This window comes from Carassius carassius, chromosome 21, assembly GCF_963082965.1.
Source record: "Carassius carassius chromosome 21, fCarCar2.1, whole genome shotgun sequence".
In the NCBI taxonomy this organism is placed as follows: domain Eukaryota; kingdom Metazoa; phylum Chordata; class Actinopteri; order Cypriniformes; family Cyprinidae; genus Carassius; species Carassius carassius.
In genome coordinates this window covers 17525954-17670132 of record NC_081775.1, presented here as the reverse complement: position 1 = coordinate 17670132, position 144179 = coordinate 17525954, and the positions used below count along the sequence as shown (strand labels likewise).

The 144179-nt window shown below is 37.5% G+C and overlaps 10 protein-coding genes across 11 annotated transcripts; 4 read left to right on the top strand and 6 right to left on the bottom strand.

Moving 5' to 3' along the window:
• Positions 1–4202: 4202 nt before the first annotated feature.
• LOC132097164 (leiomodin-1-like) lies at positions 4203–10656 on the bottom strand. Its single transcript, XM_059502787.1, has 3 exons — positions 10257–10656; positions 6551–8254; positions 4203–4548 (listed from the first exon to the last, which is right to left on the bottom strand). Exons 1-3 carry the CDS (start codon positions 10515–10517, stop codon positions 4522–4524), a joined length of 1992 nt encoding a protein of 663 aa, XP_059358770.1. The 5' UTR covers positions 10518–10656; the 3' UTR covers positions 4203–4521.
• A 1658-nt stretch (positions 10657–12314) lies between these two features.
• Positions 12315–32270, bottom strand: LOC132097677 (lysine-specific demethylase 5B-B). 2 transcript variants are annotated; one of them, XM_059503545.1, is made up of 28 exons: positions 31936–32270; positions 28810–28887; positions 28230–28352; positions 27827–27997; positions 26980–27036; positions 25207–25347; positions 24761–24854; positions 24491–24609; positions 24086–24244; positions 23804–23923; positions 23504–23662; positions 23203–23384; positions 22470–22632; positions 22276–22395; positions 21912–22106; positions 21325–21506; positions 20963–21087; positions 20354–20504; positions 19278–19392; positions 18789–19159; positions 17621–17759; positions 17292–17471; positions 15936–16094; positions 15375–15848; positions 15019–15115; positions 14721–14893; positions 13319–13555; positions 12315–13242 (listed from the first exon to the last, which is right to left on the bottom strand). In XM_059503545.1, the coding sequence occupies exons 1-28, from the start codon at positions 32086–32088 to the stop codon at positions 13108–13110; spliced, it is 4572 nt and encodes a 1523-aa protein (XP_059359528.1). In that variant the 5' UTR covers positions 32089–32270; the 3' UTR covers positions 12315–13107. The 2 variants fall into 2 exon arrangements, with proteins under 2 accessions (XP_059359528.1, XP_059359529.1); XM_059503546.1 differs by lacking the exon at positions 26980–27036.
• A 7339-nt stretch (positions 32271–39609) lies between these two features.
• Positions 39610–45395, bottom strand: LOC132097675 (tubulin alpha-8 chain-like). The gene is made up of 5 exons (XM_059503544.1): positions 45236–45395; positions 42648–42870; positions 42247–42395; positions 40297–40977; positions 39610–40214 (listed from the first exon to the last, which is right to left on the bottom strand). Exons 1-5 carry the CDS (start codon positions 45236–45238, stop codon positions 39921–39923), a joined length of 1350 nt encoding a protein of 449 aa, XP_059359527.1. The 5' UTR covers positions 45239–45395; the 3' UTR covers positions 39610–39920.
• A 697-nt stretch (positions 45396–46092) lies between these two features.
• LOC132097674 (kelch-like protein 12) lies at positions 46093–63984 on the bottom strand. Its single transcript, XM_059503543.1, has 12 exons — positions 63788–63984; positions 62748–62986; positions 57170–57323; positions 53082–53299; positions 50332–50481; positions 49307–49421; positions 49026–49132; positions 48655–48850; positions 48115–48273; positions 47835–47933; positions 47180–47366; positions 46093–47058 (listed from the first exon to the last, which is right to left on the bottom strand). The coding sequence occupies exons 2-12, from the start codon at positions 62928–62930 to the stop codon at positions 46932–46934; spliced, it is 1695 nt and encodes a 564-aa protein (XP_059359526.1). The 5' UTR covers positions 62931–62986; positions 63788–63984; the 3' UTR covers positions 46093–46931.
• Positions 63985–66748: 2764 nt separating this feature from the next.
• On the bottom strand, positions 66749–78336 carry LOC132097672 (adiponectin receptor protein 1-like). Its single transcript, XM_059503538.1, has 8 exons — positions 78051–78336; positions 77156–77348; positions 72188–72310; positions 69049–69220; positions 68137–68323; positions 67470–67657; positions 67201–67394; positions 66749–66888 (listed from the first exon to the last, which is right to left on the bottom strand). Exons 2-8 carry the CDS (start codon positions 77285–77287, stop codon positions 66760–66762), a joined length of 1125 nt encoding a protein of 374 aa, XP_059359521.1. The 5' UTR covers positions 77288–77348; positions 78051–78336; the 3' UTR covers positions 66749–66759.
• A 1165-nt stretch (positions 78337–79501) lies between these two features.
• LOC132097671 (tyrosine-protein phosphatase non-receptor type 1-like) lies at positions 79502–90433 on the top strand. The gene is made up of 10 exons (XM_059503537.1): positions 79502–79622; positions 79741–79834; positions 80276–80366; positions 80776–80876; positions 85329–85427; positions 85597–85734; positions 85998–86207; positions 87265–87426; positions 87898–88073; positions 88156–90433. Exons 1-10 carry the CDS (start codon positions 79519–79521, stop codon positions 88421–88423), a joined length of 1443 nt encoding a protein of 480 aa, XP_059359520.1. The 5' UTR covers positions 79502–79518; the 3' UTR covers positions 88424–90433.
• A 14944-nt stretch (positions 90434–105377) lies between these two features.
• On the bottom strand, positions 105378–106911 carry cebpb (CCAAT enhancer binding protein beta). Its single transcript, XM_059503535.1, has one exon. The coding sequence runs from the start codon at positions 106691–106693 to the stop codon at positions 105857–105859; it is 837 nt and encodes a 278-aa protein (XP_059359518.1). The 5' UTR covers positions 106694–106911; the 3' UTR covers positions 105378–105856.
• A 2003-nt stretch (positions 106912–108914) lies between these two features.
• peds1 (plasmanylethanolamine desaturase 1) lies at positions 108915–111978 on the top strand. The gene is made up of 6 exons (XM_059503534.1): positions 108915–109029; positions 110173–110292; positions 110540–110631; positions 110892–111036; positions 111133–111345; positions 111795–111978. Exons 1-6 carry the CDS (start codon positions 108930–108932, stop codon positions 111914–111916), a joined length of 792 nt encoding a protein of 263 aa, XP_059359517.1. The 5' UTR covers positions 108915–108929; the 3' UTR covers positions 111917–111978.
• Positions 111979–116822: 4844 nt separating this feature from the next.
• Positions 116823–121760, top strand: slc52a3 (solute carrier family 52 member 3). Its single transcript, XM_059503533.1, has 4 exons — positions 116823–116958; positions 118181–119340; positions 119924–120047; positions 121241–121760. The coding sequence occupies exons 2-4, from the start codon at positions 118331–118333 to the stop codon at positions 121451–121453; spliced, it is 1347 nt and encodes a 448-aa protein (XP_059359516.1). The 5' UTR covers positions 116823–116958; positions 118181–118330; the 3' UTR covers positions 121454–121760.
• A 14641-nt stretch (positions 121761–136401) lies between these two features.
• scrt2 (scratch family zinc finger 2) lies at positions 136402–143747 on the top strand. Its single transcript, XM_059503532.1, has 2 exons — positions 136402–136947; positions 140024–143747. The coding sequence occupies exons 1-2, from the start codon at positions 136809–136811 to the stop codon at positions 140806–140808; spliced, it is 924 nt and encodes a 307-aa protein (XP_059359515.1). The 5' UTR covers positions 136402–136808; the 3' UTR covers positions 140809–143747.
• The last annotated feature ends 432 nt before the right edge of the window (positions 143748–144179 follow it).

Below are 144179 nucleotides of genomic sequence, written 5' to 3'. Positions count from 1 at the left end.
AAAAACCAGAGTCTGTGAGTCTGAGATGATTGATGGTTACAATAAAGGTCCGTTCACTTACATTATCGATCAAAGAGTATCTACCATCTGAGACGATCTGATCAGTCTTTGCCGTTTTAATCAAAACATGCTCGTCAGAATAGTACTTGGGTGTATATATATGGAAATCCAGATATGGACAGCTGATGTCCACCGTTTCACCCACTGTACTCACATAATCATTTCCAGACATCAACACACTGGGCAAAACTAGAGAAAACAATTAAAAATGTCATTATTTTATACAGATAGACCGTATACAGACAGGTGTCAGACAACTACAACTGAAACAGTTTAAAACCTCTAATTACCAAAGTGACTGTCTTAAATTCTTTCTGAAGTGCTCACATCAGTCAGGCAAGATAAGTTTACACACACACACACACAAACACACAAAACATTGTGGATTTATTACAGAAGTTTGTTTTTAAAACACTTTAGTGATATTATCATTAGGATAGTTCACTTCAGAGGTGACCAAGTTCATGTATTTCCTGTTTTAACATACACTTGATTGCAATACCATATTATTGATTATATATCAAGCAGGGAAAAAGTACTTACCTATAAAAACAGAGAGAATCTTTAGATGGACTTTCATTCTCCCTAATTTATCACATCCTCTTCAAGCAAGATATCCTCTTTATGAAAAATACAGCATAAAAGACACAGCGATAAAATCAGCTTACTGACTCTCACTTGTTTGTTCCAACAGTTACCAGAATAACAGTGTTTTTTTAAGAAAGAAAGAGAGACAGAAAGAAAGAGAGAGACTAACATACAAAAAAGGAACCAATGGCTGTCTAGCGGTGGGCCTGACATGGTCTTTGGCTCAGGAAGGAAATGAAGCCCATCAGCAGTGGTTGCAACTTTTTATCATTGATGCATTTGCAAGTACAATTGATTTAGCAAATTTAGTGTTGTTAAAACACTGTGAGAGTAAAAGAGGGAGACAGTCTTTTAGCTTTTCATAGTACTTCTGTATTCTTCTTCCAATAAAAACAGGGGCTGTTCATTTCTGTGAACATTTGTCTGCTCTAAAATACATTTACCAAATCATTTATTTTCTCTTCCGTAAATTATGCTCCTTTATGTGTTGATTTTATTTTGTCATTTTTTATTTTGCTATTTTTGCTTTACCGCAATATCTACATATAGACCAATTTTATCCTACAGAGAACTGACCATGAATTACTTTGAAAATTCTACATATTCCATCTACTCTCTGCTTTGCATTTGGACACAATTGTCCCCTCTGCCACCTGTAGGTGGGACACATGAATTGCTCCTGTTAAATATGAAATGATACTGTAGTACAGAGACAGCATTAGGTATGTTTTCTTTATCCACAAAATAAACTTCATAAAAGGGAAAACAACAAAACAGTTCAGAGTTGATAGTTTGACCCTTTGAGCCCTTGTTCCATTTTTTTTTAATAAAACTTAATCCATACCAGAACCATTTGTGGTGGTTAATTCAGCAATTTGTTATCAAGCTAATATTCATGAAATTAAGTCTAACACAATACAGTCAAAACATCTAATCAACATCAGGTAAGATTACATATACAGAGGCCTCGGGTAAGACATATTTGCTAACTTCTCAAGTGACATCTAAATTATTTATCACAGTTAAAAGCAGGTGTGCTTGTTCCCATCTTAATTTTAAAGCTAAGAGGGATAAATATGAAATACTGTGCATGGATTCCTGTCATGTGTGCAGATGTGAGATGCATAACCGGGATACTTTATAGATCTCATGTTGAATGCCCTACTATTTAACAAAAACATAACATCACTATTTATTTTATTTTTTTTGAGATTCTTTATATGAACCCATGAACTGAACTGGTCATGAACTGCCTTTGTTTTTTATTTTGTGCTGTTCTCTGAGGTCCACTTATTATGTTATCAAGACTTTTACATAATTTATCATTATTAAGAAGCAATATAGGCTATTTCCTGTCCTGTTTTGACCGCCCACATCAGCACTCACTGTATGAATAGGCATGACGGATTGTAGACTTGGAAGTAAAGGCCCACTGCTATGATCGGCTAACGTTGTGAAAATGCATAAATAACAATAAATATCAAGTTATCTGTAAGAACAGACTAAGCAATAGTTATCACATAAATCAGAGTAAATAACTTTGTCCCATTCTTCTGTAGTCCGATCCTTGTACTTCCTGCAGAATTTCATCTTTCCTTGACATGTTTCTTGGAGTGAAGTTGCTTCTTTGCTGCCCTTCTTGACACCAGGCCATTGTCCAAAAGTCTTGGCCTCACTGTGTGTGCAGATGCTCTCAACCTGCTGCCATTCCCGAGCAAGCTCTGGACTGCTGCTGACACGATTCTGTAGCTGCCTCCTCAGGAGGAGACGTCCTGGCGCTTGATGGACACTGTGGGATGTCCTGAAGACTCCTTCACTGCAGTCGAACCTCTCTCCTTGAAGTTCTTGATGATCCAGTAAATGGTTCTTTCACGTGCAATATACTTTGTAGCAATTTCCTTGCATGTAAGGCCATTTTGATGCAAAGCGATGATGGCTGCACGTGTTTATTTGGTGGTAACCATTGCTAACAAGAACACAGTGATTGGAAGCGCTTCTTCCCTCCTTTCATAGCAATCAGTCTGGTCTTACAATCTATTTAGTATGATAGTGATTTTTCCTGACTAGTACTCATACATTCACATGTGCTGCTGATATTAGTCAATTAATGTTAGCTTGTCATTAGACAACTGAATTAGTTTTTTTTGTGAAAAGTTACTTTTTTGGCCAATTAAGCTTTAAGCAATTATTTAAAATGCATCTGATCGCTCTACACAATAATCTAGAAACAATGTGAATGAAGACCACAACAGCTTAAGCTGCAAACTTTGCAAAACACAAAATTTATGTCACTGCCAAAACTTTTGGCCATGACTGTATGGGTGAATCAGTGGGCGGAGCAGAACAGGCAGTGATGTTGATCTTCTGCGGAAACGGGGTTTATCCAAACTATTACATCATAGAGTAGAGCATTCCAAAAGCTTTCATTTTGGGAGACTGCCATCAATATAAGATGTTTTTAGACTAATAACAAAGTTTTGAGTTTATATAGTGCAATGACCTCTTATTTGTTGAAATATAAAGAGAATTTTGGTTTCTCAGGTCACGACCCCTTTAAAGACTGGTCAACGCCCTCCTAAAATGCATCGATAAAACATGCCCCCACATGTCTACGTCCATTGTGGGAAGATTTGCATAATGACGCCCAAATGTTCATGCAAAGAAAGAAGACGTAGCTTTGATTCTCACTGTAGTATTGCTACTGCTACCATCATGCTACCATCATGTTGTGAAGACACCGTGTGTTTTGGTTGGCAAAAGCGAAAAATACTTTGTTTGGCCTTCCAAAAGAGGACATTATTAGAAATCAGTGGTTAAGTTGTATTTACAACATTTTTACACGACAGTATAACCCAAATATTCAAATGTGTGCAGCGCATTTTATGGAGGACTGTTTCCTGATCCTGGTAGAGTAGCCTACAATGCCAGCTGTTCTGAATAACAGAGTGTGAGTACATTTTCATATTTAAAGAATTTGCCACAGATGATTCATACGCAAGTTTTGAGCAGTATAGAGTGGTGCTTGTTGTTTGTCATTTCTCCGAACACAAATGCAAACATGTTTTTATGTTTATGTGGCGCGATGCAACACAGGGTGTAAAAAGACAGTGTAAGTAATTATAATCCATAATTATATTCCCACTAGATGCAACAAATGCCTCGTTTGTAATGGGTTTTTATTGGTTTTATCTCATTGCACCGGGACAAGGCATCACAATGTGGTAAGGGACTTAAAAATGTCCATCACACATTTGAGGTATTCAGCAAATCACAACGCACTGGATAGCTGGCCAATCAGAGCACACCTCGCTTTTCAGAAATATGAGCTTTGTAAAAATCGAGGCGTTTCAGGAAGGCGGGGCAAATAGGAGAAACAATAATATACTGTATGTGGAAAATAATGTGTTTTTTGAACCTTAAACCACACAAACACATTTCACTACACCAAATAATGTTCTTTTTAGCAATGACCCCTTTAAGAGGTTTATTTAGCATATTGCATTCTAGATAGACTGATGGTTAGTACTGCTTCAAGACAGTTGTGAGAATATTATAAGGTATGTTAAAAATTGAGAACAAATAGTCAAAATGTATCTGATTCATTTGACAAATATTTCTCTGAGGAAACTTAAACCCCAACAGATGCTCCTCACAGCTTGAATGTTGACTGGTTAGCTGTCAGTCCTCGAAAAATCACACTGTGTCCCACTCCCAACCTCAAATGTTCAGATTTCAAATAATCCAAACTGGCTGTATTTTGGAGCATCTAAACCAGTTACAGAAGAATCCCATCTTGAGGATTCAATGACTCCGATGGGGCACTGGAGGACTGCTGGGGAATCTGAAGGTAGAAGCACATACACTGGACAGATGCTATCTCAACCGCTTAGGGATCTCAACCTGAGAGGAAGATTGAAATGAAGATTAAGCATTTATAATATTAAAATATTATATGATACAAGATTACACAACTCTATTAGAATGTAAAAATGAGTGTGAAAATCCATTTTTCAAGCCATCTCCTTACTGTACCCATATAGTCTTTGATAGTTTATATTTTTAATTTCAATATTAAATATATTTTGGACTTTCTAAGAAATGTCATATATGCACCATGTCACTTCATATCTGTACACATAGAAAAGCATCTCTTGAGGTGTGTGGCATCAGGTTTGTTGCCACAATGAACAAGAAAAAATTACCATGAATTATTTAAAATGGCAAATCTCTGGAGAACAACCATTTGTAAAAACAAAAACAACAGCACAAAAAACACCTTTTTGGTCATGTTCTGTATCTGGTGCCTCAAACCACAATCATACATGCAGAGAAGCAGATCCAAAGAAAAATTAAAACAGTGGGTCTCATCAACAGTAATTGTGTGGATTATTAATGCTTATATGTGCAGGGGAACATCTGACAAAAAAATGCTTCCTAAATCACAACATGTGTCCACATAGATTTATTTGGTCACACTTTATTTTAAGGTCCAATTCTCACTATAAACAAACCATTATTTACATAAATACTTACAAACTACAACAATAGCCTCAAAAAACTAATTTGCTGCTTATTATTAGTTAGTACGGTAGTTGTTAAGTGTAGGTATTGTGTAGGATTAGGGATGTATATAGTAATATGTACTTTAATAAACAGCCAATATGTTAATAATAGGCATACTAATATATAGTTAATAGTAAGAATTGGTCCCTATACTAACTTTGAACAGTGCTTTTAACCTTGATCTAATGCAACTGAAGTTGAACTGTAATTGAGCGACTGTGTGCCTGAGGTTAGTAATTTGCATTAAAAATCTCCATATCGCTTTCAGTCTCTGTCAACATTAGACGTTCTCTACAGAGGACTCTCGAGGAATACCAAGTGCAAGTGTGTCATCTTCAAACCACTTTAAACACAACAAATAACTCAATACACTCAAATTACAGACTAAGCCAACTGTACATATCTCTGTTTTTTGCAGAGAAACCTCTGCATAACCTACAGTACATACTTTTAAAAGTATTAATTTAAGGCTATGTGATTTTTGTATACATTTAATTCCAGTTGTTTCTATTTTTTGTAAGTTTAGGATAAATTGTAGTACAAAACTTACTGATGAGTCATGATTTGTCTGTGGAAATATTTTCACTCACAAGTATGCACAGTAAGACCGAGACTGCATCCAAATTCGCAATATTCCCTAGAAAAACAGTATGTGAAAGGAGTAATATTTGTAGAATTCAGAATGTAAAAAGTACCTATGTGATCTACTTCTTACTGCGTGATACTTAAGTGTTGATCCAGTTGACACTTTAATATCCCATGAGGCCATGGGAGAGGATTTTTAATGGTCTCAAACTGCACTGTAAACCCTAATAAGTTGACTCAACTCAACTGATCGAGTAAACTTGTTCCCTCAATTTAGTAAAGAATGTCCTAAAACTTACCTCTTTACAATTTACTTCTTACCTTTTTGCAATTGCCAATCTGCACTAGTTCTCTTGTTGCCAGGCAGAACTGCTTGAACGGCCAAACACATTAAATAAAGACTAAGCTGTTTTAAGCTGTTTTACTAAATTACGATTTCGAGTTAACTACACTTGATTCCTACATATTTTGTAGGAAAACAAATTACATGAACTTATATTCTGATTTATTTGCCCAAAACTTTTAATTACTTTAATAGTTTTAAGTAATGTTTAGTCAATATTACTTAAGTAAAGACAGCATTTGGGTTCACAGAGTAGAGGGCCAAACATTATAAAAGTTTAACTTGCATTAAAATATCTTAGAATATAATGCTGTAGAAAGAGGCCTTCACATCTTCTTATTGAGATGGTGGTGTTTAAATGTTTGGTCATGTACTGGCATGTGCAGAAATGACATGTGATGTCCGTGTCACCTTTTTGAGAGCATTCATGCTGCAGTTTCTGATAGAGTCCAGTAGCTGATCTCTGGAGCTCCTGTCCGTCTGTCGGACAGCTGCACTGCCGTCTGGTTTCCTCTGAGAGATTGGGGTCAGCGACCTCCTCATGGCCTGAATATCTAACGCTGGGCCAGGAGGGGGTGGAGGAGGAGCTTGTTGACTTCCTGTTGCCCCTTCTTTCTTCCCTGGTACCTCAGATGGGAGGGGTCTAGACGGTGACTTTGTGGGAGGAGCTTTTGGAGTTTCCTGAACAGAAGTGAATTTTGAGAGGGCAGCAAATTTAGAGTCGTTCTTATGAGTGTTGATGGACGATATTGTCAGCTTATTCTTCTCAGGTGAGCTCTTAACTTCACATGACCTGGACATAGTCTCCTGTCTGGTGAGTTTTTGTGCTTCTAGCCGCTGCTGCCTCTTCCTGTCCATGTTTCGGCTCAAGATGTTCGTCATGGTCATCCTGGGCCCGGCCAGCTCAAAGTGATATCCCAGCTTCAGCAGTGAAGAGTTGTCCCGTAAGACTTTGGCCATCTCCATTTCTGTCTTCCCTCCGCAGATGTGTCTCTGGTTATGAAACCTCAGCTCCATAAGCGTGCTGTTGTGCTGGAGAGAGTTGATGATGGCCAGGATGCCTTTGCCTGTCAAATGATTCGAGTCGAGGTTGACGCTGGTCAGGGTGGAGTTATCTTGTAGGGTTCCAGCGATGGCAAACGCAACATGATCGTCCGCTCTTGTGTTGGCAAGGCAGAAGGTTTTGATGTGAGTGTTGCTGCGAAGACCCTCTGCAAACTGTATCAGGGTGTCTCTCTTAATGGCGTCTGAATTATTGACGTTGAGCTCTGTTAGTTCAGGGTCATCGCTGCGAACCTGCTCCACAAGGTCGTCAAACATGCTGGAGCCAGTGTCGCTGTCCACATCTTCACTAAAAGACTCGTCCTCCTCAGTGGTAACAGAATGGTCATCCGTGCCATAAGAGTTCAATGAGGTTTTATGGCTGGAAATGGTAAATATTTTCACCTTGTTGTTTTCTTCTTTTTCTCTCTCTTTCTGTGCTCTAGTTGTATCTCTCTGTGAGTGATGTTTCTCATCCTCCTCTACCCTCTCTCTTCTGCTTATTTCTTCTATTTTTCCAGATCTGCTTGTCTTTCCCTCTGTTTCTACATCTTTAATGTTTCCTCTTCCTTCTGCTCTGTTGTTCTTGGGATCTACTATGGTTTTATTTCTGCTTTCATATTGTTTCTTGACATCTGCCCTATTGTCTTTTACTTTTAGATCTTCTGTGTCTTGTAGTTTGGAAACCAAGCCTCGTATTCTGGAGTTTTCACAGACTTTTTTTTCCTCCTTTCTCCCTCTTTCTTTTTTCTCATCTTTTTTCTCTTGCAGTTTAGATATGAGGTCAAGAGTTTTGCTGCTTCCTCTTTCTTTTTTAGAAAGCTCCTTTCCACTTTCTGTCTTATTACCTATCCTCTCTCTTTCTCTCTTCTCCTCTGCCCTTCTCTTCTCTTTGCCTTTTTCATCTTCATTAGATACATTTTTAGAGACATCCTCCATTTCTCTTGCTCTATCCTGATCTTTTTCGCTCTCAGTATTTCTGCTCTCTGTGTCAAGAGGATCATCACTCGGTGACCTGGAAAACTCTCTGCTCCTCATTCTGCGCAGTCGATCTCTCCTTTTGCCATCCCCTCCCTTCATTAAACACAAAAAAACATTATTCACCGCAGCACATTAAATCTGAGAAGCTGTTTGTCTTTTGATAGTTTAAATATCTGATTTTGGCTAATTGTTATCTGACTCTTTACATTTTAATCACCACATTTGCATTCCATATAAGTTTCCATTTGCTTTCATTTGTGTGTAATTATTGATAAATATCAACATCACCGTTAAATCCATGGGGACATCAAACAAACTAAACTTATCTAGAATAATTACAGAGCCAGTGGCTTGACCCAGCTGGACTGAGTGAGTCATTTTTAGTGGTCATTAAAAGGGAACGTACCGTGCAGATTTGGAAGCTATTGTTTGAAACAGTCTTAAAACTCTCAGATGTGCCCTTATAAGGCAGCAAAGGGAGGAACATTCAGGACAGGAATTCTGTCCTTGACAGTTTCAAAGCCTCACTGAGACCAAAACACATTCACACATCGCTGAAATGCATCACTCTTAACCACTGAAAAATTACCAGATCATAAATTTTATTCTAACTGCTGTTTTACTGAATACATGTGGAAGTGACTATCCAGTTAGCATTATTCACTCTGACAACACAATGACACAGGAGAATATCAATAAGATCATAAAGATGATATTTACAATTCTGAATTGATCAAAAAATTAATACATACAGTACTTAGTAGCTTGTGAGATTCCTCTGGAATTATGTGTGTTCTGTTACCTTCTGAACATGTTTCAAACAAACACTTCGGTGTCTCAATAGAGTTTAAAAGTATAATGTGGGCCCTTGCGTATGTCTCACATTGCTAGTGCTTCATTAGCACCTGTTTAATTACATAAACCACAACTAGCACTCTCCAAAAACACAAGGAATACCATCCCAGAAGGACCAGACCATCTGTTCTGCTGTTACTCTACAAAATATTAATTTTTAAGGACATGCTCTAGAAATCATATTAGGGTGGATGCAGAAGTGAATGAATACAGCAACTTTGATGTTAAAGGTTATTTTTGCATAGTTTAAATGGAGTGCCAATTACAGATAACCATCACCCTGAACCAACAAAAGGAAGAGAGAATGTTTCTACCAGATAACAATAAACTTAACTATGATACTAAATGTTTTTAAAGACATAAGGCTGTAAAAAAACAACTGCATGCTTAGGATTTTCCCCTAAGATAAGTTTATACTGTTTCCAAACATAAGTGCATGAAAAAATGTAATACTTGGAGAAATTTAACTGTGTTCTGAAATAACTTTCTCTTGCCAGAAATGTTTTGGAGATTTGTTGTGGAAAAAAAGCTTTGGTTCACACTTGGAAGTACAAAGTGATTTGTAAATATGCAGCACACTCAAACTCTAAAGCAAAGAAAATTCATATCCAACAGATGATGGCAACATTATAGGCCATTAGGGTCCCTTAGTGGGCCATGTGTGTGCAGCAAAATGGGTGTTGATACATAGGATCATGACAAAATGCCAGGCATGTAAGCCAATAAGGCCATACTGATTAACAGGGATCTCAGTGCTAAATCAGCCAATCACTGTTCACAGATCCACAAATATATAAGATCTTCAACAGTTAGAGACTGAATTACAGATGACCACAGGTCAGCTTTTCATCTCCGTGGATGCTACTGAACTGAAACACTGAAAATATCCTGTAGTGAAGTTTAAAACGAGTCAAATTATTAAGAATACTGTAGCGTTTTTCTGCATAAGAAATGTATCATTACTGTAGTAGTAGTAGTAGTAGTAAGAATAATAATAATTATTATCATTATTATTACCAATAAACATAAAGAAAATAACTGTGTAAACTAAAGTAAAAAAACAACAACAACTATTATATAATAATTACATTTAACTATAAATATAATTGTAATTAAATGTTATTTAAATAGTAATAATAATACTTTTAGATAATAATAATTTTTTATTATTATTACTATTATATAAAAGTATTATAATAATTATTATTAGTAATAGTAGTAGTAGTAGTATTAGTATCACCTCTGCGCTCAGCTCTCTCCGGACCAGTTTCTTGGTCTCCCGGTCACAGTAGTCCAGCATAGCGTCTCTGTCATATCCTCTGGGCGGCAGTTTGTCGGTCTGGTTCCGCTGAAGGAGTCCCACCGGTACATTCGGGTCTGGGTCGATGTAAACGAGCTCCCGCACGAGCTCCTCCACCTCCTCCGGAGAGAGCGTCTCGAGCAGCAGCTCCGTGTCCGACACCTCGCTCCCCTGACTCTCTGAGACCTTTAGTCTGGACATTTTCTTTGGAAATATTTAATGTTGACTGGCCGAGTGTAATGTTTGATATCTGCGGGAATGCAGCCGACTCTAAAGAGTATCTATGATAAAAGGGGTGCCGATCTCGCGCTCCAGCACAAGGTCGAGCGCCAAGACTCATTCCGCGCAGCCTGCGCACACGCACAAAATGATTGCGAGAGAGCGTTTAACTGTTGGACAGATGGTGTCCCCATTTTTACACCAGTGGTCCCCTAATATTATTTTCTCAAAAGTTTTTAAGAATTGTGTCGTATTTCTTTCATTTTCCCTAAACCAGGCATTGACAGAAATTTAGCTACTTTTTACATGGAAAAATGCGTGTTGATTTATTGTGTTCATTGTGTGGCTTGGGTTTATTATATTAGGGCGGCTATGTGCTTAATGTTTTCTGAAGGAAAACGTGATTGAACCTGAACCTTATATTGTCTGTGTAGTGGTTTGTAGAAAACATGTGTAAAAATATTGTTTTCTATATATATTTTCCTTCAAAAAATGTGTCTTTGTTTTGAGAATTACTTGAACCATTTTGAAAGTTAGGCAAATTGAATAAATTCTAGAGTGTTAGCAATGGAGAAAATGTGTTTTGTTTGGTTTGTTTTTGGAGGAATGGGCTTTTGCTGCCAGATGAAATGACATGCGTATGAATCACCGCTAGATGACAGTGCTTTCACCAGTATTTTACTTGGTAAGGAAGCAATTTTACTGTATACATATTAAACTCGTTATTCGACGTTTCACAAACGGCGCGAAATCAACAAGTAGTCGAATTAAACGTATTTTTAACACACAAGACTTTCTCAACGAAGCGACGAATCAAAAGAACCAGTGTGATGCTAACGTCATAGTCATACTGGACTCAGTCAAGAGTCACATGACGTCGATCTGAGCGAGAGTTTGAGGGGTTTTTTTTTAGTTTATGTGACGGTGATGTCTCTGGAAGTGTGAACCATAGCCTGTAAAAAAGGATGTGAACACTGTATGTATAGACAGAATAGTGTTAACACATTTTTGTAAACGGAAGGATATTGGTTTTTCATAAAATTATTAAAACTAATTTACCACTGTAAAATGTTTCTGCTATTAGTGACCACAATTGACTTTTTAGATTATATTTGAGATATCTTTAATAACCAAGTTAACTAAACGTATTTTAGGTCAAGCATTAATAATTTAAGTGGAAACAATGCATTATAATTCTACTGTTGAATATCAAGACGTTATAACTAGCTTTACAACAGCAAAGTAGAATACAAAATAATAATACGACATCTGAGATAACCGGATTGCAAAGACACCAGTGTTGTCAAGTGGAAAAATCCACTCAGAGACATGAAAATAATATTGCTCCTTAAATGGGCTTCATTATAAACAATGTTTTATGATTATTGCTTGGCGATTTCAATTTGTTTTTTATTCTTTAATCTGCATGGAATATGGTGTTTTAGTGAAAAAACATGTGAAATTATGACCAGTTACCATATCAAAAATGGCAAACAACCAATAGATTGCTAAATGGAAAAAAGAAAATAAAAGAAAATAAAACAATGAACTGGTTTAAAAATGATCTTGTATTAAAGACATTTCAAAGAGACACTAACGCCTAAAAGAATGCTTGGTTAAGAGCATCTGTGACATTGTGAATGTGTGTAAAAATGGCAAAAGCACACAGAACTACTAAAATTAAAACACAACACTATAATATATAAATAATGCTAAAATAATTAAATAAATCATATGCACCAACACACCAGTGAGCAGTAAATAAAGAAGGGAAGAAACTTTTCTGATATTAGAACAAAGATTTTTATTCCACACTATAAATTGGGACATTTTTTTAACACGCTATTCAAACCCCAAACCCTAACACCCACCACCCTCACCCTCCAAAACGGCTTGAGCAGGTTTTGTGGCAGTTCATTACACTCTTCTGTCTGCTACAGTTCTGATGTGTGTGTGTGTCCGTTACATATCCTGAATATCTGACCACCATCTCTAAAAGCACCAGCACAACTGAGACCGCCGAAACCTCCTGAAACGTACAAATGACATTATTGCTCTGATAAATAAAACTAATCTTCAAAAGGAAATAAAACGTCACAACGGAGAGAATCCCAGATGCCGGTGTACTGAAACAATACGTTCCCAAAAAAATAATTTTGTATTTATTATTTATTGTATTTGGTGAAAACTGTTTGTTTGTCCTGTGTTGTGGCGTTTCTGGCCGTGCATGCAGAAAAGACTACCCTAGCTTTGATTCACGAGAGTGTCCCTCCCCCACGCCAGAAAGCAACACAAACACAAACTCATGCACCGCTATATTCATTCAGCATTTAGCATATTTATCATTGCTTTAGACAATCACAAACAGTTTGACAGAAGGAAAAAAACTGTAAAAATACAAAAAGACCAAATAGTATCATTCAGGACAACAGAGTCCAACAAAGAGTAAAATAGCACCGTTGTTACAAAGGTCAGAGGTCATAGGTTAGGGAACAGGGAGGGATCAGTTACACATCCAGGAGCAGGGATGGAGGAGGATAGGGTGGGAGACCTGTTGCCTCCCTTGTCCATCTCACTTCCGCCGGACTGTGTTGGTTGTGCTGCAGGTCACACACATGTAATCCTCCTGGGCTGCGAGTTCTGCTGATACTCCCACACACATCATATGAAACCAGCGGTTACAGCAGTCACACTGAACCCAGTACACCTGAAACAGAGAGAAACCAGTCAAAACACATTCAAACACACACAAACCCACTTAGTCGCTACGTTCACTTGCCCACCTCTTCCCCCTCCGGCTGGAGACAGTTCTCTGCTGGACACTGGGTCATATCCTCTTCAGAGTCTTCTGACTGAGACACATCTGAAGCAGAGACCGATGCCGCTTTCCTCTCTCGCCGCTTCTCTGTACCCATTCTCTGCTTCTTGCTTTTCAGCTTCATCCCTCTATCCCTGATCTCAGTCTCCTCTCTGTTCATTCGCCGCTTGGCTTTCTTTTCTGCTGAAGTGATTGCATCTCCCTTAGAGGGCAAAGAGGAAGACAGAGAAAAGTAATTTAAATTCTTAAAGAACTTGTTAAAAATTAAATTAATTCCTTTTTTCAGCAAGAATGCAATAAAATTGTTTAAAAAGTGACCATAAAGGCATTTTTTATTTTAAATAATTGCTGTTCAGTAAAATTTGCCATTCAAAAAAAAAAATTTGTATCATGATTTCCACAAAAATATTATGCATAAAAAAGGGTTGGAATAATGACACTCAATTATATAAAAAGGATTTTTAAACCCTCACTTAAAGGGATAGTTCGCCCCCCAATTTTTTTTTAATCATTTACTCACTCCCATGTCGTTCCAAACCTGTATGAGTTTCTTTCTTATGTTGAATATGAAAGAAGATATTTTAAAGTATGCTGGTAATCAAACAGTTAATGGTCCCCATTGATTTGCAATGTATTTTTTTCCCTACTATATAAAGTCAACGGGGACCAACAACTGCTTGGTTCTTCAAAATATCTTCTTTTGTGTTCAGCACAAGAAAGAAACTCCTGCAGGTTTGGAACGACATGGGGTTTAGTAAATGATGACAACTTTAATTTTTGGGTGAACTATTCCTTTTAACCAACCAACATAAATCACAACATCCAAGTTTGTTTTGAAGCAATCAGCTTCAAAGTAAAGACTGTACTTGCATGAACAATGCATCATGAAACAAATTATGTATTAAAATCAAAAAGCAAGAATACAATATAGAACTACTGACTTATTAATAATAATTATACAATACGATTGAAGTTTTTTGCTAAATATCTGATTCAGTATACATCGAGAGAGCACAGAACTGATTCAGGTTTATAATTCATGCTTTAAGAGAGTGAGAAGTTGCTGCTTTTGCCACGATTCTCGTTTCCATAGTAACAGCAACTTTCTGTTGATTGGTGGATTAAAGGAAGTTTTTTCTTCAGGAATATGACCTGAAGTGTAGCTACCAAACACGAAGCTAAAAATCACACTGACTTTTGGCTTCTACAGAAGCATATAATATTGCTGATCTTTGAGCTCTGGGTTGGTCTCAAAGTTGACACATTATCCCAATGGAGAAACAGAGCTTTTACTTATAATTCCTGACTGAACTTTAACCGCTAACAGCCTAAAAGAAATGCTGCATGCACAGCTTCACACGCCTCACCTCTCTCTGCGGTGAGGAGTGTTTTGGTGTGAGGTAGGGTGGGTGTTCTGTTTGGGACGTGTTTGTGGTCGGGGGGCCGGACAGCAGAAGTCTGTAGAGCTGCTGGGTCTCTGGGACAGACACCTGCAGGAGCAAACCCTCCACCATCAGTTCCTCCATCTCCGAACTGAGACCTGGAACATTGACACGGTTTCATTTTATAACATAAGCAGTCATCCTGCTGCTTTGACTGCACCGTGAATTTCAGAAAATATGAAAATGCTCTTTGAGTTTGCATGTGTGCGAGAATGATACAGACCCTGGAGAGGGATACAACGCTGCTCTGTGTAAAACACAGACTGTTCTTGCCCAGAAACACCCCAGTCCTGACACTGAGATGGAGATCCCCACAGTAGCTATAATACAACAATGACTATTAATTGATGGGTGATGAGAAATATATTGACAACTAAAATTTTACAACTAATACTTATAAAAAAAACGATGGAAACCACAAATTAAAAATAAAAATAAAATTCTGTAGTATTTATAGAAAAAAAACTAAATTAAAAACAAAATGAAATAAAAGTAAAACAAAAGCAAAACAATACTGGATTCTCACCCCATTGGAAACAAGACATCAAACTGCTAACAGTCTGTGATATAATGTCTAACCTTCCTTTTGTGCCCCGTTGTCCTGTGGCTCTGTGTAGGTGAAGCTCCTCTGCAATCCTGAGAGGTCAGCGAGTGATTGTACGAGTCTATGACCTCTCGTGCTCGTCGCTGCCAGCTGACAGTGCGTTCAATCATATAACGTAGAGCATCACCTTCTGGGAGACGCACACGGATCCGCTGCAGTGATGACAACAGGGTCCGAATCTTGGCCAGTGGGGGCTTTGTCGACCGTAGACAAAACGGACACAGCCAGTCTTCGGGGTAGAGGGGATCGGAGGGTCCACGTACGCATACGCTGTGGAAAGCATCTCGACACAGCTCACACTGCAGCATGGCACCCATGGGTTGTTTCTGACACACACACACTTTGAGAGAAGCACAGTCTGCTGTAGGCAGGAGCTTCGATTCATTAGCTGCACGAAGAGCGCAAAGTGACTCCAGCTCTTTTAAATGAACCTCAGCCAGAGTAAACATCTGCGAGAGAGGAAAAGAGAAAGAATGAGATGTAGAGGCATTTCGTTATCAGAAATGTTTCTGGACTGGACCATATAGGGAACTCACAGCAGACGCAGAGTCTTTGCTCTCTGAAAGTGCTCTTTCAACATCACTCATACTGTCCAACTTCACAAGCTTCTTTTTCCCTGATGACATACATTCTCCCTTCATCTTCCTCATCTTCTTCTTCAAAGAGCTGCCCACTTCCCATCGAGGACACAAGACCTGCACGAGTGACCAGACCCATGAATTACCTTGACAACAACCGTTTTATTCAAAATCAAATTATGAATAAAATGTCATGACAACATTTACAGGCCATATTTCATTATAAAAAAAAAACTAATGTACAAAGACATTTTTTATAAGGAAACCCCAATTCTCATTCACAGTGTAATAATAATAAATAAAATTAATTAAAATAAGAAATTTTGCTTTTTTTTTTTTTTTTTATAATTGAGACAGAATGTAAATTATATTAAGGCTGCCCTCAACTAAGGATTTTTCTGGCCCACTAGTAGTCGTTAATTTTAAGCATTTTTTTATTTATTATGCAAACAGACAATTACAATATTTAACCCAAAAAAATTTTTTATAAACTAGTGCTTTCTTTGTTTTCAGCTGAGATGAAGTCGGCGTCATCTCCGCAGTGGTGCACCTGTATGCATGTTTCATACGGATCACATAATATCTGTTTATCCTTTGAAAGTAGACCTTTTGCTTGCAATAGATATGTTTTTAATGTCTGCAAGGCAAAGATATACACAGAGTTTCGCACCCAAGTTCACAAAGACCAAGACGGCAGAAAGTGCATCATGTTTGCTTTCATTATTTTACAAAAGCACAATTTGTTGTTATTGTGAGTGCACACAAATAAACGTAGAGTCATCAGAGCTTCCACACTCTGCACAGACACTTGAAAAGCACACATCATTATTTGCGGTGCATGAATGTATTGTACTGTATTGCCACAAAGAACAGCCAGCCGTTAACAATCTCTCCATCACAAACGGTGTGATTTCACCCGTGGATTTTTTTTGTTTTTCTGCGTCTAAGCGACTAATAAATATTTGGTCAACCATGACCCTTCTGTTAAACTAACGATTAGTCATCTATTAGGGGGCAGCCCTATATTATATTATACACACAAACAAATTTAATAATGAGAATCACAGACAGTATTTTTATACTATAATTCTCATAGATTAACACAATATATAAAGCAAAATGCAATAATTTTAAGGTTTTCTTTTACATTGCAGTAAAATTTTAATTTGTACAAATTTCTTTATGCTTTTCTTTCAATTTGGCAAAATTAAAATGGCTAACCTCTAACTTAATTCCAAGAGGTTAAAACTTCACTTTAAAAGCCTAAATATTTCAACAGATTATTTCTCATTAATTCAGTGTGACCAGTCTAACCTCCAACAGCGTGAAAGGAGAGTTTTTGATGAGGAAGGTTTTAGCAGCCGACTCTTTCCAGGCCTGCACCTCTGACACCAGAACCTCCAGCTGGTCCAGAGGCTCCAGTCGCACAGGAATAGCATGAGCTCTCAGAACCATATCAGAGAGCGAGCTGAGAACCAGAGTCTGACCTCCAACCTGCCCGCACAAACAGAAACACAAACAATCACGTAAACTGCTATTAACATTGCAGACAGATAAAGCTTCAAAAACATGAACATGAGATGATATACTAGCTCGAAGAATGCATACAAGCTACATAGTTCGTATAATGTGGATTACTCAACCTGTAAATCTTCAGCTTCCTGGAGCCATTCTTTAGCCCTGTTCACGGTGTCTTGCAGCAGCAGGCAGTTTGGCAGGTATGATGGTACCCCATCCACCCGAGTCAGCATAGAACTGAGCGTCTCTAAACTCTCTGGAGGCCTAAAGAAAAAGTGTAAACATTAAAAAAATGTCACTCAGCTCATCATACAGTCACTTTGTGGTGCCTCCTGCCGGTTTCGAAGCACACAGCTTTTATTAAATTAAACTCTCATTCAAGGGCTGCTTTGCATTTCCAAGCCTCCAGTTTACCCTGAACTGATGAAAATGATCATCTGTTATAAAAAAAGGGTATGGTTGCCTAATTCAATGATGAATTGGCTATTTAAATTGATCTGAGGTTTGTGTTTCATACAAAGTCACTCTAATAGATCGTTATGGCTCGAGATTAGAGCTTCCACTTCAATGGCAAACAAGCCTTACAAAACCAACCAACCAGTTGATATTAATAACGTATATTTATAAAAATAGTTTGTTAATTTATGTAAGTTAAAACACAAAATAAAATAAAAGCTGAAGCAAAATATAAAACGAATATAACAAAAAAAAAAAAAGATCAAAGCACAAAATTCAAATTGAAACAAACCGAAAAAATTACAGTTAAACCAAATTCAAAATATTAATAAACGGTCCAAAAATATGATTAATACTAAAGTAACATTGTTGCATATTATGTTTGCAAAGTTATTTAAATACAGATGTCACTTGAGTAAATTTTTCAGAGTAAATGAGCTTACACATTTGTTATTTTTGTAAACAAAATAAACTGTCCCTTTTATTGGTTTTTAACCGGATGGGTTGCACTACACCTGAAGTCCCAATATATGCTTTTCGAATGTACAACAAGTTAACAACAAAGTTGTAGTGTAGCCCCAAAGGATTTCAAAATAGGGCTTACAAAAATAAATAAATATATATTTTTTCAATACTAATTTAAACAATTATAATACTTCCTCAAAATATAAATGGGTCTTATAGCTGCCTAAGCATTTCAAGAAGGGGCTTCTTCATATCTGGGGGTCTGTGACATCAAAAAGTTTGATAACCCCAAAGGGTAAACAAAGAGTAGCATGAGTAGATTGGTGGTTGTGTTTTATCTGTGCAAGAGTCTTCATTCAGGGCTGCCCCCACCTGGCCTTCAGCAGTGCCTGCGCGTTCTCTTCCAACTCCTCGGACACTGTAAGCAGTTCCTGCAGTCGAGCCATCGTGCGTTCGGTGGAGGGATGCGGTGTCAGTCCGACCCCTCGATCGATCAGCCGGCGCATGCTGTCCAGAGAGAGACCGCAGGGGTTTGATACAGGATCCTCTGCCTGCCGAACTCCAGCCTGCCACCGGGCCTGCTCCAAACGCTCCCGCAGCAGCAGCAACTCCGGAAGACACACGTCAAACTGAGAGCCCTCCTCCAGCAACGACTCGATCTCACTAACAGAATCTGCGCTCACTTCATCAGAAAGAAGCTTCTCACTATGTTGCTGGAAATCCTCAATGCTGTTCAGCAGCTCCTGAGAGAGAGTTAATGGCTTGCATTATATAAGCTTTTTAGAAATGAACTGTGCCTCATTAATCTTTAGGAAGATTGCCTGTATCTTACACGACTGTATGTATGTGTGTGTCAGTCACCTTCAGAAGCGGTGCTTGTGTTAGGCTGCAGGGCAGGTTATATAGCTGGCGGACAAATGATCTCATTTCCTCCACTGTGAGCTGATTAATAGAATTACCCCTGCCTGTGCGGTACCTGCAGACAGATGACGACAGACAGACATAAACAAATGCATGAAATAATACACAATTCACATGCCATATGTGTTTCGGCCGAACCAAACCAATGTGTCCAGAAAAATAAAGCCCACCACACTGGAAATTGCCCTGAAATGGTTATAAACACTGTGAGCTGAAGTACTTGTATAGTGAGTGTGTAAGGGGTCATTCTTGCACCTCTTTGTACTATTTGTATCCAAGTATGTGTATAGATGGTTGTCTTTGAGAGTTGAAATGCACCTCGCTGTTTTTTTTTCCAGCGATTTGCGGCATGCGCTCTGCCATTTTTAAGACCGCATGTTAAGTGAAAAGGTTTCCACAAATTGTTTCTACAAAAATATTAAGCAGCAAAACTGTTTTTAACAGGGATGTCCTTAGCCAATCTGAAGGATCGGGCCAATCAAGCATTTTTTTTACCGAACGGTATCGGCTATCCTAAGGCCGATCCTTATTTTAAGTCAGCTGTCATGCAGGTGTTGTGCAGTAGGTGGCAGTATTCATTAAAGTATCCACCTTGCCAACTGCTATTAGAAAGAAAAGATGTGCAAATGTGCATGTTCAGCTACCAATAAAATCAAAAGAAGAACCACTGTTCTGTTCACACAGGTTTGAACTTTCGTGTTTAATGTATTTGATACACACTTTTGTAACAGCCGCTCATTAATTTATCGTTTATGAGATATCGTTGCCATAATGCAATGGCTATGGGTTGCATCTTGTTTCAGATTTGACTGTGTGGCATTCTGACACTGTGAGCTTAATAATAGAAAACAGTTACTTCTTTATTAAATATTTCACAATATTACAGTTTTACAGTATACGAGCATGCAAGACTTCTTTCAAAAACATTTGAAAAATCTTACCAACCCCTAGGTTTTAAACTGTACTGAAACTCTAGCTTTCATTCTAGTCTCTCTGTGGTTTTTTTGTGCATGTACCTGGTCTGCCTCTTGCCATTTAGCAGTTGCTGAGCAACAGACGAGCATTTCTCAGCATCTTGAGTAACCAGCCTCAGTTGACGCAAGAGATCGTTCTCTGGGAACGACTTCTCGTCCGATTCCTCCAGAAGGGTGCGAAACACGGTGACATCTACAGCGATCGAGAGAGAGAAGCCATTGAGAGGCCAGAAGCAGAAGTGAAACCTGAAACATGGTACTCAAACGCAATTAACTTGAGTGTTTTTTTATGACTGAAATAGAATATATGTAGTGTGGGACTTGATTGTCCTTAAAAGATTCAATTGTGAAATGTGGGCTAAATATTATTATTAGCCTCTGCAGAAAAAAAGAAGAAATTATTAATATACTATTTTCCATGGTTTTTTTCCCTCTAAATTAGTGTCATGCCAATAACTGTGCACTGTGAGATGAGGAACATTTAAGCAAACAAAATGTCCTTTTGATTTCCTGGTTGTCTCCAATTAAATCATTTTAAGGGGAATCTATCATCGAGTTTATATATTGAGTATTAATAAATAAAATGTTAACATTAAGAATTATAAAAACTACACATGCTGAAAGTGGATTCTAATTCAAAATGAAACTCACTGCGTTTCTTGTCAAGCTTTGCTTTCATGACCTCTGTTACTCGTGACGCCCACTCATCATAGGACTCCGCCCTCTGCCGCACAGCATTCATCATGGGGTAAAGGTCTTCCAGTGTGAAACGGTAACTGTGTGGTTGAGCATTACATTGAGTGAAACTTTCACCAGAGCTCCACTTAAGACTTTTTTCCCCAAAGGCACAGCCAACAATAACAACACCATATATTTGTATCTTAAACACTGATTAGGAGTTGAACCACTTCAATGATCCAATCAAAATGTAATTGTTTATCATAATCATAATCATAATTATAATCTTGCAGCCTGATCCCAGAGGAGTACTGAAAGCAGAAGTGGGGACTCACTTGAGTGTGTAATTGGAAACGGGGCAGGAGCAGAGGTTGTGGGCATGGTGTAGACACACCTGGACTCCTGGTCTGCAGGGACAGGTGAGAGCAGACAGGTAACAGGTGGTGCGACACTTAATGCACTGTCTCTCATCATCTGCCAGCAGGTTGTATTCAAACAATTCACACTGAACCACCCCCTATACAAAGACAGAGTATTGTCAAATGATCATTTATACAGAAGTAGAAAAAAATGGCACATTCAGACATTACTAACATCTCTAACCTATTAAAATGACCAATATAACACAACACCATTAATTTTGGGTTGTCAATGTTCATGGAAAAAGCTATATGATATATTATATAATGCTACTGTAATGTAAGTAGATGGTATTATTACACACAAAGTCCATGAAGAGTGAAGATATTTGTTTTTTTTGTATTGACTAAAGCATATTTTATTACACACTTCCATATATGTTTGTTTTTCTCCGAGTGAGTAGACTAATGAGCATGGTTGAATAACTTTACACTATAGTGTCATCCACACAAATGGCGTTTCTCACACACAGATTTGACAGGTTTTGTTTGCGTTCTCTCACCATCTTACGGACTTTGTCCCGCAGTTCTCTCTCCTCTTTGATCATGACTTGCATGTCTTTCTGTACGGCTGACGCCAGAACCAAGTCCAGGCTGTCAGCTTTCATGGCCATGTTACACACCATCTCATCATGAGAGAACACGCAGTAACGGTGCAGCTGGCGGTAGTGATCCACACACTGACGCCCCAGTGGCATCTGCAAACCAAATTTACAACACAAATCAGCAAAAAAAACAACAACAATTATCATATCAATTAAAACTGCATACTCAGCTCTGAGACCTGCCTTAAAAAAATCTACATTAATAACAGTCAGTATAATATAATAGCAATGTTATTATAATAGTATAATAACAGATCCTCACCCAGTCCACTGTGCAAAAGTTCACAGCCTCTGCAAAGTTGAAGCCCTGGTTGAAGCCGCTGTGATAGGACCGTGGAAAAGTGATGACGAACTCTCCTGCGCACTGATTGGTTCTGTAAATCTAAAAAAAGAATGCATGTGTTACTCCCAGGTACTCCACGTGAGCATGTGATTATGTGTATAAATGTTACTCACTGGTACTCCGTGGGCCATGAGTGTATTGGGGTTCATGATTGTGACAAGCTGGTGTAGAAGGTCTGGCTGAGACTCAAACAGTTCTGGGGCCAGTTTCTTCATGACTGCTTCCAACTGCTCAGCGGCAAAACCAGGAGCACCGTACCACGTCTTAGGCTCTCCCCTAACACATAAAAACACAATCACAGTCTTCACACGTACAATTCCACTTCTTTAAGAAAATCAGTAATATTGTGAAATATTATTACAATTTAAGAGGACGGTTTTCCATATTAACTAATTTAATCCTGTGTAACATTTCTTCTAATATGCTGATTAGGTGTTCAAGAAACATTTATTATCAGTTTATTTATTAACAGTTGTATTGCTTTATTTTTTTGGTAAAAAACCATGATAAAAAAAATTTGCTGATATTTGATTAATATGATATTTAAAAGAAACAGCATTTATTTACAAGAGAAATCATTTGTTACATTATAAATATCTCCACTGTCATATTAAAACCAATGCAATGCATGCTTGCTAAAAAAAAAGTACTTGTGTACAAGGTAAGTTAATTATGTGAGTGTCAGATATTTTGACCTTTTCGATAAATCACACACTCTCCTAGGTAACTGCATGTTTATTTAGAGCAGAAACCATATTTTAGGGACAGAGGTACAGTGAGTTCAGTCAGTCCACTATATATAACACTGATATATATATGGCTTTTATTAAGCAAGTCAATTATTACCAGTGCAGGTAGTTGATGGAATAGCTCCAGTGGTCCTCAATGTGCCAGCAGAAAGAGGAGAAGCACATGCCCACGTACAGCCATGGCAAAGTCATGCCACATATATCAGCAGTGACGTGAGTCAGCACTGATGGTGTCATCATGGCCATGTTATTCAGGTTCCAACCACAGCGAAGATATTTCTACAGCAATCAATCACAACACAGAAAAACAACATCAGTGATGGAAACAGGATGTGCCACATATGAATACAAGTCGGAAATCGTGAGTAATATCTCAAAATCTGATATTGCAGTTGTACCTCATCATGCGACGCAACCTTAAACTTTCCACCCTTGATTGGAAAACCGCTTCCAAACTCTTTCGAGGCGATGTCAGCGCCATATTCCACTGTCACATCCTCCTCAATGGTACCGACCAACCTCCAAAACTCTTTTTCTACCAATTCGGTGGGAACCATCTAAAACAAAAAAATATATAAAAAATCAACATTAATATCAATTCTTAAGTGCTCAAGGTTAGTTCACTGTTCAGAAATAGGTTTGTAAATCTATCCTCATGAGAGTCAATGTCAGAGTCTCAGTAGGGATTTTGTACATACATGAACGGGCATGTTGAAATAGTCTGACTTGAAGGAGTCTGCCATGTCCCCAAAGGATTTCAGAGAATAGTCCCTGCAAGCTTGCTCGAAGCCAAACGCCTCCTGAGGTTTACTGCACTCCTGCAGAAACACATAAACGAGTCAACCAACTGTTGTAGTAAATCAAATTCTCTAAAAATCCAACATTGACTGGGTTCTGAATAGTGCTGTTCAGAATCAGCTGCTGCTTTTACCAACGTTTAATAATGAACAAACACTGTTATCATTTACTTTATAACTCACCTGAGCCAGACACTTAGGGCACCTCCAATCACCTCTAGGAACATCACTGAGAGGCGGGATCAAGCAGAAGGTGTGGTAGCTGTCATCACAACCATCGCATAACAACAATCGGTCCTCATCGTTCCCCTTTCCACACACTAAACACACATACATGTCCACCTAGAGAAAGACAGACAGCACTATTAGATCACATCACATGTAAACAAAGTTTTATTTAATATCAATGATTTCCCAAATATTACAACTTCACAATACTCAACTGTTGTTTTTTTACCAACTTGTTTCAGGCAACTGGTTCCCTCAACTAAAATGAGTTGAATGAACTTTGTTATGGTTGTGATTTAGATGTGTCAGAAAGGCTCAGTAGAACTTACATTTGAATAAGAAAGAGGAGAGGAAATTTACCGTGCTGACTGGAGGAGGGGGGATGTTTTTCTTGTAACGTGATTTGCTTTTCTCGGGTTCAGGATTTATTTCTTTTATCTCCACGGGTTCCTGCTTCACCTGTATGGGGACCTCTAGCTCTAATACACACATACAAATGCATTTATTCATATAAAGACACTGATTTGACTACTATAGCTGTGCTAATCACGTGTTTGCTTTGTCTGACTATAAATATTATATGTCATATAATGCGTCATGTGAGGTTAGATGCAAGGGTTAGGTGCTCACCTGGTTCAGGCTTGGCAACAAAGGAACCCATTCTCCTCCTGAGATTGGGCCTGTTCTCACATCCCTCACCTCCCTCTGACTTGACACAGCCAGACTACAAACACAAAAATAAAAGAAACAGATGTCTATTGAGCACCAAGAATGATTTCTGGAGGATCCTGTGACACTGAAGACTGGAGTAATGACATCATAGGAATAAATTACATTTTAAAATATATTTAAACAGAAAACTTATTTTATTTTGTAGTAATATTTCACAGTATTACTATTTTACTGTATTTTTTTTATCAAATAAATGCAGCCTTGGTGAGCATCTTTAAAAACAGACAAGAAATAAGTTTATATCCAAATGGATATACAGTATGGATCGTTAGAGAAACAAAACTGTGACAAATGGAGGCAGGCATTGATTATAAACCTAAAACAGTCACAAATGGAGTATTCACCTCTGTTTTCATCCTCTTGGCTCGTCTAGCAGGTGCACTCGTGTCGCTGGGCTGAATGTGAATGTTTTGTCTCTGCAGCAGCTCATGGGGTTTATACTCTTTATCTTTATTTACATCATTCACCGATGCCTTCTGCAGACACTGATGAAAACAAGAAAAACAACTCAACTGGTTAAATGTGCCCTTCATATTTAAACTTACAGAACATATAAAGTAAGAGAACTACAATGTTCTCACATTAAATTAATGCAGCACTTAAAGGTACAGTTCACCTTTTTTCTTGTTAAACATGAAGGAAGATGTTATGCAGAAGGCCCAAGCTGCTCTTTTCTATGGTGTGACTTCAACTTGAAATATACAGATTCATATTAAGATTTTGTGCATATAAAACATTTCAGCATTTTTCCTCACACTGAGGTAAAATACAGTTTCAGAAATGTTGCATGAAACCCTTTACGATCCTTTTTTGGAGCTTGACATCCCATAGGAAAGAGCAGCTTGGACTTCTGCATAACATCTTGTTTTGTGTAGAGAAAGTCAGTCATGAAGAGGGTGACAAAATGATTACAAAACTCAATTCTGCATGAACCATTCCTTTAAAAACTGGTGTAGGAATAAAATGTAATTTTTTTATATATTTGCTAGAAATGGTGAATAATACTTTGAATTAAACTTAAAATTTTTCAGCAGAAAGACAGAAATGGTGTTTTTTGTAAAACATACTCCAATAATCTTTCGATTTAACGGCAACAAACTTCGGAAGATAATTTATACAATGGTTAAAGTATAATTGAATAGGTCTGTTTTTAATCCAGAGAAATGTTTAAGATCTCAATGTTTAAAAAGGCTATGAAAAGTCAAAGGTCATTCTGAGGCCACCTCAGGGTTCTACACACTGGAAACTGTAAAACATCACACTACACAAAACGTATCTAAAACACCGTCAGCATTTCCCTCCACCCCAAAGAGAAGCTATACTAATGTGTGAAAAACTTGTTAGCCTGGCTATAAAGAGTGTTACATCAGTGAGTGCATGCGGGATGAAATCCTCAACATTCCCAGTTACACGACATCCAAACTGTATGATGCCTTCTACCACTATCAGATGACAGATTTACGTACAGACAGAGGATAGAGGGAGGAGAGAGAACAGCTGGAGGTGTAAAGAGATTAGCGTGAACAGACAGCAGGCCACAGTCTCTGTGGGTTGAGAGGAGGAGCGGGAGGGGGAGGGGGAGGCGAGGAAAAAAGGATGCAGCAGAAGTCAAAAAGACAAGAAAAAATAGAAAGAGCAGCAAGTGAAAACAAAGACGAGAGTAGTAGGTGGAGAATAAAAGCAACAGTGTCTCGGCAGGACAGCTGGGGGTTTGGTGAGGGTCAGGACAGATTGAATGCTGTCTGTCAAAGAAACACCAGTTCACTCCCATTTGTCACACAAACTCAAAAATAAAATAAAATAAACAAACAGAAACACACACACACACACACACACTGACATGAGCAGCAAAAGGAAATGTTTACATATTAAACATAAGAAAGAACTGGGAAATATTTAGTGTAAAACATTCATAAGAGTGTAATAAACTACTGCATTAACATGAATCCATACATTTAAATGATGGATTGTGTGATCTTTCAGAGAGCAGGAGCACATTTCAGTACGGCAATAAGAGCCACAGCGACTACTAAATGAAACATTCATTGCCACAGTACTCTTAATGATATCACATCCTGTCCAGGTTTAAATAGTCAGATGTGAAAGTAGAAACATACCTCCTCCAGCCCAGGAGGTGCCACAAAACTTGTCAATTTGGCTCCAAGGTCAAGAGCCTGATGTGGAAGAGAGCACCAAACATTACAGAGAAAATGCCAGTGATCTCTGGGTCAGAGGTCACGACATCTCTAACAGAGATGTCAAGCATTTGGTCAATGGAAAGAAAATTTGTTAGGCTCCAAGATTTTCATATTCAAATGCTCCTGCGTGTGATCACTGAGTGCGTTACAAAATGTTGAAAAATATCTGATAATAATTACATATTACAAACTTGGTTTATATTTATCTACAGTTTAAACAATTTTCATTGTAATATTACTGAAATTAATACACTTTTAATATTAATATCATTGTAATGATAATTACAAGACTATTAAATTACAAGACTATTAAATGTATTAATCACATAAACATTTGATGGATTCTTCCATCTATGAAAGGTAGCAGCTTACAGTGTATAAAAAGTTATGAAAACCATGGTGTGCATCTTGCTAATTGATATTTGTCTCTAAAAAACAAAGGTAATTCGCAACCACATTTAGCAGAGGCTGTGGCACAAAGAGCAGTAACACTTGCAATATTGGCACAGAATATAGAAAACAAGCAGCTAAAACACAATTAAACACACTTAATAACCACATATTGCAATCATGAGCGGAGCATACTCAATCAAACCCTACTGTAGAAACTAATGTAGAAACTAATACTGCTAACCCTAAAAGCCCAGCTTTAACACTGCAGACCATCTGTAACTGGACTCCGAACACAAAACTCTTGCGTGACAGCTGAATGCTTTATGGAGAGTGTGTGATGTATCGATCTGATGCGTTTATCTGTTAAACTCACCAGCAAGTTTGTCCCAGAATGGAAGAGGTTATAAGGATACAGGATCCTCTCGTAATGGGCTCTCAGGTGGGACCCCACAGCTTTTCCTGGGGCAAACCCCATTGTCATGGCAATCTTCGTCCATCTCCTGTCACTACAAACTAAATCGAATCCACCCTCCTCTGCAACCAACTGGCAGATTGAAAAAGAAAGTGTTGGACGTCATTGCAAAAACCATTTTAAACATTCAATGCTTTTGTTTCACTTGGTCAATAAAAAAAGAACTCAGTGGTTACATGAATTACTCTGTGACTCATACAGAGATGAGTAACAGGTTTCAACTTAAAATACTCAACAGAGTCATAAGTGATGAGGCCTAACTTGTCCAGTCCAATAAAGAAGCCTGAATGACAGACTCACTCACTTTGTTGAGCTGGTACAGATCAAGGATCTTCCGCTCCACATGTGGAATTTTAAGTGTGCATCCTTGTAGTTCCCAAAACTTGGCAATTTGGTCCAAGAAGTTGAGCTTAACTCTGGTTTGAGCCTGTAAGAAAGGGGGGAGGGTATTGGAAGAGCCAAGAAAAAGAGAAAATAAGATACAGCAACATTGTGAATGGTGCATGTTAATTATTAAGAATATCAGAGATGGTGTTATTTAAATATCAGCCATTTCAAAAGACCCAAATTCTTCTGACAATACTGTGACCATTGACCTTACAATGCACAAGCCTTCAGTTTCACTATATCATCTAATCTAGACAATTGCTTTCCAACAGAGGAGATATTTGCTAAACCCTGACCCTAGACTTAACCCTGTGACAAACCTGTTGATATCATAAGATGATTTGACAGATTTATGATTTTTTCCATACAAGTGAGCACTTCAGATGATCTTGCATGTCTCACTATATTTGTGGAGATATTTTAAAATATCGGCCCTCACAAATATAGGCAAATTTGTGCAAACTAGCTTCTTGCTAAAAGCAAAATTGTAAAATTACCTCAAGCTCGTTGAGTCTCTGGATTCGTGGAGTAAAATGAAGTCTGTCAACGTCACATGCAAATGGAGGCTGCCAATCCTAAACAAATACACACACACACACACACACACACACACACACAAAGCAAGCAAACAATTAGTGAACTTACACTTTAAACGGCTTGATTACTGAATATATTTAACTTCAATATGCAACGCCATAATTTTGCACCAAAATCAATCTGTGACATCCAATGGGGATCACTGAACAAGTTGTACAGTCCAGTGCATTCTATTTATATTTCTAGCAAAGCTACAATTTTCACAAAAACAGACTTCAGCCCCATTAACTGCAAATCTAAACAGCAATATGTGTCCTTTAGTTGAGCCTCTAACTCATTATTACTGGGGTCATGAACACAAACATGGTAAAAACAATAGAGGCTTCATTTTCATTTTTATGATTTTCTAAATTCATTAGGCTTTGCAGGTTTGTGACGTGAATTCATCAACAATGTGTTAACACGCAGACACGCACACAAAAACAGAGATTTTGAATAGGACTGTTTTTCACGTTTATAGATAAGACTTTCATACTGAGGGTACTGGACACTGATAATTTTAACGGACACACACAATTATCTACACAAACAGCAAGTAAATACACATGGTTGGAACAATACATATTGCCTGAGCCATTTTAATCAGGTTACATTACTATTCTTAAATATTTTCTTTGCATTCATAAAATGAATTGAAGGGATCTGAACCCTGCTCAAATGTGACTGGAACTGTGTGGTTCCAGTGGTCTCTTTGGTCTAGAATCTTGTGAATGTGTGTCTGCTTAACAGTGGCTAAATGCAAACTAAAAAGCCCACGTTCACTCACATGCAACCTGCTGAAGATGGCTAAACGGTGGAACTGTGGTTTTCGTTCAGCTCAGTCACCTAAAATAAACCTTTTCAGACCAAGTTTAACACATTTTCTTTGTCTCCAGCCTCCCATAACCACATGCTTACAACTGCATTCAGAAAAACAGCAACACATATGCAATCGTGTCTCCAGATACACACAATGTAGTTAACAGTTTGATTACCGAGACCAGACATTACCCTCTTGGGATCAATAAAGTGTTACCCTTTCTTAGCCAAAAAAGCCACCTCAGGATATAATTATCACAATTAAAATGAGCTGCAAAACCTTACATTTAAGCTTCAGAATTCAAACCGTAGTTATGTTTGCTTTCATACATTCATAATAATAGTGTGATTATGTAATCACATGAAAAAAGGGTTTTATTCGGAGCTTACTTTTTTTTGCCTCATAACACATAAATTGTATATCCAAAGGCACACCATTTGAGAGTCTGTACAACAAACCACTGTACATAAGATGATTTGTGCCTTACGAACGATATTAACCACAATCCGTATCTTTTACATCAGCTACACATAATCAAGAAAATGAAGGTAATTTCTGTGCATATTAAATCCATTTACCAAATTATTTCCTTGTTTGCTGTTCAGGCAGCATAGTTACAGAAAGACACAAAATGGCCAGATGGTTCATTCACTACATAGCTCGCAACATGGAGGACGCGCCCGGCCCGAGGGTATCCATAGGGTTACATTAAGGTCCGGGACCAGCTCGTCGGCCGAACCGAGGCTGTGAATCGTTCACACGGTCCAAATATTTTAAAACGTGCCAGAATACAGTGCGCGTCTATGATGGTGTTGGAAAGCAAGGGGCCATTTGGAAAACGTTCTCAGCTTTAAAACCCTTGCGAGATTAAAAACCCTACAAAAACATCACTTTTTTTGTTTATTAATATCGTCACTGATACGAAGCCGTCGTCCTTTAATGATGCTTGACATATTTTGCCAGTTAATCATCGCTTGTTTCACGTAATTACGCTTTCTCTCAGCTGCCACCTCAAGCGTGAATCACGTCACGTAGCTGCGAGTTTAATAGATTCCTATCAGAAGTCGAATTCACATCAAACCCGACGCAAGAATCAGATCAGAAGCAGCGGTGTGATCATGGACACAACAGACGGAGCGAGAATTGTCAATAATCAAGTAACGTTAAACAGCATTTAAAATAACAGCGAACCTAAATTTGGCTATAAATAAAAAAATGTGTTTTAAATGTCTATAATATATACGATTGTAAAGTACATATTCGGCCTCTCAGACGCACAAAACCATCTTCAGAGATGAATAAATTATAATATTCGTGGCACTGGGCTAGTCTAATGTTCACTCACATAAGACGCCATCAGAGCCACCGAAACCCTTCAAACTGGTTTAGACAGATTCGGGAGTCAGGGGCTCGGATTCAGATTAACGCCGAAAGGCCGGATCATTTCGCTAATATGTGAACTATATTTAGTTGCTAGGTATAAACAGTAATTAATTGATTGCATTATTCTCTAATCCGCAACAGAATGCATTCGTTCGGACCAGAATAGATGATATAATAAGTTTATATTAACATACTCTTCTCATTAAAGTAATAGCCTAATGCAATAAAAAAATAAACAAATCTCAAGTTTATATAGTATATATAGGCTATATGTATAGTCAATGTGCTATGGTGAAAATGAAAGGAAATGTTTATTTCCGCATTGGCAGGTATATCTTGGTCTCTTGATGGTTTTTGTCTGTTTGTCGACATTAAATTCTTCTTAAAAGTACACGGAACTCATTAAAAGTGTTTTTAATCCAATGATGAGGCAATGATGGGGGTTTCTGGTCGTCAGTGTCACTAAAGATGCAGAAGCAACTACACCAGTACTAATTATTCAATATACATGATAAAAATATAAAGAGATAAACAGTATTCTGTATTAACGATTAACACTGACAATCTGCAAACTAAAGTGCAAGTAAACGTGATGTTTAATCCAGCACTAGAACCGAGCCAGCCGTGAACTACACGCTCAGAGACCAGAAAGTAATAATATTCAAACACCCGCGACGCTCGCGGACCCTGGACGACGTTATTTCGCATATGATGCCTATAGCTACACACAAAGCGGTTCGGCAGCGCTGTCACTGCGCCGCCATATTGAGACCTTTCCCTTTAAACCGAACTCAGAATCACTCCGCAGATCCGGCCCGGTTCAGACCGTCCGGACAGCACTCACCGGCGGCGGTCGAACCTTGCAGATCCCGGTTTTCTCGGCAATGGGTCGGATTTTATTGATAAACGCAAACGGGTCTGCAAATTCCTCCCAACTGGGCTCGAACACCGGACACTCGGGCGGTGGGGTAAACTCGGCCGGGCCCCGCTGGGTCATCCTGCAGGTCCGGTTCCGGAGCAGAATCGAGTCCCTCAGCGAAGCGGAGACAGAACTTCCTGGGATCTTCAATACGGTCTGTCCGTCCTTACTCCCCCAGTCCGGCTAACACTTGAACAACATGAACAATCAACACACACACACACACACACGAGCGCACATACACACACACTCTCCGTGACGTGACTGCTCTTAGGTTGAGACCACATCCGCTCAAAAATCTAGAGACAAAGCTAGCGTGTCCACTCATTTGTAGCTTAGAAGAACCAATTCAAAGGGACAGTTCGGCCTTGATATTTACCGTTTATTGTTGCATAATTTAAACCTTTTGCCTTATATATGCTTAATAACCACAGCTTGGAAATACGTTGTTTTTCGTTTACATTAGTACAGGCGCTATTAATGCTCAAGAAACAAACTAAACATACTCCTCACATTTACGGTGCATTCAAACGAAAGTTCGAACTGTTCAGTTATTTACAGATGACTAATAATGAGGTGTTATATAAAATGAAAGACTCAAATCCTTTTATTTTCAAGGAAGTCCGTTTTTGTCAAGTTCGTGTTACAGGGTCCACAATAGAAGCATGCAAGGCATTACAAGTTCAAAGGCAATGTCGAGTTGTACGATTACGTTAAACTTTACATAAATACTACGTTTGTTCCACACGGTTTACTGTAAATGTAAAAACTTTATGAGTTCTCTGTATCTTTACATAAACTTCTGCTAACAGCATGCGCTCGAAGCCGTCAACTGACTCGCTCCGCCCCAGTGTTTACCTCCGCGTATGGATACCTTCAGGTGACAGCTGATAGTGGCCGGGACTTCTTCTTTAAATATACTCACTTCGGCTGCTGATTGGACGACTTGCGTATAGAGTGTGACGAATTGCGCGGGGGAGGGGGCGTTGTAGTAAAGCGCTTTAAATAGTGGTGTACTTTTGTGTTTTGAAATAAAGGCAAATCTAGTAGCAATTCACTTAAATGTTAAACTAACGTTTTAATAAATGCTATATTTCAATATATAAATAACAAGGCCACGTATGAGACTGAGATTCAGAAAATTTATTGTAGATTAACATGAATGGACATGTTGAAGTGGAATGGAAGTCTTTGTTTTATTTGAAAAAATAGTAGTCCTATTGCATTTGAAGGTCGTGACATTTGCCAAGTATGGTTACCAATACTCGGAATTGGTGCTCTCCATTTAACCCATCCAAGTAAACACACACAGCAGTGAGAAGCGAACACACTGTGAACACACACCCAGAGCAGTGGGCAGCTATATATCCAGCACCCGGGGAGCTACTGGGGGTTCTGTGCCTTGCTCTAGGGCACTTCAGTCACGGGTATTGAGGGTGGAAGAGAGCGCTGTTCATTAACTCCCTCCCACCTACAACTCCTTCCAGCACCGAGACTTGAACCGGCAACCTTCTGGTAACTAGACCGGCTCTCTTAACATTAGGCCACAGCTGCCCCCTTCAAGTTTGGATCATGATGCTTTCATCGCAAAGTCATTAAAATAATCAATGGTGTACATTAGTTTCATTTATTTTAAGTAAAAGTATTTATATTTTGATGTGGGAGGGCAAAAATGTCTACAAAAATAGTTGCGGTGAAAAAACACAATTATTGTATTGCAGGTTGACCATCATTTAGATCAGTGTATATATATATTAGGGGTGTAACGGTACGTGTATTCGTACTGGACCGTTTCGGTACAGGGCTTTCGGTATGGTGCACGTGTGTACCCAGGGCCAGATTAATTATGGGATCACCATAATATGGTCATATACAGAATATATTACTGTAATATACAGTAAATATACTCAATACTTCAAATTCTAACTGTCATCAGGTGTATTTTGATTTACAAATATTTAAATGCTCATAGAACTACAAATGCACTACTATGTCCCCTATCAAAGACATTCACTCACATATAATGCTATGAAAACAAAACACATCAGCATCTGTATAATCTGGTAAAATTGACCCACTACATTGAGAGGGAGGGAAATATCCTCCATTTTCACAAAAATGAATAAATAAGCAACCACTTTCAAACCATTGTTTATTTAACAACATTTATTCCCAATATAAATGTATTGAATTGATAGAGCTATAACAGAAGACCACAGACAACACATCAAGAAACATTTTGGTCCTCAGCTCATTTTAAGCAGAAAGACCCTGTCTCCTCAGAATTCAACAAGGCAATCAAGTTATTAGTCCAACACAAACAATTTGAAATCTGCCAGTTATCCCTCCACAACAATATACAGCATTTTAATAAAGCTGACACCTCAAGGAAAAAATAAATAAATAAAATGCAGTATCACTATTATCTGCTCATAAACATTTTTATCCTAAGCTCATTTTAACTTGTTTTAAAATAGAACAACAACATATCACAGCACAATTAACCAGTTAAACATTTTAGTGCTACATAAACATTTAGAAATCTGTCAATTTCTCTGAAGAAGACAAGACAGAAATAAATGCTACATAATCTGGCAAAACACACAATTTTAGTCCTAAATAATGAGGAAGTGCATGTTTGAATTTGAAATGCCTTCATTTGGCAAACACATCTTACAATGGGTTTTTTCTGGACTTTGACTGTGCAAACTGGTGTATAACATCTTCCAAATCAAGGCCGCTAACAAGTTCATGTCCAATAGCTAAAATAGAAAGATAAAAATAAATACTTCAAAACCTGGCAAAACACACAATTTTAATCCTAAATAATTAGGGAGTGCATGTTTGCTTTCATTTGGCATCTTGAAGAAAAGTCCTGGCTAGCTGAGTTGTCCTCGTCGTTGACGGAAGCTGACTTAACAGAACTGTCGGCAACATTAACAGGAGTGAAGAAATGACCTATTTTAGGTATATACTTAAAATTTTCTGCGTTTCTGATGTCCTTTTCCTTTTTTAATTTCCGCTTCGCGCTCCCACTTAGCTTCTCCATGTCAGATTTTTATCTGTTGTAGCAACGCCTGACGTAACCCGCTCGGCGTAACATTTGACACACCTCATGCGGACTGACCAATGAGGAGAGGGTCTTAACTTGAGGCCCTCTCTTCATTGGTCATTCCGCATGAGACTGACTCTCAACCGCTCTCAACTCACGTTCAAAGTCATAGGCAGCGCAGCGTCTCTCTGTGCAGCGCAAAAGCCCGTGTTGACAGTTTGTTTAATATAAAGCGGGAGATTACCAGATACAGTATTTTGCTCGTGCCCTTGCTTCCCTGGGCCCTTTAGAGGTCTTGGGCCCCTGGGCAATTGCCCAGTTGCCCTTATGGTTAAGCCGGCCCTGTGTGTACCGAATGACCGAATGCATTTTTTGATTGCGGAACATAGGTACATTTTCGTGTTTCCAAACGAACATTAAGTGGCGGAAGTCTCCGCGTTCAGAGCAAATCCCGCCCTGCAGCTGATTCTAAGGCTGGTGACACACTGGCTGCGTGGCATGGCGTTTCTGCTGTTTGTCAGTTGCGTGACGGCTGTTTCGCGTTTTCTGTGTCTTTACACACTTGAATCGTGCCTGACGCGGTGCTGGCGCGCTGCTGCTACTGTAGGTGACATAGAGGGAGGCCGCCGACAGACCAGCATCTTGTCTTCACGACAACAATATCTATACTTCATGTTGAGCATAAATATAAAGCCTACTGATAAAGGACACCGTCAACAGTATTGACTATGTTTGACAGGTGCAATATGCCAGTGTGTCACCGGCCTAAGGTTTTCAAAAGGCATCACGCGAGTGTGAACATCACTACAACTAGGAAAAAAACGATTGTAATTCAAACGCAGCTCCCGTCGGCATTTAAACAGACTTTACACTTTGAAAAAGTTATATATATATTTTAAATATGAGCAGGCCTACAAGCTGTGATTGGTAATGCTGCACTGTAATCATAGTTATTTATTTATATTTTATTATATGATATTGGTTTGAAACTGAGAGTATTTTATTTAGTGGAGAACTTTGCAGCAGTATTTTATTTCTTATTCTTTTTTAATTTTATATATATTTTATTAAAAAGTATTTTAAAAAATTGTAAACAAATTGTTAAAAAAAGTTTATAGTAATAAACAACCTGCAGTTTAATGTTTGCATTTCTTTCCCTTACTGTACCGAAAATGAACCAAACCGTGACTTTAAAACCGAGGTCCGTACCAAACCGTGATTTTTGCGTACAGTTACACCCCTAATATATATATATATTGAGGATTTGTTTTCAGCGGGAGGTAACGGAATGTTGTGGCCATTGTTAGTAACATGGTCTGAGCCAAAAGCTGCAAATCCTTGAGAGACCTCACTTTAATTGTTTGAAGCATGGGCCACTTAGCCCCTGCTGGTAGATGATAAAATTACAGTCTCAGTTGCCTGCCATTCAAAGCAACCTTGTCTTCAGATTTTTGCATGCTATGAATTAAAAATAAAGTGGTTTTAAAGCCTTGTTTTTGTTTTTTTGGAGTAAAAAAAAATAACACTGATTGCATAAATTAATAAACCATTTTGCTTTTATGAAATGTTTTGCACAGAATTGTAAAGAATCGTTGTAAATGGTATTTTGTAAGTAAAGAGAAATTTTACTTTTGATGTGCTTACATAATCTTTCCTGGGCCTGGAAAAAACAAGCTACTGAACCTGGACCAGAAAAAGAACACCCTCTTGCACAGAATCAGAAAAAAATACCTCTCCTCTATTCATTATTTTGACTAGTTTAATACTTTCATCTAACGATAAGAGTTTTAGGCTGATGATACATGGGGCAACTTTGGTTAACATTGCTGTCAAAATAATAAATAGCCTATATAAACACAATAAAAATGTTTGACTAATAGGGAAGAGTGGTATAGTAACCTTTTTTGCAGTATTCCACTGTAGGTATAACATTTGAGTACTGAATAAGCCAAATACAAGTCGTCCTGATCTCACATACTGTTTACTACCAACACAAAACTTTACTGTTTGGATCTCTAGTACAACCCTCTTTCTTTAGCTTAAGTATGCAAACCTCTTTACCACATGCACTGTAATAGGTTTTAAATTGAAAGTTAGATTTTCAAATAGCAACATAATTTTTTTAATTATGTGCTCATCCTGAATGTTGTTCCCAAATGTTCCAAACTACCACCATCATTCTAGTTCCGAAGAAGCCATCTCCATCCTGTTTCAATGACTACTGTCCTGTTGCACTTACCCCCATCCTCATGAAGTGGTTTGAACGGCTAGCCATGCACCACATCAAGCCTGCCCCCCCCCCCCACTACCTCATCAGTCAGTTAAATAAAATAACTGCTCTTGAGCCCTTTGAAAAAAAAAATCTTTTATCTGCACTGTGGTTCACTTCATTGATTTCACTCTATCTGCCATTTGCCTTGCGCTGCTTTATTTAACTTTATTTTTAATTTTATTATGTCTTTTTTTACATTCCCTTATTGTATAGTTGTATCTACATTTTACATTTGATCTAGATTTTTAGGCTTTAATGTTAATGTTATCTGTTTGCACCGGGGTCTGAGAGTAACGCAATTTCGATTCTCTGTATGTATGTACTGTACATGTGGAAATTGACAATAAAGCAGACTTGACTTGACTTTACTGTAGGCCTACATGTTAAGGACTTCATTTTTGCTTTAGGAAACAGCTATGGTGTGATGCAGGGGCAGTTCTAGACCACAATAACTGTGGGGTCCAGACAGGGGCCACTTGTGCTTTTAGGGGGAACAATTTTAAAATTAATCTGAACCTACTTTAAGTATTATTCATTGTCATTTTACATCATGCCATCTATCACTGCAATCTCTAGAAGTAATCTATAACAATTTAATCTAAAATGAACATTTCATCATGTTTCATGTATTTGATAAATCATTTTGTATTTTAGTGTCAGGGTCATCGTTTTTGAGGGGGCACAAGTGAGGGGGGGGCTGTCATGTTTGTCATGTGACACATAGCAGCCACAATATTACTGTATAACTGACATAGGCTTAGGTTCCTAATGAAAAACAAAACAAAACAAAGGTTTTGGAAAAAAATGGTTTTCTGTAGTGTTTTAACAAGCCACCAATAGGAGGCAACCAACCTCCAGCAGCCATATCACCCTGGAGCCCAAGACCGGTTTCCCACTGAAGCTAAGCAGGGCTGAGCCTGGTCAATACCTGGATGGGAGACCTCCTGAGAAAACTAGGCTGCTGCTGTAAGAGGTGCTAGCAAGGCCAGCAGGGGGTGCTTACCCTGTGGTCTGTGTGGGTCCTAGCGCCCCAGTGTAGTGATGGGGACACTATACTGTCAACAAGTGATGAGAACAACAACGGATGAGATGTTAAACTGAGGTCTTGACTCTGTGGTCAGTAAAAATCCCAAGATGTCTTTTGAAAAGAGTAGAGGTGTGACCTCGGCATCCTGGCTAAATTTGCCCATTGGTCTCTGACCATCATGGCCTCCTAACAATCCCCATATCCGCTGATTGGCTCCATAACTCTGTCTCCTCTCCACCAGTAAGCTGGTGTGTGGTGGGCGTTCTGGCACAATATGACTGCCGTTGCATCATCCAGGTGGATGCTGCACACTGGTGGTGGATGAGGAGATACCCCCTGGCCCTATGTAAAGCGCTTTGAGTGCCTAGAAAAGCGCTATATAAATGTAATGAATTATTATTAATTACCAGTAGAGAATAACAGGATCCATTAGTTTCCAGTAAATCCAATACAACTCCCTAAAACTATTACAAATTTTGTAATGGTGTCCAATTTTTTTCAGCAGGGGTTTTATTATTTAAAAAAAAAATTCTAATTGTTCCAATATATTATGAAATATCTCAATTCTCAAATAGGTGTACCTTTATAGATTGTCAGTTTATCTATATGTGAAGGGCAAAGTAGCCGAATAGTGTAATCTATTAACTTTGCATAAAAATCTGTCTTATTACTTAAGTACCAGATATATTTTCAAAATGACTGATTTGTAATTTTAACTTAAAGGTATACATGGACAGTATACTGTACACACAGCTTCAATGGAGGGACTGAGAGCTCTCGGACTAAATCTAAAATATCTTAAACTCTGTTCCGAAGATAAACAGAGGTCTTACGGGTTTAATACAACATGAGGGTAAGTTATTAATTACATAATTTTGCTATCTGGGTGAACTAACCCTTTAATAAAAACCATTGCAAATTAATAATAAGCCTATAAAGAGCTTGCATTATACAAAAGGAGAGCATAGAACGTTTACATTAGCTAAGAACATTTTCACTTCAGTCCAGCAGGTTCACTCTCAGAAACTCCGATAATAATCTCTAAAGCGGTTTACACTGTAAAATTAATATCTTACATCTTCAATTGGTTTCTGATAAGAGAATTCAGTCAGCCAGCGTGCGCGGTGACGAAACACATGCTGTGCTGTACTAGCTACATGCCAGTGGAAATGCAACGTCAAGCATCATGAAGACTAAAGCTTCACATCACTAATCAATTCATGCATTCTTGGGAATTAATACACAAAATCAAGACACATGACAAGTTTATTTTTAAACTGTATCAGTCACTTACAGCATGTGTGAGAGACAAAGACAGCTTACAAAAAGTGTTCACAGACAGAAATGCCTTTGGCAACTCGTTTCTTTGAAATAAGACAAAAGAGGTATAGAAAAGAACAAAACAACATTTATAAACACACATCAGGGCTTTGTTACCCATCATTGGGTATTCATAAAGCAGCTTGGCAATGGAGAGGCAAATACTGCTATAAGTGCTGAAGTATCACCAGTTTCTTCTTGACTGTAAACTGGTGTCAGATCAGCCTCTTAAAGTATCTTTAATACTCCTCTCCCTCCTCTTCATCCTCCACAGACTCAGTGCCAACCTCCTCATAATCTTTCTCCAGTGCAGCAAGATCCTCTCTGGCCTCGGAGAACTCTCCCTCTTCCATTCCTTCTCCAACATACCAGTGAACGAAGGCACGCTTGGCGTACATCAGATCAAACTTGTGGTCCAGACGGGCCCAGGCCTCGGCAATAGCCGTGGTGTTGCTCAGCATGCACACAGCTCTCTGTACCTTGGCCAAGTCTCCACCGGGGACCACTGTAGGTGGCTGGTAATTGATGCCAACCTGTTAAAAAAGGAGGAGACATTAAGTTTAATGAAGTGTGAAGAAAGAACATTTAAAATGTTGTCTTGTCAATCTCTCCCACCTTGAATCCAGTTGGGCACCAGTCCACAAACTGGATGGAGCGTTTGGTCTTAATGTTGGCAATAGCGGCATTCACATCTTTGGGAACGACATCACCACGATACAGCATACAGCAGGCCATGTACTTCCCATGCCGGGGGTCACACTTCACCATCTGATTAGATGGCTCAAAGCAGGCGCTGGTGATCTCAGACACAGACAGCTGCTCATGGTAAGCCTTTTCAGCAGAGATAATGGGGGAGTATGTGACCAGGGGGAAGTGGATTCTGGGATATGGCACCAAGTTGGTCTGGAACTCGGTCAGATCAACATTAAGGGCACCATCAAAGCGCAGGGAAGCGGTAATGGAGGACACAATCTGGCCGATGAGACGATTGAGATTGGTGTATGAGGGACGCTCGATGTCGAGATTTCTGCGGCAGATGTCGTAGATAGCCTCGTTATCTACCATGAAGGCACAGTCAGAGTGCTCTAGGGTGGTGTGGGTGGTTAGGATCGAGTTGTATGGCTCAACCACAGCGGTGGAGACCTGAGGAGCAGGATAGATGGCAAACTCGAGCTTGGACTTCTTGCCGTAGTCAACTGAGAGACGCTCCATCAGCAGAGAGGTGAAACCAGAGCCAGTGCCTCCACCAAAACTGTGGAAAATAAGGAAACCCTGGAGACCAGTGCACTGGTCTGTCTATAAAACAAAAACAAACTCATGTTATCAGATGCACGGTCTAAACGGCACAAATTTTAAATTTAGAAACTACATTGTGGAACAAGATTTTAAAAAGTTTTGACAATATTAGCACAAAAGACAATTTACTTCAGTAATCAGGTGCTGTTTGACAGGCTTTTTAGTGTGCGTGGTTTGGGTGTAGCCCAAAATACCCCACAGATCATTTATTGTAACAGCTCATTTGCAAGTGTTTGCAAACCAATTGTTATTACACTTTTGTTCATATAGCAGTACTTTTAGATGAAAAAAACTGCACAGTACACAACTTTTGAATGCATTATTAGTTCTTTGTATAACAATGCACAAAATCAATCATGCAATTAAACATTTTAATTGTTGCCCAGCACTAATACATATAAAATCCTTCCATCTCGTAGGCTATTTATTCCCTTTAGGGGTTCCATAGTACACTTAATTTACTTTCCTAACACGGAATTAGGAAGCAACAGATTGCAGAACTGGGGTGGGGAAATCACAATGCAGGCTCAACATAGTGATGTCTGTCAGCGATCGCAGGGGTCGTAAAATTGCCACGTCCCCGGGGCTATTGCGTTTTCCAGTTGGGCTACCAAAATTAATCACTGCCGTGCCCAACGGGCCATCTTAAAAAGATATCTAAAAAGTTTTAAATAAGTTAAATAGTATAAGAAATGTTTTAATTATGATATCAAGATGTCTTACAGTTGGGGAGGGTAAGAAAAGAGTCGCGATGTGGCCGGATTAAACTTCAAAAGGCAATGATGTCATTGAATAAATATGAGCGCTGCATGTTTCAAGTCAAAACAAGTCTTTATTTGAATGCATCTCAAGGGAACCGACTGTCCTCTGAACCATGTTGTTGGCATATTAATTTCTTTTTATCTATAATTCTTGATAAAGCAGAGTTTATGAGTGCTGAGCTGCTTTGTGTACAGCTTACCAGGGGAAACCGCAAAAGCGCCACCTCGTGGCAAAGAATAAATGCATTTCCATTACGTATTTAAATATAAATATTAAAATTAACTAAATTAAATGTATTAGTGAAGCTCAGAATATACATTTTTCATACTGTACATGAAGTTGTGACAGCCAAAAATCACTAGTAGCATTTTAAAAGATTAATTTCTATTTGTTTGTTACTTTTAACGAATAGGAGAAAAAAAATAATGGCCATAACATGAACACTTTTATCGTCTTATTAGTACGTCCCTACTTTGCATTTCTCTGTAGCTCAATCATAATTCATACCAGTTTCCGGACACGCTCCAGCACTATATCAATGATTTCCTTGCCAACGGTGTAATGGCCGCGGGCGTAATTGTTGGCTGCATCTTCTTTCCCAGAGATGAGCTGTTCTGGGTGAAACAGCTGTCTGTAGGTCCCAGTCCTGACCTCATCTGAAACAAAAATACAATTTACATTTATTTTTGAAATCCAGCTCTTTAAAACATAAAACCAGCCATTTACACTTTTTGAAACTACTGCACTCTGGATGTTGGACATAATGCACACATTAATTTTAACATTTCAGGTGTCATAAAACAAAGATTTGCTACAAGCTTAGTTTTATGACGATTGATCGTTTAATTGGAATCATTTATTAAACCAACAATGAAAAAAATAAAAAATAATAATAAATAATCCCCCACCAATGACTGAAGGCTCCAGATCCACAAACACAGATCGTGGCACATGCTTCCCAGAGCCAGTCTCACTGAAGAAAGTGCTGAAGGAGTCGTCTCTTTTACTAATGATCTTATCACTCGGCATATTGCCATCAGGCTGGATGCCATGCTCCAGGCAATACAACTCCCAGCATGCATTGCCAATCTGTACTCCAGCCTGGCCCACATGTATGGAGATGCACTCACGCTGCACAAAGAAAAAGAGCAGGGGTTAAAGCAAAAATCCCTGATCCTGAACTTTTTTCTGGGGGCGGTGCAACACATGCAAAGCAAGAAATGACTGCGGCAACTTTAACATTTGAAAGGCTACTGTGGCAAAGTAATTGCTGTCTTAATTCAAACTGATTTTCTTTTTTCATGAATATATGGTTGACCTAAACTAAAGAATGAAAGCTGTATCATACACTTGGAAAATTAAGAGCTATATCACTGCTTATCAACATTGGGATGTGACAATCCACGAGATGAGACAAAATGCAGATACTTTGTTTACTTAAACGTGATGATATTTTAATACTATTTTTAAGACAAGATATTTGTCCTTTAATTACAAAAAGTTAAATAATGCAGTTGTATTTCAAAATATTTGTATTAATCTAGGGCTGTAACTAATGATTCTTTTGGTAATTAAGTAATCTTCTGATTATTTTGATAATGAATAATCTGATATTTTTTGTAACAAATAGACCTGGTTGAAAACCAGGCTTTAGTGTGACTATTTATATAAACTAACGATGAGGCTATAATAGTTGGTTCAAATAAAATATCAAAACCAGGAAATTACATGATTGTATTGAACAACAGAACACACAACCAAGCACATTATGTATTAAAACAAATACCTGCAGAGGGCGCAAACAACCTGGTGATGTTTCACTTTACAGCGTGATTAAACGATGTTTAAATCCATCAACTTTTTAATATTTAGTCACAAGCAAACTTTTAATTTTTTTTAAACGTAGGATTATTTTTCCCCCACAGCCAAACGCTGCTCGCAGGAAATCCAGCACAGTGCCAGAGAACTTTAAGCCCTGAAAAGAGGCTCTAAGTGGCTCCAAGCATTATTAATAAATTAATCTTAAGTACATCACGGCTAGACTTTTTCTCAATGTAGAAGGTTTTTTTTTTTCTTTTTTAAAACCTGATCTAAAACGTTTGTGTCCCAAGCCGTTACTCTTTTTCCAGGCAGCTAATATATTTAAAAATGTTTCTAGTGTCGGTCAAGTTGGAGTTAACTGAATGTTGGATGTTGCCTTTGAACCTTGAGCTAAACTATAATTACAGTAGTAATCGTATAATTCATAAGTGAAAGGTCAGGGTTAACTGCACGAAGAAACCAAACCTGGAAAACGGAGGACATTCTTGCATTGAATTAATCATTATTTGGTCTGATCTGAACACTTATATCCGGTAAATATGTACTTCCTGAATCTCTCAGAAATTATTTGCACAATGCATGTCCCTTCGTCGTGATAAAATAATGTTTCGAGAATGCTCCAAACCTGTGTGACTTTCTTCAGTGGAACAAAAAAATAAAAAAAAATTCCGTCACCATTCAATTCCTTTATATAGAGGGGGAAATGAATTCAATTACTTGCAAGATGACTGAAACTTGTAAATTTTGCCTAATATCCCCATTTGCGTAAAAATGCAACAGGTTTTGAACAAAGGACAGAATTATAAATATTGGGTGAACTATATCCTTAAGTGTCCAGGTGAAAAGCTGGTATCTCAAGCACATCCAAATAAGAATGTTTTTGAAACAAGCACAAGATCTTTCAGGTTAAGGTTAAAAGTAGTAAAGTGACTCTGAGTGCGTGTTCTCTGATCTCTCGTGCTTTATCGCAAAATGGGCGACAGGAAGGAGCCAGTAACCTGAGCTGTGGCGTAATAGAGATACAAGAGAATTATTATTCACCCACCAACATCAAAGCGACGACCAAAACGAGTAACGGTACGGTACTTTAAATGAATGACCGCTCCAAGTGTATCTTGAGGGGGGAAATTCTGTAGAAGTTGGGGGAAAAACAGTCAGCAGACTCCCATCCCCCAGCCTCGCGCTCTTACCGGACCTTGCGCGTGAACGGCCTTCTGCGGTGGGATCCCACGAATTCCTCGCGCCAGCTTCTGAGTTAAGTTATATCATATTACGATCAAACCATATATACCGGCCGGGGGAAAATCGCTTTCAAAGTGTGTCGTACTTTCTGCATTGCGCACACGAATTATTTCACGTGAAAACGAATACACGGAAGATACGAAAGGTCGCATCTTTTTGAACGTGAATGAAGGATGTAAGTTAACGTTAAGTCTTTACAAAATGTAATTTTGCGGTCCACGGAAGAGCGAAAGTCATATTGAATGACAGTACGTTTACATTTAAGTCAACTGGCCCTTTAAGATGTTTCAACAACAGCCACACGACTACTAAATTAAACAGTTAAATAATGCGCAACTTCAAAAATAACTCGTTTTGGTGGGAAAGACCACATTTGACTTTTTATTATTAAAGCTGTAAAGAATAAAATTTTAAAGACTGGAATCGCACTTACCATTTTGCCTTAGGTTTCGTGGAATCAAGTTTTTAAGAAAACGTTGAAAAGTAATTCAGTGCAAAATAGCAAAGAAAAGTAGTTTTTGAGCTCCGTTGACTGCAGACGCGTAACGTATCTCCGCCAACACAGCAATGAGGGGTCCAAAATGCGCGCTTCCGTCTATATAAGAGCGTGAACAAACACCGCCCGCCGCAAAGCGCGATTGGCCAGGCGCACCCTCCTCGCCATACGATTGGTGTAACCAAACTCTCGTCTTTATATTTGAAAGTATTGCAACACCGTTCTTCTGGAGTCGAGGGCGAACGTCTCTGCATTTTCCTTCTTCACATTCACAAAAGGGGGAGGTTTCTTAAGAAAGTTCAAATTTAATCTGACAGACAAATAAACTATCAACGCCAAAATATTTACAATCTTTGTTCAGTGAGCAATTCACCGAAAGTAAAACAAAAAAGGCAGTGATGAAATTTATTTAAAAAATCATAGAAATTATTATTTTTAACTCACTTTTGAAATCAGTAGTTTTCTGGGTTTTATTGTTTACAAAATAATATTTTTACTGTATTTACGCTACTTCCATGTTTTCCTTTTTGAATGGTATGAGTTGCCAAGGTGCACTTGAAGACGGCATTAAATACATACCACCCCAAATTTCCCGTTCCAATAAGAAATACGTCGTAAGCACAATAAATAAATATATAAACCTATTTTGATGGGTCTTTAAATGATGTATGAAATTACCGCAAAATTACCAGACCCCTTACAAAAAGCATTGAAATGTTTTTGTAATTTTGGCTAAGGATGTGCAGCTATGGCAAAAAATCTTCTCACAGGTGAGCCGATGATGTACACCTCAATTGTGTTAAATGATAAACAGACATTTCCTTTATTGTCTTTATCATGGAGCCACACTATTAAAACTGCATACCACATCAATGAAATACTGCAGAACATCCACCATGCAAGTCATCCTTCATTCATATAAATGGGTAAATTTCCAGTATCTAACAACACGGTTTCACTGAGAGAGCACTACTAAATTCACCCGTGCATTCAGATTGACACTACTAAACACACTTAAAACACCAGCACACTGGCTTCATGATTTCTTACTGATGTTTCTATACACGAAAATGGAAAAATCCCTGGTGCTTCAGGCACATATATATAAAGGGTTGAGTCAATGTGACGAGCCCCAGCAACCAGAGATGATGGTGACTTTGTCAAAACGGATGTCAAAGACAGGATTGACACAGATTACACAAAGCACCTCTGTTGTCACATCCTAAAGAATCTGGCAATGTTCACTTCTTCAGGAAGGATTCAGTCACTAGGGCAGTAAGGCATACACATACTTGTCTCTTCTCTGAGACATTTCAACACCAGTAGATTATTATATTGCACTTTAAAGGACCCAACTGAGTGAATCTCTCAGGGAACCAAAAATCACAGAGTCTCTATGAAGACGACAAAAACATGGTGGCAAAACACAAGTTGACTGTATCATAAAGTTAGTGTTTTATCCCTCATTAAGGGAAAACAAGGACTGAGATCAGATGGCAACAAAACTTAAATCCAAAACAGGAAAGAGCCATAAAAAGGCTGGTAATGGGATCTGATGCTTCGCTGAACAGGGGAGTGCAGATTCCAGTGTCCAGATATAAAAAGGGCCTCTATGTCAGAATTAAACCTCTTCTCATTTTTCTCTGAGCACACAAACTCCTGCGTCACAGCGTTGTGTTGCCATTGAAGTCACCACCTCCCAGCTGTCAATCACGGGGTCATAACATTCAATGCTGCTGAGCAGTGAGTTCCCATCATATCTGCAGAAAGAACACAGATGCAAAATCAAAGCAAAAGATTAAGTCATTCATTTATTTTCTGGTAGTAACCAAGACAAAGACCTAATAGAGAAGAGTCTACTATGCTATACTGACATCTTACCCTGCAATGGCATAAAGGCGGCCCCTCAGGACCGTGGCTCCTACGTAGCAGCGTGGTGTGGTCATATTGGACACAGTGGTCCAATAGTCTGTGCGGATGTTGTACACCTCTACAGAAGACAGGTGGGCCGTGCCGTCAAACCCTCCAACAACATATATGTGATCATTCAACAAAGCCACACCAGCCCCTGTAGATGAAAGTAGCCACAGTATATAGCAGTGGAGATCTGCAAATTATTGTTTGATCTCAAACTAATAATAAAAAAAAGTTTATATAGGGCAAAAGTTTATTTATTGTCTCTTCTATACATCATTTTACAATATTATTTTACTGTTTTTGATCAAATAAATCCAGCCTTGGTGAGCAGAAGAGACTTCTTTCAAAAACATAAATCTTTCCGACCCCAAACGTTTGAAGGGAAGTGTATACAACATGCTATATGTAGAAATGTTTCTATTCACCTAAATATTTGTAAAAAAAATATGCATTTTAAAAGTTTATGAACCATAATTCCTAGTTTCTGCTTGATGTTGTACGCGCATTCATGAAAGAGTGGCATTCCAGCAAATTACATAGGCATAGCATAAGCTCAAATTTTTATTTTTGGGTGAACTATTCCTTTAACATGTTAAAAAAGATTCTTATGTGAGAGTACCTGAGCGTTTGTTGGCCATGGGAGTGACGCTGGTCCAGTGTCCTGTGTGAGGGTCATACCGCTCTACAGAATTCAGGATGTTCAGACCATCATAACCACCTGAATCCACAACACAACACAATGTTTACACTGTCTGAAAAGCTACATGTCTATCTGAACATGTCTGTGCCAAGCCCTTTTTGCTATTATGTATGCTAGTTATGAGCAACTGTATTTCTGGATTTTCAGCACAAGACCAAAATCATATTCTTTTACCTTCTACAACAAACAAACACATTACCTAAACAGTAAATGAGTCCACTGGCTACAACAAGTCCTGCTCCCTCCCTTGCAGTCTGCATATCTCCCAGCATGCTCCACTGGTCAATATTGGGGTCATAACGCTCCATGCTGGTGTGACGTCTACTACCATCAAATCCACCGGCAACATAGATCATATCTGTGAAAAGGGGGGAAAAAATCAGTCTAAACCTGACTAGTTCTGAAAATACCAACATTTTGATTGACACGCAGCTGGTTTGCTCAACCAACTTGCAAAAGAGAAAGATCTTCAGACGATGTAGACTAAGAACATTGTTTGAAGAAAATCACCCTGCTGTACATCCACCAAACCCACATAACTCACACTCACTGAACTCGTTTGGTTGGCAGATTCAGTTTCAGGCTTATGTGAACTGTACTGCTTTATTCAAAGCTCATGTGCCTAGAAGTATTCATAAACACAACCGACCTTGACCAAGAATCCAAAAGAAACTACTAAAACTCTATATATATAAAAAAAGCTTCTTCTAAAAACGAAGAAAACAAGCATTCTGGATACCTCCGAGAGTTGTAGCTCCTGCAAGGCCTCGGCGTACATTCATTGTGGCAACAGAGTACCAGACTCCATCTTCATCTGCTGTGTAGTCTAAACACTCAACTGAACTCAAGCGTGATCGGCCATCGTATCCACCAATAACGTAGACGCGATCATTCAGGGCGACGGTGGCAACATAACGTCGCTTCCTTGCAATGTTCTGGAACATAAATGTTTTGAGACAAATTAACTGCTGGTCAAATTACAGCATTACACTATCACATTAACATCTTAAAAATATACTACATGACAGACAGACATGCTGTTTGCTTCATCACTGTTGCTCACTGACATTGGGCAAATGTTTTCTAATCAATGGACAACATATAACTTACAGGAAGAAAGCTCCACTCTCTGGTTTTTGGATCATACTTCTCAACAACGTCAATGGGTGATTGTTGGCTGCCAAATCCTCCAATTACCAATAGAACCTCTTTGGCACCTAAAACCCATTCCAATGTTAAAAAGTAGTTATACAAGGCTTCACAAGAAGATCATGAACATGTTACGACACACAAAACTAATTCAGCGAAAGAATGAACTGACATAATGATTTATATATACACTGATGATCAATTTCAGGCCTAAATATTGAAAACACACAGAGGCATCAGACCGAGTCTTGCTTGGGTTCGTGCACTCTGCATCTCGCTGCGTAACTCTGGCCGGAGGTGAAACTTCTTTGCCTCGTCCACCAAATCTCGACAAGGCAGACTGCAGTGTATCAGTGGCTAAAAAATAGACGAAACACTCAATACAAATGTACAAATATCATGCAATAATGCACACAAAAAAAACACACTTTACAATAGTAGTGTTGGTCCTGATGGACTGAAAGTTAAATTTGTTAAATCAGCTGCCCTTGTATTAATGTGTCCGCTTGCTGATTTATTTAATTGGCCTCGGTCTACTTGTTCTGTTCCCTCTATATAAAAATGTGCAAGAGTTACTCCTTTTCTGAGAAACTTATTTTTAAATCAATAATCATTGTATATTAACTATATAAACATTGTATATTAAGTATTCTTTCTCTATTCCAGTCCGGTCCATTCTTAATCCAATTTTAACTCAATATGCTTATACTGAATAAGAAGTCTTGATGAATGATGTTTGGTACATAACGTTGATGTTTTCCTTTTGATTTGAATATTACTTTTGGCAATGGTTTACCTCTTGATAATGTGGATTCATTTAAATATCTTTAAAGTTTTCTTTTATCTTTAATTAAAATAAATGCCCCAGATTGATTAGATTGTTAATAGAACATGGTTGGGTTTACTCTATGTTCAATTAATTGTTCTACATTTCCAATTCTGAAAGAATTATTTCTCTTTCTTTGAGATCTATTACTTCCCATTATTACTTTAGTCTATCTTTATTTTCCTGTCTTAACTTGTGCATGTTTATTTATTTGTAATTTAGCTGTGGTTTGAGGGTGTGGGGACAGGTTGAGCATTTCATTTGTTCTGTATATTTGTAGTGTAACTATATGTTCTGTATGGTTGTTTTGTTCATGCGATAAATTCAATCAGAGTACACTGGTGGGGACGTTGGCCCCATGAACATTAAACATCTTTGCTTCTAACTGCAGCATCCTGTACATTCATGCAGTCAGCATGTATTTGATTAGCAGAATCTGACCTCTATATCAATGACATCAGTGATGTATCGTGGGGTGAGCAGCGGCATGCGCACATACTCCAGCAGATCAGGTAGGTATGGCTCTCTCTCTTTTCTGTTGTGCTTCACCCAGTTCAGAACTGCCTCGAATACAGGCTCCTCTGAGTCAACCTACACACATAAAACACAGATACACCATAGCAAAACTAACTTTATTTGTTGCTTTTGATTTTCATGGTTTTATATCTGTGTCTTCTCCAAGTAACCATAAATTTAAGTCCAAACATTGTAATTACACCTTTAGAAGAATTGGACGGTGGTGAGAGACAGGAATTTAACAACACAAAAGGCAGATGTTTTTGTTCGAGTCCATGTGTATAAAACAAGACAAAAAAGCAGGCTTACGAGTCTGCACTTACTGCATTTTCTTCATTACTGAAAGTGGCTAAAAGTCTCAAAAACACAAAATAAATACCATTTCAAACTTGTGGTCAAATGTGTTGCTCAAAACCCCTAAACTGGTTCCCTTTGTGCCAAATTTGCAGATTACTGTCTAACTCTGACCAGTAAGTGTGTAAACTAATGAGTACATTCTATAATAATCTTTTGTATCACTTGTGGCCTTTAAGAGTAGAAAGTATCATTTTTATATGTTCTAAGCACATGAATGACCAAGAAAATGATAGTTAGAAAGTAAAAAACTCTAAAATTCTAGATGATACAGAACAGTTAATGATTTTGCAAGTTCTTTTAATTTTACAGAATGTATTTCAATCATTTTTAAAGGGTGATGTATGGAACAGTTTATAGAAAATAAGTTTAAAGTTAATCACAATGAATTTGTTTTATGTAACAACAATATTTAGTTTTGAAAGCATGTATAAATAAACAGTGATGGGAAGGTTACTTTGGAAATGTAATAGGTTACAGATTACAAGTTAAATCTCGTGTATTGTGACGGCAGAGGATGAAAACACTGCGAGCTTCAGTAGGCCTATGTGTAGTAAATGAAACCACATATCTTTGCCATTCATTTCCACGAGGGGCGGACTAGGTAAAAATCTCAGACCGGGAAATCTCAAACTCATACAAACAAATTCATGGACAACACTATGTTTTGTATGGACCTGACATAAAAAAATGTTTAAATCTTTAGTTTGGGGACATGCAAAATAATTAAAAGTTCTCTCCTGAACTGCATCTTCACTTCCATTTTTCTTTTCAGTCTCTTTATTTTGCCCTGATATCCATCTCTCTCATGACTTTAATACTCAAGATTTAACAAAACTATACTTTCTAAATTGCCTACATGTCAAAATGAGTGCATCACTACAATATATTTATAGAAAAATCTTAATACTGAACACAAGTCATGTTTTATCCCTTACGAAAATTAACTATGCTTTAATTATATAAAAGTACAGTAACCATGTTTTATATTTATTTTTGTTTGTTTTTGCAAATGTTTTACCATTTGTATTTATTTTTAAATAAATTAATTTGTAAATAAATTTTAAATTTGTGGCATGGTTTAACAACAGTAACCTTTGTCTCTGGATTTATGGCAAAATATTAAAACGTTAATTTTCATAGGGGTTGTCTGTCGCAGCTCCCCCTAAACCTATAATAAAATCTGATTATTTTTCAGCTAAATTACTACAGTAACATTACAATAGATAATGATGTCGTTTATACAATATTTTAAATGAGTGTGAGCAATGTGCTGCTGCTGCTTGACTTAGTGAACAAATGCAAAACTACAAAAGCATCTTTACAGACGAAACTGACCTGCACTTGAAACCCTGAACAGTAGTTTTGCTTCTCTGCTCTAGCTGTGCGCTTCCACAGTCAACTCCGGTCTCTCTCTCTCTCTCGCATTGATTACTCTATGACTGATCCAGACCGTTTGGCGGAGGCACGGAGAGCGCGCGAGCACAACCATTGCCAGTCGCGACTAACCGATCCATTATTTATTAGAGATTTAATTATGGAATGGCGGATTTGGAAATGATCGCTTTAGTACATTCGGCAGGCAATTATACAATAATAATATAAAAATAGTGGACCAAATCGACTGCCAGGCCACCGGGAATTGTCCTGGTTCTCCCGATGTCCAGTCCGCGCCTGATTTCCACAGACACGCAGAAAGTGCAGGATTCATATTTTGTCTTCTGTGGCTTAATATTCACAGACACTAGTGGTCCATATCATGCTTTGATTCAAGTGTACTGACCTTCGTTTGATTTATTTGCCCAAAATGTGGCATATTCCATCTGTTTTAGACAATAGCAATCCCGTTTTTATGACTGGATTCTACGAACCAGACTATGTTTCTGCATTGCGGCCATATGTCTCAGAATAGTCGGTGCAATTTGGGAAAGAAATCAGTTAAATCTGTATGTGGATGTGTGTAAATATTCAAATGTAATCCCTTTTGTAATCTTTAAAATTTTCATAAGTAACTGTAATTTAATTACTAATTTTATCTTAGTAACTGTAACTGATTATGGTTACATTTATTTTGTAATTAAATTACATAACGCCGTTACATGTAACTAGTTGTGTAGTAGTGACAGAAAAGAACCATTTCCATCATTTTGAATTCAGATATTACTTGGGTGTAAAATTATATTATTTTGTTTTGTTTAGACTGCTTCTGTATATTTCTGACTTGAATGTTGTAATAACGAATGGCCAACAAAGTTTCCCAAGTGCACTTGGACTTGTTCAGACTGAATGTGAGCAGAGAAGGTCAATGCAGACAATCTCACCTGGATCTCATCACACTTGATGAGTTTTTCCACCTCGCTCTGACTGAGCAGCATAAACTCTTCCTGTTGCACCACCTCAGCAAAATGTTTCTGTGAGAACAGTTCAGCTGCCTGCATCAAGTCCAGACAGTTATGAGTTTCTGCAAAGTCTCTGATTCCCAGACAGTTTGATGGATCCAGCTGACTATTAAGGAAATCACAGCAAGCTCTCTTCACACCTGTGGAGAACAAACACAAACATCAGACTGGCTTGAAAATACAATCTGCATGAAATACAGCAGAATGACATCTAAATCCACAGCAGGTATTAGTAGTAAATCAAGAAAATGCATTTAGCAGAAATGAAAACCAAAGTCAATGATTTATATTGCAGATATATTATGTGTGGCAGACAAACTTGCTTCGATTCAAGAACACACTTTTTTCCATTGGTAATTTAGTGTGCTAGGAAACAATTATTCGCGTTAATGCCGGTCTCTGACTAGAATGGATTTGCCTGAGGGATTTGGCTAGTTATACAGCTCTTAATGGAAACTATCATTTCCTTCTGCTCAAAGCAACCCAGAAGCCTGATACTGCCACTGTCATTATTGACAAAAGGGAAGGCGTTACCTAGGTATCAAGTTACTTTTTGTTTGTGCCAAACATAAATGTATTACTTTCAGGATGAAGTACTTTTCAAAAAAGCTTTCAGGCTTTGTCACAGGGCTTTTGGGTTTTTGTCACAACCTTTGTCAGAAATGTTCTCTAGTTTGAGTACACAAGAGATTTTGTTGATGCCTGAAAAGATTATCCCATTTCAGACAATAGACAATTGCCCTACTTATGTTGTTCAAATTGGTATAGATGCCAGATCTTAAAAGTATCTGCGATGTGTTGTTTTCCATTTTAATTCCAAGGACACAGTGTTCCTTAGAAGGCTAAAAGCGATGCACGTCTTTTTCTTCCACTTCCAATCTCAAAGTTGGCCAGTGGTTGGCCAATGTAAACATAATAGGAGAGACAAAATTATTAAATGAAACTCTAATCCTGAGAAGTGGGTATGAGTGGTCACACACCACATTTCAAAGGCAAGTGACTGAATGTGATTCATGTTATTTTTATATTTAAAAAATATGTTTTCTGATTTGTTTAAAACCATCACTTTCTGTTTCTATAAAAAAATAAAATAACAGTATTTTTTACCCCACATATCTACAGTGAGTTTTTAGCTAAATTGGATGTATTCAGAGAAGGATGTTATACAACTTTCTTTTTTAGAAAATAAATTAATTATTCAGCAAGGGCTTGTTAAATTGTTTAAAAAGGTAAACATTTTTATATTGTTACAAAAATCTTTCATATAAATGCTCTTCTTTGAATTTTCTATTCAACAAAGAATCTTGAAAAAGAAAGTATCATGTTCCCAGAAAAAAAAGAACAACCATTGTTACTTCAAGTTTAAAATAAGATAAGATAACAAGTGTCTGTTAATGTTTGCAAAAAAAACATACTTTCTCATAACAAATAAAAATTACATAAATAAAAAAATAATATTAATAATAAAATATACCTTTACAAACACCCCATCCCTTGGATAGTGTGCAAACATAACAGCATTGAATAAAATAAATAAATAATTACAACAAGCTCTAATTTCTTTAGTTCAGTCTGGTAGGATGGAAAAAAGGAGACCAGATACATCTGAAATAATCCACAGTCCCCTTAAAGTGATGCATTCGTTCTTTTAAATTAAAATATATCATTATCACTGGTGAAATAATGGTGGTTTGTCTTTAATCCAATTAAGTAGTTACATCTTCGGGGAATACAACCCGAATTCCGGAAAAGTTGGGAAGTTTTTTAAGTTTTAATAAAATGAAAACTAAAGGAATTTCAAATCACATGAGCCAATATTTTATTCACAATAGAACATAGATAACGTAGCAAATGTTTAAACTGAGAAATTTGACACTTTTATCCACTTAATTAGCTCATTTAAAATTTAATGCCTGCTACAAGTCTCAAAAAAGTTGGCACGGGGGCAACAAATGGCTAAAAAAGCAAGCAGTTTTGAAAAGATTCAGCTGGGAGAACATCTAGTGATTAATTAAGTTAATTGATATCAGGTCTGTAACATGATTAGCTATAAAAGCTTTGTCTTAGAGAAGCAGAGTCTCTCAGAAGTAAAGATGGGCAGAGGCTCTCCAATCTGTGAAAGACTGCGTAAAAAAATTGTGGAAAACTTTAAAAACAATGTTCCTCAACGTCAAATTGCAAAGGCTTTGCAAATCTCATCATCTACAGTGCATAACATCATCAAAAGATTCAGAGAAACTGTAGAAATCTCTGTGCGTAAGGGACAAGGCCGGAGACCTTTATTGGATGCCCGTGGTCTTCGGGCTCTCAGACGACACTGCATCACTCATCGGCATGATTGTGTCAATGACATTACTAAATGGGCCCAGGAATACTTTCAGAAACCACTGTCGGTAAACACAATCCGCCGTGCCATCAGCAGATGCCAACTAAAGCTCTATCATGCAAAAAGGAAGCCATATGTGAACATGGTCCAGAAGCGCCGTCGTGTCCTGTGGGCCAAGGCTCATTTAAAATGGACTATTTCAAAGTGGAATAGTGTTTTATGGTCAGACGAGTCCAAATTTGACATTCTTGTTGGAAATCACGGACGCCGTGTCCTCCGGGCTAAAGAGGAGGGAGACCTTCCAGCATGTTATCAGCGTTCAGTTCAAAAGCCAGCATCTCTGATGGTATGGGGGTGCATAAGTGCATACGGTATGGGCAGCTTGCATGTTTTGGAAGGCTCTGTGAATGCTGAAAGGTATATAAAGGTTTTAGAGCAACATATGCTTCCCTCCAAACAACGTCTATTTCAGGGAAGGCCTTGTTTATTTCAGCAGGACAATGCAAAACCACATACTGCAGCTATAACAACAGCATGGCTTCGTCGTAGAAGAGTCCGGGTGCTAACCTGGCCTGCCTGCAGTACAGATCTTTCACCTATAGAGAACATTTGGCGCATCATTAAACGAAAAATACGTCAAAGACGACCACAAACTCTTCAGCAGCTGGAAATCTATATAAGGCAAGAATGGGACCAAATTCCAACAGCAAAACTCCAGCAACTCATAGCCTCAATGCCCAGACGTCTTCAAACTGTTTTGAAAAGAAAAGGAGATGCTACACCATGGTAAACATGCCCCGTCCCAACTATTTTGAGACCTGTAGCAGAAATCAAAATTGAAATGAGCTCATTTTGTGCATAAAATTGTAAACTTTCTCAGTTTAAACATTTGCTATGTTATCTATGTTCTATTGTGAATAAAATATTGGCTCATGTGATTTGAAAGTCTTTTAGTTTTCATTTTATTAAAATTTAAAAAACGTCCCAACTTTTCCGGAATTCGGGTTGTAAAAAGCAACTTCTGAGCAAGAGTTTAGCCCCTCGGTGCAAGTGTCAAGTTATTGTGAACCAGACCAAGTATAAAGAGCCAAGGGTCTTTACATATTTATCCGAATATGTTCTCTAATCTTCTTTAGACCTGGCTCCAGAATCGTGACATTAATGGACAAAAGCAAAACATATGGCTATGCGATGTGTACCAACACTACTCTTACACTTTGAGCAAACTGACAACCTTTGCAGATTAATTTTAACAATGTATGGGATGCAAATTATTTATTTTTTTAATGGAGACAGAAGACAGAAAAAAACCCTCAGTTCTTAGAGATCAGTCAGATTCTTCTGTAATCTTTATCTTCTGCAGCTGAGCTCTAATAGCTGGTCTGTGGCAATAATTGCCCCTAATCTCATGCAGGTTTGTACTTGTGTTTGTCTCCTTCACAATTAATCACATCATGCTGCCACATGTAAAATGAACCAAAATGAATGCATCATAATCAGCACAGGTAAACAATAAAAAAAGGCTTCATCATGTGCATTATTCAGATGTGCTGATCTTGTTATTTACTTTCAGTGTATGTAAGAAAACCATGAAGTTGTCCAAATAATCACATGGGCTTGGTAATATTAAAATCCCATAACAAAGAAACAACAACTTGAGCTGAGCTGGTTTGTACATTTGTACCTTTGAGCTGCAGGAGACAGGCAGCAGGCAGCAGCTCCTGAACGTTTTCTACTGTAACCAGCACCGTCTCGGTGTAAACAAAATCCAACAGGATCTCCATGGTTGCAGCTGTGAGGCCCTGAATGTCCACAAAGGACTTCCCTTTTTCAGCAAGCTATAGAGCAACAAGAAAATGATGAGACATAAACATTTAACATGACATATTTTTGTAGGCCAAAACATGGAAGCAAGCAAGTTCTCAACTACTCACTCGTCTGCTTTTACAGTCTCACCGTGTTTATCACACTCCCGCAAACTATTCTACATTAAACTTTCATAAAAAACGTTTCAGTCCCACTTCATATTAGGTGCCTTTAAATACTTGGTACATAATAATAAAATAATGAACTGTAAGTTACAATTAAATGGAAAACACTTTTGCTGCTATTGAGACAGGATACGAGTAAGGTTAGGGGCAGGTCTGGGGGTAGGGTTAGGTATAAAGGGTAGAGGTATGGTCAACTGTAATTATAGATGTAATTACAGATGTAATTACAAGACGTAATAAAAAGTATAAGTTGATAGTATCAAATTATCCATTTGAAAGTAAGTACATAATAGTTAAAGACATTAATATAAAGTGCATCCAATGTTTTTTTCTAAAGACCAAAAGAGTTATGCAAGTGGTGTAGTTCATTTATAGACTATGTATAGCTTTATCTTTTGCTGATTGCATTTAGGCTTAAAAATTTTAAAAGTTGTGAGAATTTTCATGATGAACAAAACATGTAAAGGAATACACTTCACAACGTTTGCCCAGATTTACAGTCTAGAGAAGTTGATGCCAGTTGCCCAAAGTCAGAGCCACTCTGCAGATTTGAGTGCAGTATGTAATGGTTTAGGGCTGCATGATTAATCGAACACGATCATCATGCACATCATGTCTGTAAAGCCGGTTCTGTGATTAGCAGAAAATCTCCATCACCTCCTTTCAGCATTTATTACACAGAGCCGTAGTTCACTGACAAGCTACGCGAATAAAAAACCTAGAAAAAAAAACGCAGACAATTTTTTGTCTGGTCTACCTTTTTTTTGTGAAAAGTCTATTTTTACCTAAAATAGGGTGTTGTGAGCAGCAAACAACTGATTAATTCATACTGGAAGCCAGAGGGCGCCCTTGAACAGAAACACATATGCATAGTAGAAGTAATGCTCCAGGAAATCACTATTATGGGCTGCAACCATAGACAGTAAAAGAAATGGACACAGCGGCCCCATTGGATTCAACAGAGACAAGTGAAGTCAATTAGAAGCACGCACTTCCTGGGAGTCGAGCGTACTGTGCAGACTCAAACTGAGCTTGATGACGTAGATTTGACGTGAGCAACCTGTCTGATTGTAATTGTAAGTCTTCTAATCACGGTGCCAAGAGAAATCTGAATCACCCATCGAATCTTGCAGACATTATTGAACAATTTTGTCCCGTGTCTTTTATGGACTCTCTATGGGTTTCTCCCTTGACTTCATGCCTCCACGTCCCCCCTATTGCCTCTTAGACAGTAAAAGATTTTCTGCAAGCTTCTCCTCCTGTCCATATGGTAATTTCTCTACTGTGCGACAGAGAGTCGCTGGTTATGATGCAATCGTTAGCCTATTTTTACAAAAACTGCTTCTACGGGGCCACAACGTAAGATACAAGGTAATGGAGCCTTTTATACATTTCTGTGTTTCTTTAGAAATAATGAATGGACAAATGGAGTCTTTAAACGCCTCAGATGTAAAGTTATTCACTATCAAAGTGATGCAAAAATGAATGGGAGTCAATGGAATGCTAACAGCAGGTGGGGGTCCGCTAGCCAATGGCGGCGCCCAGGGATGCTTCAATAAAAAATGAAACCCTGCCCCCCTGGCTGCACCCGAAAACTTAGGCAGCTGACTTGCTGTCTCGCTGCCATATGAGACAATGACTTTGCAGGCAGCGTTTTTGCACGAAGGCACTTCATGAAACAGGCTTCTGAGGCAGCGTAGCAGTTAAATGGTCAACAACAAAATAGAACGAGTTTTTGTGATAACTAAACTAATATGTAATTACTATAATACTGATTTCTCGCTAGAACTAACATTAAAAGTGCAAAAAGTTAGTCAGAAATATACATTTACACAAAAACTGACCAACAAATGCATAATTCAATTATAATGAATATTATAATAATAAGTACTCAGATAAAGCGTATATTGCTGTAGTCGTGTGTTTATTAATCACGTTTTTCACCATTTCCTGGGTTTATTCTTCGGGGTGTATTTGAAGTTTCCACACGAGAGCGCCCTCTGGTCTTCGGATGGAGATTTACTACTGATCACAGAAACATGCTTTACTGAAAGATACGGATGACTATCGCAGCTTCTGTCTAATCGCGATTTCAATTTCATTTCGATTAATCGTGCAGCCCTAGAACCGTTACATTTTCACTATATTACTATAACTGATTTTTTTTTTTAAGCTACAGACTATGCATCAATCCAACTGGAGGACATCAAACATTGTGAGCCATGTTTTTAGGAACTCAGGAAAAGGAAGAAACAGGAAAAGTTATGAAAAAATTTTAATGGACGCATAAAATGTGACATAATCCAAACGCAAATGCAAATCGCGCATTACCATTTTCATTTTCGATTAAGTGAACGCACAGTGTCTGCCAAATTTAAAATGGAAATGCAAAGTCCGTTTGCAATTGTGTTTCCCATATCTTAGGAGCTATGAGCCTGTCATATTTAAATAGCAATATTAATTACCACATTTGCCTTTTCACTCTCTCTGCACTGTGCATGTAAACTGCCAAAACTCAAATGGAATCGCAATACCTTTTGCATTTGAATTTCCAACGTCTACACGGAAACCTGTCAATCAAGTGACAGGGGTGGGGCTATTTTATTGGGCGTGTTTGCATTGGGAAGTGACGATCGTACTAAAATGACCAATGTTTTTACTAGGGTAAATATGAGTTAACGATAGTGTTTATAATTAAGCCACAGTAGCCACAAATGTACAGTTGTCTGAGACGTTATGAAATGTTCTTTAACATCATGAACCATAAAATGTAGTCAGTGTTCTGCTATTGTTTATTTTCATAATAGGTAAACACAGGCCACAAGTTAACACGGTCACATTTCCTTGATTCAGGAGCTGCACGATGTACAGTCGAGAGCCCATCTAGTGCTGATTCAGTGTAGCTTGGTAGCTCAGTGGTTAGTGACTGTCATCTCTCATGGCATACCGTCTTTTTTGCGCGTGTTCGAAACCCGGGCCAACACAGACGTTCTTTATTTTTTTGTTTATCCTACTAACTTCAGCTGCTGATTTCGGACTTGCATCCTCAGTAGTTCAGACTTTGTGCATTCGACTCGGGAGTGTGATGTCTGCGAGGACGCAGGTAGGGCTGTCGCGGTTAAGAAATTTCCCCTGCGGTTATTATGGGTGGCTCAATAGTGCGATATGCGGTATTACCGCCGTGTTTTTTTTACATACCTAATTTATCCTGATTTTGCTGCATACAAAGCTCTATCGTTGAGTTATGTAGCATATATTGTTGCTTTTTTTAACTGACAGAGACGTTTTAAAACATTTTTATTTATTGTTAAATGCCAAACAGCAACAAGAACATGCGTTTTCCAATAATTTTTTTTTTTTTTTAAGAAATCAAGTTCTAACATGTATTACATGCATGTGCGCGCGACTTTGGACAGCAGCGGAAATCTAGACTGATTATCGCGGCACTGGCCCACCAGGACAGTGGATTCGCGCTGGAGTCGATGCACTCCTCAAGCAGATAGCGTGTGAGCTCGTTATCTGCTCACGCTCTCTTGGGTATGGGCACTGACGCAGAGGTTGTCCGTGACTTCAGCAGGTATGCCTGTTACTTTCACGGCTGTATTTTACAGATTTCGCAAAGGCTTCAGCTACTCCTAACTGTCGGCCGGTCTCAACTGTTCTTTTTGATGTTGCTCCGCTTATCTGATGCTTGAGGGGGCAGCTGCGCTGGATGACAGGAGACACTCTAAAACGCTTAACATGGCTTAATGTACTAAGACAGTGATATTAACAGACCAAACTCACTAAAAATCATACTAATAAAGTATACTATCTATAAAAAAATCAGATGAGCCCTGAATATGAATGCAACTCGTTTAATAACACGTTAAGCCTTTTCCTCCCATAGAAAACCGTTATAAGAAAACGCTTAATGTGGCTTAATGTACCAAGACAGTGATTTTTAAAAAAGGTATTACAATTTTGCGGTTATCGCGACAGTCCTAGACGCAGGTCTGGTAATTCTGCAAACAGCAGCGTACTTGATAACATGTCAGCTCGCCTTGACTACTGTAATTTTCCTCACTGTATGATCGCCCGTTTGGCGGCTGAAGTTAGTAGGATAAACAAAAAAATAAAGAACGTCTGTGTTGGCCCGGGTTTCGAACACGCGCAAAAAAGACGGTATGCCGTGAGAGATGACAGTCACTAACCACTGAGATACCAAGCTACACTGAATCAGCACTAGATGGGCTCTCGACTGTACATCGTGCAGCTGCTGAATCAAGGAAATGTGACCGTGTTAACTTGTGGCCTGTGTTTACCTATTATGAAAATAAACAATAGCAGAACACTGACTACATTTTATGGTTCATGATGTTAAAGAACATTTCATAACGTCTCAGACAACTGTACATTTGTGGCTACTGTGGCTTAATTATAAACACTATCGTTAACTCATATTTACCCTGGTAAAAACATGGTACATTTTAGTACGATCGTTACTTCCCAATGCAAACACGCCCAATAAAACGGCAAAAGGTATTGCGATTCCATTTGAGTTTTGGCAGTTTACATGCACAGTGCAGAGAGAGTGAAAAGGAAAATGTGGTAATTAATATTGCTATTTACATATGACAGGCTCATAGCTCCTAAGATATGGGAAACACAATTGCAAACGGACTTTGCATTTCCATTTTAAATTTGGCAGACACTGTGCGTTCACTTAATCGAAAATGAAAACGGTAATGCGCGATTTGCATTTGCGTTTGGATTATGTCACATTTTATGCGTCCACAAATTGAAAACGCAATTGCAAATACAATTTGCAATTCCTTTTGAATAAAGTCCGCAATATCATTCCATAGTTCTCTCTTGTAACTCTAAATCAACTTCAACTTGTCTGAGAATAAAGAGACTGCCTCCTACTGTAAAAGAGCAGAACTGCAACAAAGTTAGATTTTTTAAATGTATTTTTTCCTTTGTGCTTATTTTATTGATACAGAATAGAAAATAAGACAGGAAATGATGAGGAGAAGCAAGAAAAGCACGATCATGAGCCACATATTCGAACATTAATAACTGAATAATCACAAAAGCTCAACATGTTGAAGCTTGTCTGCTGACTGCCATGTCAAGATCCAGTGACAACGACAATTTGTTGACATTAATTTAGCTCATTATAGTTTTTTAATAATTTGTAACAATTGGTGAACAGACTGCTCCAGTTAAGACCACAGTGATTTGTGTAATATGTGAGAGATGAGTGTGCATATAGAGGGTATTTGTTACCTCACTGGTGAACATGGCACAGAAATAATCACTGCAGGCCGCCAACACAATGCGGTGGGCTGGAAAATCTGTGCCCTCCACCCTCAGAGTGATATCGCACAGCGTGTTGCTTTTTCTCAGGGCGTTCATGGCATTCAAGATGGATTTGGCATGTGAATTGGTCATGATGTCCTTGGGCGCCATGACCACAGGGGGAGGGGTGGAGTGGCAAAACCTCAGGCACTGCAGGATGATGATTTCTGTAGACACAACCAATCAGTGAGTAACAGAGCTGATCCCAAATACATATAAGAAATTTTTTCTTGAGTGGAACATAAAATATAATATTTGGAGTTAGAGTTTTAAGTTTCTGTTACCTTCAACTTCCATTGTATTTTTTGCCGATATGATGAAAATTGATGGGAATCAAACTGTTTGGTTACTAATATACTTTAAACAAAAACGTAATTCGGGTTTTTAACGACATGGCAGAATTTTCATTTTTGGGTGGACTATTCCTTTAATATCAGACAATATTTGTCCATATCTGCATCTGTATTTTAGCTTAAACGTTTACAGCTGTACATCATCATTTGATGAGAATGTTATTTTTTTTAATGTATTAACCAAAAAGACCGTCCAAAGAAATCACAGAAAGGAACTGATATTTAATGACAACTGCAAAAACAGTAAAATTATAAAATGATAGATTCTTCATGAAACAGCTAAATTCCCATCCTTTTGGAAATATAAACATTTTCAGTAAAAAAAAATTTAAAAAGTGAGTGTAGATCCATAAACAATAATACGCTTTAGGACAGGTGTACCTGTAGGCTGTGATAGACAGGGCACTAGTTACGTTACACATGTGTATTACAGTAGATGGGAAACAGGAATAATTTCTTCGTATTTCATATAATTTTATTAGTATAACCTAATCGAAACGTGTTGGTGTAAATCAGGTGAGAGTTTAAGCCTCACAGAGGTGAATTGAGGCTACATGCTAAAGCTAACTGAAAACGTATGCTAACCCACACATACACATCTCAGTTTGAACTCACAACGTCCAGCGGATCCACAGCAGAACAGAAACGGACCGGGACTGGATGACAGCACACGGCTGTGTATCTGGACATTTGCTGTCACCCCTCACAGGGAGACCCTTGCAGGTGTGAACTGAATTAATTTTACTCCAGCAATGAAAAGAGCAGAGCTCACGTGAGCGCGCATCTTCGGCAAAACACTGCGACGTCATCAGCGCGCGTGCGCATTGCGATCCCTGTGCTCGCGCTTCATCTTATATGATAGATTCAGGCCTTTAATTAATAAATGAAAAAAAAAGGTTTTATGATAAAACCGTTTTAATTCGCTGTAAAATGTATTGTTTTATAAAACAACTCAAGCCTAAACAACTCAACAACATGAACTTTCAGATAAAACTATTCCTGAATAACCTACTACCACAAGGGGGTGGATTTTAAATGCTTTAAGAACTAGACATCAGTTCCAGTCTTTATATAACAATTTGTTAGCAAGTTATGTTTTTATTAAACACAGTTTATGTTTGATATATTACCGTTGCTTGAAGTAATGTAAACCACAGTCCTCAATGGAAACTTTCAAGTCATTTTCCATTTTCAGACTACAAACTGAACAGCTCCGTTTGAACAATAATTTCAAGTGAAAAGTAGTCATGCAATCTTTTAACAAACATACCTGTCATGACTAAAATCTGTCATGATTGTTGTTCAAGTTAGGCCTTAACGACAGTGTTAGATTTGTGTACTACATTGTAGGTTTTCTGATAAATATTAGAAGAACCTCAAGCTTTGGTTAGCTTTGGTACCTAACTGAAATAAGTTGAATACTAAATTTTCTAAAACTAAAATATATTTATATACATATGAACACACACTCACAGTGGAGATCACAATTAGAGAACAATTTATGAACTTTTTTCAGAAATAAATGTAATCTTCAAGGTTCAAAATTTGAAGGAATTTTAGTTGTGGGCTGCTATATCGTGCTAGTTAAAGAGTGTTTCACAATATAACCAAAGCTTTCCAACAATAACACGTTATTTTGTGTAAAACGCAGTGATCCAAATTAGCGAAACAGCTATTTTCAGTCTGGTTTAGTTCAGGACTCTGACTCAATCTTTTCATTATTTCAATGTTTTCCTGTTTTGCAGTGTGACAGGGACATTGTCCATCATTAGATTTTCTGGCTGATTGGGCGATGAATGCAGGGAAGAAACTGCATGTTGAGGTTCTGATAAACATTTGCATTCACTCTGCCATGTAGCTGTATAAGAGGCCTGACTCCTGCAGAAGAAAACATCCCCCAGACAATGACACTTTCTCCTTCACCTTTCACTGACTTTAAGCACTTTGGGTTCAGTCTTTCCCCAGTTTGATGACAAACATGTTTCCCATCAGACCCAAATAAAACTTGCTTTCATCACTGAAGTGAACTTTGAACTAGTTCTCTTCTTTCCACACAACATGCTCCTCAGCCTTTTTGGGGAACTTGAATGAGTTAGTGACATTGTAAAGATGCATTATTCTAGAAATCACATATTTGGAACAATCATCTTCTCTTGCCATTACTGCTGTTGGCCTTCTCCTGGACAACCTCCTGTCGGAGGGTTTCAATCACTTTAGTATGGCTCACTATCTTGCAAAGTCAGTGAAAACTGGAAAGTTAGGCTGCCAGTTATAGGGTTTGTCAGATAAAGGAAATTAGCACAAGGTGTCAGATTAACACCGATAACTGGAAGGTATTTTAAGTAAGTGTTCTCCCTCTCTCTCTCTCTATATATATATATATATACACACACACACACACCAAAGGGTCAGTATACTTTAAAAAAAAAATACTATTAATGATCAAAGCAAGCAATTCTTGATGTTTCATCTTTATTTTGCTCTTCTCAAATATCTTGACTTCCCAAACCAGTTCAAGTATTTTTGACTGAAACCTTGATTTGCTCAAACAAAAGATCAAATTGTGTCCCAACGTGAAACACACTGCTGAAGCTCTAGGTTAAGCATTTCAGGTCAAAAATTAAGGAATGATCATACAAACGTGTTTCAGAAAACTGAGACCTAAGCATGTTCATGTGTTTTCCCTAAAATTCTTACAAAATACAGAAGCATAAACCAACAGATCAGTCAGACAGGGTATCCACAGAACAAGTGAAATGTAAGACTTTTTAAGACCTTTTTAATACCACCTTATTTGAAATTTAAGACCTAAACCTGTAATGGAAGTACACATTATTTTACATACATATATGTAATATTTAATGTTTTAAATGTAAAAAGAAAAAAATATCATCGCTGTACGATACATTTATTTATATTTATTTATTTCTACGATATACAATAAACTTTTTTTTAATATCAGCAGACAATATTCCACACAAAATATCCCACAAAACTACCACATCACTGAGATTTTTGGTGGTGCACAATTATTCTGAAGCAATATTTTCATTAGTGTTCTAACAGCTTTACATACTTAATTCTGCATGTTTTTATTTACCTTTATAAAGGCCTATTTGTTAAACTGCGTGTAAATGGTTGTAAACAGTCATCAGGTCCCTCAGACTGAAGCTATTTAAGCAGTAATGTGACCAAAAATATTTAAGACCCATCAAATCTGAAATTAGGAATTTTTTTTTACTTTTTAAGGCCTTTTATTAGGAATACGTTATTTAAGACATTTTAAGAACCCTGGGCAGATGAAAGATGAGAGTGTTGGAGGAGGTAGTGCCTCTCCAGACCTCTGTAATGCTTTATGGTTTATTCTAGTGATTTACAATAAATTCTGTGCTGCACTGAAAAGGTGAAGAACAATATAAACACAAGACAACCTCATTTATGAAGTATCTTAACTAATAAACATCTTACTAAAATAAATGTTAAAATCCTTCAAGAGATAATAAAATGATTAAATTAGCATTGTGTCGGGTCCAGGTTCATTGTGAAGTGAGCAGGCACTGGCCAAAGTTTGAGTGATTTATTTTTCTTTACAGCAGAGTATCATCTGTGCAGCCTCCTTCAAGGCCATAGCGGAACTCCTGCAGGTTTGAGATGCCATAAAAATGGACAAACGCTGCTGCCACAACCAGCACATGGAATATCTGATGAGACTGAAACTGAGAAAGTAAAACAGACAGAGACCACAGAAACTTTTTTGCAATGCAAAATTAAGCTATTTTCAGTCAATGTGAGACTTCCATTTAGTTAGCTGCTATAGATGAATAACAAAGTGCTGTAAACATCAAAACTAGTTGCTACAAAACTTTTTGTTAATGATTATGATAAAAAAAAATTACAAATTCAATTAATATCATCAGTATAAACATCAACAAGCATATCTGTTTTTGTACTGCTAAAATAACTGGATAATTGCATGAATATTATGCTATTACACTACTTTCCAATATTAAGATTTCCTTGAGTCTTACCCAAATGTCACATTTCCCAGGGAAGTAGCGTTCAGGTATCCGTGCAGCATAAAGTGCTGCTCCACTAATGTACATGGCACCCATTAGATAGAACCAGCCCATCTGACCCACCGTCATTGCCTTCACAAAACCCTCTGTGATGGTAAAATGCATTGTGGGAATGATCCCACTCAGACCGAGGCCCAGGAAAACACCTTAATATGAGAAAAAATGTTTTATGAAACATCTGAAATTAATCAGTTACTCTGAGAGGCAGGGGAGAATGTTACCTGCACGTGTGGACCGGTGGCGAGGGGTGGCGAATCGGTCCAACTGGGCCACAATGATAGCAGCGACACCCAGCACACATACAACAAAGAGATAGATGAGCCGCGGCCGAGGAGAGCAGTAAAACGAGTAGTACAGCCAAGGAACGAATGAGCCCATGATCAAAAACGTGATACCAGAGTAATCCAACCTACAGACATGAAGAACATACATTCAAGTTACTGAAGGTCACATGTTCCTTCAGAAATCATTCTAAAGCACTGATTTGGTGCTAAAAAAAACATTTCTTATTATTATTGTGCTACTTGAGATTTTTGTGTAAACTGAGATACATTTTTTCAGGATTCTTTGATAAATTAAAAGTTCAAAAGAACATTTATTTAAAAGAGAAATCTTCCTTTTTTTATAAAAAAAAGTTTATACTGTCACATTTGACGAATTTAGTGCATCCTTGCTAAATAAAATAATTTTTTTATTCTTTAAGTAGAAAACTTTTACTGTATTTATTAATTAAATATATGTAGCATTGTTGAGCATAAAAGACTAGTTTCAAAAACATTAAAAAACATAATTATTTCAAATTCTTGGACGCCAGTGTACACAATGCCACTTAATGTGCCTCCCATAAAATGCCTACACACAAAGAGCATAAAAACGGGTGTCACTTACTTGGAGAAAGTCCTGGAGACCTTTTCCGAGTGGCAGTAGACAGTGTGAAAAAGCCAGGAGAAGCACAAACAAAGAACTGCACCCAGGAAGAACACCCCAAACACCACCTTCTCCTGCACGGGTGCCATGAATGACACGTTTGGCCGCAGCATTGTCAGAGTGCCCAAGCACAGGAACAGAATTAAGCCTGTAGGGATACATTACATTAACTCAATTGGCCTTTCAAACTACATACCAGACACATAATTATACGTTAGACTGCCATTAGAAGTCATCCTCAGGGCAGTGATTCAAACATATTGGATTATCACATTACAAATATCATTCAATTTATCTTTCTTAAAAAGCCACTGGGGTTATATGACATACTGTTTAAAAGTGACAGTAAACACTTTTACATTGCTCCAAATTATTTCTATACTCATCAAAACGGTACAGAAAAAAATCCATCACGGTTTCCATAAAAACATAAGCAGAAAAACAGTTTTCAACAGTGATTGTAATAATAAGAAATGTTTCTTGATCTACAAGTCAGCAAATTAGAACGATATCTGAATAATCGTGTGAGATTCTTCAGATATCATTCTAATTTGATGCAATTACATTAAAGTATATTGAAATACACAAAATACATTAAAATACAAAACAGGTATTTTAAATTGTAACAATAAATGCAGGCTTGTGCATAAGAGATTTTCTTTCAAAAACATAAAAAAATTGACCCCTAACTTTTGAACAATTTTAAAATGTATATAATACAACAGGAAATGCTTAATAAAAACTGTTGAGGAGAATGTTTTTCTGATAGTCATTTTATAAAGAGGCTACAGTGATATATAGTATTTCAAGAGATGCTTGTTTTGTTACATTAAACGGTTTTGCATTATCATTTCACATAACACAAGCACAGACCCAGCAGGTGCGTCCAGATGTTTCCAGTTTCCGTGTGAATCCTGAAGATGCTCCCAAAACAGGCACGGAAGGACGGCATGGGCGGGCGGTGTCCATGCAGCAGGTAATCATTGTCCTTTAGCCAGTCGGGGAGAAGATGGTACGGAATAACTCGCCAACATCCTTCCCATACCTGGTAATGGAAAGACTTTGCATTAAAGGGCCCTTAATACGCAAAAATCACTTTCACATGTTGTTTGAACATAAATGTGTGTTGACAGTGTGTGTACACAACCATCCTATAATGATAAAAATCCACCCACTCCTTTTATTTTGTGTGATTTACTGTTTTTATTTTATTGTTTGGCTCATCTACAGCATAGACAGCAGTAGGTACTCTATATCAGTGGTTCCCAAACTTTTCCATTCCACGACCCACCTAGACAAGTGTAATCTATTTCATGACCCACCACAATATTTGAGGAAAAAAAAGGTTGATATTACTTTAAGCCTAATCTTACTTAAAAGTTTGATGACAGAAATGAAGTATTTAAGAAAAAAAAACTTTTTATTTTAGAGTAGGCCTACACCTGAAAAAAATCACTATTAATATTTAAGTTTTAATTTTTGTTTACAGACTTTAGAATATGTAGTGTCCATAAAAACGTTAAACAGGCTCACTCCAGTGAACTGTAATCTGCGCTGCTGTGTTTTGTTGCAGAAAATGCATTCACGATCCTTCCGTGTGTGTCGGTGAGAACGGAGCACAATCCAACACTTTTTTTAGAAAAAGCATAAGAAGCAAAGCAGAACTATCTAAAACTGTTTGGAGATTAAAATAATTGTGAAATAGGTAAAAAATAATAATAAACATGTGTCTCGTTTTAAATAAACAAAAAAAAAAAAAACTGGATGACATTAAGTTCAGGCAGAAATTTATTTTAGCAATGGTTAAATTAATGTTCAGCAATATCTTCAAAATATTTCTGAACTTTGGCAAATTTTTCTCTAAAAAGAGATGATACGTCAAGGAGTATTGCATTATTTTTTTGTGCATTTTGTTATGTGGAAATGTTTAAATCTTGTAGTGTTACAATTAACCCTGCGTTTGTGCACTGCTCACCCTGTACATGTGAAATGCTTTTTACAAACCGTTTCCCGAACGAAAAAAGTGCACAGAGCTCAAACGGACGATAGAAATGAATGAACATGGCCTACCTGAAACCGTTTTCGTAACATTTGTTTTCTGGTGTATGCAATCTCATGCGGAATATAGTGTATTGAAGTGAGCAAGTTTTTCTCTTTTAATAATGCGGACCGATTGAACCTTTTAATGACATTGCTCTGAGACCTTCACTGTTATTACAACTCGTGCGCGCCCGCGCTTCAAAACACGCAAAGCACGCGGACTTAATTGCAATTCGAAAATCACACTAAGGATATTGCAGTCCTTATTAATGTTGGTGGGCTATATCATTGTGACGAGTGGGTTCCCGGTTCCCGCCTCCTCCTTCCCGTGATTGAGAAGTTTTTAATGTGTTAGACTGGTGCCGAAGCCTGGGAGGAAGGAGGGACGCGGTGCCGAAGATCCCTCGGCACTGAGGTGAATCCGCAGTGCCATCGAGCAGGGCGAAGGAGGATGCTCGAGGCGGTGGGCTGGAGTGAGTTGCCGGGGAGACGGACGCTCCTCTTTTGTATCCTTCCGATCTCCTCCGTGGTTCTCGAGACTGGTGAGTCGAGCAGGTGTCGCTCAATTCCAATCACTCCACCGGCCTCGCACCGTTCCCACTCGTCACTTTCGTGCAGCCCTAGACTGAACTGTGTGTGTGTGTGTCATTGAAACGCAAATTTAGCTGCAGCCAAGTGACTTTGTGCGACCCACCTTGTTCCATTCTGTGACCCACAAGTGGGTCGCGACCCACAGTTTGAAAACCCCTGCTCTATATCACACTGCTGTCACTTAAAGGGTTAATTCAACCAAAAATTTAAATTCTGTCATTAATTACTCACCCTCATGTAATTTTATTTATCTAATAAAAACATGTGACTTATTGTAAGTGGTTTAAAGAGCTGTAAAGGCACAGCCCTATTTTGGAAAAGGGAGCAGGGAGCAGCAGCTCATTTGCATTTAAAGGGACATGCACAAAAACAGCGAGTTTCTGCTTCCACTCAAAACAGTCATTTTAAAATTAAATAATAAACGATCTGTGGGGTATTTTGAGCTGAAACTTCACAGACATTTTCTGGGGACACCTACATTTTTTTAACATATTTTAAAAAGGGGTAGGGCTGCACGATATTGGAAAAAAATGACATTGCAATATTTAATTTTTCTGCGATATATATTGCGATATATATATATATATATATATATATATATATATATATTATATGAAATCTAATCTAATTTTTTCTTACAAACAAAAACAGGGTGAGCACACTTACATTCTCATTTTAAATGATTTTAACTTTAAATTATTTAAACATCGACACCATCGTGTCAATTGATTAATATGCGTGAGGGAGAGAGAGCAAGACATCGCTCGTGTTGTTTGAAGACGGTGAGCGTGCGGCCGGGGCTCGCTCGCTCTCTCTCTCTCCCTCTCTCTCTTTCTCTCTCAGTTAATGAATAACGGATCAACTACGACAGCCTACATTGCACATCCTGCGATGTGACTATCGTGGATCGTACATCGCGATATCGATGCTTAAACGACACATCGTGCAGCCCTAAAAACGGGCATAATGGGTGCCCTTTAACACAAACATATCAGACTTGAAATAGGCCACATTTAAATAACAATCCATTTAAAACATGAACATTGCGATTACCGTAATTTCCGCACTATAAGGCGCACCGGATTATAAGGCGCACCTTCAATGAATGGCCTATTTTAGAACTGTTTTCATATATAGGGCGCACCGGATTATAAGGTGCATAGAATAGAAGATACTGCAGTCAAACATTTGACTGGGTTTGCGTTATGCATCCACTAGATGGAGCTGTGCTAAAGGGAATGTCAACATTTTGACAGAGCGCCTTGATCCATATATAAGGCGCTCTGGATTATAGTGCGGAAAATACGGTAGTTAAACACATGGCATTTTTGAAAATACATCAATAGGAGTACCAGGACAGTTAAGGATAAACATCTGTTACCTTGTGTACAAACTCCTCCATCTTTTCCATGGCATGGTGTGCCTGCATGGGCAGTGTAGCCACCCGCAAACCTCCTTCATCCTCATCCTCATCCTCTTCCTCATCAGGTAATGCTGATGCACCCTGCAACAACAATCATGCTTCTAATTATCTTTTAGTTAAGTAAGTTTAATTTTTTCTTTCCTCACTCCAGCTATTATATGTACATTACCATTTAAAAGCTTGGGGTCTCAGCAGAGCTGCATTTATATGATAAAAAATACAGTAAGATTAAACTTTTTTTTTTTTAAATAACTCTTTCATTTTAATACATTTTAAAATACAGCTGATTTGTCAGATTATTTAATGTATAGAAAGTTCAAAGGAATATAATTTATTTGAAATAGAAACATTTTGGAATTTTATAATTGTTTACTTTAAAAGAAAATGCCACTGTTTTTTCCATATTCCACTATGTTCTTCCCTCAACTTAGACGAGTTGATACGCACCTCTCCCGTCTCAATCGCTGTAGCGCGGCGCCACTATGCCAATATTCATTCCTTAGGAGCCAAACAGGGATGAATTTAGAAGCTACCAAACACTCCCATGTTTTCCCTATTTAAAGACACAAAATAAACAGTGGCGAATTCCTAAGTGGATAACAATTATGACTATAATCAGGGTTTCTGCGGGATTTTAAAAGCTCAAATAAAATGGGTTGTGGGGTTGGGCAATGTCTATAGACCATATTAACTTTACATTTCAGCCTTTAAACCATTTTTTTTAATAGATTTAAAAGTATTAATTATTATATTAATTTAAACAATTATTATTGATAAAATATTATATCAATTTAATAATATAAATTAGGGGTATGCGATATTGACAAAAAATGATATCTCGATCATTTTCTGGTATTTCATCGTTAACAGTAATTAGATAATATTTTACTATAGAGTGTGTTATTGTGCTGATATCTTATCTCTAATTGTACTAACAGCTGGCTCCTGAATTTTTTTTAATTTCTTCATCTTCTGTGTGGTTAGTTTACAGCAATAATAGAAATGAATCATTGCCAACTAGTTTTATGGCCATTTTTACCTTTAAGACATTTTTTTCTAAAAATGTGCACCATCTTTTGAGTCAAATTCTTGCATTTGGGATTTTACCAAGCTAATTAAATCTGTATTAACAAAACTGATCTTTTCAATGAAGAGGAAACATAGAAGCGGCATTAGAAGTGGCTAAAAACAATTATAGTTTGCATTTTTACACTATGTAATATTATGTTTCTCAAAACAAATAAATTTCATCAAGTTACCGTTTTTACATATTTGTACATTTATTCCAAAATAATAACAAAAGGCAGTAACAATACAAACAATATATTTTATTTGTCAACTGATGTTCAGCTGTTCTTTTTATCTTTACCAGCGGGTGTCGCTGTTGGACAGTTACTTTATAAAAACGAGTGACTTGCACTTTTTGTGTCACATTTTGTTTTTGTAATATCGATAACTTTCTCATCCATTTTTTTTCTCTAAAGAGACTCTGCCTCCCTTGCCTTGAGTGATGGCATACAACAACTGATGGCAGAAGCCATACAACAAACAAACATAAATTTATCTTAAATTATGTTCCTTGCGGCTTTGAGGTTATATAAATGTTGTCAGATTATTTTACATAAATTAATAAAGTGATGAATGGAAATCAGTTCAATTAAGTATAGAATTTAAGTGAAAATGGGCAAATGTGGGATCACCGAGAAATTAAATGTTTTTTTTTTATTACAATTTATTATAAAAATTGATGATGCATACTACATACCAACAAGCAGATGAGCACTAAATAAATCCCTACACAAAGCTCAGCAGAATTGTTCGCTTTTGTATTTGAAAAAACAAAAGATTTTAAGTGTTCTACACAGAAATGGTTGATAAAGCAACAAAGTATTCACCATATTTGAGGAAGAATAAGTAATCCGTCAGGATCAGAAATAAAAAATCAATAAATGATAAAAAATACATTAAAAAAATCAATAAAAACGTAAGTATCTCAATTAAAATGGTCTCATGATTATTTTAATATATAGTTTTAAGTCTATGTTTTGCTGTAGTGTGTCTGTAGTAAATATCAGTTTACATTTCCAAACATTATTTTTTCTATTAAATGTAATAATCCAGTGAGATTTTTGTCTGACAGCAGCCAGTGCTCCACACAGAGATCTGATCTCATCATCATCATCCAGTCTGGAATAACAGAACAAACTGAGACAGACTCAATCCAGAAGAACTGTGGCAATGTCTCCAAAATGCTACAAGAAACATCCAAAGCTACAGTACTGAGCAGAGGTTTAGGCACTTGTGTAAAAATGCTGTAAAAAGCCATCAAAAATAATGCCATAAATAGATTTTATTAATTAACTTCTATTAACTAAATTAAATCAACATTTGGTGTGACCACACTATGTGTTAAAAAAGCTTTTAATAATGACAAAGCAAAAACAGAATTGTCACATCTTCATACATTTTGTTACCTTAAAAATAACATAACTGAAATATGTAGATTGCATAAGTATTCAAGTACAAGTACACAGTACTTAGCTGAAGCACCTTTACAGCCTTAAGTATTTTTGGGTATGATACAAAAAGCTTTGCTCATCAGAATTTGGCAATTATCTGCCATTCTTCTCTTCACCTCTAAAGCTCTGTCTGGTTGAATGGGGGCATACACACATTTTCAGGTTTCTCCAGAAATATTTGATTGAGTTCAATCCCAGGCTGTGGCTGGGGCACTCAAGGACATTCACAGAGTTGTTTATAAGCCACTCTTGCTGTGTTTAGGTCATTGTCCTGTTGGAAGGTGAACCTTTGACCCAGTCTGAGCTTCTGAATGCTCTAGACTAGGTTTTCATTAAGGTCATCTCAATATTTTGGTGCATTGAGCTTTTCTAGTCCCTCAGTCTGTACTACCAAAAAACAGGCCCACAGCATGAGGCTGCTACCAGCACATTTTACTTTTGGGATGCTACTGTACAAATTATAAGCAGAGCTGTTTCCTTCAAACATGCTTAGAATTGAGGTTCATCAGACCAAAGAATCTCGGTTCTCAGAGTCTGATGGTCCTTTAGGTGTTTTTTTTTTGGAAATTCCAAATGTGTTTTCATGCATCTTCACTGAGGCCATAAAGCCTAGATCAGTGGAGTGCTGGAGTGATGTTTGTCCTTCTGTAGATTTCTCCCATCTCTACATATGATCATGGAGCTCAACTAGTCAATATCAGCTTCTTGGTCAACACTCTAACCAAAGCCCTTCTCCATCAGCTGCTCAGTTTGGCCAGGAGGCCAGCTCTAGGAAGAGTCCTAGTTATTTCAAACTTCTCCTGTTAAAGGTAACAGAGACTACATGCTTCTGTGAACCTTCAATGAAGCAGAATGCTTTTCTAAACTCTTCTCCAGATGTGTGGCTTGATGCAAACCTGTTTCTGAACTTGGATTTTGCGCTGATATGCATTTCAGCTGTTAAACCTTTTAATAAGATGTGTGTGCCTTTCCAAATCATACCCATCACAAACAAATACATATGATCACACTTTAGGATACAATTCTCAATATTAACTATTGACTTTTGCCTCACTTAACTATTAATCTATTAATTAGCTTACTGTTCAGTTATAGTGTAAGATGTAGAATATAGTCATGCATAATAAGGCATTAGTATGTGCTTTATGAGTACTTATAAACTGCTAATATAGTAATATGCAAGCAACTAGATAATTACTAAAGTGTTACATTAAATAAATGAAATGTTTGTGTATGTGTGTGTGTGTGTGTGCATGCGTGCGTGTGTGTATGCAAAAATAAAGTATTGGCTAGCGGCATTCCTTTTGTGTGTTCTTTATTGGAAAATGCTTATGCAATTTATTGGGCTCATATTCTAATTGCATCTGCTTGCTGGTTTATAATATGCATCATCAAATATTTTATTTAAAAATAAAACAGTGTAGTTTACAGTAGAAACGGCAACAAACGATCATGACTCCTGGCACGAACTCTGGCAGCTGATACATAAAAGTGTTAAATAATAATAATAATGATAATAATACCGCTGTGGTAACTTTGCATCATCATTTTAAAAAAAAACACCGCACGCCACCGAGAACAGTGTAGTTTTTTTTACAGAGAAAATTGAAGAAACGGCGAGAAAGACCGTGGCAGCTGTCACAAACAGAAGTGGGGCTGAGGCCTTCTGCTGCCAGAGAGAGCGCCAGCCCCTGCAGAACATGGGTCGATTTTCGCATTGGTCTGAACTCTGAACAAAACAACAGGTTTATTGACAATGCTGATTTATTCTGCCAGCAGGTGGAGTGTTTGGTAGAATATAACGGTTTCCCTATCGAAATTCTGGTCTTTCCGTCCCCAAATTTAAGACCTCTTGAAATCATAATTAAGACTTTCCTGTACAATTTACAAATTTGACACAACTTAATTTAAGACTTTTTTTAAGACCCGTGGAAACCCTGAATACTGTGCCGAGGTCAAAGTGCTGTGAAGTGATCTTCCGCCATTCATTACAGTCATCATTTTTATCCACTTAGGAAATCACCACTGTCTATTTTGGGTCACCATACTAACTCGTGTATCTACTCATGTAACCGTCTTTAAATAGGGAAAACATGGAAGAGTTTGGTAGCTTCTAAATTCATCCCTGTTTGGGTCCTTAGGAATGAATGTTGCTAAACTTAATGCTAGCATAGCGGCACCGCGCTACAGCGATTGAGTACACGCACTGAGACGGGAGAGGTACGTATCACCTCGTCTAAGATGAGGGAAGAACATAGTGGAATATGGGAAAACGGTGGCGTTTTCCTTTAACCTCTAAACTATTTAAAGTGCCTTTGCAAAATAAAATTATAAGTTTCTTCAAATAAAAATACTGCTACTACTGACCCCAAACGGCATTGTGTTTTATTTTTCCCTCACAACTCACTCTCGATTTCTCAGCTTCAGCTGTATTTGTCAGCAACGGCCCAATATCGGAGAGCTCTGCGTCCTCATCTTCAGAGGGGCACCACTCCGCATTACTGTGGGAGCCACAGTCACTACGGTGACACGTTGTCATGGGGAGACAAACCCAAAACTCCTCAGAGTTTACACCTCCTTCCACAGTTCACAATCTGGGCCTGATGGGGATGCAGAAAAAGTACAGATTAACACATTGCTGTTAAAAACATCGGCCATGTAGTCAAGACTTATCATGGATTTTATAATATTCCATTCTTGACATATCAAATTGGTTGATATATAATAATTGATTCACTTTAAGTTTTGTCAGAAATTAAAGACATGATGTGCAAAAGCCCCTAAAATAAATTCAAATGGGCCCTTAAGCTAATTTCTTGTACTGATTTGATTAAACGTAAACTAGATTAAACATATCTGTTTTGTATTCGTGCAGTTTGTCGTAATATGATCAATTATGTTTCTGCTCAGATCTGGTCAGATCTGGTTGCTCCAATTTCCATGGTGTTAAAGGTTTACGTTACATCCCGTTATCTTAACGTGCTTACAGGCTAACCAATCAAACTAATAATTAAACCATTAAAACAAACATCTGCGGATTCTCAGGTCGAGCAACATTCTGCTAAACGTCCTGTGTTTGTATTATTATTATTGCTATTATAAGACGTGTAACATCGCTGTTATAATATGACTGAACTGCATCAGTTTAGTCAAACCGGCTGACACTAGCCTGAATGCTAATGCAATGCACTATGTTTTGATTTGATCATGCATTTCAAAAACATAGTTACTTTTATCACATTTCCCAGATTAATATTACCGACTAGAGTTAATAATATAAGAGCTCGGTGTTGATACGTCACCTGGCTGACAGGCTGTGAAATCAGTGGATGGGAGTTTACCGACAGCCGCTGCTCGCCGTATGGTCGCTAGGAGTCTCTGAACCTGTAGAACCAGGCGGTTCAGTTCATTAGCAAATTATAAGACAAATCGCTTAATTGATACAGACAGTCTGGTATGCTGTACGCTGTCAGCTCGCGGAGACAGTGTGGGCACGTCCTGCGTCTCTGTCAGAGAGGGAAGAACACGTGGTACCGGAACCGGTTTGACCCAGGGCTGTGACTGTGAGCTGCGGACGTGTGGCCAGGTGCTGGACGGTCGTTAAAACTCGGCCCTGGACTAATCCAGACTATCCGGCCCACAAGTTCACCTGTTGAATGTTTTGTGCTGTGTTATAGTGCCTTCAACTGGAGTAAATAAATAAAGAAAGAAAACAGGACAAAAAAGTACCACCTCAGAAAATAATTGGATCTCCAAGTAATGACTAACATTAAAATACAGTAGTGTAGTTGGCCTGACTATTCAGCTACAGCTCTGCACAGTTCGAGAACGAGACAGTTTTATTCCTAATAAGAATATTTATTGTTGTCAGCCATTTTAACATTGTACATACACAGTTTGAACATTAACACTGCACTGTGCTTACAAAAAGGTAAATAAAAACTTGAATAATGATTCGACTAAAATGTTTTTATCTAAAAGTTAAATAAAAACTGTGCTGTACTTATATGTAAAAGAAAAAAAACTTTACTCAAAGATCAAATTAAAATGTATACCCCGGTTTCACAGACAAGGTTTAAGCCTAGTCCCAGACTGAGCTGGGTAAGCCTGAGCTGTTTTAACTGAAAGGAACTTGTACTGATGTGAATATGTCAGTGCCGTTGTTTTGTATCAAGATGCACACCAGGAATGTTTTGTCTAAGACATGTTTTTTAAAAAAAAACTAAAAACTAAAATATCCTCATTGAACTATGGCCTAATACTGGCTTAGAATAAACCCTGTCTGTGAAACCAGGTCATTTTGTTTCAACATTAATTTATATTTAATTTAGTGATTCCTCTACATACCGCTAGATGAAGCCCAGATACCTGTTTTTTTTAGAACAAATGTGTTATAACATTTTTATATCGAAAAACAAGATGCATTATGCCCTCAAAACACAAAAATAATAAATATTTCCAAAGTACAAGTTAGCCAAAATTCACAAGTAGATGTCCAAAATATCACAATTAATTTGTTAAATGCTGCTGACGAAGATATAACAACAATGTTATTATTTGTTTCCACTCTTAAAACTGCAAAGTAAAAAAAGAGCCATTTTACTTCATACACGTTTCTAAACCTCAATACACACATGCGTATTGTGTAAACACCTCGAACTACAAAAAACTACAATGCCCAGAATAAGAACTGTTACGCTACGTGATATGAATGGCTGAAGGGTTGACACGCCCCACTACGTTGCGCTGATTGGACTCAGCCAGGAGTTCATGGCCACTCACGGAATTTCATTGGTCAATGTGAGGAAAGAGGGGCGTGATCACGACGGACAGCAGAGAGCCGTGCTACGGGAGGAGCGAGCGGCGTGTTTCCGGTAAGAACGACACAACAGTACCATTACAGACATTCTTTAAGAATTTAAAAACAGACTTTAAAAGTCAGTTTTGTTTCATGTGATTCGACATCCACATTAAAACGAATTGTATTGTCAGGGGGTCATCCATCAAGCGACGCGGAACACACGCGGCCATGGAAACCGAGTTTCGGGAAATCGATGAGCTCGGGAACTGGAACGCCGTTTACCAGGTAACGTTAAAGGACTGATTCTGCTCCATAATTTATAATAATGTTCTAATTATTCATAACGATCCAAAAGAAGTTTGTTTTGTCGTTCGTTTTTTGATGTGATGGTTATTTTTTTAACATTCCTCGCAAAATTAATGATATAACAATTTACATAGAGATGACCTTAATTCGTCATTTGTACAGTGACCAATATAAAGATGAGTGGGATGAGTTCATCTTTTATGAGAGAGAGTCTACTATTAGTTAGTTTGACACTTTTATCTACTAATCTGGCTCACTTGCAGTTTTTAATGAGTGATGGATGAAGGGCATCGTTATCTGGATGCTCATGGTCCCCACAACTGTGTGCCATATAGTTTCCCCCAGCAAACAATTTACCACACATTTGTTTCACTTACAGTAAGAAGCATTTTCATCTCATAGACTTCTGTTTTACCGTAGGAGATTAAACAGCAGTCCAGTGACCTACCATGCAAGATCGCCAAACTTCCAGAAAACAGAAGTCGTAATCGCTACAGAGACGTCAGTCCGTGTAAGTGTGCTGCTTCCCCTGTTCGACACAGTCAGTGACACCTAACGGAAGGGGCCTGTTATCAGCGAGCTGTTAAAGTCATTTCACACTGAAGATGTCATGTCTTTTTTTCTCTCCCTTTTTTAACTCTTCCGTCACAAAGACTTTAAAGAGCTGTTGTGGTTTCCTCTCTCTCTGAGTCTTTTTCTTTTTCCACAACAACCTGAAAAGGTCCTCAGCTCACAAAACACTGCATTAAATTAATGATACTGTGTTTAATTTGATTCAATTGAGCGTTTTCATCAGGGACATGTTTTTTTCTCTTGTGGGGAACTGAGAACAGGACCTGAAAAAGAGTCGTTCCACCACTGCACTTGCAAAGCATCATGGGTGATGCGCCTCACAGCTTAATCGCTCTCTCTTTTCACAGTTGACCACAGCCGTATTCGTCTACAGATCGGCAGTAATGACTACATCAATGCAAGCCTGATCTCAGTGGATGAAGCTCAAAGAAACTACATACTAACTCAGGTGACACACTGAACCTTAAACCCCAGATTGGCATCTTCTGAATCTGATGTTTTATCTGCACCTGCACACCATCTGAGGATGATGCGGACAGAATAAAGGAACTGAAGAGTTCATTGGCATAGTAGTTGGAGCATATATCCTGGGAAAAAAAATCTCTTGTCAAGTTTTCCTGGAATATTTAAGCCTCTTCACATCAACAAAATGTTTGGTGCAATTTTTGCATGTGTTCTGTCTGTCATATAAAATGGTAGACAAGCTGCATGAAAACGTTAAATCACTCTCTGACAGTAGGTGGCGCTTTTAGAAAAGGTTGGTTAGTTTTCTTTGCAGTGCAATAGATAAAAGATAAGAACTCTTCTGTTAAAAAAGAACCCTTTCAAAAATAAATGGCATGCAAATGTTTGTGCCTGTCTGAACAGATATATTAACTTCTGTTCATTCTGATTAAAATGTTTATCTTGCTGAATTTTCACAACAAATATTTGTCTTGCTATCTAGCCATTTATTTTCATCTGACGTGACTATGAACAGAGATTTCAAAAGAAGACTTCTTTATTCATTTCCTTGAGGCCATCACTGAAATTCACGGGGCTCACAACAAAAGTTTTATTATAAAACGTATAATTCTGATTGGCTGAGCTGGGTTCTAAGCTGTTGTAAATTACTCTACAAACATAAGATGCATCCCAAATCGTGTACTTATGCACCATTCTATGATGTTATGTTGTATAAATAGTGAGAGAAGTGTCCACTCAGTAAACCCCCCCCCCCCCCCCAAAAAAGTGCACTTCAAATACCAAATTTATGCACTTAACCGAAAAAATGGTGGAATGTTGGACACTTCATGCACTCAACTGTCGCAGCTTTAATTATCTAATGAAGGGGTAGAGGCTATCAGTTTTTTATAAATGACAAAATACCCTAATATAATTCATACACTACATGGTGGAGTACATGGTGTATAGTGCATCATTTGGGAAGCTATACACCTTTGTTTATAACTGTGTGTTTTGCTTGGCAACCACTTTGTTGCAACCACAACCATTTCTGAGGAGGAACTACATTGTTTGGCGGAAGAATAATGTTTTTATTAATATCGTTAAATTTTATTTGTTTTGTTTTATTTTGTGAAACTAGTGCTGCAGGATAAATCGCATGCGATAATTAATGCTCTTCTCAAAAAAACAAGTACTAGGGCTGGGCAAAATTTAAACTTTTCGATAAATTTCTGTTCGATATCGAATCTCAAAAGCAGTTATTCGATCTTTTCCGGGATTTAATTCAGCACACATTTAAAACAATATCTGATTAACGTGAATCTTATCGTTACTCTTCTCCACTAGATGTCACCCTTATTTACCTTGCGTGATGTTACTATGGAAAGCCTTTCATCCATTCAGCACTTATCATGGCGGAGATACTGTGGATGAGAACCAAGAACAAAGCCATACGCGTGATTCACAATGCATAATTTTTAAATTTTTTTTTATTAATTCACGATTTGTAAACTGATGTTTACTCAAATTTTTTAAAAGAAATATCAATTTGTTGTGAATAAATGGCGGGGGGCACTGTTTTGTTGACTTATGTACACACATACTAAATTGTGGAGGACACTCGCGGTGTTTTCAGCCTCTGTCATCTCACTATGATGATATGAATACACAAATATCATCTCCAGCTGCTCTGAGAGTCACTTCATTAGCATTTTACCGTTTTATTTGAGAAAACTACTGTCATATCACACACACAGCAGCTGCAAGTTCTTTACGGCACCCGGTCAAAATAAAAGTTAAGTTTAACATTTAAGAAACGTCAGAATATATTACTATTTAGCAGTTTTAAGACTTTAAGTTTTAAGAATAAATATTAATACATCTATAAATTAATAAACGTTTGTTTTCTGTTGTGGAGCACTTTGTTTGCCAAAAAAATAAAAGGGTTTAGTTTTCCTTTGATTCTGATAAATTAAATTAATGTTTTTACCTTCATCTGATTACCAGAAAAATTAAGAACATTTTATAGGGCCATATCATTGTTTAAAAAAGGACCATATACAAAAAAAATAATAGGTTTAAAATACAGGCCTGTGGTTCTTAATTTTTTTTGATTAATTCACGATTTGTAAACTGATGTTTACTCAATTTTTTTTAAAGAAATATCAATTTGTTTTAAAACTATATTCACTTAATATAATAAAAAAAAAAAAAAAGAATTGAATCGAGAGATGGCGAATCTGAATCGATACCCAGCCCTACCAAGTATGCAAAGTTCAGACTTGTGTCTTCTGTAGTTTCGGACTTCGCAAGTTTTACTCAGGAGTGTGAACTCCAGGGGGACGGGAGGATGCAAGTCCATTAATCCTGCAAATGAATCAGCAGTGTACTTGATAACATCAGTCAGCTCGCCTTGGCTACTCCGGTTATCTTCACTGCAGGCATTTACAATACGACCAAATATGATATCAAACACCACTGCCTCTTATCGTTTTCATTTAAACATATTAATAGCTGAAAAAATTTAGTTCCAGAAATACTCTTAAAACTAAATTTCATAGCGCAATAATTTTGAAAACAAGGTGGGTTTTCTCCTCCGCCATTAACGCTCGATTGTTGGTGCAAATTGCATTCTGGGATACCTGGTTGTCTCATTTTTGCACGTCACCTCTGGATGCATCCTCGATAAAAGGGGCAGAGCAAGAACACATCCGGGGATTTACACTTTACTTGGCTAGATGGGAACTTTGAATTGGAACAGTACTTGGACGATGACTGATGACATTTCACAAGTCCACAAGAACGCAAGTACAGACAAGAACGCATATTAAGAAATGGCCATTGTTTGTTGGAAGAATACTGTTTTTATTTATATCATTACATTTTATTTCCTCTGTTTTATTTCGTAAAACCTTACTACATATATGGAATAACCATTTTATAAAAGCAATAAGCTCTGTGAAGGGGCTTCGCTTCATGCTTAACAACGCCCCTTAGCTGTTATAAATTCACTGTAAACTACGCCTCCTCAGGGCTTATTGCTTTAATTGATTGGCCACTTATAAAATTTAAACAAAACAAAATTAAATGCTTTTCATTATTTGTCACATTAGCTCTGTCAGACAATCAAAGTTTATCAAACCAAAGACTTTGTATCAAACTAAATGCAGTTATAAAATAACAGATTTTGAAAAACTGCTTTACAGTTTAAAGGTGAACCACTGCAAAAACGGTAATCTTACTTATATTAGTGCTAAATGATCCATTATTTTATGAGTTATTAGTTAATATTTCTGGTTTGTTTCAGGTGGGACTCTGGGTATACATAAGACAAAAAGGTTAGCTACTCTAAAACAATGTTAGGTTAAGCAAGTAATGGGGAAACTTCCTGCCCCCCCATCCTGATTTTAACATTTGTGTTAACGTTTGTATTACGCATTTATTAGGTCGCCAACACCCTAGTTGACGTCACACTCATATATACTGTGGTGACGTTCCATTTGGAAACTCTTGGCATCTGCAAGAGAGATTTTCCTTTCCTTTGTCTGGAGAGGACACTGGGAAATGTTGTGAAATCTTGAGTTGTGTCAGCACGACGTTTCTTTATTGTACAGAGGAATTAGTGCACTGATGCTCTTCGACGGCAGCAGACTCGTCTCAACCTGTCAGCCTTGTTCAGTCAGAGCACTGTCAGCTATAGCCACAAACACACAAAACACACACACATTCTCACCCACACTATCATGTACATCACGCCTGCTCTAATGTGTGATTTACTACGCAGACTAATGATAAAGGTCCTAGAGTGCAGGAGTTTCCACTCTGAGTCTAAATAAAAAATACCAAATTCATTTAATAGAATGTCAAAATTTATTTGACTATTTATTTGTAAATATTGTAGATGATTTAATAGATTTTATGTTGTGTATGATTTAGTGAGATTTTAATCTAATTAAAATTAGTAATTTAATTAGCAAGGATGCATTAAATTGATCAAAACGACAGTAAAGGATTTTATAATGTTTACAAACGTTTTCTATTTCAAATAAATGCTGTTCTTTTGAACGTTCTATTCAAATAATCCTGAAAAAATTATCATGGGTTCCACAAAATTAAATGTTTCTTGACACTTAAGACTAGAGTAATGGCTGCTGAAAATTCAGCTTCGCCATAGGAGAAATAAATAAACATTTTAAATGTATTAAAATACAAGGCAGTTATTTTAAATTGTTGCAATATTTCATATGCATTTCTTCATTTTCTTTTTTCTCTAACAGTATTTGATTTAAATAATAAAACAATAAAAATCTTACCAAAGTTTTGAATGGCAGTTAATGGTGCTGTTAACTCTTATAAACCCTGTTGCAGGGCAAATTCATTTTGTGCATGTGTTTAAAATGTATTATTAATACAGTATACTGCATGTGCTTGTTTTAATGCTTGTGTGTCTGTTTAGGGTCCGTTACCAAACACCTGTGGTCATTTCTGGGAGATGGTGTGGGAGCAGCGCTGCCGAGGGGTTGTGATGCTGAATCGTGTTATAGAGAAAGGCTCGGTGAGAGAAACACACACAGTACCTGTATCTGCCACATGGATACACAGACTCACTTTGAATACCTGTCTGCAATGCTTCTAGCATGCATATGGAGTGTGTACATGAGTTGTGTGTGTGTGAGGTTTGTTTTGTGTGGATATAATGAAGAAGTGTGTGTGTGTATGTACAGATAAAGTGTGCTCAGTATTGGCCTCAGCGAGAGGAGAGGGAGGCTGTTTTTGAAGACACAAATTTCAGACTTACTCTGATCTCAGAGGATGTGAAATCCTACTATACAGTACGACAGCTGGAGCTGGAAAATCTGTCGGTGAGACACTTGATCTTCCTTTCATCTCATCCAGTCGTGCTTTGAGGTTTTATATAGTCCTCCTTTAGTCACTTTCTTCCATTTAGCTAAAAATCTTTTTTTTAAACAATATGATGCATGGTCTTTATGTGTTGTTCAGAACTTCTTTCTGGACAGGTTTGTTGACTTCACTCAACAGTTTCAGGATATTGCAGATGCTATAGGTTTATTTCTAACAAGCACGTGCTCGTGGTGATTAATGCTTGTGTCACTTCTGTTTAAAGACACAGGAAACACGGGAGATTCTTCATTTCCACTACACCACATGGCCAGATTTTGGTGTGCCAGAGTCGCCTGCATCTTTTCTCAACTTCCTGTTGAAAGTGCGTGAGTCAGGCTGTCTGAGTCTAGAGCACGGTCCTGTCGTGGTCCATTGCAGTGCTGGTATTGGCCGCTCTGGGACGTTCTGCCTTGTAGACACCTGCCTCCTTCTGGTGAGAGGACTGACCGCTTGTATGTAATGCCAGATCTGCCGGACAAGAGTGCTGGTTAATATTTAATCTTTTTAAATAATGGCGCATGTACAACGGCATATTGGTTTATATTATTACATTTCAAGAATCATGACATGGATATATTTATGCTTATGGCAGATACAATTTCACGATTATTGGTACCACAGCACTCTTTTATTTAAAAAATAAAATATACTTTATTGTTCAAAAGATTGGGGTCAGTAAGATGGTTTTCTTTAAAATAGATACTTTTATTTATCAAATATGTGTTAATTTGATCAAGTGTGACAGACATGTTACAAAAATGGCATCAAACAAATGCTGTTCTTTTGAACTCCGTATTCATCAAAGAATCTTGAAAATCACGTTTTCCACAAAAAAAAGATATTAAGAAGTGTTTCTAACATTAATGATATAATGAATATGAATTGAGCAGCACATCATCATATTAAAAATATGACAGATAAAAATTCTTTCCTTTTTATTTATTCCTTCTCTTTCTAGCTTGATCAAATTTGAACAATGCCTAAAACTTGGTATTACAAGCACTTCCTGTGTCTGTTGGCCTCTTTATGAAGAATCGCTTTATGTATCCCTCAATTGTAAGTCGCTTTGGATAAAAGCATCTGCAAATGACTAAATAAAAAAAAAAAAAGTAAATTTAGAATGATTTCTTAAAGATCATGTGATACCGAAGACTGGGATAAATGTTAATAAAAAGGAATAAACTACATTTCTAAATACAGTAATCAACATTTGAAGAGGATCAAAAAAGTTGTCCTAAGACAAGAACGCATTACGGTTTTAGAACTTTAATGAAAGGTTTTGATTCCATTCAAATGTTGACTACTGTATATTAAAATAGAAAACAGTTGAAATTTATGAGATTAATCTGAATCAAAGCATCACTGGATGTCAGGATTTCTCATGTGTACTTCACCAGCACCGGCAGATTTGGTCTTGCCCCCCCCCCCCCCCCCCCCCCCCCCCCCCCACACACACACATCCTCTAAACAAATGCTCTGTGTGTTCTCAGATGTCTCAGAGGAAGGATCCAACATCAGTGCGCATCCAGGAGGTCTTGCTGGAAATGCGGCGATACCGCATGGGTCTGATCCAGACAGCTGACCAGCTGCGTTTCTCTTACCTCGCTGTCATAGAGGGTGCCAAGTACATAATGGGAGACACGTCTGTACAGGTAATGAAAGTCATGTTAAAGAACCAATTTTTGGATGCTTTGCTGAGGTATTATAGCATGTAAAGCTGAACATAATGATGGTGCTAATACCATTAAAACATTTGGGGTTGGTGAGGTTTTCTTAATCTTAAAAGTTTCTTAATAACGCTCCCCAATGCTGCATTTATTTGATCAAATACACAGTAGAATAGTAATATTAAGAAATATAATTATTTAGTAATCTTTCTTGTCACTACAAATATTTTTAAATTAAATGCATAAATAAAAGTATCAAGTTCTTTTAGAAAATAAAATTCACCCCAAACATTTGAAGGGTAGTGCATGAGTATAAATATCAACTGATAGTCATTGCTATATCATTTGAGCAATTGTTTTTTTTAAATTTTTTATTTTGAATCATTATAATTAAGTGTTAAAAATAATCATAGATTTTGGCCAAACAGTGACATGTTTGTGTTTATGTGTGAGTAGGAGTCATGGAAGGAGTTATCAAATGAGGAGGATCTCCCCCCTCAATTAACTCCTCCTCCTCCCAGACCAAGGCCCCGAGTAGACCCACCCAATGGCAAAGGCGAACTGGTGAACTCTGACACCACCCACTTCTTCAGTGAGATAATAAAAAACAGTGCAGAAATCTGTGCGAACAGGTCAATTTCTCAATATTGCTCTCTTTCTAGTAGTACCCATCCAGCAGCCACATGTAAACATTTAGTTGTTGTGCTTCTGCAGTGCGCACCAGACATTCACAGACGGGTCAGAGCTTCGCAGACGGGCAGCCGGTGAGGTCGGAGCATCTGCGTTGTTAAGAGAACCCGATGACACAATTGTCGCAAGAGAAGCCCCTCCCAAACCTGCAAGGTCTCCGCCCAAGACTCCCATGGAGGAGGTGACTCCTGTTGCTGCCGATGGAGCGTGGAGCCCCCTGCTGACCAGTGTGTTTATGTGCACGGTACTGGCTGTAGGTGCTTATGCCTGTTACCGCACCTATTTCCACTGATGCCCTCTTTTTTTCAATCCTTCTCCTTTTCTATCCCTCCATGTGCTGGCTATTGGCGAGAAAAGAAAAAGAGAGACACACACAGACACTCATAGTTTCTCAGCTGGACCTGTGTCTCTCAGCTGGGCCCGTCTCACTCTCTCTGAATGTCTTTGGGAAAGAGTTTCAGCGACTTTTTTTTTAGCCAAAATGCTGTCGCCTCTCTCTAAACACACACTCTTACACACAATCTAATAAATGTGTGTCCGTTTAAAACCTCAGGGCCTCACAATTCAGGTGTTGCAACCCAAACGTTAAACACAGGTAAAAGAAAATCCAAAATACTTTGTTATTGTTGCAGTAAGTAAGGGAACTTTTCGTGTGTGTGTGTGTATATCAATCATTTTTTCTGTTGCATTGTTAAGTCTCAGACGGAGCTGCACAGGAGGTGAGCTCCTCTTATACATGCTGAAAACACAAATCTGCTGTACCTGATTGAAAACCTGTTTGTATTTGTGTGTCTTGGAGAAAAGGGAGATCATGAGTAGTCCGGGATGTCTGATACCATCAAGTGCTCTGTCACAGCAGAAAACATCCCAAATGCTTTTACTTTTCATTCTTTTTTCTAGCTTCAGCTTTTGTTTATACCCAAAGGTGACACTGGCACTTTGTCTGTGTGAGGGAAAAAAAGATCAAGTGACTGATGCACCGGCCTCTCATTCATTCGTTCGTTCCCCTTTGTCCAATCAGACCATTTAAAATGCTGGAGCTGGATGCCACATCCAGAACAAACTTAAGTTGGTTCTCTATGGGCCCTGCTACGGCCATTTAGTTTATCTAGAACTCACATTTCATTTTTTAATTAAACTGAAATACTAAAACCACTTCAAATCAAGCAAGCATTCTTACTAGACCTCATGGATTTTTGTTTCCAAATTTTCATGCATTTCACTTAATGCCAGCTCTGGAAATCAAGGTAAAGCAGGTTAACCTGACTGATTGATTGTTACAACAAAAATGTGGCAGCAGGTGGCAGTATTAAGTACAATGAGATTTTTCACTTGTTATTCCCCTTTTAGAGGACGGTGACTCATGAGACAGGGTTTGAATTATATATTTTTATTTTTCTGTTGCAATACAGATACATTCATGCTTCTGGCCCATGTCACATGACCTTAATGGTGTGCGTTGAGCGCAGGAGGTCAGACTTACCAAAAAATATAAAAAACAAAACACCAGCACTGAATGAATGCATAGAGAGAAACGACCAGTGACAGTGAGCTGTCTTTGTGTTTTATTGTTTTACTATATTATTGTCATAGTAATTATTATCGAGAGAGATTTAACAGCAGACGGGCATAAAAATTTCCTTTGAATCAAACCACGCTGCAGAACTGTTACTTTTGAACAATGTGTGAACAAGTCTAATGCCGTAACCTCAAAACAAATGAAGCCTCGTGTATTGAGGCCTGAAACGCTTTTAATTGTGACTCGGCTTTGTGTGGTGACTTTTTTTGTCTGCTGCTTGACCAGTCCAGAATGGCAATTTTTGGGTCGCTAGGAGTTTTTTTTTTCTTCCCAGCTTGTAGAGGTTCAATGTTTCACACACTGAAGCTGTTGAGGTTTGGTTTGGTTCTGTTTTAACAGAGTAACACCAGTCATCGTAGTGACTCAGAATCCGGTCCCTTTGCTGGACCACAGAATGTAAAGTTTCTTGCCGGCTTTATTTACACACACATATATAGAGAGAGAAATGTATTTGTGTCATTGTTTGTCTTTTTTCAGTTATCTTTGGACTGGTAGACATCAGACTTCCTCGGCCTTTGTATATGAGGCTTAAGAATTTATTTTCCCCTCCCAGCATCCTGTTGAGTCCTTTTTAATGTTGATTCATGTTTTTTTTTTTTTTTTTTTTTTTTTTTTTTGTAAGAAAAGCATATGCTTTGTTCCAGTTGGATGTATTGACATTTGAAAATGTATTTTTTTGGACCGAATACAAAGTAGTGGTAATAAACATAAATCTCTGAATCTTCTGTTTTTTTTTTTTTTTTTTTTTTGAGTTTGTTTGTTCTTATTCCATCATGTGGTGATGAGAGAAGTTTTTGAGATTTTTATAAAATCTCATATTGAAAACTTGAATATGAATGAAAGCTCTGAGTGTTATAATTGTAAAGGCAATCTAAATAATAGATTACAGACTCAAAAATCTTTGATGTATGGTGGAGTTTGAGCTTGTTTCATGTGCAGTTTTCATCATCCTATTACTATTTTGTTCAAGCTCACATTTGATCCCACATTTAAATTATAATAAAATATATGCAGGTTTGTATTATAGACTGGGGCCCAGACTGCCGGGGACCTTCAAACCTCTGGCCAGACTGTCCCAAGACCAAAAAGGTGAACCAGTTAGTGTATGGTGTGAAATTACGCTAAATCCGCCAGCAACTATTTTCACTTGTCCAATGTTAGCCTTCCTCTGCAGAGAACCTTGTGACATATAATGGCACTATATATTTATATTTTATTGAAAAGGAAGGAGAGCGTTTAAAGATATGTATAATCCATAACCATTTAATTATTTTTTAAAAATAATTAAAATATACTTTATTTATATATATTTAAATTGTAACAAAACCATTTTTGTATTTTACACAAAAAATACCTTTTGTATGTTTTCCCCACAGAATTTTACAAAAAACTCCATATAGAATTCCTTTGCTGCCGATATGTTAGAAGTGACGTTTTTGTTACGTGCCCTTTGACGTTTCACTTGACCAGTAGAGGGCGCTTCAGGATCAGTAACTCGCTTCTTGGCCTTAATTTCAGCTGGGATTTTCCCCAGTAAGCAAACAATTTTATTTATTTATTTTTTATATATATAAATTGTCTGAACTCGTGTGATTGGAATCTAAAATTCATATAACAGGGATGTTTCAATGAAACCAATCCTCCTGCAAGCATGTCCACAGTGCAAAAATGCAGCTCTAAATCCACAGGCTTTCTGAAAACACATCTGTATCTGTGTGATGCTCTAGTCATGTCAGTCCTGAGTCCTGAGCTGTAATGTTTCCTTGTGTACGTGCTTGAGTGTGTGTCAGCACAGTACAGCTGGTACCCAGGCATTTCCTGTAGCATTACCTTACCAAAATAACAAAACTTCACACCTTGAAATAAATAATAATGAGCACATTTGCAGTCTTACGATCCCACACAGACTTTTTCTGTGATAAGTGATTTCTTAAATGTTTTAACAACTCCGATACCATAAATATGTTTCCATCTGTATACAGTAAACGGGACACTGTGCTGGTTTTGAGCAGGTTTCATTTGTACTAAGTGACACTTTCTCTGACGCTACTAGTCTGAAGCGACACGTTTGTGGTTGTTTTAACCTGTTTTTACCATACTGGTTTGTGTCGGTTTTTACTGGTCTGAGAAGGTCCATAGTCACTTTGTCTCCTCATGTGCTTACACATACTCTTGAAATGTATCAATTAGAGGTGATTTGTCACATCTGCCAGGCTGTTCATCCCATTTCCTGTGACATAACCTATATGCAACATTATAATATGTCCTTCCTTCTTTCAACTGTTTACTTGTTTTTAGTGTCACTCATTTTTCCTCATCTGTCTCAGCAGTTTGGAATCATGTTTCGGGGAGCGGGGAGCAGTTTATTAACTCTTTTTTTTTATTTCCTTGTTGAAAAGAAAAACAGATTCGCTCAATTTGAAATTCTAAATGTATTTCTGAAAAACATATTTCATCACACATTGCTAAAAACAGTGCCATTCTTCCAACGCCCACACATAAAAAAGTGCTGAAATGAAATGCCATTATAAATCCTGTGATAAGACTGATTCATCTGACGCTGACACTCACATGCTTATATTACCTATGATCAAAACAGTGCTGCAAATGAAGTATACACTCGCTAGGACTCTTTTTAAATAATGAGCTTGGGTGTAAACCAACAGGAAGCTATATCATTTAGTATAAAGGATTGGACTAGATGTGTAGTGTCATCACAGGAATGATTGGTATTGTTCCAGAAAGTTCAGCAGATGCTAGAGACTGAAGTGTTTGTAAACTTGTCTGACAGTCTGTGTCCATATGTGTGTGATCACATTCTGTTGTGGGTTAAACTAACAGCAGAGGTGAGTGTGTTCTCAAGTATGTGTTTGTGTGCACGCATGTGGTTCACACTGTTCAGGAATGAGTGTGTGTGTGAGTGAGTCAGGGCACTCCCTAACACTCGTGGTACTTTGACGTAAAACAGACAAGACAGGACAGGCAGATCCAACTACTTGGGAAAAACACTGGTGGGCGTGGCTTGGTACAGGAAGTCCACTTAAAAAGACAGCGAACAAGAAAGTCCTGCTGGGGCTCGGGGTCAGTTGTGGGTTCAGGTGTCAAGCAGTTGCTGCCTATTACTTCTGGAATTTAAGAGTGCTGACAACAAACATAATATCTATGAAACTCTATTGGGTCTGTATATACACAGTGAACTGATTACTTGGATTGGACAAGTGCGAGTTTTGGCAAGTGCATAGCGTGTGTGTTACAACATAAGTGAGGAATGGTATTGGTTTGCTCTATTTCCTGTATGTACCTCCCTCTGTCCTTTCTCCTCCCATTTCCGTTGCCTTTGGAATATTTCCTGGGAGCAAGAGATTTAGGAAACTCCAGAGAAAAAAGAAAAAAAAGAGTGACTCATGTTCTGACTCAGTCCTGATCAGTGTCAAAGCACAGATGCAATTTCTTAATCATTAAATTGATTCTTAAACACAGTAATAATAATAATAATAATATATATATATATATATATATATATATATATATATATATATATATATATATATATATATATTAGTATTTCATTAAATTACAGAGGCTTTGTTCTCAGACCAAGTGAGCATTAATAAAAGTATCATTTAAACTTATGCAATTAAAAACTGACCATTTTCCCTATTATTTGTGGGTGCTATGTATGTTTCTCTTTATAAGAATAGCAATATGTCAGATTAGCATCAGTCATGTTAGAATCAAACTCTATTTTAGCAATTGCAAATTAATTATCTCATGATTCTTTTCGTGTGGCCCACAAAGTTACTGCCTATTTTAAGCATATGTTCAAATCACAAGACTGTGCAATGTATTTTTATGTTTAAAAGAGCATCATGCCTTTTGGCCTTGTAACCTACTTATACCTTCTGTTACATTATTTGTGTTACTGTCTATGTAGGGACTAATGTGACGTTTAGGATGCTGCCTTAGGGGCTATTCAAACGAACACATTTTTTTGTAAAAACCTGAAATGCAGGCCAGTGGAATGGAAACTTAAGGTCTAGAACCATATTTTTTGTCTAGTTCAATTGTTTGTGTTTATGTGCAAGCACAACAGTCAAACACATCCATCCAACTCATGCTGTTTAGAAAAAAAAAACAATTAAAAAGCAGCACAAGGGAACACAAAAACATGAGACTTGGAACAGTGGAACTGAATTTTCTTTTTAAAAAACTTGAGAGATTCATTTATTCAAAGTTTATCTAACATTTTTAGAATCCTGTGTCATGAGTGAGACACATCTAAATATGTACATGCAACAGACACAATTATAAAAATATGTATAATTACACAAAACACATCCTGTGTGAACCGCCCCTTAGGGGCCATTCACAAAATGTGCTTTGCGTTTAAAACTGTAAGACGCAAAGTCTAAAAAAGCTTTAAGACTTCTTTTGATTTGAGTGCTGAATATTTAGAATGACATGTAATGCAGCAAAATACACAAGACTTTAATGGAATAGTAAAAAATTTCCATATAAACCATATTTATAAAAAAAAAAAAAAACATTGTAGTGGAATTCAGAAATGTGTTGTAGATCAGTATGTGGTAACCCAGTACTGGTCTGGAACATAGAAAAAGAAATGCTTTCTGTAATTTTTTAAACAAAATTTTAAATAAAACTAAGTATTTTAAACTCAACTGAAATCAACTGCAAGTTTAGTTCCTGTAACAGTATTTGTGTGCTTGTCTTTAACACTAGCTGACACCTATGTAGAGCATTTTATGACATTTAGGATGCCGCAGTTGATATTGGCAGTAGACAACAGAACCCACTGGAACTCAGCATGAACTCTACCCTCAGGTTATCCTCAGCATATACAAAACAATCATAAAGTTTTTTGCCATTATGACTGGAGTAAACCAGCTAAGCCCTCTCTCAGGTTCCATGATTGCACTTGTTTATGCTCAAGTAAATGGAAAAAAAGTTGTGCTGGCCATTGTGCATCTGGTCTGAGGGCACCCCTCAACCGCATCTTGTTTTTTTGAGGTTGGTTTCCTCAGCAACGAGCGTGTGCGCTGTAATTTCCTGTTCGATGTTCACTGTGCGCATGCACTTCATTACACCTCAAGCAGATCTGCAGAGTTTACGTAAACAGCCAAGCTCGGTGCTTCCCCTTCTTTACGACTAGCGCTTCCTTCCTCCTGCAAATGCATTTACGCGCGCACACAGACACACAAAAAGCTGTCGATGTAAACGCTGTACCATGACCTGTTTAAAAATATTCCACAACAACTGTCCTATCGTTCACCACCTTTACATCACAATCGTCATAGCAACACTTTATGCGATTGACAGGGGGATGTTTTCATACACAGGACATGAAGCAAAAAACAGCATGTTCCCAAGCATAGTACTCTGTGTTGTTTTCTTGCTATTAAAAAAAGGGCCTGCTGACAATCATACAGAAAAACAGCAGCAGTATACATTATGAATTGTGTATCTATTTTTATATGCTTGATTCCAGCAAAACATGTCTCCCAAATTTGGTGCAATTTAAAGTCTTAGGGGTTGCATGAGGGCCATAGGGCCCTCGTAATGCCAGGGGCCTTTTGCACAGTTAGATATGGTCAAAGAAACCTAAATACCAGAGTACTTAGCACAAATAATGCAAACTGATCATTAGGCCCCTGTGGCCCCTCAGAACATTTAGAAAAAGCTGACAATTGTGACTTGTATTATTAGTTTTCTAATGCTAGCTTATCCAAAACATGCATTTCCTAGTTTGATTAGCCAAAATGTTAATGTCATTTTAACACACACTCTGGACAAAAATTGCCCAACAGCTTGTCACTAATGCAGTACCCTTGAAGACACTGTAAAAATGTCTTATAGGTACATATTAGTTCTCTAATGTACTAAAATGCACCTTTTAAGGCTAGATAAGGTAGAAAATTGTAACCTTAACTGTAAGGCACACTTTTTGCTAATTTTTCTTGACATTGTTGGGTAAGGCACATGCATGGCAAACCAAACCAACACCAAATAACTAGCGATGACAAAAGCCGATGTGTTGTCACCTCGCATTGCCTGTGCTTGGGTCAAAAAGTTGTGCTTGAACAAATTGCAAAGACTACAGTCAATGGCCAACTAGCATGTACACCTGTGTGACAGGAATTATGCCGATGCCAGCAACTAGGAATGGACCATTTTCACTTTCTTCGTTCAGGCGGCCAAGTCGTTATGAAAACATTTGCATATTGGAAAGCTAAGGTAAGATGAAGATGTAAAATTAGAAGAGCCATTTCTGTGCCCCCTTGACTTTGTCGTTTGTCATGCACGGGTTTAGCTAAAAAAACAAACAGACTGGTCTCTCTAATTGACTGTCCAACAGCAATTCAATAAGCTCAATAGACCAGAATGCCACCAAAGTGGAACGACTAGTGTCAACAGTGTGAACACACTGCAAAGACTGAGCTGACAGACACTCATTGATGATCGATTTTGTGACACAACCTTAAAGGGGACATCGTATGCCCGTTTTCCACAAGTTGGTATGATTATTTAGGGTCTTCATGAAATTCAAGGAATTAAAATTCCTCAGTGGCTGTGTAAAACAACACCATTTTTACTCTGTATAATTGTGCACAGCAACCCATTTTGGTGTCTCTTTAAATGAGAATGACCACCCCAACCCTCTCGTATATGTTTTGTAGAAAACAAAATGAATCCACTGCATCCTCACTAATGAAGACATTATGTTCACTTTAACATCCAACTACAAAACACCTACATTGTTTGTGAGACATTGTTGTCACTACTACAGCTGCTCGAGCGCGGAGCAAATGACGGATATGCCTAAAGGTCTTTTGGTACTAAGATCTGGCCCTCTGGAATGCAGCAGCAACCTGGTCTTTATTGTTTTAGCCAAAAAGGTTCTCGGGTCTTTTTTAGACCACATCTTGTGCGATCGCTGTTTTGTGTGTTTGTGTTACAAGAGTCTGTTAGCTTTCGGTTGACACTGTCACGGACCAAACTTCTTTGAGAAGATGTGACTCAGCAGATATTCACTCAGGTGCAGCACCATGACAGGGAACCCACAATTGTCCAACATAAAATCATCTTGTGTTCTGTGGTTTCCTCCTTCCTCCTTCCTCCTTCCAATATAATTCATTGAGGGATCTTTCCCAGATTGCATCAGGGTCATCCGTGAGCCACACTAAGAGTTCAGATGGAAATACGCCGATTGTAATGAACTTTTCTGTAATGAACTTGTCTTTTTTCTCCTTACTTAGTGTTTGCTTGAGTTTGGAGCATCGATATCAGCTAACATGCTTATTAACAGTTAGTAAACGTGAAGGTAACTAAGGGACAGATCAAACATCTGAAAATAAAAATAAAGATCATTCCAGGATCTTTAATCTTAGTCTTTCATCCCAGCCTATGATAAGTTACTCTACTTTGAATGACTTCCAAAAAATGCTGTAATAATGTATAGCTCTGTTTGCATGCAATAGAGTCCTGTCAACTTTGAAGAATATTCTTCTAGCTAATTTCTGAGTCATGTTTCTGGCTGTAAAAGGTGTGTCTGGAGTTTCAGGAGTGTTCAGTAGGGCAGAGACCAGTCTTTTTGTGGGATCTTTCGTTAAAATGCTTTGATTGAGCTTTGTTGTATAAGTCTTTTCTCCTTACAGACAAAGGGAGATTAAACGTAAGTAATCACAGGGATTTCGTGCTCACATTTTTAAATGTTACATTTCCTCACAACGCACACTCCATCATAAAAGACAATACTGCTTAGCACTGCAGGAAGCTTTAGAGTCTACCTGGGGTCAGAGACAGAGATAACCCAAAGTCAAGGCCTGACGCTATGTGTGTAATCATTCTTTGGGTTTTAAAAGTTCAAATGCATACATGAGATTGTAAAGAGGGAGGGCTCTTCATTATCCAAGAGCCTAACAAGCCAATATGTGACCAATTGTGTCTTCAGTGGTCATTATCCAAAGTCCAGTCAAATGTTTGTGAAGTCACTCATTACTGACCAACATATCAACAACTCTGAGCAGGACTGAATTGTTTCTTTTTATGTGAACATATATTTACACTCAGATATTCAGATAACAGATATTTAGGCCTAGATTTAAGATTGATGTATTTGAAATGCATATAAAATTTCTGTCCATTTGGATTACACAGTTTTGACCAGCTAAGCTCATGTGACACACATGTGTTAATCATACATGAATGAAACAGATGAGATTTCTGTTTTCTATATTTATCATCAATCAATCCAATTTGTTTGAATGTCATATATTTAAATAATGGAATATTGCTTGTTCCACACAGATAGTCTTTTTAACCATGCTCATGCTTTGTAAGTAAATAAAAGTAATTGTGGTCACATTGAACAGTCGTAAGCAATTTTTTAAAATATGATTATTTAAATAAAAACAAATAGATGTTAAAACTGTACGGACTGATATTTTATAGGCAATAAATCTTCAATTTAAGTAAAAATATATATTTTTGATTGCATTTGTCGAAATAAAGAAACTTAAAAGATATTTATAAAAACTAAAAAATCAAATAATGGTGTGGTTTTTACGTCCATGAAACTTCTTGCAGTTTTGCTATGCAGTTGCTGACACCACTTCCAAGTCTCTATTCTGGTTGTAAAATATGGATCAGATCTTTCCTTCATTTTCCCAGCTATTTTATTGTAACTAGAAGTCCCTTTCGAAAAGTTATAGCACTCTTTACTTCAACAAGCTGCACGGTTTTATGTTGTGTGGAACTGAGTTGCAACACAGTTGATTAGTTAAACTTACTGCCCTACGTATGAGCAAAAATAATAGTGAACATTTTTAATATAGGTGCATTGGTCAGTAAGTGCACACAGCAACCTTTCCCACGTTATCAAAAGCTTTCGTCAGTTAAATTCTGACTTGCATGTTTTTTCCCTGTTCTCTTGCTCTCAGCATTTTTGCGTTGTCTTGTTCACTTTATCTCTGCAGGAAGGAAGAGATCCAATGTAGTGATGTGGGTTGAGTGCCACGGTGTGTTTGTGAGACAGTTAAGATTCCATCACGTGAGTTTAAGAGGGGTTATTCTTACGCATGTGCACACGCGCGACCAATATCAGTACCCTCTGAACCTTACTGTGGCCTATTTTGAACCGCCCGCACTGATTGCCTATCTCAAGCTTAGAGGTGAGGAGAGCAGATGCAACCTTCACGCTGGAGCCCCTCGCATGCTCTGCGATAGAGAGATGGCAGATGGAAATAAGCATTTGTGAAGAAGATACAGTGACATCATCAGTGCAAGGAACTGATCTCTTCAGAAATACCGAGTCGTTTTGGCCTACTGAGACAACAGAAAGTCTGAGGCCCCAAGCAAAAAATAGATCAAAGGCATGATGGTCTTACGAATGCTTTATGTGATTTAGTCTCAAATTATTTCAAAGCATGTGCACAAGTGATAGGATATGATTTGATGTCTATAATTGCTCATATTTAGTATTGGTCCAGTAATAATCCCGATTGTGCTATGAACATGAATTATGAACATAAACATGAATTATACCTCAAATCACGTTGCTTGCTTAGTAGAGGAGCGTTATTACTTTTTAAGAGATCAGGTTTATGCACAATGAATTTATTAAATTAAAAATATAGGAATAATGTGAAATGATTTGTTGACGAAGCTGAATTTTCATTCCAGTCTTCAGTGTCACATGATCCTTCAGAAATCCTTCTAATATGCTGATTTGGTGCTCAAGAAACATTTCTTATTATTATCAATTAAAAACAGTTGTGCAGCTTAATATTTTTGCGGAAACAATGAATTATTCAGGATTCTTTGATGAAAAGAAAGTTTGAAAAAACTATTTATTTAAAATAGAAATCTTCTCTAACAATGTACTTACTGAACCCAAACTTTTGCACAGTATATTGTTCACTGAAGATGACACCGAAATAATATCTAGAGACGAGAATATCACATGGATTTATAGGTGGGCTTTTTCAACTATGCAAACACCTAGCAACCATATAACAATGCACTGAAAACCACCCACAGCAACCTGTTATCTTGGCAACTGTAAAAATCTAGTTTAATTTGCTGTTGATTTCTATGTATTTTGCAATGTGATTTTCTGAATAAAGAAACCAAAACTATAACTAGCCTTTTTTTCGCATTCAAGCTTATATTACACACACTAATATATATTGATTGTCTTGTTTGTGATTGATGTTTAAGTATCAGATCAATTTACAAGATTACCTTCGAACACCCAAACCTGTAACAAAAGAGTGACTAATGTGCATGATAAATGTAACCGGTTTTTTATATTTTTTTTATAGTGATAAGTAACAGGACTGATGCTTAATGGGATATTTCAAATGTAAATTCTGTCATCATTCACCTAGTTAAAATATTGTGTTCTACAGAAGAAAGTAAGGTTTTGATGACATGAAAAAGAGCAGAATGTTTGGATGAACTATCCCTTTAATTGTAAAAAAAAATTAGTAGAAGCATGGTTATAAAAATGTTAAAAGTCTAATTCCGATATTGGCGTACAGGACTAGTTTTATGGCATGTTAAAGATGATTAAATTATGGCTATAGTGATGGTCAGAGTGGCCTGATCACTGTTCTGTTCTATTCTGTTGTTTTGCAACAACAGGAAGGCTGTCGATTACTCAACCCTGTCCTGCATGATGCGAGCGGTACGACTCAATGTCGTGGCGGTTGTCGTGAGCCACTGCGCAAGCGTCAGAACGCAGAATAGCAGAAGTGCAACAGTGTCGAAATCTGGGCCAGTGTCCTGCTGGGTCATGGCTCCACCTCTTACGGCCATTGCGGATGCCTGAGTTCCCGACAGCCGTGCCGCAAGGACCCCCGGATGTTCACCGCCAGCGTCATACACTCGAGCCCAGGAGAAACAGAAGAACGGTCAGAAAAAAGTCAAGAAACGGGGAAGTGGTGGATGAATGAAAGGTTTTGCCATTGGTACATCACAGCACTTTCAAACTGCTGACTTCATCCCCACCCAAAAACCCACTTGCTACTCCAAGTAGACCACAACGATTCTATATAGTCACCTTGTGTTTTTTCTTTTCATAAACACTTTGGAGGAGTAAATGGTATGATTGGAGTCTTAATAAGCCTCATTCGATTGCAGGTTTTCACTTAGGTCTTCCTGTACTTTCCTGTAGCTTCTGCACTATAGTGTGCACATAAAACAAATGAATAAAAGATTTATATTCCTCTCATCAACAGTGTGTTGATCTGATATCTTTTGACCACTTTTCAGTCAAAAACAAGTCATTTTCTAGTTCCACTCATGACAGGCTAAGTAACACCATCTTAAAAGGTGATGTTAACCACTTGGGAAGGTGTCAGAAACTCATTGATTATAAATGTGTCTGCCAGAGATTGTTCACCTTTGGTATGTTGGCCTTGTTTGTTCCGACGAGGGTGTTGTTAATATTTAACCATAGTGTTTTTACATTGGGACAGTATCAGCTGGCTTTTCGAGAGGGTGGACAGCTTCTTAAGAGGCCTGAGAAGTTTGTTTCACAACGAGGACCAACTGAGAGAAATTCTTTTCTTTTAAAATGTGTTTTCAAGGAAAAGGTCATTTAAAGGAAGTGAGAGGACAACCACATGCTAAAAATATGCAGAAGAAAGCTTGAGTGTGTTTTTGATTTAATTGAAAACATTTGATTTAGGTATGATTAGGGTTTCACGGCTGACGTGAACAATGATTCTAAAGAAGCAGATATTAACCAAGACAATAGCTGGAGGCCTTATGAGCAGTCTTTAATTGTTTCTAGGTAAGACGTGCGAGGGTTTGACAATCTAGTGTAGTCTGGATCGTATTAGTATCAGCAGGTCCGCCGGCAGTGTGACGCAGCAATTAGTTTACTGACAGACGTAACACTATTGACGGTAAAATCCTGCCCGGGGCATTGCTCTCTAGTAAAAGGGGAAAAGAAACTTGTAATCCCGACATTGGAAACCCCTGTGTTAGCAATCAACGGTCCTCAGGAGACTAGGACAAACTAAATAAACAAAGCGAACTGGAACCGAAGCTGTCTCTGACCCAGTTTAGAGTCGCCAGATCTCGCAGGAGAAACAAGTGTAAAATACGTGCAGTGAAAGTAAGTGAAAATAAGCCCAAGAAATTATTAAATTATTAGAAGTTATTCTAACATACAACCCCTTCATTCTGGACAGAATAAGCAAAATAAGCGTAAAATACTTTAATTACTGTAAGCAATTAATTATTCACAGAATTAATCTTCTTATTGGTTGCCCCTGCCTTAAGGAAAAAAGGACAATGCCCATGGGTCATTTCTGTATGATGAAATATAGGCAATGATGTGTACTTGAATCACTGTCATAGACACTGTATGATGAAACTGTACTTCACATACACTGAAAAAAAAAAAAACAATGAGTAAAATTTACTTAATTTTTGTTTTGCAAGTTTTTGCACGCATATTTTTTTTTAATTTATAAAATTTAAGTATGGAATTAAGTTAAATCTATTTAACTAAGTTAAATAGAATTAACAAAGGAAAAAAGTAAATTTGACATGGCTAGTTAGAGTTAGATGAGTAATCTTGAAAACAGCTAATACTTTTTTACCTTATTAATTATTCTTGTCCAAGTATATGATGGGAAAAATGGGTTCATGACTTTGATATTTACTTAAACAATCTTTGTAAAAATAACAAACAATTCCAAGTTAAATATAATTATAAGTTCAAACTTTAATTTCTACAATCTTAAATTAAATACTAATATTTAATTTATAATGTAGAAATTACATTTGTTTTTCTGTATTAATTACTTCACCACATAATCATTTTCATCAGTATATGTAGCTAGATTGAAAATAGTTTTGTACAGCCATTTGCTATGACATCAGGGCCACTATGTCCTGTGCAACACTCAAAATTGTTGGGCTAATGTAATTTCATGTCAAATCTGTGCTTTAATTTGTATAAATATTGTTGGAAATAGTATTCAAACAGACCTACATGTGTTGTTGCTTAAATTTTCAGGGCTAGGGGGAAAAAAGTATAGTATTCTTATACATTAAAATCGTTTTGGAAACACTTTGTGAGAGGCCCTGATGATGGCCTTGCCTATATGATTTTTGTATTTTACAGTAAGACTCATTCACATTATGACATATTTAAAAATTATGCAATAGTTAAAAATGCATAATGTAATTCTCAGGCAGTAAGTGTTATTATTTATTGGCTAACATTTGCTTAGTCTAGCATTAAGAAAACTTCTCAAGAAAAGTAAAGAAATCTCATTCAATAGATTCATAAGGTATATGGCGTTTTGTTAGCTCTTGGTTCATAAATATATTTAGATGTAGACAGAATCTGTGTTGGACTAAAGCAGTTGTATTAAAGAGAGTTGGTTATCTAAGGCAGCCGTATGTTACACGCACAAGCACACTTGCATGCACAGATGGAGAAGGAAGTTGGAAGTGTTGAGCAACTAAGATCCTCCTGCACTAGGACGACGTTGTGAAATATCACTGTTCTAAAACAACACCCTTTTCCTCCTTTACCGATCAGCTTCTCACTGTTCTAAAGGTTCTCTTTCAAACATCAAACAAAATGTCAAACTAAACTTCTTAAGAAAACTTTGAGTGTAGTGCAATCATCATGCAGGCATTTAATTATGAAAGACAAGTTAAATCACACATAGTAAAAGCTGTGTTCATGGTGTGAGAAATGTACACATAACAGAGCAGTCTTCCTCACACAGAAGAACTAGATTTAGTTTAGATGCTGTTAATTGAATATCCCAGCGATAAAGCCCCCTCTCTCTCCTACACACACACACACACACACACACATTCTTTCACTCTCCCACCTTCTATTGTCATGATGATGAACTATTCCTTGTCTACCTGTTACTTACTCTCCTCCCTGACTAGCAGGTCATTCAACCTGTCCATCAGGTTTCATTTCCTCCTGCAGGACGCAAGCAGGAACAGTCACACCTCAACAGTTCAGTTTCCCTGTTACCAATGATGAAATCCAACAATAAATATCTAAAAAAATTAATAAATTATAGATTTAGCGTGTACTCCGGTGTATGATGTAAATGTATGATGAGTTGACTGACGCAGATATTTTTTAAGTCTACCTTGGCTATACTTTTAAAATATATTGCACACAGTCACTCTCTCTCTCTATATCTCTCATGCTCTCTCACACACACACATTTTTATTTTATTATTCAAGAGAGATACTGCAGCTGAATAGGGTTAAAAAAAACAGCTGTGGCCTTACTCAGCTTATTGATTACACTGATAATTAAAAACATTTTTGTATTTCAAGTTTTCTAAAATGTTAGGTTTAAATATGCAAATGAGTCATTGTTTAATGAAATATGCACTAATTTGCATACATTTCTAGTACAAAAATCTAAATACTGGATGATGTCAATTTCAAAATGTTTTTTCGTTTGTTTGTTTGTTGTTTTTTTGACATTTTAAAGTCAAAAGATTTTACATAGGGAATTTCTGGGTATCTCATTTTTGTCACTCCATGATTCAGAAAATGCTTAGAATGGACAGAAAACACTATATTTTCACAATTTTGGGGGGAATAAAATGTGGCATATAATAAAGCAAATTAAATGTGAACAAATCCCTCTGTAAAAACCTTAAGGATATAGAAAATGTAAAGTTTGGTGTGTGCAAATGCTACTGAATTGGATATTTATGGTTCAGTAGGACAAAAAAATAATAATTTTGTGAATACAGCCTTTAAAAATAGGCTATGTATTGTAAAATCTATTGACACAAATAGATATTAATCTATTGACACAAATAGATAAAGTGCTATAAAAGAAACACTTAACAGTGTATTTTGGATGTTTTACTTCCACTAGTTTGAAAAACACTTTATGAAAAACCAAAAAGCCAAACCGTGTTTTTCCCTGCAGTGTCTCCCCTTAATAAAAAGCGTTTTGAGTGATGTAGTGTGTAGCAGCCTTCCCAGTATATTATTTTATTCCAGATATATTTACATAACTTCATCTGTGATTTGGACACAATATTTTTAATTTAATCATTTTAATAAATAATTGAATTTGATTAAAATTAGTTTGTGATTAAACCGACCTCATACTGATCATTCATCATTTCCCTTATCTAAATCAAATCTAACCATGTGGGTGCTTGCACGTCCCATCTGGATTTCATGTCCATGTTTAATATTTGGTTTAATCTTTCTGTTGAGTAAACTGAGTGTTTGTGTGTTTTGAGAGGGCTAGAAAGTTCAGTGCTTATCTAGCCTTGGACCCGAGTCTTTAACGGACCGCTGGACTCTTTGGATTGTGGACCCTGGCTGTGTATTTTAGATAACTGTACCTCTGTACCGTGGTGACTCATGAACACAGATTTCAAAAGATCTCAGAAATTCCAGTCACGAAACAGGAGATTTCTATCAAGTAACTGTGAATGATTAATATGTCTTGATGTGTATAGAGTTTGACATGTATATGCACTGTTTAAAAGAAGCCAGCTAAAGTGAAACCAGGGGTATTCACTGCATAATGGAAAACGAATCTCAGCAACTGTGTGTGAATGGATGGGTGTGTACTAATATGATTTTGAAAGCAGTAAGAAAATGTGATCAGACACAGGATTCCAGTACAGTAAAAACATTTTTTTAATTCAATAAAATAGTATATAGCAGTAAACCAGTTGTATCTTTATCATTTTCATAAGACTACTTCACTGCGTTTCCAATACTGTTACAATGAGTTGCATCATACCTCTGCAGTACAGTACAACTCTTCCCATGACAACCGCTGCCCCAGATATGGCGAAAAGAATTTAAATAACAGAATATTAAACAGCAGATATCTCACTTTAAAACCCGTACAAAAATACTTTACAGACGAAATACATGACAGGGTTTCAAGATTACCAGAGTTATGCCGAGCACACGGTGGGATATTGCGCAATCCAGGCGCACAGTCCACTACTGTTTTTTTTCTCGGTTGTAAACGCGTCGAACGAGCGATCGCTCGCCCGTTTTTAAACGAATCACAGAAAACTTTTGTTGCAAATTCTGCACTCTTGAAAGTCACTGACAGTCACTTAGCACCTTTGGGAGTCCCGTCAGCACTGGCCGGTGGCGGAGAGCAGGTTGCGCAGCGTCGCCAGCTCGCGCGACAGCTGCTCCACGCGCTTCTGTAACCGGTCGTTCTCGGCCGCGAGCTCCAGCACTTTGTGCTGCGTCTCCATGTTGCGCATTTTGGCTTTGTCTCTGCTCTTGCGAACGGCGAGATTGTTCCTCTCGCGCCGCTGTCTGTACTCTTCGCTGTCTTTCTCCAGCCTCTTCTTCCCTTTGCCGCCAGAGGCCATCTTGCCGCCAGACTGAGGTGATCTTCCCTTACCTGGCGGCGCAGGTGTACCTGGCGGACTCGAGCAGGAGGAGGACGCGGTGGAAATGTTACCCAGGCTGCCGCTAGGAGCGTTCTGGTACTGCAGATACGAGCGCATGTCAAAGCCCCCAGGACCATCCATTGGCGGTTCTTCGTGTCGCCAGTTAGTTTTGGCAAAGCTGCCTAGAAAGTCTGGGCTGAACACGGCGTCTATGCGCGTCTCCTGGAGCTCCGGATACGTCAGCTGGTTCGAGTCCCGCTCTGTCAGCGAGATGTAGTTCTTGTAACTCTGTAACGCTGCTCTCTTGCTCTTGTTTTCCTCAGAGAGAAAGTCGCTGTAGATTCCCAGTGCTCGGTGCCGGGCTTCGTCTTGGCTGGCCAGGTGCTGGTACTGGGGTGAGTCCAAATAAATACTGAAGTCTATGGCTTTCTCGTGCTCAGAAATGTCATGAAGCTTCGTCATGGAGCCGTTCGTATGCTGCTTGCAAATGCCGTCACTGACCGGACTGCTGCTGGCGTTAGTGCTGTGGAAAGCGAGGTAGTCCCCCTCGTAAAAACCGGCCACTTCCATGGATCTTAACACCCGCCGGATTGCGGCAGGACGGAGATCAGGGTCTCGCCTTCCCCTGACAACTTCGCAAGTGTCACCGACAGCAGCGCAAAACTCACGCAAAAATTCGAGAGTCTTCCGTCGGCAGAAATAACTGGATTACTTTTGTCTAGTGATGTAGGTGATAGGTTGCTTGCCCAGCGCTTGCTGGAGAGCTCGAGTCAGTTTCCATGCCTCGGAAAGGGGTGTTTATAGGGGTGTGAGAGGGGCGGCGATTCTCTGTTTGGTGTGACGCGTTTTTCTGGTTTTGACCGCAGACACACTTAGAGCTCACAATTGGGGTCTTTAAACACACGAGGGAATAACAATAGAAAATAAACACGGCATAAACATACGCATTTGCTGAGTTTAGGCTTTCCTAGGAACATGCTTAACCGTCTACCAAAAGATTTCGAACAAATATAGATTCAGAATGAGATTTATTGGCAAGTATGTTTTTACTTGTAAGTCTCATTGAAGTGTGAAAACAGAAAAGAAAAACACCACTTAAAAAAGAATATACATATATACATAAATACAATATGCACACACACACACACACACACACACACACACACACACACACACACACACACACACACACACACACATACATAGACATACAGATATGCTATTTACAAATAGGGCATGTACACAACATACATAAATAATATAAAGTACATAAAGTAAAAGTTATGCATTATTGATTTGTATTTATTTTAATTATTTATGTACTCTATATAACTCTACAGACACAACTCTACACAACTTTTATAGTAAACTAATCAAATAAAGGGGGTACAGCTATAAATCCAGGTTGTCGGAGGATTGGTCAATTGCTGTTGAAGTGGACAACAGTCATTATTCATCAATATTTGTAATCCGAGCAACAAGGCACCTGAGGATTTGCAGTCAGTCATGCCTAAACGCCATTGTTAGCCATGACTATATTTACAATATAACACAACCTTGAGAGTGTTGCCTTTTTCTGGTAAATGGTTAGCACATAATAATTATACTAGGATTGAAAAATATATGAATACTATTATTAATACTATTATTAATACTAACTTTTTTTATTCATTACATATCTTTCTTAAAGTTAAATAGGCCAGATATAACAGCAAAAATAAGATTTTCTATAGGGGCTGAGCATGTAAGTTGTTACTATATTACTGAATCAATATCATTGTCTAACCGTCAGTACCCTCAGCAGTCATTTCAATTTCAATTTCAATTTGATTATTACAGTCATGTTCCAGAGGCAGCATGCATTGGTTGCTGCAGTAAACTTGTTTATGCCTCTTGAGTGATGTGGTTAGTCTGCCATCTGGTGGTGGCTATGTGAAGCAAAGCACTGGAAGAGCTGATGAACTTAATTTCGTCAGGCCTCTAGCTTCACCTTCTCTCTCAATATTTCCTTTTCTTATTCAGTTGCTGAACATCCCCCATCATAGTGCAACGTCTTGCAAGAACTGACTCATTAAAGCTGCCAGCACGTTGAGAAACTGTATAAATTGTCATGTCAAATATCTTGAATATTGTGTATTTATTATTATTTAATGTATAGTTTATTATCATTATATAATATTTCATTGTACACATTCCGTTACTTTTTATAGAGCGCCATCCTACATCAAAGGTTTGTGTTGTGATTTTGGACTGTCCCCTGTCAGAAATCTTGACTGAATCATGACTGTATAAAAACGTATTTGATTAGTGTCATAAGGACTGCATGGACCAAAATAAAGGCGAATAAATTACAACAAATCTTTTTTATTTTGAAGAAATATTTTAATTTCGAACGAACTAATTATTTGTCTTGTAAGGGTCTGTTTTTTGTTACATAGACCATGTATTTCGCATTTACTCCTTTGACTTGTGAACTGATTTAGTTAGATTTTTAATAACATTAGGAGAAATACATATTTTTACACAAAGCACAGAAAAATACCACAATTTTACATCAGAGTAATTAAAATGAATCACCATCAGTGTAGCCTATTTTCTGATTGGTTGCATCCGGGTGGGGTCAGAACATTCTTTCTTTTTAATTGGTCGTCATGTTTGTTATGCGTGTTCTGATTGCTGATTGGATGAATGCTGCACAAGGACGAAGGCAATTGGTGGAGAGGAAGACACGCGGAACAGGGCGGACAGAGGCGTGGAGTTGTAGATGCGGAATTAACGCATCCGCTGCGCCCGAACCGGACTGAATATGGCGAGCACCGAGAGCAAAAGCGGGTCGGACCAGCCGGGCGCGAGATGGGGTCCACAGCATGCAGGTGCTAGAGAGCTCGCGGAGTTATACTCTCCAGGTGAGAATTTAAACCGGTTCTTTATGTTTCCCGTCGGCGCCGGTATCCGCCCGCCTCTGCCCACACCGAGGATTGAGCGGACTGCCAGCCACGAGTTTCCCGTAGACAGCTCCGGACAGCACGGTCACGGAGCCGTAGCATTCGCCTCGTAATCTAGAGTAACGTTAGTTTAAGGTGCACGTAAATATTCAGCGTGCATATTCAGTCTGGGGTCTCTGTGGGGGTAAACACGACGCAGTTATCAGGCTTCTGGATGGATGAGTGATGTTTATATGGCAATGAGTTTAAATAAGCGCAGCGCCCCATTCTTGACGCCAGTTATTATCAGACAAGTCAAACATAATTGTCTGCGGCGAATTTGACCAGGAATGTGTTAAATATGAACAACAACAACAAAATGCTATTTCATAGTATTAGCACAGCAGGTTCAAACAAAACCAAAAGCCCTAAATAGATGCATAGATTGTGCTCAGTAAGCCTGAGTGTTCCCCGGGAGGAGGAACTCCATCAGTACCAGCAGGGAACAGTGGACATTGTGTAGGGGACAAATGATGTATACGAACACAAGAACAGAACAGGAACAGAGGCAAAACAAAACGTCACAGTAAGCAGAGCAGTGTGAGGGTGTGGTAGAGTTTTTTTGGAGTTGGTGTGGGTGGGGTGCTGTAGTTCAATGTCAAATAGAGCAGGACTGATGTGGATTTCTGGGTAGCATTAGATTTAGTGCTTCTCTAAATTCACATCAGTCTGCTCTGATAGTCTTGTTCTGTTTACAGTCACTATGGTAATCCAGGGAGTGTTTTGAGTATTTCTGTATTGGATTAACTCTGAATGAATCAGTCACCTAGGAACAAACACAGCAGTGTTTCTAGATTCTGTGCGCTGTGGTGTGAATCATGTTTTTTGGCCACTTCAGATATTTTCACTTCAGATAATGTTGATTTGTATTTAGCCACGTGTTCTCTTGGAAAACCATGGGAGATTTAGTTTTCTATAGGAAATTGGGTTTATTTGGTTGATTTGCAGTAGCCTAATGGTTAAAAACCTTTTTTGTTGTTCAAATTTGGTGCATTGCTGTTATTTTTGGACCCTGTTGACTAAGTTTGCCTTTTAAAAGGTCTTAACTCTATCTCTTCCTCACAGGAAAAAGATGTCAGGAATGGATCAGTGTGCTTCTTTGCTTTACCCTCATGGCCTTCAACTTCTGTTACCTGGTAACATACTTCCACCTAGGACACATCTGGTACATCCTCCTGGGCATCGGTTGGTACAACAAACAAACCCACATATACACGTCAGTGTTTAATAAAGTAGTGGTAGGCACTTAGGTACTGGAAATTTCCCAGTATTCAAGAAAGCTAGAATCTGCTAGAATGATTCTCTGTGTGACTTGCAACAATCAAAACCTACTTTTTTTATGAGAACTAAAAGACATTTTGGTTTATATAATAGGATTTCGAGATTGAGTTTATTCTCAGATTCTGCTGTTTGTTTCTGTGTGTGTGTGTAGTGGCAGGGATCCTGACAGCAGACTTTGCCTCTGGTTTGGTCCACTGGGGTGCTGACACATGGGGTTCAGTGGATCTGCCCATCGTTGGGAAGGTACAGGAGTGAAACAGTCTTTCGTGTTATAAAGTGTTGCCAGATTTAAGGTTAAACAATGAATAAATTATTTGAGAACAAATAGATAGAAATTTAATGGCAATAGACATTTTAAGATTTGTGTTTGTACGTTAAACATCTTTTAAATGTCTTCTAAACATCTTTAAAAGGGAATATGAATCTCGGGTAAATAGTTTCATCTACTAAATTGTACAAGCACAGTTACTTCTCTTAAATAATGAACTTTTCCTTCATCCCAGGCCTTCATTCGTCCGTTTCGAGAGCACCACATCGATCCGACAGCTATAACACGCCATGATTTCATTGAGACTAATGGTGATAACTGTATGTTGACTATCATCCCTCTGGCTAACATGGCTGCAAACTTTTTGATGCTCTCACCAGGTAAGACATCACATACATTATCTGTTCATCGGAAAGACAAATGATGAACCACATTAATTTCATATTGTGCTGCTCTCTTTCTAAATCTGTCATCAGCGGAGATCTATCGGAACTACCCCTGGTACTGTTACGTCTTTGCTTTAGCCATTTTCGTTACATTGACCAATCAGATTCACAAGTGGTCGCACACATATTTCGGGCTCCCACGCTGGGTGACGTTTCTTCAGGATTGTCATATCATTTTACCACGGAAACACCACAGAGTTCACCATGTTTCACCTCATGAAACCTACTTCTGCATTACCACAGGTACATGCACACAAACAAACACTGAGCACTTTTATGCTCATATCTTCCTCGCTTGATCAGACTTTCTGTGGCAGTACATATCAGTGCTTTGTTTACGGTCTGTATTATGTACAATATCGTTTAAAAGTTTGGGGTCAGTAAGTTTTTCTGAAAGAAGTTTCTTATGTTCACCAAGTCAAAAATACAGTAATAACTTTCATATTGTTATCACAACTATATTTTTACAGCTGATTTATTTTATAATATATTTTAAGATGCAATTTATACCTTTGTGATGGCAAAGCTGAATTTCCCCACTCTTCCCAGTAAAGTGTACACTTTACATGTATTCAGTGTAATTTAAAAAAATTATAAAACTTGTATTTTAAATTGTAAAATTCCAATTATATACAAATTAAAGTCAGTCATACTATTACAAGCCATTGATCTAAATGTCTTTGTATGTGCAGGCTGGTTGAACTATCCTCTAGAAAAACTGGGATTCTGGAGAAACCTGGAAGATCTGATCCAGAGCCTGACAGGAGAGAAACCCAGATCAGATGATCTCAGATGGGCCCAGAAATCCAAGTAATCTTCCTCTGCCATCCTGCCCACCTCCCCTACCTCAGACCTGCTCATAGGAGAACAATCTTTCTGTCAAGAGGAACGGCAAGATATCAAACCCTAAATTAGAAAGCCATCCATTCTTAGCAAAAGTTAAGTGAAAAGGGGCTTGACCGAGCGATTGAAAGCAATATCCCACTCTAAAGATCCAAATATCTAAATCCTTGTTGAAAAATAGAGACTTCTGTGAAATGTTTCAAACTCTTCGAAGTGCAAAAAACAAGCAAATTTAAAATGCAGATACTTGAACAATTTGGGCTATTCCCTGGACACCTTTTCATCCTTCAACTGCTCAACGCTTTGCTGACTACTCATTTTTGCATCTGCTCTTGGGTTTGGCCTTTGGGACTGATATCTCTTGCTCTCACCCTTCTCTTGTTTGGGGTTAAAGTGCAGTAAAGTCAAGGCATTTTGGCTCTTTGACTAGAGAGGGCTGAAAACACGTGTCTTCATCTGTTGCTTGTGTCTGAACGGACAGAGCAGCATCATATGCAGTCTTACTTCAGAACGCCTTAAAAGATGAATCACAAGAAATTTGCTTTGCTTGGCCTCATCCTTACACTTCATTCATCTTTTCATTATTTATACTTTCTTTTGAAGCACATTTTCAAATTCAGAGGTCAGCTTTTGTCCAAGTTTATTAGAAGTATTTCCACATAGGTCAATATTTAGGTCTTTAGTGTTTGTGTGATTAAGCCATGAGATTTACATTGGTGTCCTCGCTGCTCGACACTGAGATAACCCAACAGAACCTCAGAAAAGGCCTCATCCATTTTTATTTTGTATTGACTTTATCGTAGGGCTGGTTGACGCGAGCGTCGACTGACACAAACTAACACTCCATTGCTTGAGTTTTGGATTTGCATACATTGTTACTTAACAGTTTAACGTACAATTTAACAATAGCATGTTAAATCACACAGCTTGTAGTTCTTAGTTAATAATAATATGAGATGTTTAAGGCAGTTACAGCATGATGAAAATAACAGAATCATCAGAACATCTAGCCGTCTAGTGACTTACAACTACTGCTAACTGCTTATTTAATAAGCGTTATACACATTTTCTTTTATAAAGCTGCAATGACAATGGATTAGAAAAAAAAAGATTTATTTACTTGACTTTATATTTAAACAGCACTAGTCATATTTTTTAATTAATAGAAATATTAAGAAATCTTTCATCAATAATAAAAAAAGATCTTTGCTTTGCTTTAAGAAGTGTTGCTATTTAATCAATGTAGTTTAGGCAGTGTTTATCGTGTGTCGTCTTATAAGAGTGAGGAAATGGGAGAAGAAATGAATAATTCATATTTTATATCAAAATGTTACATAATTGTGATTATTTTTGTTGTGCCATTTTTTTTTTTACTTTTAATTTTCTGAATCAGTTTAATTATTTTTCTAACAATAACTGTTACACCATGTTTGCAAAAATGATTCTTAAGCCTTCAAAAGTTAAAAACTGTAAAGGTCAACCTAATGAAGATACAGCTTTTAAGTTTTGTGCTTGTGTTAATATTCATGCCAAAACCTTGTTACTGTTGGCAGCAATGTGGCGTTGTTGTGTTTCATGTGGTCAGTACGGTGATTGTATGTGTTGTTTAGATAGGTCAGCTCGACAGAAACTCAGAGAATGTGTTTTAGAGAGCCAATTCATTTGTCCCGAGTTGTAAAACTGTTACAAAATAGTCAGCCAGAACTGTAAAAAAGGATATCTGAGCTGATTCATAATGTTATGTGTTGTGTTACATCTAAATTTCCTCCTTTTCTGAATTCAGGAAGATTTGTTTAGTGGAAGTATTTTTGACAGTCGACTGATATCTTCTATATTTCTATGCTTATACAAGATGCCAAACTTATTTTTGCTCAGCTGATAGATCTGCTGTGATGTGTTTATTTGAAGAGGACACTCCAGTGGTGATTTTCACTGTACAGGGAAATGGAGCTTAAACCAATTACTTTCAGTAAAATGTTACATTTGTCATTGGACTCCACTTAATTTTGTATTATAAGTTTTTATTATGACATTTTCTCCTACATTCCACATTGTGGACGATCAAATCATATAACATAGCTCTACTGTTTTTTTTTTCTTTCTTTCTTTTTTCTTTTTGAATATACTGATGGTGAAGGACTCCACCAGCTGTAACATTTCTAAGCTTATTTCCTGTTGATTTAAAATGGTGGAAGAGGTGAGGTGATCATGATGTGGTGATGCAGTGAAGATTGTGCTTATGTCTGGTTAAGCTTGTTCTGCAGGGCTAAATATTATATAAACCCACAGAATGTTGGATTTTGCTTAAGAAATGTTACTTATTTGGTGTGCAATGTATTGTGGAAGCTGAGTGGTTGTATTATCAAACATGCAAGATTAGAGTGTTAAAACCCATTCCTCTGAGGCTCCTAGCTTTCCACGCAGTAGTATGTAGCTACGAGGAGACTGAACTAATCACATTTTGCTTGCTCAAAAATATTGTAATTTCTCTTAGATAACAAAGCAAAGCCAATCGCTTATTCACAGGGGTCATCTGTAGGGGTGCTCCGATCACGATCGGCCGATCGTTATGCGCATCTCGTCAGTAAAGCCGGTTCTCTAATCAGCAGTTAATTCCATCAGGTGCGTGATTTCACATACAGCAGCTGTTACTACACAGAGCCGTTGTTAACTGAGAAGATGCGCAAATCCACGTTCATTTTCAGCGTTTATTGTCGCATCTTCTTAGTTAACAACAGCTCTGTGTGGTAACAGCTGCTCTATGTGAAATCACGCACCTGATGGAATTAACCGCTGATTAGAGAACCGGCTTTACTGACGAGATGCGCATTAACGATCGGCCGATTGTGATCGGAGCACCCCTAGTCATCTGATCAATGACCTTTGGCATTCACACTTGTTACTGAATGTTTGTTCTTACTGATTTATTGGAAGAAGCCTTTAAAACACTATCTTGGCTGATTTTGCAATTCACCTCAAAGTCTCACATTCAGTATGTTTTTGTAGGACGGCTTCTTGTTCAAAACTGAAAATAACGCCTTAATGCCTTTTTGTTGTTTCCTGTTTTGAAAACTTATCATTAAGTTCATATTTATAATGAAATTAATAAAGAATTGGAAAGATATGTTGCCTGATTTGTGTTCTTAATTCTGTTTATGTCGGGGCATTGGAGATGTTAGTTCTTGAGTGAGTTAGGCTACTCATCAGACGGCTGTTGGTGGGGGGGGACAACAGGTTCAAGGGATTTCAACTAATATTATAACTGGATTTCCATTCAAGGACAAATATGGACATTTCCATTCAACTTTGACTTGCCCATTGAAGCTAAATGTTTGCATTCAACAACCCACTCATATTTTGGGTAATAATCATCTTAAATTGACTTATTAAAATGATGGCATTTATTTGGAAAACTGTGAACTCACGTGACACATTCCTTTTATTCTTTGTCTTGTACCTTTCACCTTGATTACAAAGTTCCAAACTTCATTCCAATCTCTCTCTCTCTCTCTCTCTCTCTCTCTCTCTCTCTCTCTCTCTCTCTCTCTCTCTCTCTCACACACTTACTCACACACACACACACACACACACACACACACACACACACACACACATAAACACCTGTTACAATCCTTGTTATGACTTCCTATTGTGACTGAACCAAAAGAGAAATCGAGGTGGTTAACACTAGAACAGATTGCAACTTCATAATGATATATGAAAATTATACAATGTACCATATACAACTAAACAATCTATGCCTATGAAAATTGTACCTTAAAACAAAGAACAATTTTTTAATGGTTTTATTAAGGTTTTTGAAAAAAGTTATTTATGCTCACTATGACTGCATAGCCTCGTGGTTAGTGCCTGGACATATAGTGCAACTCTACAGTCACGCCGACCCGAGTTGGATTCCTGTCTTGAGATCCTTTGCTGATCCTTCTCCCAGTAATTTCCTGTTGTCTCTTTACTGTCCTATCTTAATAAAAAAGTATAACTGTAAAAAAATAAAATAAAATAAATAAATTTAGTAAAAACGGTAATACTGTGAAATATTTAAAATAACTGTATTTCTGTGATGGTGACTGGTGCTTGAGGTATATTTCTTATTGTTGAAAAGCCTTGTGCTGCTTAATATTTTTGTGAAATGTTCTCATGGGTCCCATCTAAACAGCTTGATGCTTTTATTTAATGTGGTAATAGTTATATTAAATCTTTCGTTTTTAGGTAAAAGTTCAAAGCCAAACCAAAGCTGTTAATCAGTAATAGGGGTTGTACATGTACAGTAGGCCACACCATAGGAAGCTGCACTTATACCGTATGCTGTGCCTGAATGAGCTTTAAAGTCAAAATGGCTTGTGTTGTTTTGATTCGTTAACCTTTATTTTACCTGCTATTACAAAGAAAATAAAACAAGTTTAATCATTTATAAAATGTTCAGTGTCCTATTATGAGTGTTCAAAGTTCCATTGAAAACTGACTTCAGAGTCAAGGACTATAGCTCAAATATTATGTGAATGTGACCTACATTTTTTCATCTTGAAGACAGATATGATTGTTGAATTGGGTCAAAGTACATGCAACAAAAGAGAGAATATTCTGTTCACAATTACATTTTCATGATACATCTCAGAGGCATGACAGACCTACAAGTCAAATATTTACTATTCACTGAACACTGTGGATGCACACTTTACATCTTGATGTCAATGCTGTAGTACGAGTTTCACAGAAAACTGGATCAGCTAAAATGGCTTTTTTGTGAAGCCTGTCATGTGTTCAAAGAGAAATGCACCTTATTAGAGCGGGATGACCTTTATGAGGGAGGCAGACCCACCCACACTCATATTCTGAGGCTAAAAATCACACATCATTGTGGACATTTTTAGACCGAGTTGAGAAATACAGGACACCAGATGGAATGACAGCTGTTTTTATGACTTTGCATAGCACTAATGTCTGTTGAGGAGGAAGAGCGTGTTCAGTCCGGCTCATTGCCTCAGCAGTAAAGTGAGTACTGTATTTGTTTAATGCTTTTTCAGTGCGGTAGCACATAAATCTGTCTTTTGTCCTGAGTTATTGGCATCAGATTTTTGCTAGAGCTGAAAAATGCTGATTGAATATTTTTAACATGTCGCCACTGTTATCATGTTACATTTGTGTAAATCTGGTTGTCTTTGACTTAACCCATTGGACAATTGATGTTGAAAAAACTTCAAAATTGACGTCAAAAAACAGCTCAAATATGTAAATCAAACTGATGTCAAAAACTTGACATGGAGTTTACATTTTATGTAAACTGAACATCAAACATATTGTCATACACAAACATTAAACCAATCAGTGTTGGATTAACTTCTTATTTTTACCCAATCACCAATTGCTGTCCAAACTGAATTTAAACTCATGTTACAGCATCTTGATCAAGTCTTGACTAATATTTGACATAAAATTGATATCAAGGTCCCTGCTGGGAAAACGGGGAAGAAGTTCAAGTTCATTTTAATTTTAAGTCTTTGATTGTGAAAAATAAAAAATAAGACCACAAGCACCCCCCCCCCCTCCATTTTTTTTTTGTTTTTTAACAATTTATTTTTGAATTTTAAATATTACAGAATTAAAAAAATTATTATATAATTATACAATGCATTCTTATAATATTATAACTTAAAAAAAACAACGTTTTTTTTTTTTTTTTTTTACAATTAACAAGCCATATTAATCCGGCAATTCACATTTTACTGTTGTAATATCTGTTTCTGATCTTTTTGTTGCTATGTTGCATTTGTACTTTGCATTGTATGAAACTTATTATATAATTAATGTAATGCAATTCTATATATAAATTCTCTCTTTATATATATAAAATTGACAGTAAATACTAGTATTGTTAAAAAAAAATTCATAATGTTCTTCATTTGAATCTTTTGTTCATCAAATAATCCTGAAAGAATTATAGATAATAATAATAATAATAATAATAATAATAATAATAATAATAATAATAATAATAATAATAAATGTTTCTTGATTTTACACATATTTGAATTATTTCTGAAGGATCATAAATTACATTTTAAAATATATGAAAAAATAATAATGCAGACCTATCTATCTATCTATCTATCTATCTATCTATCTATCTATCTATCTATCTATCTATCTATCTATTAATTGCTATTTAATTACTTGGTCTGGACCTTGAATATTTATTTTCTGTTTCTCACTGAAGGTAATCAGATGTCTTCACAAAGGCAAGAAGAGAAGACATCCAGACATAGCCGAACTGAAGTGCCATCACACCATTTACAATACTAAAGTTGAAAGGAGTTGTCTGACATCAGATATTTCTTCAACTACCCATTTCAACCAGCTGTTCAGCATGCCTCTGTACATCCATGCCTTGGCATGTGCTTTCGGTCTGGGCTCCTGGGTGTCCATTAATGGCTTGTGGGTGGAGCTTCCTCTGATCGTCAATGTTCTGCCAGAGGGTTGGGATTTGCCCTCGTACCTCACAGTCATCATTCAGCTGGCCAACGTAGGCCCTCTGCTGGTGACCCTGGCACACAAATTCTGTCCCGGACGACTACGTGAACATCTGGTCATCTATGCGGTCCTGTCGATCGGTGTTGTAGCTTGCGTCCTACTTGCCGTGTTTTGGAAGAACACCACTGTGATCCTTGGGCAACCGCATAGCACAGCATTTTTCATTCTCACGTTTTTTCTTGCTCTAGTTGACTGCACCTCATCTGTCACCTTCCTGCCATTCATGATGCAACTTCCAGCCAAATACATCACCACATACTTCATTGGAGAAGGTCTGAGCGGACTAGTTCCAGGCCTGGTGGCACTAGCACAAGGGGGCGGGATGTCAAAATGTGTCAATGTGTCTCATGTGTCAGATAACCTCACAGAGCCCGGACCTCCAATCTTCATTGTGGAGACCCAGTACCTCTCTCCTAATTTCTCCTCTGAGATATTTTTCTCCTTCCTGGCCGTAATGACAGCAATAAGCCTGGGCTCCTTCATCATATTAAACCGCATGCCTCGTACATATGAACTATCCACTGAAAATCTCGTCCCGGACTCAGATGCTGTTGCAACAGTCTGTAGGGGTTTGGAAGACCCTATGGACCCCAGTCCAAAGACAAAAAGTCCAGAGGAAAAGATGACAAGTACAGTGCTGCTTTCTAAACCACTGCACTCCGGCTATCAGTTGGCGTTTATCTATTTTATGGTTTTGTGGGTGAACGGTGCAACAAACGGACTGCTACCCTCAGTGCAAACATTCTCCTGTATGCCATATGGAAATATGGCCTATCACCTGTCAGCTGCTCTGTCAGCGGTAGCCAATCCAGTGGCCTGCATCATTGCCATGTTTTACCCTAAACGGTATCTCTACATTAATTACAATCTAATAATCTTACATTTATTTACCTTTTTTCATTCTGCATTTAATTTGTGTTCTATTAAGCAGATAAACTTTTTTAAAGATATATTCCAGGTTAGATACAGCTTTGAAATCTGAGGCCTGCTGTCATCAAATACATATCAAAATACATGAAAAATATGAAATCCTAGCAAAGGACTATATATATATATATATATATATATATATATATATATATATATATATGTATAATGTATAAATTGCTTTATAAATATATATATATTTTATGTATACAGTAAACGAGATACAAACATACACATTATTTTATATAAAACAATAATTATGTAGAGAGTGCATAAGCATGAGTTCATCAGTTTTTTTTAATAGTGACGTGTTTTAACCAAAAGTTTATCTTCATGTTTCTTGTGCTAATCCCACTGTCTATCATCCGCTAGTCTTCTATTCTAAGTGCATTTACATTAACATTTGAGGGATGAGTCTACATTATTTTCTGTAATCTGTAAAGCACATTTCAAGGTTTAGAATTTCAGTTTGACTAACAGTGAGTATATAATTCTCTTGCAGTTCATTAGTATTTCTGGGTGTCCTGTGTCTACTGGGCTCTGTTTTTGGAGGCTACAATATGTCCATGGCTGCCATGAGTCCCTGCCCATTACTCCAAGATACACATCTAGGGGATGCTATAATAGTGAGTTACTTTTTAATGTAATCAGCCCATTTCTAGATGTTTTGCAGAAAATGAATCTACTATTGATTCTATTCGGAATGAAATCTTAAATGTCAAAAGTTTTGTTCCTGAAGCAACAAATAAAACAAATGTAAAATAGTCACAGCTAATACAGCATACATGAAGAAACAATTATGTTAATCACTCATAAATAATTTATATTCCAATACGAATTAAGCCTAGTGAACATCACAAATGATTAATGCTGGATTTGGTATAATCCTGAAACACTAGAGAAATCCAGACCTATGTGGCAAACAACTCCCTAGTTTCAAAGTCAAGTGTTTGCATCACTAGTAATGCTGAGGTGAGATATACTAGTGCTTTCTCAACACCTCTGCATAATTACCCTGATAACTGACCACTTTAGGGGCCAGTTGCATAAACTTAGCCACCATGTTAAGACTGGCTGCGTCTGAAAGCTCTAAAATGCTCCCTTCTGAGGCGGCATGTCAAGGCAGGAAGACATCAAGGCAAGTAAGAATCCAAATTCTGCTTTACTTCCTGTTTCCGGAGGTACTTTCTTCTGATTGAATTTTGAAGGCAGCATAGATGTATCATGTATCCCATTTGCTGCCTCTGATATCCCACAATCCTGTGCGTTCCATTCCGTGACGGTTGAGCTAAAAAATAAAATGGCATCTGAAAGTTGCGTTGGTCAGTTTATAAATATAGATTTCTGACTAACTTTTTGCACTTTTGATGTTATTTCTAGTGAGTAATCAAATAGTGAGCAGTTTTCTGTCGGGATTTGTTGTGTCAAGCCACACGGCATCCAGTGTAGACAGCATCACTGATTATAATGAGATCAATAGTGTTTAAACAATCCTGCGCCGCTCGCGTCCGGTGTAGACAAAGTTTACATTTTCGGATGCTGCCAACTAATATGACCAACTAGCAGTTGCCAAGGGGTAATCAATCTTACTCTTTCAATACAAATAAAACCAATCTGCCTTTTCATAATGGAATTAAAAAAGTTATGACCAGTCTTGAAGACTAGTCTAAACAGTTTATGCAACCTGCCCCAGATCTACTGTTACAGACATGACAGTTCCTTTGTATTATTTGACCTAAAAATATTTTTTTTATTTCAATCTGACGAGCACTGATGACCCAATTGTTTCTTTTTTGTGTGTGTTTTGAACTTATTTCAGGTTTTGTCATGGGTGTTCTACACCGGTTTGCTGTCCTATGTGAAGGTGATGGTGGGTGTGATTCTGAGGGACTGCAGTCACAGCGCCCTCGTTTGGTGTGGAGCAGCAGTTCAAGCAGGCTCTTTGTTGGGCTCCGTCATTATGTTTCCCCTGGTTAACATCTATCATCTTTTCCAATCAGGAGACGCTTGCAACACCATATGCCCATTATAATAAGGGTTTAAAAAGAATAACAGGGGAATAAAATACTGCTCCTTTTTTCCTTTTATTTTCTTTTCACATTAACTTAACATTTGTACTTTTTTTGTTGTTGTTAATTATTGTGGATTATTATTTATTATGTTAAGAGTTCATGATATCTGGAAATATCTACAAGTGTTTCTGGATCAATTATGGATTACCAGTCCAATATTATAGCAACATCTTATGAGTGCTAGTGCTGTCAAATGATTAATCGCGATTAATCAGATCCAAAATAAAAGTTTTTGTTTATATAATATATGTATGTGTACTATGTATATTTATTATGTATATATAAACACACACACGCACACACACACACACACACACACACACACACATACACACACACACACACACACACACACACACACACACACACATACACACAGTATATATTTTGAAAATATTTACATGTAGTGTATATACATTTCTAAATTATTATATTTTATATTATAGAAAATTATATTTAATACAAACATATTTTAAATACACTCACCTAAAGGATTATTAGGAACACCTGTTCAATTTCTCATTAATGCAATTATCTAATCAACCAATCACATGGCAGTTGCTTCAATGCATTTAGGGGTGTGGTCCTGGTCAAGACAATCTCCTGAACTCCAAACTGAATGTCAGAATGGGAAAGAAAGGTGATTTAAGCAATTTTGAGCGTGGCGTGGTTGTTGGTGCCAGACGGGCCGGTCTGAGTATTTCACAATCTGCTCAGTTACTGGGATTTTCATGCACAACAATTTTCTAGGGTTTACAAAGAATGGTGTGAAAAGGGAAAAACATACATTTGCCTTCAAATTATTCCTTATTTACTTCAAAATATACCTTGATACCACTGTGCAGGCTGGTGGTGGTGGTGTTATGGTGTGGGGGATGTTTTCTTGGCACACTTTAGGCCCCTTAGTGCCAATTGGGCATTGTTTAAATGCCACAGCCTACCTTAGCATTGTTTCTGACCATGTCCATCCATTTTTGACCACCATGTACCCATCCTCTGATGGCTACTTCCAGCAGGATAATGCACCATGTCACAAAGCTCGAATCATTTCAAATTGGTTTCTTGAACATGACAATGAGTTCACTGTACTAAAATGGCCCCCACAGTCACCAGATCTCAACCCAATAGAGCATCTTTGTGATGTGGTGTAACAGGAGCTTCGTGCCCTGGATGTGCATCCCACAAATCTCCATCAACTGCAAGATGCTATCCTATCAATATGGGCCAACATTTCTAAAGAATGCTTTCAGCACTTTGTTGAATCAATGCCACGTAGAATTAAGGCAGTTCTGATTAAATTAATGTTTTCTGTTGAATGAATGTTCTCTAACGAGTAAAGCACTATTCAGATTCTGTGGTGTTTTGTCAATTACCACAGATAATAATTTTGGCTCTTCTCTCAATCAGTGTTCACAATAGAAGTCTAGATTCATGTGGGTGTATTGTTCTCTCTGTAAACAGTCCCTTTCTGTTCCTATTATGTGAAAGCTTCATGGTTTAATGGCTTTGCATGACCACAGCAGGAGTTTTCGATAAAACTAGTTAAGCATTTTTTTAATCTCATTTAACTTGTAAGTCTTCATGCTATACTTTCAAAACCTTTTTTAACATTTATTATAATGCAGTTTCTTGTCCCGTAGACTACTGTAAATGCACTACTGTACACATGATATTTGTTTTTTTTTTTATAAAGTGAGAGACACATTTTTGTGTCAACAGAACGTCAACCGTCATGACATCTATGTCATCACTAGATGGCGCTCATTTGCTGTATATTTTATTTTTATGGTAATGCTCTTTTGCAGATAGCGTGAGGTTTCAGAGTGAGGAGGGTGTTACTGACAGCAGCTCCAAAAATTATATTTAAAAATGAATGAATAAATAAATAAACCAAGCCAAACGTTTGTGGTGTAAACATTTCACATCAAACCTCTGCAGCAACCAAATCATACTTAAAACATTGTATCAGAGATTCATTCACTTTTGACAAAAACATGTGATCTATGAATTTTTGTATGAATTTATTTATGAAGCTCATTTTTCATTTGAATATGAAATAACAACTGAAGCAAGGACTGGGGCATGGTTAAAATAGACACAAATTAATAACTTTGACAGTGAATTTTATTTCTAAAATAATGCCATGCGTTAACTTATAAAAAAAAAAAAAACTGAAATATAGAATCAGTTGCAGAATTAAATGTGAAGCAATTGTAATAGGACACATCGGTTTGTTAGGTGCTATTTCATAATTTGACCACCAGATGGCTTCAAGATTCATAGCGTTGAAAAGCTTTGAGTAATAAATCTTTTTACTACAGTTTTGTTTTTTGTTTTTTTTTTGTTTTTTTTTTAGGAAGAGAGAAGCCTTAGGTCTTTGCAAACACTTTTTTTTATTCGTTACTACCAAATACTTGCTATTTAGTGGAAACTTTTATTGAGTTACATCCCGAGCAACTTGCAGATACGTAATAACCTTGGATTCAATGTCTTGCTCAAGGGAACAAATTGTGATTGTGATCTGAATAAATCCCCAGCTCTTGAGTTGCACATTTTGGAATCAGTCTGGCATCTCTTAAGCTAGCAGTCTAGATTTTGTATCCTTAGACGTCCACCACCCACATCCTTTTCTGAGCCAACCGACTGCTATCAATAAAAAGAAATACACAAAGCACTAATCACAGCCTCTAACCCATCTTGCCTCTTACATGATCACTGCAAAAAAAATTAAATAATGTGATTTTTGTCTTGTTTTTTCAGCACGAATAACTAAACATTCTTAAATCAAGATTCATTTACCAAATGAGAAGCAAAATAACTTAAAATATTACGTTTTGTGTTCTGAAAATATATCAAAATTAAGTTAGAAAAATACCTGCCAATGAGGTTAAAAAAATAATTAAAAAATGATAATAAATTCAAAGGGAAAACTAGATTATTTTTCTTACCTTTGGCAGAGATTGCTTCCTAATTTTGACGATGCATTTTCCATAAAAAATACTATATCTTGTATCATTTTGCTTATTACTGCAAAAAAGTAGGAATATTATAAATAATAAATATATTTTTTGCAGTTATTTGACCATTTTGACTAATTTAGTCAAGCTTTCAAAAGCCAAAATGGGTGCTGTAGCATTTGTGCCAGTGACAATATTTGATTCAACATCCTCACAGAGAAGAAATACAAAATCCAACAATGTAAATCAACCCAAAATTACACATGCAACCTGTATGAGAAATCGACCAAAACCTGACCTTCGGCTAGGTTATACAGTCAGATCTCCTGCTACTGTATGCCAGAGTCCTGACAGGTGATGAGACTGCCAGAAATGGTTAACTAATGAAGAGAAACAAACCAAAAATGAGCAGTACAACACTTGTCCTGAGGGATTCAAGAGACAAAGAGAGAGGCATGGAGAGCAAAGGAGAGAGTGGTGTCAGCTGCTGACCCTGATTCTTGGGCACTCACGAATGCTTGACTGATCCTAACGGGGCGTAAAAAGCCTAAATTATCTCCTATGCAAGCCTAAGGGTCAGAGGTCAGGAGATCATGCAAGATGCCTCCTTCTCACTGTAATCAGCATCCTGATTTCCACAAATAAACATCTGAGGATCATACGGGTCTGTCTGTGAGACCGTTCAAATTCGGACAATACACAGAATAATAATATATATATATATATATATATATATATATATATATATATATATAGAGAGAGAGAGAGAGAGAGAGAGAGAGAGAGAGAGTCAGTAAAATCAAGTTTTATTAATTTTTTTTTTTTTTTCTCGGATGTGTGTGTATAAAGGAAAACTGTTGATTCACACTGTTCAAACACTCACTGTGAGTCACTTTACGAGCTGAAGATGCTCAAAAACCACTTTCTGTGCTGGTTTATCCACTTAAGGGCCCAATTGTTCAGCTGTGAAAAATGGGGTAGAAATAGCCGAGTACCAGGATAATTAGCTCAATTTCTTGGATCTATGTCTTTCTGTCTCTCTCTCTCTGTCCCTTTGTGCTACTGTGGTATTGACATGCAAAGTGTTTGCTGATGAGAGAGTATGATTCTCTGGCTGACTGTCAGATGGTCTTTCACTCTTCCAGCTGGTCCAAGAGCGCATAGCCACCTGGTTTCCTTCTTTTAGGTCACGTGAGAGCTGCAGAGGGCTCTTTAAAATCACTGCTGCGAGTTCCATCTGCTCTGGACCAAACTTCAACAACATCAACATGCCCTTAAGTCTCCTAGCCCATCAGCTGAGACTCAACTCACTGAACACGCTACCTGTGAACAGAAAAGTGACACGCTGGTGTTCTCCAGAATGAGAGAACATCGGATGCAAAGGTGGGAAGACAACGAGAAAGCTTTCTATGCCACTCTTTTGAAGACCCATAAGCAAAAAAGTGATCTTGATGGGTTTTGGTATTGTTGAATTAGTAATAATTCAGTGTAAAGCGTGAATAAATAGTGGTAGTTCGCTATTTAGTTTAATGTTTTGCTTCAGGATTTAGATTTCACATTATATACCAAGTGGTGATCCAACTCAGTGCCAGAATGTAGTGTACAAAAATGATACAGTTATAAAAAATTATAATAATAATAATTATATATATATTATCTAGACTATCATTTGACAGCAGTGGCACCAGTGCGACTAAAATTCTACAGACAGTGGCACCGGGAGCAGATTTTCGCTGGGGGTGGCGTGTGGGGGTATTCAAAATAAAGATAATTTAATCATAAGTGCAGTTACTAATAATATTTCATATAAATTTCTTGTTTATTTTTTTATAGAGGGGTTTGGAAATATAAATCATTGGGCAAATCGTTTGGCAGTCGTTGAGAAAGTAAGGTAAAAATAAATGCATATAATAAGACAATAAAAGTGTTTTTGACCTTGCATACATCCAAAACCACATGATGAACCTTTCATTACACATGATAGGTGCACTTTAATATAACTAAACTGTAGTATACCAGGTGAGAGATGAATATGCACCAAACTAATGCAGAGTTTGATTGATTGTAATTTCAGACCTCCAATGAACAGCAAGTTTAAGTGTCATTTTCTGTTCCTGTCAGAGGAGAAGTAATTGTAATGATGCAAAACAATACTTTCCCTGCCATCCAATTATTTAAGATATGTTACAAAATCCATCATTATGAAACACTGGCATTTTTTGGCATAACGCCTTTCTGTATCTTCCTCTGCATCCGAATCAGCTGTCTGGTTTTCTTTGCTTAGCTGTGCAAGCATCACCATGTGTGAACATTGCATTTTAATAAACTGTGCTCTGTGTCATTCACACTGTCTGGCAGATGTAAATGTTTCCTCCCCTTTATTGTACCAGAGAGGTTCAGCAAGGGTCAACTAAGGCCCCTGGGAACCTTTAGTTGCTGAGTGTGTGTGTTGGGACATATGGGGACTGTTTAGGATGTGAAACACAGTGAGGAAGTCAGAGGCTGTTAGTCTTTTGCAGTGACTTTATTATTGCTCACTTACAGTATGGTTGAAAAGGTCTGTTGCAGTCAGTACATTTTTGAGGTCATTAAATCTTTGTTTGACGTGCATTGTTTGAGGAGACCCTCAACAGACTTTTCTGAGGGTTTTTAAGATCATTCATTGTAGAAAATGGAGATTTCAAAAAGATAGAAGAGATAAATATTGCTTGCAGTTTTGTCAGTTCACCTGATATATTCTTCATCAGTAGCTTTATTTGTCACTAAGGAGGATTAGAATTAAGAAAAACCCCTCATGGCTGCCTGAATACTAATTAAAACTGTATTAGTGTGTGCGGATGACCTTGACGACAGGCACATCTAGAAAATAGCGTGTGAAGTGTATTAGCATGAGCATGGCACATTAATGCAACTGAACTTCAGTCACTTTAGCTGCATTTAGCCACAATCTCATGGAAAAGTGTTATGAGGGCATTCTAGAGGTAATACAACATTTATCAAAAAATACATATCTGGGTAATACAAAAATCTTGATAATTTCTCATTCATTTGACTATATTCAATCTTGATGTTTATGTGCTTTCATTTAGGGAAGCATTTCTTTAACAGTTTGTACAGACATTGACAGACATTCACTATAAAACAGCATAGCTTTTGAAAGTTACATGAGCGTGTCACCTTAAAGTTATTTTTGTATCCATATTTTTATATTCCGATAATATCTAGCCAAATTATGCAGTTCTGAAGTGAAACAAACCAACTAATATGACAAAACGTTTGCAAACTTCTTAGTTCCTTCCAGTTCTGTTTGTGCTGTTATGTGTGGGTTTCAGTAATATTTGTAAAAAAAACTAAAAAAAAAAATGATTTTATTCACCAAAGATGTTTTCAAATGATCAAAGGTATAATAAAGATATGTATAATGTTATAAAAACAGTAAAAGTATTAGTTTCCACAAAAACAACTGTTTTCAAGCTTTCATTGAGCAAATCAGCATATTAGAATAATTTCTGGTGGATCATGTGACACTGAAGACAAATAAATGTTGCCTCTGTCAGCATAAGAGACTTCATTCAAAAGGGCAGATGATGTGAATATAAAAAAGTACAGTGAAATAAAATGTAAATGATCTAACTTTAACTCTGTTTTTGTTGCTGATGTTTGTCAAACTCATAATGATATGGAAACTTAATGGTTTGATGGAACTGATGTTTATTACCTTCTTAATATTTTGATAGTGTAACAGGTAATGAAGCACAAGTCAACACCACATTACACAGAACCAGTTATCTCTCTGTTATGCCGGTGAAGGATTCCATTATTATGCACTGTGGTTTTAATACAGCTAATGCACTTTTACAGGACAAATAAACAGCCAAATACATGGAGAATGACAGGAGAAGACTTAAAAAGTTCAGCCAACTGAACCTCAAATAACCCCTAAGACTCCCACATTCACAAGATCATCACTAGCATTAAAAAAAAACGTTAACTTCTCTGACTACGCTTTCAATCCTACATATATATGTCTCTGTCTTCCTCCGTTTATTTCCCAACATTCTTCTTTCTTCCTCCAATCTTTTTCTCCTTCCGTCTCATCCTGCTGATTTATGATTTTTACCCACGTCTGGAAAGGACACTAGCAGCTTTCACATAATGAAAGGATGGAGAGAGTGTCCATTTGGACCAGAGCCAGCCAAACACTATGAGCTCATCACCATGGTGACCTTCAGAGAGATCCTCACCTTTCACAAGTCACTTCTGCTGTCATTGAGCTTTATGATGTTCATCACTCTTTCTCTCTCACTCCACTCTCTCTCAAAGCACAAGGTAATTTGCACAAAATCAACAAGCTGCCATGAAAGCCCGGACCCCTGAACCATAACAAGAAACTACATGCCAGGCTGGCATAGAAAAGTTTATTTCACTTCATTAAAGGTGAAGGGTGTAATTTAATAAAATAATAAATCATAAATAATAAATAAATCTAGATGTGCTGTTCAAATTTATCTTGAAGAAAGCATAAGCTCCCAATCAATCAAGCAACAAATGAACAAATGAATGAATGACTTAACAATATCCTGTTCAAAGTCACAAAGTATCACAAAATCATATTAAAGATCACGATCTCTAATTGCCTGAACTCTTTATAAATTAAGAGTTATATTATGGATTTTGAGAGTTTATAAATTAAATAGGTGCAGAATTGAAGATTTAATTGAAGTTTGAATTGTATTAATCACTAATGAATCATGATGATCTATGCCTACAAAAACCTGCAAGTGTTTGATAAAATATACATTTTAGTAATATCACCCAATTTCAATTAAAGGTGAACAAGATATTTAAGTTTATGTAAAACATAATGATAATTTAGTTCATGCATAGTTGTATTGTTATGATTAGTTAGTATCATTTTTCAGCAGAAGAAAGAAATTCATGCAAGTTTGGAACAACTTGAGTGTGAGTAAAATAATGACAGAATTTTCAATTTTGGCTGAACTATCTCTTTAATAATTTCTGACTTTCCTTACCAAATTTTATATCGCAAGGTCAATAAAGAAAAAGAACAGAATGAATGCATTTCAGGACACTGACAATTGAGAGATTTTCACATTCAGGCCATTATTTGCCTCCCGGCTCGATCTCACTGATCCACTGCTGTTTATTCTACCTCACTGCTCTTTTGTCATGCCATAACACGCGAACTCCTCACCTGGAGCTGAAGGCTGACAGCACATCACGCTCCCCCATGGGCTTGTCCTCACTGTGAGTCTAAACTTAGCATCCGTCATGTTTCTGCTGCGCTGGCTGCAGCTTTCACATGTTGCACAAGTCCAGCAGAGTTGTGCAACACAGTCAGATCTGACAACAGCTGTCGTACTCCGCAAGGTCACCCTGAGCCCAAACAGCCGACATTTCAGCTTATGCGCTGAAAAACAATCCAAGTTGTGAAGAAAGATGAACCTTTGAATAAACATGATTAAAGATGCTAAATATTTTTACTCTGAGTGCTGGAAGGCAATCATGCTCATACATATTTATAAAGCTACATTTCCATTTTTATTTCAGAGAATGAAACAGAGTGACCTTAACTAGATAAGGAGGAAAACTAGGCAGAATACGCTAAGCTTGACCTAAGATTATATGTGTGTGTGAGAGAGAGAGAGAGAGAGAGAGAGAGAAAGAGAAAGAGAGAGAGAGAGAAAGAGAAAGAGAGAGAGAGAGATCTGTCTGATGTAGTAATTATGTCATTGTGCTATGTGATATTTACAGTGCTTCCAAGGTCAAAATAACAAAACATAAATGTCATTCAAACTTAATTTTGCTGGTATTTTCATCTGTATGTATGTATGTATATAGAAACACACACACACACACACACACACACACAAACCTGTACAAGGCTATTCATTCTGGATTAAGGTTATGGGCCAGCTGGTTTTCAGCAATTGGTCTACTTTTCGCAATTACATACTGCAGCTTTAATGTAACTGCCTAAAGCCTAAAATACCTCCTTATACAAAGAAATCTCAGATATGAAAACATTTACAAAGGTTGACCTTAATGTTTCAGAGGCAGAGAGAAGGAGAGAAAAAAAGTGGCGGAGGGATTGAAAAGAGAGGTTTTGAAACGGTTTAGATCAGAAATGAGGCGCTGACCTTTCTTTCTCCATGCACTCTGGAAAGCTTTTGAATACTTTTTTTGACAAATCTGAAATAACGGCACAATATAGGATGTTTTTCCTCCTCTGTCAATGACTTCACATAGAACATGGAAATATGACTAATAAAGCACATGAATGTGCTCCTGGGTAGTGTGGTAATTAATCTTATGCCTGGCCAAATCAGTGATGTTTCCAGGGTCATAATCAGGTTCATTTGAGCCTCAGTCACACATGTCAGAATTTGGTGAGAATGCTGATGAAAAAAGCATAAAGGCACCTGTTATAACCCATAAAATGACTAAAGGAACATTCATAAAATTCCTCAAAGCAGCTAATGGACTCATTTATATTTACCGTAGTGAGGCACAAAGAGCTTCAAAGACAATACATGTCTCTCTTATTTTACAAGTGTTAATTAATACTCAAGATTATTTATAGCTACAACAACAATATAGCAGACAGTTGAGGTTTTTCACATTGCCATCCCTTTAGCACTGGATTGAATTGTTTTCATTTACACACAAGCATTCAACATCAGGCAATCTGCGTGGTGTTTCTCATTCTCTAAACCCATCTCCCTCTCTTTCTTCCTCCTTTACTACCCTTTGTTAGGTTCCAGCAGATGGATGTGGGAACAAAGAGTCCCCCTCCTTATCCACCCTACCCCCATCACACACTCAAACACAACACACACTCATCACATATTCTGCAGGATGCTTCAATTCAGACCGATTTACTAGATAACAGCACCACTCTTTTCTGGACGCTTACACCATCTTTCACTCTCTCTTCCCTCTATTTAGCTCTTTAAGTGTGTGTGTGTGTGTGTGTGAGAGAGAGAGAGATTGTGTGCTTTGGGTAGCAGGTGTATAGATCTCAGTGGGTCAGTCTCCAATAAAATCAAGAAGACTGAAGTCAATTTGCTCATTGACAATCTGCAAATCAACACCAGAACAAAACTGAGAGGACCAGGTCCCTAGTCTGATCTCAGTGTTATTTTGGGCAGAGATTAATTGACACTGTATTCATTAATTGACACCGAACAGTCTCAAAACAATGATATAAGACATGCATATTAAAAAATAGTCACTTTTGATCAATTTAATCATGAATAAAAGTATTAATTTGTTTAGAAAAATCTTACTGGCCCCTAATTTTTAATTGATAGTGTATATTAATTTTACAAAAGTACAAATTAAGAGACAAAAATGAAGTTTATGTCAAAATTGGTGACCCCAAACATAAAAACAGTCAATTTGAACAGATTATGTGGGTTCAAGTCTTTTTGGCTTTTATGAGCTGAGGTGCACTGACATTTTTAAAGTGTTAAGAAAGATGTTTTAAGAGAAAAATTAAATAACCTTCCAGACCATGAGGGAGTTTTAGTTATTGGAAGAGTTGTCCTGGACCGCATTGTGGATCTGTAATGATGACGCTCTCTTTGAAGGCTGGCTGAGCAGAGAAGAATCTCCAGACTCAGACACTTAATCTAGTGCTTCTGACTGTTCAAAGCTGCATGAAAGAAGTTATACAAAATTCTGCACTACTTTTTAAAAAATGAGATCCTTTAGGTGCTAAAGTTGAGACGATGGGTGACACCGAAAAACTAAATATTGTGTAAATGTACAGCTATGAAAGAGGAAGGAAATGTAATGAAATGGAGCGTCTAGTGTGTGGGAAGAGTTAGAGTGTCGTTTAAATGGGTTATTCAGGGTTTAGGATTTTAATAGATCATATTTAACTAAGAGGCCCATTAGACGTGCCATCAAGTGCTTCTGCCTGGTCCTTCTGTGATACATAAAGGCACCCCGTCATTAAACTCCCTCCCAACCGACTCCAGAGTCCTGTTAAAATATTGAGCAGGAACTTAAGTGTAATTTGGCTGAGTGCAGGCATTGCTGAAGGGTCCTTCATTCTCTGAAGATGTTTTGAGAAGGAACTAACGGCATCAATTATGTATGTAACATCTCAGACCCAACACGAAAAAGAACTGAAACAGCTGCATTTTTGTTGTTTATCAAGATGTCGGGAGATTTGAACGGTAGCTGTTAGCTTACTTTGTGAATTACATTTTTGATCCATTATAAAATTCACTGATGTTAAGAAATAACAGCTAAAAATGTGCAAGTCTTTATTCTTTCATTCTTTCAATTGTTTTAAATTTATTTAGAATTTCTTTTGACAAGATTATTTTAAACATTTCCCTACACTGTTTAAAAAAAGTCTAAATAGATTAAAATGATTTCAATATCAGTAGAATTCCAACCAATAATATATATATACCAAAGCATCTGAATAATGACCAGAAACCATTCAAAATGATAGAACGATGCGTACATCGTTTTATTATTTTAATTCCACCAAAACCTGTTGCTTTGCACTGAAACCCAAGGGTCTGTCAGTTTCGACCAGTTCGATGATGGACATGATGCTGTCAAAGAGCTTCCGACTTGAAGTGCTCTACAAACAAGAAAAATTAAAATCAATATTGCATGCTTTTGTTGAGCAGATGCAGCCTAAGAGCAGAAACAGTACTGACAGAGAATACAGAAGGAGAGATAGAGGGCAATGTAGAGAAGAGAGGTATAAAGAGGGAACTTGAATCTTGAGAGAGAAAGAAGGAGGGTAATTATGTGGAAATGAGCAGTCTCCCAGCATGCTTCTCTCCCTCAGCGATGCAGACAGGAGCCATTTGTCATCTGGCCCAAAATGGCATCTCTCGAGCCTGTTTTAGAGACTGAGGGATTGAGGGACGCTTTCTTTCTCTAATATCCTGGACTTCTATACTCTCTCTCTTTATCTTTAAAACCCCTGTGCTCATATCGCTCAGCCCCAGAGAGGGTCTACTATCCACCAAGACTGAGAGAAAGACAGAGGAAGTGATGTGATGAGAGGTAAAGCCCTTCCACAGGTGTCAATTATTCTCCACCAGTGACCTCTCCTTCACACAAAGATAAAATTATTTCTGTTATCCCATTCATATACAATAATTCACACTCCTCCAACACTTCTGTATTTCAGAATATATTCATTTTCATTCATGTCAAATTAAAAATAAAGGCTAAATAAGTAAAATGTGAACTGTCTCTATTTGGTCAATAATGAGATGCTAAAAGCAATGAAACGTTCATGATGGTTCATCATGGTGAAAAAGCAAAAAGCAAAAACAGCCAGTTTTGGGTCAACATAGCCGGCACTTTACTTTTTATGCTCAAGATGATGAAATATCAAAGAAAGAGTTTTCACAAAGTCCTGATCTTTTACTGCTCAACAGGGGAAAATGTTGTTATTATGAGCAGAAAAAAATCAGGTTTTTACTGAGAAACATTTAAAGGAACCATGCTGTTTTATGAATTACATGTCACAATACACTGAGAGAATGCAGGATATGAAGAATGAACATGAGAGGCAGAGAGAGTAATGAGAAAGAGGAAAGAGGAGGAGAGCATCTCCCACCGTGGGTTTTGTGTTTCTCCTTGGAGCAGGGCAAGAATAACCTTCCGGATAAATGAAACCTCAATGGAGGCAAAGAGAATCAGACACCTGCGATCAGAGAAACAGGAAGCATTCCAGAAAGAGTGATGCAGGAAGAAACAGGGATAGACTGAGACAAAGAGAGTGATGGTGCAAGAAAAAGAGAGGAAAAAGTAGCCTCATCTGAGGATGAGATAGATGGAGATACTGAGTAAATCCCCCAAAAAATAATCACTGGATGAAACCCAAAGCCTTTCATATCACGCAGCAGGCAGACCTGATCTGGCCCTCTGGCCCGCAGGCGCTGGGGTGGGGGTGTGCAGGGAACCGCCTGTCCTGGGGCACTGACCAGATGCTCAAATGAAAGATTGGGATTTTTTCTCTTTGTGTGAACGAGGTTGGGGGGGGGGGCATGGGGGGGTTCACTTGTTGATAATTTCAGTGATTTTGACAGATTATTAAGATCACTGCAACAAATGGATGATTATACAAATGTAAATATATCTAATGTATATGCAGATAAATGCAAATAAATATGTAAATAAATAATTTAATAAGTAAGATTAATAATATCACATATTTGTAAATATGTATACAGAAATTAACAATTACATATAAACATTCTATACATGCAAACCATTCATAATATTTATATTAGCCAATATTATATCAATAGTCATAATATTATATAGAATCTGAATTAAGCACATATAGAGTACTGTTCTTTATTTTTATATTATTTAATATTTGTAACATATATAAAGTAACATCTGCAATACATTTTCATATATAAAGTATGCAGATCTACATAAATATATGCAAAATAAACAAGCCTAATTTATATATGTATATATAAAACATTAATATTAATGTGATTTAATAATATGAATATAATGTAACCTTTTATAAATATAATTATGAAGAAAGTGATTTTTATAATAATATAATACTTGCAAGCATACAAAATTAACCTGCTTTTAATATAAAATAGTTACAATAATTGTTTATTTTATTGTATTTAATATTTATATTTCAATGCATGTGCATATACAAAATATTATAAATAAATGTTTTAATATTATGGTGATCTGAATAATATAATAAAAAAAATATCTTAAATATATTGAATATGTGTGTGTATTTAATAATTATTTTAGACAACAGAGGGAGAAAGAGAGAGAGAGAGAGAGAGAGAGAGAGAGAGAGAAAGCGAGAGTGGCGTGTGGTGTATTCAGACACTTCATTAAGTGAATGGGGGGCCATGTGAGAGACTCCCACTTGCTTTACATGTGAGCACAAAGACATGAAGAACATAAAGTGTGCAGCATGCAGGCAGATGCCGACATCATCCTGTCCTGTGAAGTTCCATTCACAGTAACTGTGGCCTGCACTTATCATCATTGTGCTAACTGATAATGTATATGTGTGTGTGTGTGTGTACAACATACTGTACTGGAGATCTGCTCCAAAACTGCATTGATTCATAAAGTCTACCATTTCTCCACATAACAGCAATCATCATTTACTACTGTCCAAGAATCTGCACCAAGTTAGAACATTGTTGTTATTATAAACTAAAACTTTACATTGAAATAAAGCTTAAACAAAACTTTCATATAATAATACTTAAACTTGGGAAACTTAAATAAAAATGAGAAATGTTGCTTTGAGAAAAAACTGAAATGCTAAAGTACTGTAAACTTAAATTTATTAAAACAAAAATGAACTAAATCTATATATAAGAAACACAAAATGGCTAAAACAAATTAAAATGAAACCTAAAAATATGCAAATAAAAGCTAGCATTGAGTTAAATATATAATAATTGTGTTTGTAATGGCAAGGTCATGGGTTCGAAACCCAGAAAACACATAAATGCACTACTTTCTGCCAAAAGCATATAAACATAAACACAAACAAATGGTAGTTGACACTGCAGCTTTACAGAAGAAAAATGAAGTGAGTACAGCTCGCCAGCGTTTGACGTGACTGTCAGCGAGACAGACGGGACAGAAGACGCGGAACGGAACCGAACAGAATGTATGCTGGTTGTTGTATCAACTCCTTTTAAGACTGTGACATTTCAGGCCTTTCCTTCTCGCTTTCCCTTTCTCTCTCTCTCTCACAGAATGGGGGTGCTTGGTAAGGGGAGGGAGCGTATCAGAGGGGGGTCTGTCTGTCTGTGTGTGTGAATGCACAGAGGGTTCAGTAGTAATGTGATGTGTGTCCCGAGGGATATTTGATGGATTAATGCTGAGCAGCTCCATTGCGATGTACCACCTGATCTCACTCCCACCGTCTGCCTCTATAAAACCTGCCTGACTGCTGATCTCAGCTAGTCTCTCAGTCTCTCCTCTCTCTGTCTTCTTCTCTCTCTCTCTTTTCTCTCTCTCTTCCTCCTCTCAGCCGCCTCCACTGCAGGCCAGGAGCTATCCAGTGCTGAACAAGTGAATTTTTTCTTTTTTTCAGCAGTGTAAGCGTGTGTGTGTGTGTACAGTAGAAGGCACACACACAGTATTGTACCATCAGACATCTCTCTCTTCTCCTGCGTGCTCTTCATTTTTTCTTTATGTAGTCACTGTTTTTTGTTTTTTTTTGGGACGTGGATCTTTTTTTATACACTGGATTTCATTCAGGAAGATTTTCACCAGGGTTTTTTTTTCTGTCTGCGGCCGATGTGAAGGATTTCTGGTGCGTCTGTGCGACCGTGTGTGAACCATGCCTCGCTCATTCCTGGTGAAGAAAATCAAACTGGATGATTTCTCCTCGTCTCCTGTGTCAGCGTCTAACCATCATCATCTCAATGATTCCTTCACACGCTCTCGCTCCAGCCTGGGTGTCCGGCTTTGCGAAAATGGTGAGTGTGATACCTAAATATATTTTTAAATACAGATACAGTAGCTTCACTTCATGTGCTTGATGTTCCCAAATGGTTAGCTTACAAAAAATATCTGTAGTGTGTTTCGAACATTGTGCGTAGAGTCCAACAGATGTTACATAAAGCTTTCCTTTCTGTCGCGAACTAATCCGTAAAACCCTACATCCTTTCACCCCAAGCCCTGTCCTTCATTGTGCCCCCCAGACTTTGCTTATTTCTGTTTTTTTGACTCATGCCGACACAAATCAGGTCATGCAGCGCAATCAGCTTATACGAATAAAGCCATATGAAGCGGGCTTGATACCAGTTTGTTGTGTGTAACAGCTAATGCTAACGCTAACACCATGCTTTGTGGGGCTGATGTGTTTGTCCTTAGCTGATACTGCCCTTGAGTTTCGGTCCAAACCCTCCCCCCTCCCAGCAGCACTCTCTCTTTCTCACTCTCCTCCCCCATCCTCCTTTTCAGCCTCATCTCACTATTTCTCTTTTTCACTCTCCTGCTTCCGGGTACATGAATCTAAGTGGTGGAGGAGGAGGTAGGGTTTCCGCCATCATTGACGCCACTGGAGACATCCGAGGAATGTACTGTACGGCTAGAAGGGGAATGAGGGAGATGAAAAGAAAGAGAAGCTGGAGGCAGTGCTGACTTTTGTCACATGATGCAGCAGCAGCATGAGGGATATCTTCCCACCTGTTTATCTGATTTGGGGTCATTGCAAGATTACATGAACTTTTAAAGCTGTGCTGCTCCTATTAAAATTACATTTATGCTGTTATTAAATTTGATTGCATTGTATTTTCATAGGCAATAACAACATCGGAAACACACATTCATTCTTTATTTTAGGCATATTAATAATTTTCCCTTTCTGTATAATAATTTGCATACAGTTCCTGTAATTAAATATTATACATAAGACATTTTTGCTGCATCTTGAAGGTCGAGGGCTCTTTAAACAAAGGACAAACAACTCCAACCTTCCTGTCAGACAATAATGTAACCCTAAAAAAATGTCACATCAAAATGTCATGGTTTCTACAAGTATTGTTGATTCTATTAATATTACTAAATTCTGAATAGTTTATTATATTATCAGTTGAATTATAATTATATTCATATTATTTAATTCTATCTAGTTAATTCTGTTCATATCTATTATTTCAAACTTGGTGCTGTATAATCATAAAAATAATGATACTGTTATCTTATTAGGAATATTGCATTACTGAATTACTTATTTTAAATTATTGAGTGTATTACTACATTATAGTTATATTCAGATTATTTATGCTATTTATTCAAACTGTGTAAGCTTCTTTCTTTCTTTGCTAATACCACAGTAACAATACCTATAGTCAGATGTTCTGACAGAAAATATGATTTTGAAAAACCCCTAAGACAACGTGTGGACAATGTAGTTACATATCCCAAATAACATCATCTCAGTCTCTCTACTGATCTTGCTGATCTTTCTCATGGCCAGCTGCATCCTTATTGCTGCTGTCTTTAGTCTCACTGTATAACTAGCTTACACAGATACTGCACTGCATTAAATGCCTTTCGGGTTTCCCTTTTAGCACACAGATTTAATTATAAACATTTTGTAGAAGACATGGCACCTTGGAAGGTGTATTGTGTCGGTGGAATTCCAATGGCAATAAATGCGTCTGAGCCCCACGGCTGCCAGAAATCCTTTTAGCAGCTCCTGAATGACTCTCACGATGCATTAAGACTCGCTCTCCATGATCAGAGGGCTCCATAATCAGTATAGAGAAGTTAGGAGGGAGTTTATTTGCTTCAGCAGATAGAAAGGTAATGAGATGTCCCGTATAAGGAAATACATTTGTAATATACTTCAATGTCTGGAAGAATTTCCAGGTTTTGAAATCTGGGAAAGAGCTTCGGTTCTCTTTTGGAGAGAAGTGAAAGTGTTTTGTAAAGTCCAGATTTCCTTAAAACGGGTTAAATCCATTCATAATGTCAGCCTCTCTTTACTTCCACTTTTAACAGCTTATGCCGTGCATAGTGGACAAATAAACACAAAACTCTAAAGAAGGCCTCCGATAATCGCATCAAAGCAAAAGAGAGTCAGAGTGGCTTCTTTATCTCCTTGAGAGACACTTATGCTTCCACCACAGTAAACCTGCTTAATTAGCCATTAACCATGTTAAGACCCTTTGGGTCTCAATCTCACACACACACACACACACACACACACACACACACACACACACACACACACACACACACACACACACACACACACACACACACACGCACACACTTTCATGAATGAGCTGTGCAATAGTCCTCAAAGAGCAATCAGATACTATAGAAGCCCAGTTGCACCTCATAGCAAAAAATAAACAAGTTTAAAATCAGAAATTAACACCACAATTGTGAGATATAAAGCCATACTATGACATACAAACTCTCATCTGAGACACAAAAGCCACATTGAAATATGTGAAGTCACAATTGTGAGCTAAGAGTTCCTATATTGTGAAAAAAAAGCAATGATGAAATAATAAGTCAAATTATGTCAAATAAAAAATAAATTAATGGATGAATGAATAAAAAAAAAATGTAATTTGCAAATAAAATAAAAAGACCTGTAGAGAAAATTGGCTTCCACCAAATAAACTATATCACTGAAACAGGTATTTACACTCTTAATAATAAAGGTTCCAAAAGGGGAACATTCGCAGCAATGCCACTTTATTTTGGGCTCCTGAAAGATCCTCTCAGTGACTGGTGCTTAAAAGAACCATTTTTTCCTTTGTGTGAATAACATTTTAATAATCAAAAGAACTGTTTGTCTTCCTTTCTTGGAATGGAAATGTTCTATGGATGTTAAAGGCTCTCCACGGAAACAGTTGCCATTAAAGAACCTTTATTTTTAACAGTGTATTTGTCATTGCACTTGTTGTACTTCTGTTTTGTTGTGTCAGACTTTCACGTTGTGTCTGTAATGTACTTCATCTGTGTCTTAAATTGCTTTACACCCTAGGTCAATGAGTTAATAACCTATTCATGTTCTCTGCTCTGCTGCAGGCTACATCCAGGATTACATCAGCTCTTCTGAATACACAGAGGAGAAGCAGGCCGACATGAAGCTAAGCTCAGATCCACTGTACTCCCCAGTCAGCAGCGGAGGAGGGGAGTACTGCCAACCGGACCTGGAGCACCCGGACAGCCCCCAATCTGGCCTCACGGCCCGCGAATACTTCAGTAGTGAGAGCGAATCTCTCAGCGAGGGCTACACCATGGACGCGTTTTTCATATCTGACGGCCGTTCAAGGAGGAAGGGAGAGGTCGCGGAAGCAAGTAAAGTTGCCGATGACGAGAAAGAAGTGGCGGCAGTGAACAACGGAGGTCCCCGACACAGCTGCAATGAGTGCGGAAAGACCTACGCCACTTCATCCAACCTGAGCCGACACAAGCAGACCCACCGCAGCCTTGACAGCAAGATGGCACGCAAGTGTCCCACCTGCAACAAGCTTTACGTGTCCATGCCGGCTCTGGCCATGCACATCCTCACTCATGACCTCAAGCACAAATGTCACGTGTGCAGCAAAGCCTTCAGCAGGCCCTGGCTGCTTCAGGGGCACATGAGATCACATACAGGAGAAAAACCCTTCGCCTGTGCCCACTGCGGGAAAGCCTTCGCTGATCGGTCCAACCTACGAGCGCACATGCAGACGCATTCGTCCTTCAAACACTACCGCTGCAAGCGCTGCAATAAGACCTTCGCGCTGAAGTCCTACCTGAACAAGCACTACGAGTCCGCCTGCTTCAGAGGCTCCGGAGACGAGGACGAGTCTGGCTCCGAGATTTAACAAAAGAGAAAAGATGAAGATGAGTCAACGCTCTCAAAACCCCCCCACAGAATCCCTTCACAGACCCCACATTCCCTTTTTTAGAAAGCAATATTTTCACCAAGAAAAAAACCAAACCAATCCAATAATAAGAAGACAATAATGAATAGATGCTGGATTTTTTTCTTTGGTAAAAAAAGACCCTCTCATATAGACGCGTACAATTATGAGGCCTGGCATGCAAATTTATATGAACATAATACTATTAATAATGATAGTAATAATATTTAGATTCCTGATGTTTTATAGTAAATCATAAAAAGACATAAAAAAAGGACAGCAACAGGTTTGTGCTTTTTGAGAAATGAAATCAATTTGTATTTTTATGCTGCTCTTTTATTTTGAATTCTTTTGCAACTGCCAACATGAACATTTTATGAAAATGTGAATAACGACAGCATTTGCAAAAAAGAAAAAAAAAAAGATTGTAGACCTCTGAAAAGGTACAAACTTTTGTTACACTTTTGGTATTCTGTTTATAATTGTTATTTTTATATTCAAAGTTTCCTGCAGTTTCTTGGTTCCATTATTTATTTGTTTATTTATTTATTCTGCCAATCATATCCAGTAACTATGTGAGGAGAGCAACCATCACTCTGTGTTTAACATACGGAGGAAACAGCACTCAAGACTAAACATTTCAATGATCTCCAAACATTCAAAACATTCAAAATACAGACGACAGGGATTTTCAACAACATCTCTGCTCGCTCTGCTGAGCTTCCTCACACTAAAACAGACTGCATGTGCTTCAGATGCCTGGAGCTCCGCCCCTTGTCTTCCTGCTCCATGAATACCTCACCCAGAGGCAGGTATGACCTCTAACCTCTGCTCTGTCCACGCTCTTATAGCACCCATCACACAAACCTCATTTCTACCATTCCAGTATTGTTGTTGAGTATTTATGTATTTATTAATGCACTATTTTCATTTTCTTATTTATTTCATGTGTATTTATTTATTTATGTACCTATCTATCTACTTATTTATTTATTTGGTTGATTATTCTCTGTGTTATTGGATACTGAACTGCCGTTGACCTTTTAAGATGCTGCTCTTTAATGAAAATCTTTATATGCATGATTCAGCTGTAGAGGGATTTTATTCTTTTTTTTTTTTTTTTTTGAGAGGGATGGTATGCAGTGTTTGAAAGCAGATGAATTCAGGTGTGATGCTTTGTTTAATGGGCAATAATTTATCTTAGGAACAGCAACTTGTATAATCACAGCTGTCCTGTTAGCAGTCAATGTAGGGCAATAAACAAAAAAAACTCCTTAATATCTCAAAGGTCATTCTCTCCATTTCGTCGTTTCTAGAACTCCATTTCTTGCTAAGACCATCCAGAATGTCTACATGATGTGATGTGTGACTCCACCCACATTTGTGACATCACAGTTCATCTCATTGCCAAATGCTAAACAATTTAGTAATCGAGAAATCTTTAACATGCTTACACCAACAAAAACATACATTAATATTAGTGCTGTCAAATGATTAATCGCGATTAATCGCATCCGAAATTATTTTTTGTTTATGTAATATATGTGTGTGTACTGTGTGTATTTGTTTATAAATACAAACACATGCATTTAAGAAAAATATGTCAATATATATTTATATTTAACATAAAATTTTATAATATAAACATATAAGTGTATATTTTCAAAATATATACTGCATATGTTTGTATTTATATATGCACAATAAATGTACACACACATATATTACATAAACAAAAAAACTTTTATTCTGGATGCGATTAATCGTGATTAATCTTTTGACAGCACTAATTAATAAATGAATCCCTCAAAGTGCAAATCGAACTCGACAGATAATTAAATTCCTGTTCTTTTTGTACTTTTTAAAATAATAACATTTTAAAATAAATTTTAATTAGAAAATCAGCAGCAATAAGCCTTTTTCTATCAGACTTTTTACTATTATCACAGACTTAATAAAACTGTCTTATGTCTCAGCAATAGTTTTGAATGCAATTATAAAAAGACTAACCCACAGCATGACATATTTCATGTATTTGGCTTTAGCTGTCCAAATAAATCCCATCATAAGCTATAATAAGCTTTTATTAGAATTTCAGTGACATGTAAAATAGAAGTCCCAAATCCTAGACCCAGAAATAATGACCCCCCAGAATGGCCAATCAGGATAGATTATTCATTGTTTGGGAGAAAATAGTGCTGGGTTCAGGACAGAGATGAAACAAAATAGAGGCTTAATGGGAGCATTGATGGAAATAGCTGAGCATATGGCGCCAATGTGCTGCTGCCTGCATAATAAAGATCTGAAAGATGTTTGGAGATGAAAGGATGAGATGTGCAATCAGAACGCGACAGTGTAAATCAGCTGTCTCCTTGCTGTCTCTCCTGTGAAGCAGAAAAAGCAGAAACAAAACTGCTAATTTTATAATAAAAATTAAATTTAGCACCATCATGAGAAACCTCGCATACGACAATATGCATCAGCATATGATGCAGCTCATGTCAGAGTAAAAAGAGGCTGTGTCCACCCCACTAAAGGGTAAACAGGTGTTGCTGGACAGACAGTAGTCTGAGAGCATAACTGAGTCTGAGTTTGACCTTTTGAGGAAGGTCGAGCAGCTCCAGTCAAAGGCTCTGTCAGCGTTTTGCATATTGTAAAAAAAAAAGTATGGCACAATCTCATTAATGGGCCAAAACCTGTGGGGAATAGATAATGAGTTTCTCCTCCCACTTTTCTTCTCGTCTTCGCCTCTTTTCCACCCATTCCTGACCTAATACATTGGCACACTGTGTCTCAACGTGTCCTAGCTAGGTTCTTCATGGTATTTCACACGCATTGCTGATGGACATCAGTGTCAGAAACATAATAACAACTATTAAAATAAAAAATGCACCTGCTGGAACAGATTTTCAGGAAAATGTGTAATATAAAAATGTATACTTGATCACTGGTAGAATGATTACAATGGTGATCACTATTTAAAATGTTAACATAAAACATTACAAATATTTGATAAATACATAAGATAACGTGACATCTTATTTCATAGTACCTTATTCTAGACTAGACAGACCAATAAAATAGATTATAAGATATATACACACACATACAGATACATACACACTACCATTCAAAGGTGTGGGGTTTAAACTGATCAAAGATAACAGTTAAGGCATTTAGAATTTTACTAAAGATTTCTATTTCAATAAAAAAATGATTATATTCATCAAAGAATACTGAAAAAAATATCATGGCTTCAACAAGAATATTAAGCAGCAATATTAACTGTTTTCAACACTGATAATAAGTGAAACTGAAAACTGGAATAAGGC

Coding starts and splice junctions, on each gene's coding strand:
- LOC132097677 (XM_059503545.1), bottom strand. CDS start 32,088: ATGACCCAGCGGGGCCCGGCCGAGTTTACCCCACCGCCCGAGTGTCCG. Junction 17,760..18,788: donor CAGGCACTGCTGAAGGCCAG/GTGGGGGCAGCC, acceptor CTTTTTCTTTAG/GCCTCCAGAGAGTTTAGAGA. Junction 14,894..15,018: donor GCGTTGTATCCCTCTCCAGG/GTCTGTATCATT, acceptor TCAATGTTCCAG/GTCTCAGTTCGGAGATGGAG.
- LOC132097675 (XM_059503544.1), bottom strand. Junction 42,396..42,647: donor TCTGGAGCCTTCAGTCATTG/GTGGGGGATTAT, acceptor TTTTTGTTTCAG/ATGAGGTCAGGACTGGGACC. Junction 40,215..40,296: donor GGTGCCCAACTGGATTCAAG/GTGGGAGAGATT, acceptor CTTTTTTAACAG/GTTGGCATCAATTACCAGCC.
- scrt2 (XM_059503532.1), top strand. CDS start 136,809: ATGCCTCGCTCATTCCTGGTGAAGAAAATCAAACTGGATGATTTCTCC. Junction 136,948..140,023: donor TGTCCGGCTTTGCGAAAATG/GTGAGTGTGATA, acceptor GCTCTGCTGCAG/GCTACATCCAGGATTACATC.
- slc52a3 (XM_059503533.1), top strand. CDS start 118,331: ATGCCTCTGTACATCCATGCCTTGGCATGTGCTTTCGGTCTGGGCTCC. Junction 119,341..119,923: donor GCCATGTTTTACCCTAAACG/GTATCTCTACAT, acceptor ATTCTCTTGCAG/TTCATTAGTATTTCTGGGTG. Junction 120,048..121,240: donor ATCTAGGGGATGCTATAATA/GTGAGTTACTTT, acceptor AACTTATTTCAG/GTTTTGTCATGGGTGTTCTA.
- cebpb (XM_059503535.1), bottom strand. CDS start 106,693: ATGGAAGTGGCCGGTTTTTACGAGGGGGACTACCTCGCTTTCCACAGC.
- LOC132097164 (XM_059502787.1), bottom strand. CDS start 10,517: ATGTCCAGACTAAAGGTCTCAGAGAGTCAGGGGAGCGAGGTGTCGGAC. Junction 8,255..10,256: donor GGAGAGAGCTGAGCGCAGAG/GTGATACTAATA, acceptor TGTTTAATGAAG/GGAGGGGATGGCAAAAGGAG. Junction 4,549..6,550: donor GCATGAATGCTCTCAAAAAG/GTGACACGGACA, acceptor TCTTCCTCTCAG/GTTGAGATCCCTAAGCGGTT.
- LOC132097672 (XM_059503538.1), bottom strand. CDS start 77,287: ATGACAACGTGTCACCGTAGTGACTGTGGCTCCCACAGTAATGCGGAG. Junction 69,221..72,187: donor TGGAGGAGTTTGTACACAAG/GTAACAGATGTT, acceptor TTCCATTACCAG/GTATGGGAAGGATGTTGGCG. Junction 67,395..67,469: donor CCACCGGTCCACACGTGCAG/GTAACATTCTCC, acceptor TCTCATATTAAG/GTGTTTTCCTGGGCCTCGGT.
- peds1 (XM_059503534.1), top strand. CDS start 108,930: ATGGCGAGCACCGAGAGCAAAAGCGGGTCGGACCAGCCGGGCGCGAGA. Junction 110,632..110,891: donor ATCTGCCCATCGTTGGGAAG/GTACAGGAGTGA, acceptor CCTTCATCCCAG/GCCTTCATTCGTCCGTTTCG. Junction 111,037..111,132: donor CTTTTTGATGCTCTCACCAG/GTAAGACATCAC, acceptor ATCTGTCATCAG/CGGAGATCTATCGGAACTAC.
- LOC132097674 (XM_059503543.1), bottom strand. CDS start 62,930: ATGGCGCCCAAGGACATCATGACCAATTCACATGCCAAATCCATCTTG. Junction 57,324..62,747: donor GTGCCATGTTCACCAGTGAG/GTAACAAATACC, acceptor GTTGCTCTATAG/CTTGCTGAAAAAGGGAAGTC. Junction 48,851..49,025: donor GAGAGTGGAGCTTTCTTCCT/GTAAGTTATATG, acceptor TTTATGTTCCAG/AACATTGCAAGGAAGCGACG.
- LOC132097671 (XM_059503537.1), top strand. CDS start 79,519: ATGGCCACTCACGGAATTTCATTGGTCAATGTGAGGAAAGAGGGGCGT. Junction 79,623..79,740: donor GAGCGAGCGGCGTGTTTCCG/GTAAGAACGACA, acceptor TTGTATTGTCAG/GGGGTCATCCATCAAGCGAC. Junction 85,428..85,596: donor GTGTTATAGAGAAAGGCTCG/GTGAGAGAAACA, acceptor GTGTATGTACAG/ATAAAGTGTGCTCAGTATTG.